The sequence below is a fragment of the Nyctereutes procyonoides genome, unplaced genomic scaffold, assembly GCF_905146905.1.
Source record: "Nyctereutes procyonoides isolate TBG_1078 unplaced genomic scaffold, NYPRO_anot_genome, whole genome shotgun sequence".
Taxonomy (NCBI): Eukaryota; Metazoa; Chordata; class Mammalia; order Carnivora; family Canidae; genus Nyctereutes; species Nyctereutes procyonoides.
The window spans coordinates 10845333-10978560 of record NW_026575025.1 but is presented as its reverse complement, the minus strand read 5'-3'; the positions used below and the strand labels follow the sequence as shown (position 1 = coordinate 10978560).

General features: G+C 57.0%; 10 protein-coding genes, 1 long non-coding RNA gene and 1 pseudogene across 22 annotated transcripts in view; 7 read left to right on the top strand and 5 right to left on the bottom strand.

Annotated features, from left to right (window-relative positions):
• The window catches only part of SCYL1 (SCY1 like pseudokinase 1), a 13637-nt gene extending 1656 nt beyond the window's left edge, over positions 1 to 11981 (top strand). The window contains exons 5-18 of one of the 4 annotated variants that reach the window (XM_055310528.1): positions 18 to 108; positions 185 to 340; positions 2650 to 2808; positions 5624 to 5731; positions 6499 to 6612; positions 8560 to 8715; positions 9230 to 9418; positions 9539 to 9614; positions 9908 to 10072; positions 10291 to 10433; positions 11055 to 11123; positions 11207 to 11419; positions 11508 to 11562; positions 11719 to 11981. In XM_055310528.1, coding sequence (XP_055166503.1) covers positions 18 to 108; positions 185 to 340; positions 2650 to 2808; positions 5624 to 5731; positions 6499 to 6612; positions 8560 to 8715; positions 9230 to 9418; positions 9539 to 9614; positions 9908 to 10072; positions 10291 to 10433; positions 11055 to 11123; positions 11207 to 11419; positions 11508 to 11562; positions 11719 to 11843 — 1819 coding nt within the window. In that variant the 3' untranslated portion in view covers positions 11844 to 11981. Of the gene's footprint in view, positions 1 to 17; positions 109 to 184; positions 341 to 2649; positions 2809 to 5623; positions 5732 to 6498; positions 6613 to 8559; positions 8716 to 9229; positions 9419 to 9538; positions 9615 to 9907; positions 10073 to 10290; positions 10434 to 11051; positions 11124 to 11185; positions 11420 to 11507; positions 11563 to 11718 lie in introns of all 4 variants that reach the window. The other 3 variants (XM_055310511.1, XM_055310521.1, XM_055310503.1) reach the window with 3 other exon arrangements.
• On the top strand, positions 3723 to 4409 carry LOC129500280 (cytochrome c-like; annotated as a pseudogene).
• Positions 11982 to 12092: 111 nt separating the features above from the next.
• On the bottom strand, positions 12093 to 29257 carry LTBP3 (latent transforming growth factor beta binding protein 3). Of its 2 annotated transcripts, XM_055310480.1 has the most exons (28): positions 28511 to 29254; positions 25316 to 25645; positions 24973 to 25175; positions 24716 to 24821; positions 24401 to 24493; positions 24102 to 24224; positions 23440 to 23598; positions 23171 to 23356; positions 22608 to 22624; positions 22456 to 22528; positions 22194 to 22292; positions 20221 to 20346; positions 20007 to 20138; positions 19750 to 19878; positions 19393 to 19515; positions 19028 to 19150; positions 16240 to 16362; positions 15877 to 15996; positions 14889 to 15017; positions 14462 to 14629; positions 14217 to 14300; positions 13818 to 13946; positions 13591 to 13728; positions 13357 to 13497; positions 13057 to 13218; positions 12887 to 12967; positions 12654 to 12785; positions 12093 to 12503 (listed from the first exon to the last, which is right to left on the bottom strand). In XM_055310480.1, exons 1-28 carry the CDS (start codon positions 28833 to 28835, stop codon positions 12352 to 12354), a joined length of 3906 nt encoding a protein of 1301 aa, XP_055166455.1. In that variant the 5' UTR covers positions 28836 to 29254; the 3' UTR covers positions 12093 to 12351. The 2 variants fall into 2 exon arrangements, with proteins under 2 accessions (XP_055166455.1, XP_055166464.1); XM_055310489.1 differs by lacking the exon at positions 13357 to 13497 and having other exon boundaries at positions 28511 to 29257.
• An 11031-nt stretch (positions 29258 to 40288) lies between these two features.
• LOC129503096 (uncharacterized) lies at positions 40289 to 47347 on the bottom strand. Its single transcript, XR_008663117.1, has 3 exons — positions 47242 to 47347; positions 46782 to 46873; positions 40289 to 40828 (listed from the first exon to the last, which is right to left on the bottom strand). It is a non-coding gene; the product is annotated as an uncharacterized LOC129503096 (long non-coding RNA).
• On the top strand, positions 41805 to 43120 carry ZNRD2 (zinc ribbon domain containing 2). The gene is made up of 4 exons (XM_055315033.1): positions 41805 to 41891; positions 41988 to 42139; positions 42270 to 42354; positions 42741 to 43120. Exons 1-4 carry the CDS (start codon positions 41873 to 41875, stop codon positions 43082 to 43084), a joined length of 600 nt encoding a protein of 199 aa, XP_055171008.1. The 5' UTR covers positions 41805 to 41872; the 3' UTR covers positions 43085 to 43120.
• FAM89B (family with sequence similarity 89 member B) lies at positions 43900 to 45555 on the top strand. The gene is made up of 2 exons (XM_055315034.1): positions 43900 to 44328; positions 44738 to 45555. Exons 1-2 carry the CDS (start codon positions 44029 to 44031, stop codon positions 45014 to 45016), a joined length of 579 nt encoding a protein of 192 aa, XP_055171009.1. The 5' UTR covers positions 43900 to 44028; the 3' UTR covers positions 45017 to 45555.
• Positions 47348 to 47481: 134 nt separating the features above from the next.
• On the top strand, positions 47482 to 63374 carry EHBP1L1 (EH domain binding protein 1 like 1). The gene is given in 20 exon segments (XM_055313509.1): positions 47482 to 47908; positions 50527 to 50584; positions 50814 to 50909; positions 51176 to 51229; positions 51323 to 51501; positions 51581 to 51723; positions 52313 to 52381; positions 52473 to 52635; positions 52804 to 54811; positions 55270 to 55427; positions 55516 to 55564; positions 55987 to 56502; positions 56505 to 56651; positions 61031 to 61100; positions 61211 to 61266; positions 61362 to 61485; positions 61752 to 61851; positions 62587 to 62660; positions 62759 to 62873; positions 63009 to 63374. Coding segments are annotated over 20 exon segments (4383 nt in total). The 5' UTR covers positions 47482 to 47804; the 3' UTR covers positions 63109 to 63374.
• Positions 63375 to 63793: 419 nt separating this feature from the next.
• Positions 63794 to 66849, bottom strand: KCNK7 (potassium two pore domain channel subfamily K member 7). Its single transcript, XM_055313536.1, has 3 exons — positions 66315 to 66849; positions 64403 to 64801; positions 63794 to 64131 (listed from the first exon to the last, which is right to left on the bottom strand). The coding sequence occupies exons 1-3, from the start codon at positions 66631 to 66633 to the stop codon at positions 63923 to 63925; spliced, it is 927 nt and encodes a 308-aa protein (XP_055169511.1). The 5' UTR covers positions 66634 to 66849; the 3' UTR covers positions 63794 to 63922.
• Positions 66850 to 68129: 1280 nt separating this feature from the next.
• MAP3K11 (mitogen-activated protein kinase kinase kinase 11) lies at positions 68130 to 83448 on the bottom strand. Its single transcript, XM_055313522.1, has 10 exons — positions 82178 to 83448; positions 77371 to 77551; positions 77028 to 77176; positions 76746 to 76921; positions 76373 to 76616; positions 75766 to 75879; positions 75092 to 75227; positions 74913 to 75004; positions 69641 to 70051; positions 68130 to 69015 (listed from the first exon to the last, which is right to left on the bottom strand). Exons 1-10 carry the CDS (start codon positions 82914 to 82916, stop codon positions 68678 to 68680), a joined length of 2580 nt encoding a protein of 859 aa, XP_055169497.1. The 5' UTR covers positions 82917 to 83448; the 3' UTR covers positions 68130 to 68677.
• A 799-nt stretch (positions 83449 to 84247) lies between these two features.
• PCNX3 (pecanex 3) lies at positions 84248 to 105131 on the top strand. Of its 5 annotated transcripts, none has more exons than XM_055313484.1 (35): positions 84248 to 85235; positions 85605 to 85792; positions 86020 to 86119; positions 86232 to 86271; positions 86371 to 86466; positions 86710 to 87837; positions 88342 to 88465; positions 88552 to 88727; positions 89178 to 89268; positions 89627 to 89762; positions 90985 to 91145; positions 92164 to 92317; positions 92604 to 92636; positions 92896 to 93067; positions 93176 to 93286; positions 93625 to 93716; positions 93876 to 93985; positions 94164 to 94269; positions 94375 to 94467; positions 94645 to 94795; positions 95531 to 95675; positions 95993 to 96170; positions 97131 to 97239; positions 97402 to 97531; positions 97921 to 97979; positions 98084 to 98299; positions 98889 to 99142; positions 101888 to 102118; positions 102269 to 102372; positions 102672 to 102819; positions 102915 to 103145; positions 103231 to 103505; positions 103889 to 104022; positions 104106 to 104404; positions 104481 to 105131. In XM_055313484.1, exons 1-35 carry the CDS (start codon positions 85083 to 85085, stop codon positions 104676 to 104678), a joined length of 6126 nt encoding a protein of 2041 aa, XP_055169459.1. In that variant the 5' UTR covers positions 84248 to 85082; the 3' UTR covers positions 104679 to 105131. The 5 variants fall into 5 exon arrangements, with proteins under 5 accessions (XP_055169459.1, XP_055169468.1, XP_055169451.1 ...); XM_055313493.1 differs by having other exon boundaries at positions 88549 to 88727; positions 91003 to 91145; XM_055313476.1 differs by having other exon boundaries at positions 84249 to 85235; positions 88345 to 88465; positions 88549 to 88727.
• Positions 105132 to 105872: 741 nt separating this feature from the next.
• SIPA1 (signal-induced proliferation-associated 1) lies at positions 105873 to 116574 on the top strand. 2 transcript variants are annotated; one of them, XM_055314926.1, is made up of 16 exons: positions 105873 to 105936; positions 108247 to 109007; positions 109718 to 109845; positions 109932 to 110108; positions 111181 to 111355; positions 112022 to 112125; positions 112381 to 112538; positions 112619 to 113240; positions 113424 to 113698; positions 114834 to 115055; positions 115172 to 115283; positions 115379 to 115487; positions 115579 to 115680; positions 115775 to 115829; positions 116027 to 116105; positions 116196 to 116574. In XM_055314926.1, exons 2-16 carry the CDS (start codon positions 108335 to 108337, stop codon positions 116340 to 116342), a joined length of 3138 nt encoding a protein of 1045 aa, XP_055170901.1. In that variant the 5' UTR covers positions 105873 to 105936; positions 108247 to 108334; the 3' UTR covers positions 116343 to 116574. The 2 variants fall into 2 exon arrangements, with proteins under 2 accessions (XP_055170901.1, XP_055170902.1); XM_055314927.1 differs by having other exon boundaries at positions 105915 to 105936; positions 108252 to 109007.
• A 1687-nt stretch (positions 116575 to 118261) lies between these two features.
• Positions 118262 to 126952, bottom strand: RELA (RELA proto-oncogene, NF-kB subunit). Of its 3 annotated transcripts, none has more exons than XM_055314934.1 (11): positions 126817 to 126952; positions 126182 to 126208; positions 125926 to 126098; positions 125609 to 125757; positions 124895 to 124986; positions 124400 to 124531; positions 123245 to 123349; positions 122816 to 123028; positions 120593 to 120673; positions 120413 to 120487; positions 118262 to 119642 (listed from the first exon to the last, which is right to left on the bottom strand). In XM_055314934.1, exons 1-11 carry the CDS (start codon positions 126821 to 126823, stop codon positions 119047 to 119049), a joined length of 1650 nt encoding a protein of 549 aa, XP_055170909.1. In that variant the 5' UTR covers positions 126824 to 126952; the 3' UTR covers positions 118262 to 119046. The 3 variants fall into 3 exon arrangements, with proteins under 3 accessions (XP_055170909.1, XP_055170910.1, XP_055170911.1); XM_055314935.1 differs by having other exon boundaries at positions 125926 to 126077; XM_055314936.1 differs by lacking the exon at positions 126817 to 126952 and adding an exon at positions 126660 to 126757 and having other exon boundaries at positions 125926 to 126077.
• Between the last annotated feature and the right edge of the window lie 6276 nt (positions 126953 to 133228).

Sequence of the window (133228 nt, the reverse complement as noted above, 5' to 3'; positions counted from 1 at the left end):
TCTGATCCCTGCCTCAGGTCAGCTGACATGTGGCGCTTGGGCTGCCTCATCTGGGAAGTCTTCAATGGGCCCCTACCTCGGGCGGCTGCCCTGCGCAACCCTGGGAAGGTGAGTGTCTGACCCAACCCCAGCCCCTTTCCGCCAGCCAACCAGCCCTGCCCTGCCACTGACCCTTCTCCCACAGATCCCCAAATCGCTGGTGCCCCATTACTGTGAACTAGTTGGAGCCAACCCCAAGGTGCGTCCCAACCCAGCCCGCTTCCTGCAGAACTGCCGGGCACCCGGCGGCTTCATGAACAACCGCTTTGTGGAGACCAACCTCTTTTTGGAAGAGATTCAGGTGAGCCCTCCAGCCGATCCTGGGCTTTGGTCCTGGGTTCTTCACCCCATCCTCCCTACCCACTTTGTGGGCTCCCCCATGACTAGACCCTGGGAGGCAACCTTGGATTATGGAGCCAGGCTTTCTGGGTCTGGATCCTGGTTCCGACTCTTACTGTGTGACTTGTCTGACACTTGTTACTAATAATCGTACCTACTACTTCAGAGGAGCTCGGTGAGGATTCAGTGAGTCTGAAGTGCACAGCATAGTGTTTGGCACATAGTAGGTACTTAGGGACTCCCCTGGCACTCCAGTAGCCACTTGGGCATAGTGGCCTTGGCTTTGATACATGCTGTGCCCAGTGCTGCGATGTGCTGTGGCAGGGGGTGGTGGGGTGGGGGTGGAGTCAGACCCAGATCCCTGCCCTCAAGGATCAAGCAGGGGGTAAATGGGCCAGGTACCCCCTCTCGGGGATTCTAGCTGGTGGAGAGGGACAGAAAATACATAAATAAGGGAATTTGAACTCCCCAGGACAGGGGTAAGTACCAGGAAGGAAAATAGTGGGTCAGGGTGCCCAGGGAAGGGCTCTCTCAGGGCTGACATTTGAGCTGAGACCTGAAGAGTAGGAAGGTGGGAGCCATGGGGATGATAACTGGGAATGAATATTTCAGGCAGGGGGAATAGCACATGGAAAGATGTGAGGAAGGAATCTTTGGCTTAATCTCCTTAGACTTCAGTTTCCCGGTCTGTATAATGGGGATAATAGTAGTCTCTGCTGGCCGGTAGGTGGTTGTAGGGAATGAAGGAGGAAGGCTCAGCCCCAGATGCCCGCTCTGACCTGGCCATGTGTGGGGCACACAGAAAGGTGACAGAGAGTCTGGAGTGGGAAAAGAGTGACAGCCCCCTGCACAGACCCTGAAGGAGCAGGGGCGGGGGGAACCTGAGCTGCATCTTGGCGCAGAGGCACCAGAGACGCTGAGCCCCGTGCCTCCTGGGCAGTGTGGGGATGGCAAGATCTTTGTTACATGGAATCACATGGCTGACTCTTCCAGGCTGCCCTTCTTAAAAAATGTGCTCCATAGGAAACGGGCTATGTCTGGCCAGTCCTGAGGAGAATGTAGGAGGGCAGTGCCAGGGGGCCCCTCTTCCTGTCACAGGGCAGACCAGGGGAGGGGGCTTAGCTAGGCAACCCTGAGTGTGGTTGGGTCTTCCTCTGGGCTTTGGCGCCCCATGAGCCCTGCTGTCAGAGCACGAAGCCTCCCTCCCACCCTCGACTGGGCTGCTCAGGTGCCAACCAGGTCCTCTTCCTCCCCAGCCAGAGGTCAGCTCTTCTGCACCAGGCGGTGGCTTGGGGGAATGAAGGTACGATCATGAGTTCAGGAACTTTGGAAGCATGCAGAAGTAGGTTATAATCCCTGCTCTGTCACTCTTGGCTAGTGACATTGAGACTTAGCCTCCTCCTTGCCTGTACATGAGAGGATGAGTGCCTCTTCACAAGGTGCAGCACAGTGGAGGCACCAGACCACCAAGTCACACTCTTCCCTGACTGTTTCCTAGCTATGTGACTTTGAACAGATTCCTTGTCCTCTCTGTGCCTCAGCTTTCTTGGTGGATTAAACGTGGACTATGTTGGCACCTAGCTCATCAAGTTGTGACGAGATTATTTAACCTGCGTAAAAGTTTTAGTATATCACTCTGACTGGTCTGTAGTCTATCCTCAGGAAATGTGAGTTGTGGGGATCACGGCCTCAGAAGGAGGTTGGGGGATCATTGAGGTGACAGCCTGGCCTGTTTGGGTTCAGTGGGAAGACCAGGTTTGGAGGTCAACTGCACCTAATCCCTGCTTTCCCCTCAGTTTGCCACAAACACCAACCCAGCTGGAGCCATGGGGATGGGGGAACTAAGCCCTCTCCCCTCTGAGCCTTAGTTTCCTCATCCTTGTGCTGGGGTTCATGGTACCCACACCTTGGGTTATTGGGAGAAGAGGCCATGTTGGCAAAGGGCCTATGCCCCAGGCAGCTGGCTTCCTAGCAACAGGTCACGCGCAGTGATGGGAGTGACGATCACTGACCAGGCACCCATGCTGTGTCAGGCACTGTGCTGGCAGCTTTCCTGTGCACAACAGTTCTGTGAGGTCGTATTGTTATTAACCCATTTCACAGATGGAGGAACTTGCCCAAGGATTTGAACCCAGACCAGTTCAGCTCCAGAGCTCATAAGCTTAAGTTCTTTTTCGGGGTGGGGGCTGGTGACCCTCTGTCCTTGCCCAGAGCTGAGGAATGGCCTGATGACGCTGAACTCCTACTTGTGTTCTGTCCTTGTTCCCCCAGATCAAAGAGCCGGCTGAGAAGCAAAAGTTCTTCCAAGAGCTGAGCAAGAGCCTAGACTCTTTCCCTGAGGATTTCTGCCGGCACAGGGTACTGCCCCAGCTGCTGACCGCCTTCGAGTTTGGCAATGCGGGAGCTGTGGTCCTCACACCGCTCTTCAAGGTGGGCAGGGGCTGGGTGGGTGTCCATTACAGAAGAGAAGGCTCTGGGGAGGGACAGCCTGGTTAGGGCAGACGCACACTCATACACACTGCAGGTGTACACTCACACACACACGGCAGACCCATACTCACACATACACGGCAGATACACATATACACAGGGGGCAGACCACGCTCACACACACAGAGACACACACATGCACTTGAGGAGCTACTGCTGATGTCTCATTGGTTCAGCTACCCAGGGCCACTTGATCTCAGGGAGGCTGTGGGGACTTCTTGTCCTTGAGGAGGTGAAACCCTATGCCTCTAAAATTCTTTTTTCGAAGACCCCTTACTTCAGAGCCTCTAGACCTTCCTCCATTTCCCCAAGACAACACCCTTGTTCTGACTTGTGCGCTCTAGTTTCCAACCCCACTTTCCGTCCTCTCTCCTGACCACTTGGCCCTCTGTTCATTTGACTTCTAGGGGTTCGATCCTCCCCACCTTCTTCAGACCCCAGCCCACTCTTACTTGGGCACCTACCATTCCCTACTCTATCTAGCCTGGGAGAACCCTTTCCCCCGAAGGGGGAAAGACAGCAAGCCAATCCTGTATGGCTGGGAATCTCCAGAAATTACAGAATTAGAGTTAGAGGGACATCCAGCTTGCCAGCGGGCACCTTCATTTCCCGGGGGACAAAAGAACAATTTAAAAAAGGGTGAGGGATCCCTGGGTGGCGCAGCGGTTTAGCGCCTGCCTTTGGCCCAGGGCGCGATCCTGGAGACCCGGGATCGAATCCCACGTCGGGTTCCCGGTGCATGGAGCCTGCTTCTCCCTCTGCCTGTGTCTCTGCCTCTCTCTCTCTCATTCTATGTGACTATCATAAATAAATAAAAATTTAAAAAAAAATTTAAAAAGGGTGATGGGGACAGCCCGGTGGCGCAGCGGTTTAGCACCGCCTTCAGCTCAGGGTGTGATCCTGGAGACCTGGGATCGAGTCCCACGTCGGGGTCCCTGCATGGAGCCTGCTTCTCCCTCTGCATATGTCTCTGCCTCTTTCTCTCTGTGTCTCTCATGAATAAATAAATAAAATCTTTAAAAAAAGATGGGTGATGGTGAGAAGGGCAAGAAGATTTTGGTTGAGAGGTGTGCCCAGTGCCATACCATAGGAAAGGGAGGCAAGCACAGGACTGGGCCAGATCTCTGTGGTTTATCTGGGTGAAAGACAGGTCAGGTCCCTGGATTTTCTTACAAGGATGCCAACCAGAATGAAGGCACCACCTGGGGAGAGGAGACACTGATGGAGTGTTTGCAGAATCCCAAGAAGCACATTCCTGGAACAAAAATGATCTTTGCTGACATTAAGAAGACGGAGGAAAGACTGAACTTGATAGCTTATCTCAAAAGAGCTACTAAGGATAATAGTTGGCCATTGCCTTATTTATTACAAAACAAAAATGTCTCATAACCTTTTTTTAGGTGTACCATATTCAAATGGGTCTCAAAGACCAGAATTCAGATCATGAATGGCTGATAGAATATTTCTTTTGGATAGTCCTGGTTTAAATAAGGCTGGCTTGTGGTTAAATGAATATAATCAGCTTTTTGAACTTGATAGTAATTCTGGTTCAGCAAGTGCTGTCACTGTTTCCCCCTTCTAAAAGTATGATTGGAATTGATTATTGATGTTCATCTTTTCACAGAGATGGCAAATGCCATCTCTAAACTTATAGGAGATTGGTTTTATATTTAAACTTATATAACTGGTTATATTAATGTATTTAAATGCTGAGGAAATCCCTTCACTGTTTCAGAACAGCAAGACTCGGCTGTGTTTCAAGTTGTTTTGCTTTGCCTGTTAGAGGCAAGGACTGAAGATAAGCTGGCAGTGTCCACTTTATCTTTTTGGTCTTAACCATGCCAATTTAATTAAAATTCCCTGCATCTAAAATGTTGCCTTTTGCTTAATGAAAGGCATGTTAGTGTGGTTTATGTGGTAATATTAAATGAAGAATATTTAACACTTCTCACATTTTACAGATGATCTGTACGGTCAGTTGCTTTTAAAATTCGGTGTGACAAGATAAAGCAGCAGACTTGGCCTGTGAATTCTTTACTAAATCAAGACTAAGTTATAATTCAGGATTATTTTCTAAACAGCTATTCAAAGACACTACTGTAGAATTACCATATATGTATGATTGGTAATGGTGCTTTTGCCAAGGCATTAGAAGGGTTAAAATAGAGGTGATAATATCATCAGCACAAATTTGTAAATTATGTGATAAGGCTTAGGATAATTAAAAACAAAATAACAGATTTTTAAAAAAAGGAATTATTTTTTAGAATTCTGTGTGCATGTGGTATATTGGTGCCTGATTATAGGGAGGAGCACAGAGCTTTCATCAACCTCTTGGGAGGCTGCCTTGACCCAGAAAGGTTAAGGGCAGGGCTGCCTGAGATGGAGTATGGGCAGAGAGCTGCTGGAAAGTGCCTGACTCCTTCTACCATCACCCCATTCCCACCCTGGGAAATCAGCAGGGAGTTCCAGGAAAGTAAGTGAGCCTAGTAAAGTCATCCCACTTCTTTTTTTTTTTTTTTTTAATTTTATTTATTTATTCATGAGAATACTCAGAGAGGAGAGAGAAGCAGAGACACAGGCAGAGGGAGACGCAGGCTCCATGCAGGGAGCCTGATGTGGGACTCGATCCTGGGTCTCTAGGATCACACCCCTGGGCTGAAGGCGGCACTAAACCGCTGAGCCACCGGGGCTGCCCAAGTCATCCCACTTCTATGGAAGTAGCTGAGCTCCCTCTTCCTGCTCTTTCCTGAAGGTGGGCAAGTTTCTCAACGCTGAGGAGTATCAGCAGAAGATCATCCCTGTTGTGGTCAAGATGTTCTCATCCACTGACCGGGCCATGCGCATCCGCCTCCTACAGCAGGTAGGGGCTATAGTTAGACCCTGTCCCCTTCTACCCAACCCAGACCCCGCCTTGGCTGCTGGGGAGACCCCTGCCTCCCCTCCAGCACCCAGCAGGTAGCCAAAGCCCCCACCCTAGCACCCCGGAAACCTTTCCCTAAGTACACACAGGTGAGATACTGGTAAGGCTAGGCTCTTAGGAAATGGAGACAATCACAGGGCTCATTGGCAGCTTTGGGAAGGCACAGCCTGCCCAAACTGCAGGCCCTACCCCTGCCATCCAATCTCTTGGCTTGGTCACTTTAGCCATTTAGAGTAGGGATAGTATAGTGTCTCTCCTGCCAACTCTAGGTCAGTTGGAAGTATCAGACAAATCTATGGGATCGGGGGTGGAGGCATCTGATAAGCCAGGAAGTCCTAGAGGTTCCCAGGTATCATTCTCTCTCTAACTGCCAAACATGCTAGTTTTCCCCTTGCCACTTTCTGGGTTGGGGTTATAACCCCTTTTATAGAAAATACAGTGGAGGCTCTAAGAAGGGGTGTGGTGCAGGCCCAGAGGCCAGACCTTCCAGCTCCTAGTCCTTGGTTCTTCCCAGTACCCTCCTGGGCTCTCCTCATCACTCCACGAGGTCCAATGCCAGAGAAGGGCCAGATGCCAGTTGGAGGGTTCAGGAGACTCACCTGTTTAGCCACTGGCTGCGTAGAGGGAATAACCGAGCCATGAAACGGGCCGGTGGCCATAGTCAGGTAGGAAGGGCTGACTGTGTTGTCACTCCTACTGGACCACAGATGGAACAGTTTATCCAGTACCTTGATGAGCCAACAGTCAACACACAGATCTTCCCCCACGTTGTACATGGCTTCCTGGACACCAACCCTGCCATCCGAGAGCAGACAGTCAAGGTAGCTAAACCCTGGTTTTCCAGGTCTTGAATGGGGCTCACATGAGGACACAGAGGCCTTGGTTTTGGCCTGGGCATCTGAGCAGGTTGGGAGGGGCAGGTACCATCCTGCATGTTGGTCCAGGTTTTGGGCTTAGCTCAGCAGCTGGTGGGGGTTGCAGGGTGGGCATGGCCTGTAGTCCTCTGTACAGCAGACCCTGGCTGAGCATCTCACTATGCCCAGCCCTGTGCCCCATGCTGGGATGCAGCGTGTCTTGGGAAGCTGCTTTTTGAGGTCACAGGGAATGGGCTTGCCAGACAGTAAACTGGATTAGAAAAGGTATGTTAGGGGGCTCCTGGTGGCTCAGTAGGTTGAGCCTGACTCTTGATTTTGGTTCTGGTCATGATCTCAGAGTCCTGAGATCAAGCCCCACATCAGGCTCTGCACTCAGCCTGGAGTCGGCTTCTCTCTCTCTCCCTCTGCTGCTCCCCCTGCTTACCCAAGCCTGCACTCTCAAAGAAATAAATAAAATATTTTTAAAAAAATAAGGAAAAGAGGGATCCCTGGGTGGCGCAGCGGTTTGGCGCCTGCCTTTGGCCCAGGGCGCGATCCTGGAGACCCAGGATCGAATCCCACATCGGGCTCCTGGTGCATGGAGTCTGCTTCTCCCTCTGCCTATGTCTCTGCGCCTCTCTCTCTCTGTGACTATCATAAATAAATAAATTTAAAAAAAAATTAAAAAAAAATAAGGAAAAGAAAGGACTTTCTGTCAGAAAGTCACAGAGTATAAAGAGAAGGGTTTGCAGTTTTAAAAACAGCGATCAGGGAAGACTTTGCTAAGGAGGTATCATTTAAGGAAAAGAGGCAAGGGATCAGGCTCCAGGGTGCTTGGGAGGAAATGTGCTCCCTGCAGAAGGAACATGTGCAGAGGTCTTGAGGCCAGCCTGTGCCTGGAGTGAAGTAGCAGCAAGAAGTTTAGCATAGCTGAAGGGGAATGGGGAGAGAGGCAGAGTCAGAGGTAACAGTGGCTCCCATCTGAACGGTAGTAGCAGGTGGACAGAAGGGACCACATCCCAAAGGTGGGGCAGACAGTATATGCTGATGGGTGGCAGTAGAGCCAAGTGTGGATCTGAGGTTTCTGGCCTTGGCAGCTGCAAGGTTACATTGCCATTTATCAAGAAGTTTGGGAGCAGCAGTTTCACAGGAAGCGGTTGGTCTGGTCTTGGCCACGTAAGTTGGGCAGGTGCAGGTGTCTGTTCAGCTGCTGCTTATACATGTATGAAGTTTAAGGAAGAAGCCTAGGCCGGAGGTGCTCACCTAGGTATTGTCCGCTAATAAGGCATTTAAAGCCACAAAGGAGGTAAGATCATGTAGCGTGAGGGGTAGAAGAGAAGAGGCCTGGGGAACAGATCTGGGGGTCTAAACAGTCTCATCCACAGGAGGATTGAGAAGGAGCAGCCACTGGGGTCAGAGGAGAACCAGGAGTGGGGGGTGGGGTCCTGGAGGGCCAGAGATGGAAGTCTCAAGGAGGAAGGAGATCTTGGGGGTGTCAAAGCTGCTGAGGGATCAGATATGGTTTTGGTTTGGATGGAGAACTGGCCATTGGATTTAGCAACATGGAGGTTCCTTGTGACCTCTACTCGAGCCACTTGGTAGAGTGTGGTACAGGGATGTTTCTGTGGAAGTCTGAATCGAGTGCGTCCAAGGGAGAGCAGAAGGAGAGTGATGGGAGGCGAGAATGTGAACAAACTTTGGAGATTTTGCTGTAAAGGGGACAGAGAAGTGTCCCCTTCCTCAACACTCTGGGTAGGGGCCAGGACCAGGTAGGAAGGTAGGTTTGGGAGGGCTTTGGCAGGTCCTGCCAGAGCCCAGTGTCCCAATTGGCCTCCGCACCCTCCCAGGAGGCCACTCCTACATGTGACCCTTGCTGGCTGTGGCCCACAGTTTCCACATTCCCCCACCCTGCAGTCCATGCTGCTTCTGGCCCCAAAGCTGAACGAGGCCAACCTCAATGTGGAGCTGATGAAGCATTTCGCGCGGCTGCAGGCCAAGGATGAACAGGGCCCCATTCGCTGCAACACTACCGTCTGCCTGGGCAAAATCGGCTCCTACCTCAATGCCAGTGTGAGTGCCCTGGGACCTCTGTCCCTGTCTCAGGACCCAGCATCCTCTAGGGCTAGGCCTCCTTGTGCGGAGGCTGGCATCCTCCCAGCCCCAGTGTCTGAGGGGTAGATGGTGGTGAATCTGGGAACTGAACCTGGGCTTGCCTGGCCCCATGACACATGTGCATTCCCTCAGCCGGGGTTTGTAAATGGAGACGACTGCAATGCACAGACAGCAGGAATGAATGAATGAATGAATGGTGTCAATGGTGTAGGTGGGGAGAGAGGCACAGGCTGCAGGGAAGCCGCTGCTCTGGCCCCTGTGGTCCTGAGGCATCATGAACCCACTGAACTGGGAGGAGAAGCCAAGCTGGAGTTTTAAGTAAAAATTCTCCTCCTTTGTTAGTGATTTGCTCATCTTTTTCAGACTTGGGGTCAGGGGGCCTGTGGATGGCCTCTGCTCTGCAGCAGGTCTGGCAGTTCTGGGTCCCAGGACTGACCCCACACTCAGGAGCCCTCTCCCCTACCCCTCCCAGACTAGGCACAGGGTCCTCACCTCCGCCTTCAGCCGTGCCACTAAGGACCCCTTTGCACCTTCCCGGGTGGCGGGGGTCCTGGGTTTCGCTGCCACCCACAACCTCTACTCGATGAACGACTGTGCCCACAAGATCCTGCCTGTGCTCTGTGGCCTCACCGTGGATCCCGAGAAATCCGTGCGAGACCAGGTGAGGCACAGCTGGGCCCGGGCTCTGGAGCTGAGGCTCGGGGGATATCTGGGCTCTAGCTGGCCTGGTGGGCTCACGGGAACCCTGGAGGCCCCAGCTCTGCCCCTTACTACCCCACAGGCCTTCAAGGCCATTCGAAGCTTCCTGTCCAAACTGGAGTCTGTGTCAGAGGACCCCACCCAGCTGGCTGAAGTGGGTGAGTGGCCCACACTCATGTTCCCTCTTTCTCCCACATCTTCGACTATCACCTCACATGGCCCCCTTCCACCTCCCTGGAGTATCTGAAAGCTGGAAGAACCTCAAAGAGCAGACCTGACACCATTGCTCCTCACCCACCCCACTCCCATCTCACAGATGGGGTGCGGGTGCACAGGTCTGGAGAAGAGAGGGCCACTACAAGTTGCTCCGTGTCAGTTATTGCCTTCCTGTCATCTTCCCCATGAGGCCCTGGGGTGACTATACCTGTTTCTCTCTCTCATCATTGTCTAGAAAAGGATGTCCATGCGGCCTCCAGCCCAGGAATGGGAGGAGCCGCAGCCAGCTGGGCAGGCTGGGCTGTGACAGGAGTCTCCTCGCTCACCTCCAAGCTGATCCGTGCGCACCCAACAGCTGCCCCGGCTGAGCCCAACATCCCCCAGAGACCCACACCTGAGGGTGAGTGCCCCAGGGCTGCATCAGTGACTGAGAGGGCTCGGAGGAGTAGTTACTGTCTGGCTTCCCCAGGGGTGGTGGTGATGTGGGAGACAGGGCAGGGTCTTATCCCTTCATGAGCTTCTCCTCCCTACCTTCCCCCCTACCCCAGCAACCTCTCCCTGTTTTGAGACCTTTCTGGGCCCCAGTGTATGGGAGCTCAGTGATCCTCTGCTCCTCAGGACTTCCTGCCCTGGCCCCCACCCTTGTCCCTGCCACATCCACAACCTCAGGCCACTGGGAGACACAAGAGGAGAGCACAGACACAGTGGAGGACAGCAATACTGCCGACAGATGGGATGATGAAGACTGGGGCAGCCTGGAGGTGAGTGGGGCTGAAAGGGTCTCCTCAGGCCACTCTAGCTCAGATGTTATAGGCTGCCTTCAAAGAGCTCAGGTGAGCTTGGCTGGAGTCATGCCTGGCCTCCTCTGCACAGCATCCCTGGTTAAGTAGGTGTCATGGAGTGGCCCTGGTGTATAAGAGCTGGCAGCTGACACCCACTAAACCCAAGGGCCTCTGGGAGCAGGGCTGGAAATGAAAGTCCAGGTGGGTGGTTTTGGGGGCAGTCCATTGGTCTTCTCACCCTCTTCTGCTCCCCATCCTTCCCCCAATAGCTCCAATGGTTAGTAAGGAGAGGCCATTCCCAGGCCTATGGAGTGGAGCTACCCTGAAGGGAATGGGGGCAGACCTCTCCACTGCTGACAGCAGTCTCTGGCCCAGGGCTGTGGAGAGGGGTGTGGAACTGCTAGATCTCATTCCCCAGCCTCGGAGGAACGATGACACATCCACTCTGTAGATGGGAAACAAGGCTTGAGGAGCAAATGAGATGGAATGCAAAAGAAGAAAGGGTGGAGCCCATGGCTGAGAAGAGGCTGGCAGGCTCCTTGCCCTTTGGGTGGGGGCTGGAGTGTCTATAGTCGTGCTCTCCTTCCCACACTGCAGCAGGAGGCCGAATCTGTGTTGGCCCAGCAGGAAGACTGGAGTATTGGGGGCCAGGCTAGCCGTGGTGGGCAGGTAAGTGGGGTGGGACAGGGGAGTTCCTGTGGGGGGGGTCAGCTCCCCCCCCATCCCATCAGGCACTACCTCTCCACCTGCAGACCAGCAATGTGGACCCCAAATCCCCTGAGTCAGACTGGAGCAGCTGGGAAGCCGAGGGCTCATGGGAGCAGGGCTGGCAGGAGCCAAGTCCCCCAGAACCACCCCCTGAGGGCACAAGGCCGGCCAGCGAGTATAACTGGGGTGGCTCGGAGCCCAGTGACAAAGGTGATCCCTTTGCTGCCATGTCTGCACGACGGGAGGCTGGCATCCAGGTACTTGGCACCCATCCACTTGAGGGTACAGACTGGGGTATACCTCAGCTGGGAGTCCACCTCCACTCTAGCCACACTTCCCTTTCAGCTGAGACCTGATTCTTGGGGCGATGACAACTGGGAGGGTCTGGAGACAGAGAGCCGTAAGTGCTTCCCCTGGGAAGTGCTTCCCCTGGCAGGGGTGGCAGTGGCGGGGGGGGGGGGGGGGGGCGGACCAGGGCCCTGGGCAGGTACACGCTGGGAAGCCAAGACCCCTGTGGTCCTGAAGCCCTCAGCCCACCTCTTCCTCCTGCTCCCAGGGCAAGGGAAGGCTGAGCTGGCCCGGAAAAAGCGCGAGGAGCGGCGGCGAGAGATGGAGGCCAAACGCGCGGAGAAGAAGGCAGCCAAGGGTCCCATGAAGCTGGGGACCCGCAAGCTGGATTGAACTGTCGGTGTGGGCGCTTGCAGCTGTGGAGAGCAGGCCCACAGATGTATTTATTGTACAAACCATTGCCAGCCTGGCCCCCTGGCCAGACACATCTCACGTGTACATAATCAGAGCCACAATAAATTCTATTTCACACCCCGGTGCTGGGCTCAGTGTAGCCCCTCCTAGGAGGCTTGGGTCTGGTGCTGCCCTGTGGAGTCCATGCCCATCGCAGACGTGAACATCGATTTGTTCGAAAGCCAAGAGTAAAGAGGCACAATCTGATTTATCAGTTTCCAGGAAATGCCCTCTGGGAGGAAGCCTCCAGTGCCCCAGACCCAATCTCCACCTGTGACCTGGGTGGCATCCCGCTACAGATGCCCTTGGAACTCCAGGCACAGGAAGGGGTCTGCGGGCCCTGGAGAGCTCTGGGTCTAAGCCCGGAGTCACGGCAGACGATAGAGGCAGAGCTCGCCCAGGGGGTCAGGTGGAAGCCCCTCGCTGATGGCCAAGGTCTGGCTCTCCGTTAGCGGCGACGCTGGGGCACGCAGGCCCCATGCGGGCGGCTGCGCGCGAAGCCAGCTTTGCAGACGCAGCGGAAGGAGCCACTCGTGTTCACGCAGCGCTCACTCTTGCACAGCAACCCGCGCTGGTTCAGCTCTCGGCACTCATCGATGTCTGGAAGTGAGGGCGACAGGTGCGGGCTTCACCAAGGGCGCCAGAACACGCAACCCCCTTAGTGTGCCCCTCCACCCCCCTGCAGCTGGCCTGGGCGTTGGCCCCACCCCCCACAGCCCCTGCCCTGCCCCCTTCCCCCGGCTCGCTTACCCACGCAGCGCGCACGAGAGGCGTCGAGCTGGAAGCCACCGGGACACTCGCACACCGCACCGCCCGGCCGGGGCACGCAGCGGCCACTCACGCAGCGGCACTCATCTGAATCCTCTTCAGAGCTGTCCTCTTCTGCGCCGGGCGGGGAGAATGCGGACATCAACCTCCACCTCCACCAAGCTGATGGTTGATGACCCTCGTCGCCTCTGTCCCTTCCCCGTTGTTACACTCACCTCGAGGGGGCTTCCCGAGCAGCAAGGGGCTGGCATCCCAGAAGGAGTTGCTCTCACTCTGCGACGTCGGGCACTGGGGCCCTGGGAGGGACAGGGGCGGTCAGTGACTGGGATGCACCCGGGCTCCCGCCCCAATACTCCTCTGCCAGCTGCTCCCAGGCAGTGCCCACCAGCACCGCGAGGTGGGCAGGGGCGGCACTGGGCCCCCCAACCGCGGCCCTGGCGACAGCAGCAGTCGTCGAAGGTGAGGGCTGGCCCGGTCAGGGGCCCCGCGCACATGCCATCTTCTCCACGCTGGGCCCAGCACACGTCCCGTCGCTCTGGGGCACGCTCTATGGAGGAACACCAGGCATCAGCTAGGGGGGACAGTCAGCTCCCGGTTCCAACCTACCCTTGCAGGGCTGCGACCCCTGGACACCACACAGCGGAGGTCCGGGCCCTGGAGTCGGCCCAGGACAACTCGCCCTCACCGGCTGGGCTCTCTGGGAGCTGGCAATCTCGGCCGGCGGGCCCGGGCACCCAGGGCGGGCGGCACTCGCAGCGGTAGGAGCCCGGCAGGTTGACGCAGCGACCAGGGCGGCAGGCTGCCGGGTCCTGGCACTCGTCTATGTCTACGGGTAGCGAGGGCATGGGGGGGTGGCGGTCACAGCTCGGCCCGTCCCCGCTCCCCTCCTGGTTCCCCAGCCAGCAGGCCTGGGCCTCACCCATCTCCTCAGGGCTTAGACACTGGCGCTGCGCAGGGCTGTACTCGGCAGGTGGTGTGCAGGCACAGCGGTAGCCGCCGCGCGTGTTCTCACACACTCCGTTCCGGCAGTTGGACTCGTCCAGGCACTCGTCCACGTCTGCGGGGAGGAAGAGCGCGAGTGGACGGTACGGGCCCGAAGTCGGATGGTTGTGCGCGTCTCCCGGCCACTGTCCAATGGCCCCTTACCCACGCACTCCAGTAGGTTCCCGTCGTAGTAGAAGCCTTGCTTGCAATAGCACTCGTAGCCCGGCTGCGTATTCACGCACTTGCCCTCCTTGCAGATCTCCGCCCCAAACAATATGCACTCGTCGATGTCTATGGAGTGACAAGCCGCGGGTGCCTGTGGCCTCCACCTGCCCGGCGGCTCGGGCACGCGGTCAGGGCGGTGTGGGCGGGGCTTACCGCGGGAGCGGAGCAAACTCAGTGGGAGAGGCTTTTCCCGACGCTGACGTGAGCGGGGATAGGGGCGGGGCAGGCGCTGAAGGCGTGGGCGGGGCTTACCCCAGTGCTCGCTACCGAACTAGAGAGCACGGGCGGGGTCGCGGCGGTCCCAACATCGGTGGGCGGAGCCGCGTTGGGGCTTACCACGGTGGGCTGGGATGCCATAGTTGACAATGTTGTTGTCTTGGGTGTAGCCCTTCCCGTCTGGGCAGAGACTGTGGAACTCGGCTGTGGGGAGAGAACGGCCGTGGGAAGGAAAGGAGGCAGGACTGAGCGCGTGCGCACTGGCTGTCGGGGTCAGGTCGGAACTCTCCGCCCCATTTCCCACCGACCCAGGGAAGGCCGTTCCCCTACTCTGTTTCCAAAATGAAGAAATGGAGACTCCTGACCTGAGCTGTAGACTGGGCAGGGGTAGATCTCGCAGTGGTCTCCCCAGCCAGCCCCCAGTGAGCAGCAGCACTCCTGCTGGGTGACATTGGTGGCCAGTACACTGTCGCAGAACACCGTGTCATCGAAGTTAAGGTAGCACTCCTTCTTGTGGTGGGGCTGCTCCACCTCTGAGGGGAGCGGAGGGCAGCTCAGGGCCCTGCAGTCTCGCCAACCCACCTCCCCACCAACCTCATTCCTCTGCTCTTTCACATTCCCTGGCTCCCCTCAGCTGCCCTGTCCAGGGTCAAGCTCCATCCTCAACGTGGCATTCAGGGCTCCCCTGCAAGGCACTTCTCCCCATTCCCCAGATTCCAGAGTCCATCTCTGCACCAAAGCTGCAGCTAAGGGAAGTGGTGCAGCCTGAGGAGGAGCCTGGAGGGCACTCACCCTCACAGCCGTGCTGGTCCTGGGTGGGCGTGAAGCCCTCATCACAGATGCAAGCGTAGGAGCCCTGCAGATTCTCACAGGCCCCGTGGGGAAGGCACAGGCCCGGGTCCTGGCTGCACTCATCTATGTCTGTGGCAAGGGAGGGAAGCAGAAATAGTTGCTCCAAGGGAACCAGCCCCTCTTTTCTAAGGATGTGCCTCCAGGGACTCACACAAGCTCAGAACTCAAACTTCCACTTTGATCTCAAAGTACACACAATAGGAAGTCTGCTCGTGTCTGTCTGTGCCTGTGGGTAGAGGTGTGCACATTCACTGTCTTCTTCCTGAAACCTGTGATGGCTGTCACTGACAACAAATGGAGTCCTCAACTCGGCATTTGAGGACCTGCAGTTTGGCTTCCTGATATCTTTCAGTTTTATCCTTTAAACACCAGCACCCCCCAACTCTACGTTAGGAGCATTTTCCACACAAAACACAACTAGCTCCTTCCAGATCTCTGTGCTTTGAACACACTGTTCTTTGGGCCTGGAATACCATCCGTGCTTCTCTCTGCATGGGGACTTATTTATGTGTTAGGGGATCATCTTTATGCTCCAAGTTCCAATTCAACTGTCACCTTTCTGTTGCCAGTTAATCATTTGTCCAGACCTCTTTTGGCATCCTGAATGGTAGGAATCAGTTTATATGTCAGCCTCCCCTAGTGGGAACCCTGGGTGGTTGCTCCACATCTGTACATAGGATAGAAGGTGGCAAATAGTAGGTTCTCAGTAAACTCCTGCTGGCTACTGCACCTAAGGGTGAGCTGGCACAGAGTAAGTGCCACGTAATTACTTTCATTATTACTGTTGCTATTCTAGGTGAAGGAGTTGAAGGCTGCGTGAATGTGTGGACAGACGGATGGATGGAAAGACAGATCAACAGTGTATCTAGGAGATGACTGCCATTCCCTGCCATCCCTCCTCAGGAACTCTCAGCCAATCCCCCCATACCTTGGCACTTCCTGCCGCCTACCAGCCGATGCCCCTGGGGACAGAGACATCGGTAGGAACCATTGGTGTTGATGCAGTCACCCCCAATGCAGGCTGCGGGGAAGTCACACTCATCAATGTCTGTAGAGGATCAAAGGTAGGGGATCTCAGGGACTCACTCCACTCAGACAGCAGAAGGCTGCCAAGGCTACCCCCAGACCCCTGGGTTGGGCCCACACCTCATGCCCCATCTCTGATCCGGATTGGGGCTGGACAGGAAAGGGCCTGGCTTGTTTACAGGGAGCCCCTGGGCTTGGAGCCTGCGCAGTGGAAGTCCTGAGGTAGGGAGGAACAGGTTAACTCCCAACTCTTGGCACTGCTCACCCTCACATCGGCTCCGGTCTCTTGACAGATGATAGCCAGAGAGGCATTGACACTGGAAAGAGCCTGGCGTGTTGGTGCAGATGCCATTGTCACACACAGTCCCGGCCTCACACTCATCCTCATCTGTAGGACATGGGGGAGGGGAGGTGAGGGCCAGCACAGGATGGTCTCAGGCCTCTGATCCCCTTTCCCCACCCATACCTGTGGCATGGAGCACCGGAGCTGAGGCCAGGGGTGCTCAAGGGAAGTACAGGCCCCTAACACCCCTCCGTGTGGCACACAGTGCCCTGGTGACCAGGCCAGGTGCTGCCAGGGACCCTGGGCTGTGTCTGGTTCCAAAGAGCTCAAGCTTCCCCAGCTTTTGTCCATCCTCATCAGACAAGGGCACCTTCCCCATCTCCTCTTCCCATGCTGCCCTGGTCTTCCTTGCCCCAGCTGCTCTCACCCTTTCATCTGCCATGGCTCCCTTTCTTCCCACGTAAACAAGCCCCTCTCTTTGTCCTTCTCACGGAATAAAGTCTTCCGCTTGTGCAGTAAAGGAACTTGGCCTTCCCCTGAAAGCATGCTTCTCTGCAGTCCCTTGTGGCAGAAGCTGGTTCTTGGCCACACCTCAGACCCCTTCCAAATGTGCTCTGCCTCCACGGTGCACTTGGCCCCCATGCCAGCCTTCACCTTCTCTTTGCTGTCAGCACCCACCTTCCTAGTCTCCATTTCTCTGTCTTGCTCCCCCCTCGAGTACTTTTCAGCATCCATAGGGTCAGCCAGGCCTAGCCTTGACCTTACTTACACCATCAGTTTCTGTGACCTTCACTTTAGTGGCAGTTGCTTCCTCCCCTCCCCACCCCCCCCACCCCCGCTCCCCGGCCTCTGCTGTTCTCAAGTCCCCTATCCCACCTTCTCCCTCAGAGGCCTGCAACACCTCTCCTCCCTCAGCACTGCTCTGCCAGGCCATGCTTCCTCTGGGCCTCCAGATCCAAGATGTTGAGTAGGGTGCAGGCAACGGCCAGGCTGAGCACCCTGGGCCATGGCCACTCCCTCTGGCCTTAGGCCCTGCCTGATACTCAGTGTGGCTGGCACCACCCTGCCCCTCCTTCCAAGTCTGGACTTCTGGAAAGTCCCTAGGCAGCAGCTCCCATGCCCTTGGGCAGTCCCAAACCTCTACTGGTCATTGCAAGTCCCCTGCTGGACTCAGGCCCTCCTCCAGTGTTCATTGAGAAAACTAAGGGTAATCTCCTTTAACCTGAAAATTATTACATCTGCTAGAGCAAGAGATGTCCCTTCTCCTGCCCATGGCTCCTCCCCCAGCTGCGATTATCATCCCCTGGCCCACTTTCCTGGTATCTCCTTAGCCTACAACCCTAAACCCCATTCTGGTAGCCCCATGTCCCACTCTTCCTCACTTGCCGCCTGCATCTCTTGGCCCCCTCATGCCACAGAAGCCACCCAACCAAGGTTACCAGGGACTTTCTCATCTCACTACTCACTTACTTTACAAGAACGTCTCTTGTGCATTTGGTTCATCTTCCTCTGCCCTGGAAGCCTCTCCCCAGTTTCTCAGCTCATACTCGCTGAGCCTTCTTCCATCCGCCCCCACTTCCCACTCCTATCCCACCTTCTGTTGATGTGGCCTTGCCCACAAGGCTTTGCTGAGGCTCCACTCACTGGACCCACCCTCTTTGGCTGAGCAAGCGCACCCCAAGGCTCCACAGTCCCCAGAAGTCCACAATTCCAGGGGACTGTGTCTGGCCAAGGCTTCCAATCTGTACTGCCCACCCTCTGCTGGCATCTCCAGCTCAGAGGCCCACAGGGACCACCTACTCAATTTGTCCAGCATGAAATGTAGTGTCTTCCTTCTCAAATCTGCACCACCCCTGGAGGCCCTATCCCAACAAACAGCACCACCCACAGAGTCACCCAAACCAGAAACCTGGAGGGTCCCTCTCTCACCTTGACATCCAGTTAACAAGCCCAGGTAATCTGCTTTAATATTTCTCTTATATCACATCACCCCATGACCATCTTGAGGCCACTACCCTCATCATGTCCACCACCATCTGTGTCCTGAGTCTCCAGCAAACCGTCAGCTACTCTGCACACTCAGCAGCAGGAAACTTTCTAAAGCCAATGGTGAATCTCATCAGCCTTCCCCTTAAAATGCTTCAGGTGCCTCATAACACCCTCAGGATGAAGCTCAGCCTCCTGGGCAGGGCTCAGGGGGCCTCCTAGAGGGTGGGGCCCTGCCCCTCACCAGCCAGAACTCAGCCCCCCACCCTCTGCTTACACCTCAGTTTTCTGTGCATCCCGCACTGATTTTCACCTCTGAGTCCCCTGGTGCTGGCTTTCTTTGCTTGGTTAAATTCCTACTGTTCTTTCAGGGCAGTTCTGGCCTCCCCTCCTCCCAGCCCGAACCCACATTCCAGCCAGGCCCACAGCCCTGCATTCTCCAGTCTGTGCCTAATGTTTCTCAGTTTCTCTGAATCCCAGCCCCAGCCCACCTCTTGGTGCCTAAGAAACAGTGCAGCAGAACTACTAACGCCCCTCCTTGTCCTTTAATATCTTTTTTCCCCTTTAAATGTAAGAAATGTGCTTTGCAAAAGCAGCTTCAAGCCTCGCCTCCCTAAGACTCTTCTTCTGTAGAAATTCTGGTGGCCCTTTCATCAGTCAGGTCCAGTGAACTGGAGGGTGAATTAGCTATCTCCTGCCCAACATGGGACAGACAGGCTTACTTGGTCCCCAGCTTCCACGCGTGAGTGGGTGCGGGAGCATCGGGGAAGGGGCTGGGGCTCACCCTGGCAACTGCGGCCGTCGGGCGCCGGCGCGTAGCCCTGGGCGCACGTGCAGCGGAAAGAGCCTGGGAGGTTCTCGCACCAGCCGGGCGAGCAGGGGCTGCCCTCGGCACACTCGTTCACGTCTGCAGCGGCGAAGACGCGCCTCGGTCGCCGCCCCCTTGGACCCCGCGTTGTGCCGGGGCGGGGGTCTCCTCTGCCTGGGATGGGGGAGGCCCCCACTGCCAGGCGCCTCTCACCGCCATCTGCCCCGCCCCTGTCCTAACAGGACCCGGAAACTGCTGGGTCCCGGAGACAACTTCCGCGCGGGCCCCGCCCATCAGCCTTCGAATCCCCGCCCCGTCTGGATCCACGCCCCGCCCCTCACCGCGGCAGGCCCCGCCCCCTTGGCTGCGGTAGCCGGGCTGACAGGGAATGCACTTGAAGCTCCCGGGTTTGTTCTCGCATTTGCCATCCGGGCAGGAGCTGGGATCTCGGCACTCGTCGATGTCTGTGCGGGGCGGGGGAGGAGGGAGACCCATTTGGGGACAATGTGGCGGGCCAGGCGCTCAGTGTCCTGGGTGGGGCCTCCCTCCGTTACAGATCACCAAGGCCAACCCGGTCCTCTGGGCTCCCGCAGCCCAACCTCTCAGAGGCCCAGGGCTGGAGTCCAGGCCTCCTGCCCCCAGCCCAGGTCGAGGGACAATAGAGGACCCCCTGTCGGTCTGGATGGGGTCTCCCCCACCTTCGCACACGGGTGGTCGTGAGGCTTTGAGCCGGTAGCCGGGGTAGCAGTTGCACTTGTAGTGGCCGGGGAAGTTGAGGCAGAAGCCGCCATCGCCACACAGGTGAGGCTTGGCGCACTCGTTCAGGTCTGAGTAGGAGGAAGAGGGCGTGAGGGGGTTGCCAGGGGCGGTGGAGGCGGTTACACGGCAATCCAGAGGAGAGGCCCCCATCCGCCCTGCCCCACCCCTACCCCGCGCTAGCCCCCACCGTGCTCACCCACGCACGAGCGCCCCCCGGCGCCGACGTGCAGGCGGTAGCCCCGGTTGCAGTGGCAGTTGTACGAGCCGCCCGTGTTCATGCAGACGCCCCTCCCGGCGCCGCATGGCTCCGCCTCGCACTCATTCACGTCTGAGAAGGACCCGGGCGGGGAGATGTCTCAGGGCGTTGGGATCCTAGGCCGCCCCGGGGCCACCCACTCCCCGGCGCTCACCCACGCAGTAGCGGTGCTGCGGGTGCGATCGGTAGCCGGGATTGCAGTGACAGGAGTAGTCCGAGGGGCCCGGGACGCACTCTCCGTGGCCACAGATGTTCTGGTTCAGACGGCACTCGTCTGTCTCTGGGAGGCGGAGAGGGGGAGGCGGTTGAGCAGGGGGCTGAGCAGGGAGCGCTCACTTTCTGCCACGGTTCCGGTTCCCGGGCAGACCTCCATGCCCTATTCCTATGACCCAGATCCCCGAGCCTGATCACACCATGACCTCGGGTCCTTGTAGCTCATACGCCAATCCTAGGATTTCCTGCACCTCCATCCCAGATAACCCCAACATCACGACCCCAGAGGGCAACCCCAGGTTCCATTCCTAACCTCAACTGTAGTATCCCTGATATTTCTATCCCTACTACCTTCCATCTCCAGCACCCCAAACGCCATCACCTCCCCTCAGGGCCATTCAGTCATCCCAATACCCCTACCCAACAGGCTCTGAGACCCTCCCCCTCCACTCACAATATTTAAAACCCTGTAGCCTTAGACACTCCCCTATACTCTAGCCCAGTGACCCCAACACCTTTGCCTCAGGGACCTGGGTCCCCTATTCCAGAATGGTTGCTTTCCTCCTCCTCCCAAGGCAGGCAAGGAGCTCATTTCCTGGGAATCCGCATGCCCCCTGGTTGTGCAGAAGTGGTCAGATCCAGAAACCCGCTTTGCACTCTTTGTCACCAGTCCTGAACTCCCTGCCTCCTATGTTCCTCCTCCTCCTCCCTCACTTCCCTCCTCCTTGAAACCCTGGACTGGATCCTGAGCTCTGCCCCACCCCAAACACACCCAGCAGGCTGCTCTTTTCACCTAGACTATCTGGCTCCCCAGCCTCCTGAACACCCCCTCCCCTGAGAAGCCTCCCTAGGTGCCTCTTCCCCCACATTCCCACAGCCCTGAGGGAGCTGTCACTCGCTGTCCTAGCCCATACGGGCCTCCAGGACTGCCACCCTGGGCCCTCACCCCCAGAGCCTCCTAGATTCCAATCAGCTGGTAGCTCCTTTGTAGCTCTGGAGCCCACCCAGACAGACTAGAATCTGGCTCCTGACTGCGGCAGAGGAACAAGCTATTGAATCTGAGCCCCCGTATTCTCATCTGGAAGATGAAGCTAACCATACCCACATTCACAGTAGGAGAAGGTTAAATGATATTTAGTATGTAAAACCCTTCAGTCAGTGCCTGGCACAAGGCAGTTGCTCAGCCATAGCTAGCAATTATCATGATGCCCCAAACCCTACGGACTCTTCCCACAGCCTTTGGGATCAAACCCAGGCCTCTTAACAAGGCTCTGTGAGTTGGCTCTCCCTTGGTTCAAAAACACTGGGCTGTGTGTGGTTTTCCATCCACCAATGTTTCATGTACCCTTTGCCTGATCTTCCCTTGGAATGTCAGTTTTCCCAACCTGCACACCCATTCCTTCCCCACTTCTTGTTCATTTCTAACACTCTTTCAAAGCCCTGCCCAGAAAACCTTTTCTCCTTGCCACCCTCCATATTATCACAACTCCCAAACTTCTTTCCTTCTCGGATTTATTTTTCCACGGCATTTATGAGATTTTTAGCCACTGATCTGTCTGGTGTCTGTTTGCCCTGCAAGAACAGAGAATTTCTGGCTTTGGTTTACTACTGTATCCCCAGCACCTAAACAGTGCCTGGCACGTAGTAGGTGCTCAATAAATATTTGTTGGATGAGTGGATTAGTACCCTCGGACTGAGCTGAGCACCAAAATACTGGCATTATTCAAGGGCAGAATGGGGTCTCTGCTGCACACAATGGCTTCCCCAGAGGCCAGTGCAGTACACAGCCTGGCACAGAGTAACCCCAGGATAAATGTTAGTGCTCAGGAATGATTGGGGAGGTGGTGAGGGAGGAGTAAAATTAAGCCAGGGAGGGGTCTTCTCTGGGTCGTGGCCTAGGTGGACAGGTCTTACCTGTGACCTGAGTAGGAGCGATCTCCACTGCACTGCGGGATGGCGGGAGGTCTGGCAGGAACCAGCGCACAGTGGGAGGCGAGGGCCGAGAGATCAACTCTGTAGGCAGAAGTGTAGATCCATCAGCGGTTGTGAACAATGGGAAAGCCACCCCTCTCTAGGCAAGCCATTGGCTAGGATTTCACATCCAGCTTCACTATCCTTTTGTGGCTCCTCTGTCAACCACCCCCATGAGGACTGGTTCTTGCAGTGCCCAGCTCACCCGGGTATGGCCTGGCAGGAGACATGGTGGCAGTCGGGTGACTCTGCTGTGCTGACTCCTCCTCGATCACTGGCTGTGAGGACAGTAGTCTCCTTAGCTTCCCATTGTCTCCTTAGCTTCCCTGCTCCTCCCGCCCAGGCTCTCATACTCACTGAGTCCGTGCTCACCCCTAAAAGGGAAGATGATGGGGCATTAGTGCAGGGCTGGGAGGAGGGAGTTAAGACTAGGATCGGCAGTTATTTGTGGTTAGGGTCTCTAAGAGTTCAACAATCATGTCTCTGGGTCAAGTGTCAAGAGTTAGATCCTAGGGTCAGGGAAACAGTTACAGGGAGCAATGGCTGGTCAAGGTCCTTGGGTTATAGAATAGGGCTTAGGAGGTGATCTCTAGAGTCAAAATCCTTGGGTCAAGAGTCAGAAGGTCATATCTAGGTACAACATTTGAGCTGGATCAATGCCCTGGTGGAAATCAAAGGGGTTCCGTACTCAGAGGAATAAATCTGGAGGAAAATGGATGGTCAGATCCTATTGATCAGGGGATAAATCCTAGGGTTGCAACCTTGCTTAGGGACAAGAGGGTTAGCTCTGGGGGCCAGTGGTTAGGTCAAGGATTAGGGGTTAGGGGTTAGACTCTGAGGTCATATCCGCAGGTCAGGAGTCCAGGGGTCAGGTCTAGGTGTTTGGCATCTGTCAGGGAATGGAAAGGGTCAGGCCAGACCTCGCTCTTCCTCTGTGTCCTCAGGTGGTGGTGCCCGGCTAGGGCTCTCGGGGAGCTGTTGGGGCTTGGGTGGCCCGTCGGGGTGCAGGAAAAGGGAAAAGTCACTTTCTCCCTGAATGGTGAGTGTCTGGTGGGAAGTGAGGATGTGGTACCCCTTCCCAGCTGGACAGATCTCCTTGAAGGCAGCTGCCAGAGCAAGGGGCAGAGAAATGAGTATTTCCTGGACAGGCACACAGACGGCCCCTCAGCCCCACACACCTCAGGCTCACCGGTGCCATCAGTGGGGCAGCGCTGGCACCTCGCACCCCAGGCCTTGCCCACACTGCAGCAGCAGAGCTGGCGGGTAAGGCGCGTGGTCAGTGGGTGCTGGCACTGGTGCTCTGGACTCACCAGGCGGAAACACAGGCTCTTCTCCTCTGGCTTGTCCGCTGCAGGGGCCAGGGGCAGGCATGGGCATCCTGCCTTGAACACTGCCCATGTCCCTCTTACCAACTGCTCCAGACCTTGCCTCTCTGGCTCAGACAGCCCTTGATCCTCATGTGGCCTCTGACCTCACATGACCCTGAATTCATGTGATCCCTGAACCTGTGTTTCTCTGGCCGCATGTGACCCCTGAAATCTCTGTGATCAACTGGCCCCACTGGCCCTTGATTCTAGTTGCTCTAGACTCTATCCCTCCTACCCAACCAGCCCATGATCTCATATGACCCTCACTCTGTATAGCCCCTGACCCCATGTGACCTCTAACCAGATCTCATGTGACTCCTGAGCCCACTGATCCCTGATCCTATCGGCTCTGGGCCTTATTCCTCCTCCAATCAACCCTGACCCCACTCTGACCTTTGTGACCTCTGATCCTTGCTGCTTGGAGCCTTACCTCTCCTGTCCATGCCTTGTGACCTCCCCAGGACCTGAGCCCCCCCATTCTCACCAATGCACTGCGTTCGGGAGGGACCCAAGCTATGGCCAGGTGGGCAGACGCAGCGATAGGAGCCAGGGTTGTTGAGGCAGTCACCATGGCGACACATGCCTGGCATCGCGCACTCGTTGATGTCTGTGGTAAGTGGGAATGTGATCTCTCTAGTGTAGGGTCACAGGGTGACAGCAAGCTGCTCCAAGAACCTCAAGGTCCTGCTCCAGCCCCACCTCCTCTGTCACCCACCATGGGACCTCCCACAGTGACAACTGGCTTATCCCTCCAGTCCACAGAATCTCCTGGCTGGCCCATACCCTGGCAGTGGGTGCTGTTGAGTCTCTTGTAGCCCTGGGGGCAGTCAGCGCCCACCTCCCCACGTACAGGTCCTGGTTTCTGCACCCCTGTGTCTGCAGAGAGAGGACAGCATGGCAGGGGAGGATACTGGGGGTCCTGCGGGGAGGGAAAGGAGGGCGCTGGGGAGGAGCAGAGTGGGATGCTGGGAGGGGGGTAATTTGGTGGGCAGTGAGAGGCTCAAGCTGCATAGGCTAGGTCCTCCCCCTGTAGGGGAGGAGGAGGTATGCATGGGTTCCCCCCTGCAGCAGCGGGTATCCCTGAGCCCAGGCACTCACACTGCAGCTGAGGGCATTTATGGCACTTGCTCTGGCCCCATGCGGTGCCGATGCTCCCACAGCAGTCCTCCTGCTTGGTGAGGCCCGGGAGGGGATTGCTGCCACACTAGGGGAAGTTGGAACAGGGGTCACAGGGGGCCCAGCCCCACCCGGCCTCCCTCCTCAGGGGACCCCTGTTTTGCGCAATCCGCATTGAGCTGGGACAGGATAACCCTGAGACCCAAGGGCTGGTCCAGCTGGACTGTGGATTCACTCACGGGCTGCTTGGGTAGTGTGTCCTGGAAGCAGCGGCCCAGGGGCTTCTGGGTGGGTGGCCGGGGGTGCTGGGGCTTGGGGTGCGGCAGCAGGTGCTGCGAAGGGGCGGGGCCCTCGGCATTCGGCCCCTCGATGCGGTGCACTTGGACCGAGGCCTCGGGTGGGTGGTGGACGCGCACGTTCACCACGGGGGGCGGGGCCTGCACTGAGGGGCGGTGCACGGTGGCTTCAGTGCTGCCCCACACTACAGGTTGTCGAGCCAGGGGGCGGGGGCTCCTGGAGGTCCCACCACCAGTGTGTCCGCCCCCTTCGGCCTCCCCGGGTCTGCCCCGTGTGGTCCGGTACCTTCTGCTGAGATCTGTCCTGGCCCAAGGGGCACCAGGAAGGCTGCATGCTGGGCAGGGGGTCCCTCCCCAGGCCCCGGCGGATCAGCGATCACCTGGACCGCGTAGATGGCGTGCTTGCTGGCCACAGACTCGCTCTCTGGAGCCAGGGGCGGCAGCGCACCTGTGGACAGGGCCCCGGCCCGGCCCAGCCCAGGGCCCGAGCCGCCGGTGCTCCCGCCAGCTCCTCCAGCGGGCACCTGGCAGAAGCGACCCGTGAAGTCCGGGGGACACAGGCACTGGTTTCGGGAGGAGCACTGGCCACCGTTCATGCAGGGCAGAGGGCACACCACTGAGGAGGGGAGGTAGATCAGGGTCCAGGCACATAGGCACCCCCAGCCCCCAGTCCCCAGCCAGGTCCCTCCTCATCCCTCTCTTTCTCCTCTTCTCCACTTCCTTGCCACCCACTGGTTCTGTCTTCCTTGAGAAGCTGGTTTTGGAACCCGTAGAAACTGCTCTCTAGGTCTTCCCAACATTCTTCTACCCATGTTAGCTTCTGGAGTCTTAAATCCTGGATTTAAATCCTAGCAAGGAGGCCATGTGCCAGCTGTGTGGCCCTGAGCATCTTGCTCCTCCTCCCTGTGCCTCAGCGTTCTCATCTGTAGGGATGTTTGTTGTGTCTACTCAAGGAGGTAATGCCTGTACAAATACTCAGCACACTGCCTGGCACATGGAGGGTGTTTAAAAAGTACTAGCAAATGATGGTGCTGGTGGTGATGGAACAGCTGCTTTCTCCTCTGGCTTTCCCCTCCAGACTTTCCTGGGAATGTAACCTCTATCTGGCACTTCCTCCTCATTCTCCCTCATTCAGACCTCAGCCCTCTCTGAGCCCTCCCTCCTTTCCTCCTTCTGCCTTGCCATCCCAGGGCCTTTACCTCACCACTATCAGCGATGCCCACATCTCTAGCTACTACCTCTCTGGGACCTCTCTTGGCCACCTCCATCCAGGGAACACTGTCAGAAATCCACATCCTCTTCCCCCTCTTCCCCTCCCACCTTGGACTACTGCCCCTAGAGAAACCCCTCTCAGGCAAAGCCCTGATATCACACCCTTGCCCACGGCTTGCTTCATCATCCAAACATTTAAGGCTCTCCATGGCCCAGAATGAATCTGTTATAAGTTGATCCCCCTCTGCTCTTTCCACATGCACCCCATGCCTTAGCACTCTTCTCCCTCCTCCTAAAAACACATCACATCTCCTGCCACTATGGCTTTTTTTTATTCATGCCACTCCCTCCCCTTGGGGCCCTGTCCCTCCACCTCTACGTATTCAAATATTACCCTTCCAGCTTCAGCTTCTCCTCTGGGAAGGGAGCCTTTTCCCATACACCCACCCCCCTCACCTCTGTTCCCTCTCCTGAGTTATCACCCTCCGCCCAGCTCTGTCTGGCACTTGACTTGGTTATATTTATGTCTGTCTCCCACACTGTAAAGGGTGCTTTGGAGGGCAGGGCTGGGTCTGCCTCGGCTCTGGGTCTGCCTCTCCCCCCAGAGGAGGTTCAGGGGGATGAATGAAGGAGTGACTGAGTGACAGGCTGAGATCTATGTCTTTCTGCAATACACACTCACATCCCACATCCAGCCTTGGGCCCCTGAGCTCTCACACCAGACCCAGCCCCTCTCCTGCCTGCCCCGTGGCTGCTCTCACTTCTTAGAATGGAAAGATGAGGGTGATGTTCTTCTGGACACTTGCAGTGCCTCAGAGGGACAACCCACATCTATGGCCATCAGGGCCTGGCTAAGAGCATCCCAGCCCAGCCCATCCTGCCAGGACTGTCAGGGCAGAAGAGGCGTGTCTTGGGCTGGGGGAGGCAGGATCCACTTCTTCCTGCCTTCCAGTGAGTCACCCATAGCGGTGAGGGTGACCTCTCAATGACACCCGCCCACTGTGGCCTGGGCACCAAGCCTGAGGGATGTGGGCAGCACAGATGGAGACAGCAGCCTGGGCAGTATGGCCAGGGGGTCTGGGAGGCTGGGCCCACATACACTCACACGCACGGTCATCCTGTCTCTCTCTCTCTCTCTCTCTCTCTCTCTCTCTCTCTCTCACACACACACACACACACACACACACACATTCATTCTGGCACCAACACAAGCTCACAGAAACACTCTCATAGTGACTGGAGACATGCACCCAAGACAACACAAAGAAACATGTAATTAATCACAGAGTGTTACTCCAAAGCCTATGCATGCACACAAGCGCACACACACACCTCCCAAGAACTATGGACCACATCAGTGGGGTTCCTTGGGTCTGTGAGTCTGTATGTGAGTATAGGAATGTGTAAGAGGGGCCGTTTTGCTGGTGCCATCCTGGGCCCAGCTTAATTACCCTGTCCAGGAGGGTAATTACTGCTGGGACACCTCCCCCAGCCTGGCCCACAGGGCCCTGGTAGGAGGAGAGTGGAGCGCCAGGGCTGGCCCTTTGAAGAGAGATGCCGGGGAAGGGGCAGGCTCCAGTTGGAACTGGGGAGTCCTGAGGGCTTGTTAGGGAGGGGAGACTCTGAGGCAGAGTCTTGAGAGCTTAAGGGGAAGGCATAGGTGGGACACCATGAAAAAGAAGGACTGAGGAACCAAACCAGCCCCCACCTCCAAGCCTGCATTCCACTTGGTAGGCCTCAGCACTTCTTTCCTCCAAGACATTGCCAATATCTAACTTCACCCCCAGCCTTGGCCTTGGCTCCTCCCAGAGCATGCAGGTGTCTACCCCTGGCAGGCCCTGCTTTAGACGTTTTGAAAGGACTTTTCGTTTCTTCCAGCAAATCTGTTCCTTAAGGGAATATTTATCCCTTCTCTGTGACCTCCGGGCCCCAGCTCACATCCCTCAAAAGCCCCTGTGTGCTGACTTCGATTCCCTCTCAGAACCCAGGGCCTTCCCAGTGGCCTGTGTCATCTGGGACCCCAGCATGACCCTATACCTTAGGTCTCAGCCCTACCCCAAAGCTGTAAGGCGGGGTCCATGCAGCCTTCTGACTCTAGCCTCAGGACTCCAGCCTCCCAAGCTCCTCAGGTCACTGGGCCCCCAGGCCCCAGAGCTCTGCTTTCCGCACCCCTGGCCCCCGGTGTCATGTACCCTACCCGGGCGTGTCTCCCGCATTCGTCCCGGTGCCTGCCTTCCCGCTCCCCCGACCCGTGCCCCCTGGCCCTCACCCACGCGGAAGCCGGAGCCCGTGAGCGTGTCGGTGCTGTGGCCGTTCTCTCCGATGAGCGTCATGTTGGAGCCCTGCTGACAACTGTCCCGACACTGGCCCTTGAGACAGGTCCGCTTGCAGATCACGGGCGCAAAGACCACCTTGAAGCGCTCGCGGGCCAGCGCCCCGCCCCCGCCGGCGCCCCGCTCGCCCGCCGGCCCCCCCTCGGCCCCGCCGCCCGGGCCCAGCAGCAGCAGCAGCAGCGCCAGCAGCCCCGCCGCCCCCGCCCCCGCCCCGCGCATCTCAGGGGCCTGGCCGCCAGCAGCCCCGCGGGGCCGGGGCATCCGGGGCCGCCCGGGCTATAGTCGCGGCGCCCGGGGGTGGGGGATTGGGGTAGCAAGCCGGGAGCCCCGGGAGGGGGGAGCGAGGGCCGAGAGGGAGAAGAACAGAGGAAGCGCGCAGGGAGGGGACGGCAGGCGCGGGCGCGGGCCCGGCGCGAGGCAAAGAGATGGAGGCTGGACTGCGGGGAGCCCGGAAACTTCCAGAGCCCCGGGAAGGAGCCCAGCCACGAACCGGGGCCGGGGGCGGGGGGCCTGCGAAGGCCCCAAACTGAGGCGGCCGCGCGAAGGCCGAGCGAGTTGAGGCGGAGAGGAGGAGCGAGGCGAGAGGAAGGCCGGGCGGCCGGCCCGCTCCGCGCCTCCCCCGGCCGGGCTGGGCTCCCGCGGCCGCCGGGAAGCAGGGAGCGCGCGGGGCGGACGCAGGGAGAAGTGAGCAGTTGTTTTCCCTGGCTGCGGCGCGGCGGCGGCGGCGAGGGGGGCTGGGACGCTGGCCCCGGGCCAGGGAGACAGTTTTTTTCTGTTTCGAGCGTCGCCGCCGCGGCCCGGAGGAGCGAGGGCGTGCGGGCGGGCGGAGGCCGGGGGCGGTGCCCGCCCCAGATGCCCGCCCCGCCGGAACCCGCCGCCGCCGCAGCGCTGGGCGCCTTCCAGAGGGCCCTCACCTGGGACGCCGGCCGGCCCGCCAGATTCCTCCGGGCGGGGCGGGGCGGCGCGGGGCGGCGCGGGGCGGGGCGGCGCGGCCGCGTCCGAGCGGGAAACCGAGGCTGGGGGAGGGCCCCGGGGCCCCGGCGAGGTCACGCGGCTGCCGGCGGCCAGGGGGGCTGAACCCCGGCCCCTCGGCACCCTCCCAGCCTCCCTTGCGCACGCGGGGGGCTCACCACCCCCAGAGTCACTTCTCATTAGTGCCGGCCCGTTGCCTTCTGAGGAGGGGGCCCAAGGCAGAGGGCACCGTTTTGGCCAGGGGCTCCGTGAGGGGTCCAGAAGAGGGGCAGAAAGAACAAAGCTGGAGACCCAGCTTCCCTGCCGAGCACCCCCCCCCCATGGCTTCCTGGTGCCCACCCTGCCCCCGCCTCCTTCGCCTTGTCTGGCCGGGCTGGCGGGGCTGGCTCGGGGCCTCAGACACTCTGGAATCGCCAAGGTCTGAGCTCAGGGCCTGGCCCCCTTCCCAGGCTAACAGCCGGGAGGAGGGGGGTGCAGCTTGAAGGCCCAGGGGGCTGAGGAGGGACACAGCAGGGCCCCAGGGCAGGGGTTGGCAGGGGCTGAGGAGGGGCCAGGCCTGTCCACTCATCTGGAACGGAGGCCCAGAAAGCTGCAGTGTCCTGAGGCCCCAGCCATAGTGACAGAGCCTGGCCAGGAGACCCCAGGATTCAGGGTCTGGCCCACAGAACACGTTGGGGGTGCGGGTGTGTGTGTGACCAGGGCATCCGGATGGGGACACTGCTAAGTCAGAGTGGCACCAAACCCTCTACTGAGGAGAGGGGGTTCGGAGACTTGCTTTTAGAAACACCTGTCCAAGGAACTCCTGCTTTTTACTCTGAAGACGGATTTCTTTGGGTAGCTTCCGATGGGGCTAAGGGAGACCCTTAAAGTGGTGCCCTTACCTGAATTGCTCAGTGGTCTCTGACCTGTTCATACAGTCTGGTGTTGCAGGGATGGGGTGAGGCCACATCCTCAGGGGATCCCTACTGCTGGAACCCCAAAGAGGGTGTGAGGAGCAGCCCCACCCTCCCTCAGGGTACAGGTTCAGGGAATACTACTGAGTGCTTACCACCTGCCAGAGGCAAGGCTGAGCGTTTCACAGTCATATTTTCCTCACACTCCTTTGAACCTGACCCTCCAGTGACCCTAGATAGAGCAGGCTGTGGCTCCCCTGGGAACACAGTACAGACAGACCAGGGATAGAGTCTTAATCTCTCCAAGCCTCAGTTTTCTCACCTGTGAAATGGGGATCTAGTTGTTCAACAAACTGAAAACCTACCACATACCGAGCTGTTGCCAAGAAATAGAACCAACCCCTGCCTTCTTGAAGCCTCTGTACAGGAGGGGACTGACATGTGACACAAATCAGTTCACACGTGACTGTGGGTATAAGAGACTGGTGCTGTGAGAGAAGAGCAAGGGTGTGGTGGGACCTGGACAAAGGGACTTGTAAGCAGGAAGCTGGCAGAGGAACAGGGGTGCACAGGGTGTATGTGAAGCCGGCCACACTGGAGTGGAGCCTGCAGTGGGCCTGAGAGGGTCAGGGGATCAAGAGACAGTTACAGACGGCTTGCAGGTCTGAGGGATGGGAGGGGAGAGGCTCCGTTCTTCTAGGAACTAATAGAAGGCAAGCAAAGCTACAGGGTTCGAAGGGGGAGGGAGAATATGGAGATGGGAGGCCACCATGAGGAATCTGGGTTTCCTTTTCATTGCAATGGGACTGTATCAGGGCAAGAGGGGGTGCTGTTGCCATCATCTCTGGAGAGATGATACAGTTTGGACACAGAGATATATTTGGGAGGTGGACTCCAGACACTGGGAGAGGCAGGTGGCATGAATGGTTCCAGGTTTCTGGCTTGAGCCCGTGGGTGGGTGAGGAGGGTGGCAGAAGAGAGGGAGACACAGGGAAGAGTCTGGAGTTTTGTTTGGGGCTTGCTGAGTTTGAGATGCTTGTATCATCCAAATAGAGACATCTCCACCCAGAGGCCTAGAGCTCAGACAGAATGTGCAGCCTGCTGACACAGACTTAGGGTCCCCAGCATACAGGGGCATCGATGGCGGTGGCAAAGGACCGGCTTAGCCTGGGAGGAAAGAGGGCCCTGGGTGACCCAGGGAGGTCCCCACTCCCAGATCAGGGAGAAAAGGCAGAGTCAGAAGTGACTCAGAAGGAGCAGCTGGGGAGGGCACAGTGGAAATCCAGGGACATGATTGGAAAGAGTCAGAGGAGTGTTTTGGGAGGAGTGCGTGGCCAACGGTGTCTCCTGCTGCTGAAAGCAGGATAGGGTGGTGACTTGGGGCAGTGCAAGCAAGCACCCAGCCCAGTGCCTGGCTCATACTGCGAGCTCAGTAAATGTCATTTATTGTCATTACAAAACTCCTAAAGCTCCGCAGGGAACAGTGGGCTAGGAGTGGGTGGTGGAGGGGGCTAGATGGGAGGGAGTTTTTACAGAGGGCTAGGAGACCACCAGGGACAACAGAGGGAAGCCCTGGCGGCTGAAGGGACTAGGAGGGGGATCTAGTGCCCCACTAACTAAACTCCTGTGGCTTGCAGCAGAGACCCTCTTGCTGTCTGCAGGGAGGGGGGCTGGGGAAATAAATATTCCCCTAGTCTCCTCTTATTGAGCCAGGCCTCCCAGGGTCTGAACTCCAAAGGAAGCCTGAAGGCAGAGGCCCCTGGGGGGCTTTAGCACACGAGGTTGGCCATGGAGCAGGGAGGACAAGGAGGCAGAGTGGACCAGCAGGGCAGACTGTGACAGTCCAACCCACGGGGTATCCTTGGCCTGCACACTCTCTGTCCTTATCTCCTGTGTCACCACACCAGCCATCCACTCCCCTAGAATCTACCGGCATGCTTCCGCGCCCCCTAGACGGAGTTCTGCAAGTCCAAGGAGACATGACCTCTTCTGTCATTCTAGATAATTTCCATCACCTAAGAGGGCTCCCCACTGCCACTTCTGCCTGCCCTGGTCCCTCCTCTACCTGGTGCCAGAGTCGCCTTTTAAAACCTGATTCCAACCATGCTACTCCCCTGCTTAAAAAAAACTCCAGGCTTTCCCTTGGCTGGCCTAGGCCCACAGGATCCTTTGTGGGGTTGGGAGGTGGGATGGGGTGGTGAGGATGATCCTTCTTGTCTAGGGTTCCTGTCTGTAGGAGGCATTTCCCTACATATTTCTCTAAAACAACCCTTGGCCCTCTGGACTGAGGCTTTGAAAGATGAAACAGACTCAGGTCATCAGGTAAGGCATGGGGACTGAAATCCAGCCTGCCTGATCCAAAACCTAGACAGTGCTCCTGGGAAGGAGGAGTGGGAAGGGTCCCACAAATGTCCTGAAGATAGGTGAATGGGGCCCTGAGAGCAATGAGGAGCTCTACTGGAATAGGGCAAAAAGGAAGCAGGGGACCCAGACTCAGGAAATGTTAAGACTGCTTAAAGGTTAGGAAAGGCTCCTTTGTGCAGAGGTTCTTGAGGCCCAGAGAAGGCAAGGGACTTGGCCAAGGTTACACCGCCGGTCAACAGCAGAGCCAGGACTCGAACCCAGGGCTCCTGATGGCTCATGAGGGGAATTGGCTGGACAGGGCATCAGCAGCCTGCATAAGGAGGTTCTATTTCAGGAGGCGGCATAGCACAGCAGTCATTTTCTGGCTTTAGATTTTCCTGGCTGCATCCTGTACTAACTATGGGAATTGAGAAAATTCTTCAACTTCTATAAGTCTCAATTTCCTCATTGTTAAACACAGAATCAAATGAGCTGACATTTAGGAAACCCTTGGTAGGTGCTGGCCACATAGTAAGTGCACAATATATCTTAGCTCCTATCCTTGTGATCTGGGTCTGGGAACCATGACAGTGGGACCTGGGCTGCCTGTGGGGATGTGGGCCACAGCCCCCGAAAGAGAGCCTTTGGGCCACCTTCAGAGTTCTGAATGTCTTTGGGAAGCTTCTGGGTTCTGAAGAAAGACATGGCTCTGGAGGGTGGGGGGGTGAGGCTCCTCATCAGTTCTGAAGATGAGGGTGGGAAGTTTCAGAAGCCTGGAGGGGACAGTTCTGCCCTGAAGCATCTCTCTCCAAAGACACTCTGCTGAGCATGGGTGTCCAATGTGCCACCAAGAGATGAAGGGCACTGAGAGATGGGATTGGACAATGAAATGAACCTTGCTTCATGCTGGAGCAATCAGACGGGATCTTAGGCCCTGCTACCCTTCTCCACCTTTCAGACACAGGAAAACCCCACTGAGAGAATCAGGTTCTAGATGTGCACTGCCCGGAGTCCCAGCCCCGCCACATCCCAGCTGAGTGATGGTGGAGAAATCTTATCCTGCTCAAGCCTCAGCTTCCTCGTCTATAAATGGGGGATGATGATAAGACCTAATTTACAGCGCTGTCCTGAGCATTAAGTGAGATAATTCATGCAAAGCCCTTCATACAGTGCCGAAGAAAACAGGCACCAAAAGTTGAATAGTATTCTTTTCAAAAGATTTTATTTATCTGAGAGAGAGAGAGAGAGAGAGAAGAGAGAACACGAGCAGGGAGAAGGGGGAGGCACAGAAGGAGAAGCAGATCCCCCCCTGAACAAGGAGCCTGATGCAGGGCTTGATCCCAGGACTCTGAGATCATGACCTGAGCCAAAGGCAGATGCTTAACCAACTGAGCCACCCAGGTGCTCCAAAAGCTGAATAGTATCACTTCTATCACTGCATCATCTATCTAGCTCTTTCCTGTTTCACAGAAACGTCAGGCCAATTCACATCTTGGTGAAAAACAAGAAGAAAAACTGACCCCTTTTGAGTGCCTGTTAGTGTGAAACTACAATAACATAAGTTATGTTTTTCAGACTCACAGCTATTCAGCATAGACCACTTGGTACTGTGTGAACCTGACCTCCAAACCAGGCAGTCAAGCGGTGGCTGGAATAGAGTTGTGTGTGCATATGTGCCACCATGGTGTTTGCTGTCCCTGAGGAATGGGCCTAACTACCACCACGTCAACAATGCCACAGGTAGGGGCAGATGTTGGGCTGCCTCACATCAGGGTGTGATATTCTTTGGTGAGGGAATAGTCTGAAAGAGCCCAAGCCCACTGCTTCCCAGACAACTGGTGTACCCACCATGATTGCTATGAAAAGGCTTTATTGTCAGCTTTTCTAGGATTTTCTATGTACCCCTGTCAAGGACTGGGAAGGGGCTGAGATTGTCCCCTACTTGCAAACTAATAAGTGAGCCCACCACTGCTTTGTGCGTGCTGGCAGAAGACACGAGATTCTTGGGTCAGAGACAAAGGACTTTATTACTCATGATGTAGTAAACAGTGTGATCATCAGCCTATTGACATCAATCCTCTTGTCCCTAAGTCCCATGGAAAGAGCACTAGGGGGCCAGATAGATGTCTGCACACAGGGCATTGCAATGTGGAGAGGACTCTAAATTTAGAGAACGCCAAATCTTTTCAAATGGTCAACAAGCACGTCTGTTCTTTGCTTTGGAGGAGACATCGTCTCCATCTTCCATGGCTGCTCATTACACAAACATTCCTGAGAAGAGTCCAGGACAAGGGAGTCAGTGCAAAATGTGCGAGTCCTGGAGAATTGTTTTTGTGATAATAACCAACCCTCAGTTCTGAACTGTCTTTGATTTTGGCAGATTTTCCCATGACTGCATCACTCTATTGGCAAACCTGATCAACAGGGTCTGGAGCCAAACCCATTCAATTTGTCACACAGCATTACTTAAGGCTGCTCTCAACAGGACTTTAAGCAGCAGGATGAGGTCAATTTACAGTACTCACCTCAACCAGACCCCTCAGGGTCTTAGCTGAACAAATTCATTGAAGCATCAGATCTGCCTTAAAAAGCAAGGTTGCTTGCTCCTTAGTTCTCTGTATCAGCCCCTCCACTTGGTCAAAAGTGTTAACCCAGGCGTAGCAGAATATATTAACAGTTGCACAGACTCTGCCCTGACCTGCAAGGAAGAAGACCAGGGAATTTCTATCATCCATAGCAACGTTTGTGAATTAAAGGGCTCCTAAGAGCCTTCCAGGCCAACATTTGTCATCGATTACTTCAACTAAAGTTGGGGATAAGTTTCAAGTCATCCTGTTTTCAAGAAAGAGACGGGTTTCTGTTTGACCTCCATACAAGTTGTGTGGTCTTAAAGGTGCACATGGTGCTTCTGGAAAGAAATCTGGCACCCCCCAAGTGGGACAGACCTACATCAGCTGGGGAGCCCAGGTTGACAGTGCCCCCAGCGTGGCCTCTCCACACATTAGTAGCCGTTGAGTTTCCAGTCCGAGCCAAAGAATTGAGTCTAGTCCGTGTTTTGGGATGGACCCACTGAGGGCCCAGCCTGTCCTGCTTGTCCATGCCACTAGCCAAATGGCATTCATCTGCCCCAGGGAATTGTGAGTGGTGACGGCTGCAAGATGGGGGATGAGGAGGGCACCTGGAGGTGCTGGCATTGGCATAGTATTTTATGTGGGAAATATTGGAGCTGAGGATGCCCTCTGCTGCTTCCATGCCTTCAGTAGGATTAGAACGGCAATCAAATCAAGGTCAGACTGTCTAGTGGAGGATACCAGACCCAGCAGTCAGTTAAATTTAAGTGACAGTCCAACTTATACAAATTGGACCAAGATATTTTGCTCAGTAAGGGAGACTCCAGGTGGCTTGGAAATACAAAGATCATTAAAGTCTCTTCTTCCTCTATGTCTCCTGTGTTTGATGAACTCCTTCCCCAGCTGCTGAGGCGGTTGTTTTCCTTCCATTGTTATAAAATCAATCTATTCTATTCCAGTGGCTAGAATTTCACCTTTTCCCAAACATTCCCTACTTATACCTCTCATCTGGAAGGATCTGGCACAAGAAGGACATTGTTTTTAAAAAAGACTTTATTTATTTATTCATGAGAGACAGAGAGAGGCAGAGACACAGGTAGAGGGAGAAGGAGGCTCCCTGCAGGGAGCCTAATGAGGGACTTGATCCCAGGACTCTGGGATCATAACCTGAGCCAAAGGCAGATGCTCAACCACTGAGACACCCAGGTGTCCCAAAGGAAATTTTTATACAATGTACAGGGACTCATTATGTCCTCCCAGTCTACATGTGGGCCACTGACTCAAAGAGATATAACTGAACACTCCAGTTATTCTCACGATCCAGGGCCATAGCAGTCCAACAAGAGAACCTCAGTGGTTGAACCACAATTCAGTGTAAATCATGTAGGCCCCCTTTTGACTGAGCTGCCACCCAGGAGATGCACCAACCAGGCTGGGGCTAGTGTGAGGGGGAAGAAAGAATCCTATGTCCATGAATGGTGAGTGTAGAAGCCTGAATTTTTATTTATTTTAAAGTAATCTCTACACCCAACATGGGGCTCAAACTCACAACCCTGAGATTAAGGGTCTCATGCTCTCCTGACCAAGCCAGCCAGATGCCCCAGTGAATTTTTAATACTGGTCTATCTAAACCCCATACTTCTTATCCTGATCATTAACAAAGGACCTGACCAAGAGGAGATGGCTTCATCCTGGGGACAGCTGCATTCAGTGATTGAACTGCTGCACTGTGTGTGGGCCCGGAGGGAGGGCCAGAAATCTTTCTGAGTTTTTTCTTAAGTAAACTCTATCCCCAATGTGGAACTTGAACTCATGACCCTGAGATCAAGAGCTGAATGCTTTTTTGAGTTTATATATATATTTTAAAGATTTTATTTATTTACTCATGAGAGGCAGAGACACAGGCAGAGGGAGAAGCAGGCTCCTCACAGGGAAACCGATGTGGGAGTTGATCCTGGGACTCTGGGATCACGATCTGAGCCAAAGACAGACACTCAACCACTGAGCCACCCAGGCATCCGTTGAGTTTATATTTGAGGAGACCACTTCAACACTCAACACTCAACAGTGGATAATAGAGAGCTTGGAAGGACCACAAAATACTTAGACTATCAGCCCATTGTTGAGTAGCTTTTGGGATAAAAGTTGCACTGTTGTTAAATGAAATCACCCAGAAAATAAAAAACACAGATAAGTCTCAGGAACCACAATGATGTGGCTGAAGTTGGCTGATTGGACTGGAGCAGCACCATTGTAACCTGGAAAAGTGTGAGCCATCACCCATAGCCCCAAGGAGGAGTAAAAGATTCTATGTATTTAAACCCCTTAGGAGTGAACAGGAGCAACACTGCATACAATGTGGCCTCTCTAGTTCCAGGACATACAGATGAAAGTTGTCAGGAATCACAAGTCTGGCATGGGGCAGTGGGCTCTGCACCAGAAGTAAAGAGTCCTTTACTTTGCTCCCACTCTGTGATGGTGGACGTGTTGCCATGTCTGTTACGATGAAGGACCCAGGCAGAAATGGAGACAATCTGGGCAATGCAGCGTCAATCAACAGCTTGATTCCTGTCAGTCTCATTAGAGAATGACCCATGAGCATGGGCATCTACCTAAGTGCTCTAGATGGATCAGCTGTAATTTGTTTCCACAGTCAGCTGGAAATGTTACTGTCTAAAACCCCCTATTGGGTGGTCACTGACATTATTTACCTCACATCTGGGGACTCCTTGACTTAGCAACCACAGTCACATTGCTTTCCAGTTGGCTAAGCTGGGCTTGAGTTGGTCAGTCTAGGTAAAGGTTTGTCAATTTTGTTGCTCTTTTCAATGAATTAATTTGTAGGTTAGTTGATTTTCTCTAATCTTTTTTTTAAGATTTTATTTATTTATGAGAGACACAGAGAGGCAGAGACACAGGCAGAGGGAGAAGCAGGCTTCCTGCAGGGAGCCCAAGGCGGGACTCAATCCCAGGAGCCTGGGAACACACCCTGAGCCAAAGGCAGATGCTCGACCAAGGAGCCACCCAGGCGTCTCCCCTCCTTTTAGATCATTTCAGCCTACTTTCAAATTAACAAGTTATGGTGACACGATTTCATGGATACTGGCAGAGGACATGAGACTTGTGGGTCAGAGATAAAGGACTTTATTCCTCCCAGCACACAAGTGTTATGAACATGAGTATATTTGTCACTTCCCCTTATCCTCAAGTCTCACCAAAGCAAGGCTGGTGGACTCATATGAATGCCTACACACAGCGGTGAGTTGTGTTACAGTGGAGGAACTAACTCTGAGCTTGGGGCATCTAGGTATTTTATAAAGGGCAGTAAGTATGCCTGCCCTTTGCTCTGGAGGGAGCCAGTTATCTCTGTTGTCCAAGGCTGTTCACTATACAAGCATTCTGGAAAAGACAGTCCAGAATAAAGGTAGTGTCTGCTCACTAAACCTGCATTCATGTGAGAGACTGGGAGTCAATTGTCTCCTACCACCTATCTCCTCACATCTCTCTAAATCCTCACGGCAACCCCTGCTAAGTAGGTATAACTGACCCAGTTTCACAGATGAGGAATTGAAGTCCAGAGAAATGAAGTGAATTACTCCTGGGGACACAGCAGCAGATCCAGGATCAAACCCAAGCCAGCCTAATTCCAGGCCTGTGCCTTGTCCATCCTCTTGCAGAACTTGAGGCAGGAAGGGGCCCTGAGGGGAGAAAGGTGATTGGAGTGCCCTTGAGTAGTGAGAAGGCAGTGTAGGGGGAGTGGGAAGGGATGAGCAGGGCCAGGAACCAGATTTGTGGGACTTTGGATTTTTGTCTAAGTGTGATGGGGGGATGCCAGAGAGTTTTGAGCAAGAGTGATTTGACCTGATTTATGTTTTTTTAAAAAATATTTTATTTATTTAGGGATGCCTGCGTGGCTCAACGGTTGGGTGTTTGCTTTTGGCTCAGGGTGTGATGCCGGATTCTGGGGATCAAGTCCACATGGGGCTTCTTGCATGAGCCTGCTTCTCCTCCCTCAGCCTGTGTCTCTGCCTCTCTGTCTCTCATGAATTAATAAGTAAAATCTTTTAAAATATATTTTATTTATTTATTTGAGAGCATAAGAGAGAGCATGAGCAGGGGGCAGAGGGAGAGGGAGAAGCAGACTCCCCGCTGACCAGGGAGCCAGATCTGGGGCTTGATCCCAGGACCTTGGGATGAAGACCTGAGCCAAAAGCAGATGCTTAACCAACTGAGACACCCAGGCACCCTTAACCTAATTAATGTTTTAAAGATTTATTTATTGGGACACTTGTGTGGCTCAGTGGTTGAGCACCTGCCTTCACCTCAGGGCATGGTCCCGGGATCCGGGATGGAATCCCACATCAGGCTCCCTGTGGGAAGCCTGCTTCTCCTTCTGCCTGTATCTCTGCTTCTCTCTTTCTCTGTGTCTCTCATGAATAAATAAATCTTTAAAAAAAGATTTATTTATTTGAGAGAGAGCACATGTACGCAAGAGCATGGTGGGGAGGGGTAGAAAGGAAGGGAACTGAGTGAAGAGCCCCGTGTAGGGCTTGATCCCATCACCCCAAGGTCATGACCTGAGCCAAAACCAAGAGTCTGATGCTCAACCACTGCGCCACACAGGCACCCTCTGATTTATGATTTTTGTTTGTCTTTTTTATTCATGGGAGACACACAGAGAGGCTGAGGGAGAAGCAGGCTCCCCACAGGGATCCCAATGCGGGACTTGATCCCCAAACTGGGATCATGCCCTGAGCCAAAGGCAGATGCCCAACTGCTAAGCCCCCCAGGAGTCCCTGATTTTTGTTTTAAAGGGATTATTGGGGACGCACAGGTGGCTTGGTGGTTAAGTGCCTGCCTTCAGCCCAGGGCGTGATCTTGGAGTCCCGGGATCGAGTCCTACATCGAGCTCCCTGCATGGAGCCTGCGTCTCTGTCTCTCTCTCTCTGTTTCTCTCATGAATGGATAGATAGAATTTTTCAAAAAATAAATAAATAAAGGGATTATTGTTTCCTGTTCTGTTAAATGGAGATAACAGTAGTATCTTCCTGGTAAGGCTGTCATGAGGAGTAAATGACAGGGATTAAATAGGAGGACAAATGCCAGGGTTTTATTTGGTTCCAGAAAGAATAAGCTGTTGAATGGATACTGGCCATTATGATGACCCAGAAGGGTACACTGAGGAATTTCGGATGGTGTTGGGAGATGAAGACAGTACGGACCTGGAGGGTCTGTGCACGCAGGCTAGAGTCCAAGAGTTCCTCTAATCAGCTTGGCAGAACTGACCTAGGGTCAGACCCTGAGTCAGGAACACCGCTGGCAGAGAGCCTGCTGGGAGAGTGAAGAGGGGCACAAGGCTCTGCAAGCAGGTGGCAGCAAGGGTCAGATGATGGCAGTTCCATGGAGTCTATGAAGAAGGAAGATGGCACCAGAAGGGCATTCGCTCTTCAGGTAAGAATGCAGAAGCACGGGCTGTCTAGTCAAAAAAGGAGGCTGCAATGAGATTGTACGGTCTAAATCCTAGCTCCTTCTCCTCTGCCCTGATGTGCCGCCTTAAGGCACTTCAGGCGGCACATCTGGTCACCACTACCTGCCCTATCTGGCTTCCCCAAATCTAATAAGGCAGAGGATGTGTAAAGAGAGAACGCAGAAGAGGGGGCAAAATTAAGGCCAGTGCTCAGGGAGCACTAGTAATTTTAACAGAGCCCACCTAAAAAAAGCATAACGGTCATAAGCGTAACTATTGGGTCCTTCAGCCTCACCATCCATCAGGAACCCCTCTGCAGCTGCTGCGGACCCGGACCTGGGCAAGCCCAGTGCAGTGCTTTTCCAAGCAGCCTGCGTTTGGGGGGCCTTAAACTTAAAACAGAAAAAAAAGGTTAGGGGCGGACTTTACATCGGCCTCGGGCCTTGGAGTTAAGGGTATCCGCAGACTGGGCCTCTGAACATGCAGAAGGGGGTGAGGGTGTCTTGAAATAGGCTGAAAGGTATAGAAAGGGAGAACGACCCCCGCCTGGCCTGCCTTGCCGGTTGCAGTGAGAAAGCACCGAGTACTGAAGAGGCTGTGCGGGCGCGCAAGTGGCCACCTGTTACTATCGAGGGTGGTGCTGTGATGACGCCGCTGCCCCGCCTGGCCCAGGTCCGACCAGTGCAGAACGGGAAATCCAAGGGGAGGCGGAGGCCAGCGTGGATTTCTCAAGCCAAGGGGTCTTCTCCATCTGCGGCCGGCAGGAAGGGCGACCCCGCGCAGCCACTTTCAGGTCCTGCGACCCGAGCGACGTTACCCCGGAGACCGCCCTCCTGCGGCCCCGCCAGCCCAATTCGTCCACTGGGTTCGGGCCGAGGGGCTCGCCCCTAGGCCAGGATCTCCCGCAGCAGACATGCCCCACTCCCCGCATCTTAACGTCTGGGAGGCGCTGTTTCCGCCCTCATCCTAGGTCTAAGCGGAGGGGGCGGAGCCGAGCGTAAAGCGCTCCGCTTGTACGTCACGTGCGTTGAGCCTAGTGGCGACAACGGCAACATGGCCCTGAACGGTGCTGGTGAGGACTTGGGCTGTGGGGGCCTCTGGTTGCGGGGTGCAGGAGGTAGCCCGCTCGGGCAAGACCCCTCTGTCTCTTGTGCCTCTCTAACCCCAGAAGTCGACGACTTCTCCTGGGAGCCCCCAACCGAAGCGGAGACGAAGGTTCTGCAAGCGCGAAGGGAGCGACAGGACCGCATCTCTCGGCTCATGGGCGACTACCTGCTGCGTGGTTACCGCATGCTGGGCGAGACGTGCGCGGACTGCGGGGTGAGGAGAGGCTCGGGACCTGGGATCGGGCATGGGGCCGCGGACCAGGCCGCACGGCCCTGCCCCAGCTCTCCCCTCTGGACCGCATCGCCCGGCGTCTCACCCGTGTCCCCGTGCTTTCTGCTTCTAGACGATCCTCCTTCAAGACAAACAGCGGAAAATCTACTGCGTGGCTTGTCAGGAGCTCGACTCAGACGTGGATAAAGACAATCCGGGTGAGGGGCCGATTATGCTTGGTGGAGAAGCCGCGTGGTGATAAAGGCCCGGTAACAGTAGGTTTGGGAGGTGACAATGGAGTCTGTGGGTGAAGCGGAGGTAAGGTGCTTTCTACTTTCGGCTCTAGAGAGGAGCATTCATTTAGTAGGGGCACTAAACACCTGTGTGCCAGACAGTATGAAAAGTCTGAGCTAAGTCGGGCATAGTGTTGATGGGAGAGATGAAGCAAGGGCATAAATAACTGTGACACCAAGAAGAAAATGGATGAGTTACCTTATAGAGAGGCATCTCAAGTACAGAATGAACAGAGCAGTAAAGAGGAAGTGGTCCAGGGCTGACGCAGGACATGCTTCCTGATCATTCCACCCACTTTCTCCTCTTTTAGCTCTGAATGCCCAGGCCGCTCTCTCCCAAGCTCGGGAACACCAGCTTGCCTCTGCCGTGGAGCTCCCCTCGGGCTCTCGGCCAGCCCCTCAGCCCCCAGTACCCCGTCCAGAGCACTGTGAGGGAGCTGCAGCAGGGCTCAAGGCAGCCCAGGGGCCACCCCCTCCTGCTGTGCCTCCAAATGCAGATGTCTTGGCCTGCACACAGGAGGCCCTCCTGCAGAAGCTGACCTGGGCCTCAGCTGACCTGGGCTCTAGCACCTCCCTGGAGACTAGCATCCAGCTGTGTAGCTTGATCCGGGCTTGTGCTGAGGCTCTGCGCAGCCTTCGGCAGCTTCAACACTAAAAAAGCCCCGCTTGAGAAAAACCCTCTAGAAAAACAGCTGTCCTCTTGTGTGGTTTGTTCTTTTCTTGGTTCTGAGTGTGCATGCCAGCTCCAGTTCCGGTTGCCTTTTTCCTGCCTTTGGCCTCTTACCCTGCCACTGTTCTGCTCTCCTTGATGCCCTGAGAGATTAATTGGGCTTGTTTCAGCTTGGATTCCCCACTCAGAATGAGGGAAGAGGGAGAGAACTATGTGATACCTTTTTTCTGAGGAGAAAGTCAGAGCCTTCTTAAAAGCAGAACCAAGAGAGATGGACCACTACAGCACCCCTTCAGGCTCTTCAGCCCTCCAATGCTCAGTTCCCACCCTTGAATGAGATTTTGGGTTGCAGGCCCCTTTGGGGTCTTCTTCCCCTGAGCATTCTGATACTATCATCCCGACCCACCTCATGCCCCTGTTTCAGACACTGAGACCCTGACAGGGCATCAGGTTGCACGTTGGGGACCAAGTATGGACTTACCCTAGTCTCATGACCCCGCCCTCCCTCCGCCCCAACCCCAGGTTTAGATCTTACCCTGGAGAGTTAAAATTGGGCAGAATAACTATACATATTGTTGTGGGGGGAGCAAAAAGAGCCGTAAAAGAGACGTGTTCGTCGCTTTTGGGGTCTTTCCCCACCGCCCCCCCCACGCCCCTTTTTCTGGCTCCCTTTCAGTGGCTGCCCCACTCCCTTGCTCAGAATTCGCACTTTGGGCCCACCAACGTAGCCCTTTTAAGAGAGGCCCTGCCTATGCGAAGGGGGTGGGGCAGGGGCGGAGTCGGAGGAGTCGGGGGAAGGAACAAAGCGCGGCCTGCGGGCGGCGGCTGGGTTCGGCCGGCGGGGCCGCGCGGTGCGGAGCCTGCGGGCTGTGGCCCGGGCGGAGCGTTGAAGGGCAGTAGGCTGCGTCGCGGTCCGCGCCGGCCAGGCCATGAATGGGCTGCCCTCGGCCGAGGCGCCGGGCGGCGCTGGCTGCGCCCTAGCCGGGCTCCCTCCGCTACCGCGCGGCCTCAGCGGTCTCCTCAACGCAAGCGGGGGTTCGTGGCGGGAGCTGGAGCGCATCTACAGCCAGCGCAGCCGCATCCACGACGAGCTGAGCCGCGCCGCCCGCCTCCCAGATGGGCCCCGCTACGCGGCGGGCGCCACCAACGCAGGAGCTGCCGCAGGTCCCCCCGGCCCGCGTCGTCCTGTTAATCTCGACTCAGCACTAGCAGCGCTGCGCAAAGAGATGGTGAGTAGCTGGGCCCCGGGCCAGCTGGGCGGGGGGCCGCAGCTGAATATGAGGGTCCCAGGATGGGGCGCAGCGCAGAGGCACGGAACCGGGAACTCATGGCTTGAGTTTCAGAAGATCTACAAAAGCCCTTTGGGTCAGAGGGGATATAGTAACAATGATTATAGTTATTACCTATGGCAATACTTACCATGTATTTTTAAATGCTTTACTCATATTATTTCATTGCATCCTGCTAGGTAAATGTTATCCCCTTTTACAGTTGAGGATCAGTGACTTACTTAAGGAGTCAGCTTGCAGGTGGCAATCTGATGTCCACAAAACTTTATGCTTAAAAAGGGGCAGGAAGATTGGCTAGGGCTGAGGGTGGCCTGGACCCCAACCCCAGCCCACCCTCAGTCTTTTGCAGGTGGGGCTGCGGCAGCTGGATATGTCCCTGCTGTGCCAGCTGTGGGGCCTGTACGAGTCCATCCAAGACTATAAGCACCTGTGCCAAGACTTGAGCCTGTGCCAGGACCTGTCATCCTCCCTGCACTCAGACAGCTCTTATCCACCTGATGCTGGCCTTTCTGATGACGATGAGCCTCCTGATGCCAGCCTACCCCCGGACCCACCACCCCTCACTGTGCCCCAGACACACAATGCCCGTGACCAGTGGCTGCAGGACGCCTTTCACATCAGCCTCTGAAGAGCTGAGGGTGGGGGGAACATGCACCCATGCAAAAGGCTCAGAAACTCACCCCTTAGTAAGTACTCAGACTTATAGTGCCTGCTTTCCCCTATACCCACTTCACAAGGCAAGCCTTGAGCCCCTCAGAGGCAAAACTGCCAACCACCTCTTTTCTGACTCCGGTTAGCTAACACTGGGGCAGGCACCTGGGCCACAGCCTTTGCCCACCGCACTGGACCTCCACTACTCCCACATGTGTGCACCCCAGCTTGGCCAACCTTCAATCTGGTGGTGGGGCCCAAAGCATCTGGCACTCCCCTTGACGTCTCTGGGATTGGGATGAGTGCTTGGTTCCCATTTTTTCACCTTTTGCTGCTATGGCAGCTGCTGGCTCAGGGGCATCCCACCTTTGGTCCCTGGGTTCCACTGCTCTAGACCAGGGCATTCCCATTCTTGCACCCACCCACGGCCGGGAGGGCCAAGGCTCCGTGCTGGATATTTAAGTTTAGGGGCCAGACTCTTGGGCACGTAGTTAAATAAATCCTCTCTCGGCTTTCTTGTGTGTTTTGAATGCCTGGCTCTGGGGCGGGGAGATGGTGTTTCTGGCAAGTGCGGCCCCGCGCTCTGCCGGCAGGTGGCGCGCAAGACCCCCGAGTGGAAGAAAGGCCGGCCGGCAAAGGAGTGCGAGTCCTCCCTCCACTGACGAGGTTGGGGAGCACATCCAGCTGGCGGAGCTAGTCCCGCGGTTCTGCGACGGCGGGCGAGTAATTTCCCCTCTCTGGCCAGAGATGTGGGAGCCCACCCCCCACCCCGACTTGCTTTGGTCCTTCCCGGCGGGAAGGAAGGAGAAGGAACCGCCTATCTTGAGAGAAACTTTCCACCCCGAGTAGGGGCGGAGTTGGGGCGGCACAGGAAATGGGTGGGCCTGAGCCCTTGGGCCTAGGGCCTCTAGGCGGGAGAGGGGAAGGCGCCTCCCGGAAGGGCCTGGGAGCTAGTGAGTGCTCTTTGAGTGGGAGGAAACCGCTGCAGAAGCTGAAGGGGGTGAAGTTGCATTGGCCCGTGGCTCCCTGGAGGCCACATAAACCCTGGGGCGGGGGAGAGAAGGGGGCAGGGTCCTGGGCTTCAGTACCTGAGACCCAGTTTCGGTGAGGAGTGATTGGGTGCCAGATACTCTGCACTTATTCGTACAGGCCTCCTGGCTGCCCCCATAGCACTTGGAGCCTTTGGTCTGTATGTAAAGGGCTTTCTCTTACAGAGGAAACCGAGGACCACAACGCTGGGCCTGGGAGCCAGACCACGTGTCAGGCTCGCTAAAAGAAGCCTGCACATTTGGGGACGGTGGATGCTCAGATATCTGGGCACATACATAACACCCCCGCAACTCCCTGAGACGAAGAGGAGAGGACCTCGAAGTTACACACTTAGGCTTACAGGCTGCTCATCCCCACACCCTATGCACAGTCACTTGCCTCTGGAGACAACCGCGATCACTCTTGGCAGATCAGACAGATATCCTGTTCAAACCAAGTATTAAGCACCCAGTTCATTCACAACCCTTGCTGAGTGCTGGCCAAGAGGGAAAGAAGCTGATGCGCTGCCCCAGGACAGTTCTCTAACTCCTGCTGTGATACTTGCTGGTGCTCATTACTATGCCAGGCCAGCGGGTGGGCGATAAGGGTTCTAATCGAGGTGTGAACAGGTGTGAACAGGGTGGCTAACGCCTGGGGCAGGCTTCTTAGGGGAGAGTAAACACGTGTTTGCGCAGGTGCGCATACTCACGCACTTTCTCGTCCGCGATAACGGATTCTAATGAGACTGTAGAAAACCAGCCAGTCTCCGAACTAAATGCTTCCCAAGATTTCATACTCTCAGTGGCTGTGTAAGAGACAGAAACATAATTATTTCTATTTAACAGAGGTAGAAACTGAGGCTCAGAGTGTTAAGGCTTTGCCCAAGGTCCCATAGTTTTTGGAAATCGGCTGCTTGTGGGATGTTCGGACCATCCTCCCACTTGACAGCTAAGGAATTAGGTTGAGACTGGCAAATGGGTGCTGCCCACAGGTAGGGCCATCCAGGTTGATCCTTGACTTTGCTCCTTCCTATTGAGGTTGAGACGTGGGTGGCAGACTCCTGATGTTGAGAACAGTTGGCTCTGGCCCAGATTCTCAGTGTGGTCCTGAGCAAGTCTGTTCTTTCTGGGGCTCTATTTCCCCCGCCTGTGAAATGGGGCCATCAGTACGTACCTCCCAGGGCTGCGGGCAGGAAGGGTGGCGTTCCGGGCCATGCTCCCGAGGGCGGCACTAGGTTCTCTCCCCGGCCTGCGCGTCCACACCGCCGCCGCGCGCTACGAGCGGGCGCTGCGGACCAGGCTTCCCCCTTGGTACGGCCCCCCCCCACCCCCCCAACCGCGGCGACGGCGCGAAGTCCCGGAAGCCGCGCCGCCCCGCCCCTCGCTCCCGCTCCCGCCCCGGCCGGGGCCCCGGCCTCCGCCCCGCGCCGGAGCCCCGCCCGCCTCCCGACGGGGGGTGCGGCTCCAGGAAACGGCGCGCTGGCCGCTCAGCGCTCCCGCGACCCGACGCCCCCCGGACGACCCGGCCGGCCGACTCCGCCAGAGCCCCCGGCGGGCTCCAGCGGCCGCAGCGGGGAGATCGATCGGCTCCGGGTCCGAGCCTCGGACATCTCCGACGGACGGGGCGGGCGGCGCGGATAGCAGCCCGGGAGGCCATGGGGACCCAGGCCCGGCCAGCGGTTGCGGGCCAGCGGAAGCCCCGGGTCTGAAGAGCCAGCAGCTGGGGCGGCGGGGGCCATGACCTCGGTGTGGAAGCGCCTGCAGCGCGTGGGCAAGCGGGCCGCCAAGTTCCAGTTTGTGGCCTGTTACCACGAGCTGGTGGTGGAGTGCACCAAGAAATGGTGAGTGGCTGGGAGGCCTGGGGTACTCGGCTGGGACCCCATGGCGCTGCTGGTAGCCAGAGAGAAACTCCCCAGCCCAGTGGCCAACTAGGCCCCTCGCCCCCACCTTGGGCTCTGGTGTCCCAGAGACAGAGACTCAAAAGTGCCCTTGCAGCTTGTGGGACCCCCGGAGTTGGGGCTGTGGGTAGCTTTTGCGGTGTTGAGGTCAGAACTTGCAGGCCTGAGAATCTGTGCTCACACCTTCCTCAGCTGCATGCAGCACTGGGGGAAGGGAGGCCTCATTTTTTTTTGACTAGAGGAATGTTTTGGGGTAACATCAGAAAAGGTAGCAAATTTTGAGGTCCGTTGGTGGCCAGGCTGTGGCTGAAACCTTCATGGACTGTGGTACAGCCCAGAACAAGGATGTTGCCTCCCCCACCCACTTGTTGAGCCAAAGGAACCCACACACCCACTTCAGCTGAGTGGGTGCTGGGAGGCTGGATATGTTTCCACTATGTCCTTAAAAGGGGAAACTGAGCATCAAGACGGATGAGGAGAGAGGCAGGGATGGCTTAAAGGGGCCTGCAGGCCTAGAAGGTTGTGAGTCGGGAAGGAGAGGTCTTGGGGCTGGTGAGGTGGCCTGGTGGGGGGAGATTTGTGAGAAGAGTACAGGACCTGGCCTGGACTGCCTAAGGGCCCAGAGGCATCTTGTTCACATGCTCCCACCCGCAGCTGCCCGGACCCCTGCGTCACACCCTAAATATACGTGTTCACTGGTGTCGGCTTCCCTTGGCTGGATTAGGGCGCAGCTGTGGGGGCCTCACCCGTCAGGCGGGGCTAAATTTAGGTTCCCAAGAGGAAGAGCTGCTGGGGCAGGAAGGGATCATGGGGTCCAAAGGGAGGGTAGTGAGCAGGAGGCTAGGGTCCCTTGGGCAGCAGCCATGTCCCTGGTTTTCACTGGGCCAGCCAGAAGGCCATTCACTCCATTTGGTGCGACCCAGAGAAGACAAGAGCTGGCTAAAGTAGCACAGCACAGAGCTAGGACTTCAACTCTGGTCTCTGGCTTCTGCCTCAGCATCCTGGGTGAGGCTAAGGGGACGCTGGGCTTGGTCCCAGAGAGCAGGCCTGGGGTGCGGGCAGTATCAATGCATCTGAGTCATGGGGGTGGGCAGGGCTTCCTGGGCTTCCTAGCCAGGAGCCCATGCTAGGAAACTGCCCCTGCCCAGGTCTTGGCTCCCCAGGAAGACGTGCCCAGCCTGAGTCAGGCTGCCTAGCCAGGCCCCGCCCTCTCTAGGCACCCCCTGTCTGCTTCCCCTTTCTGGGAAGTTTGCAGTTTGCATTGTCTGCAATTTAGGGTTCGGGAGGGGAGCTTGGCCAGAGAGCTCTGGGCTCAGCTTTGTGACCTTCCCTGGCTCCCAACTTCTCTGGGCCTCAGCATTCTCAGGGGTTGACAGCAGAGCCAATTATCCTGGCTCAGCCTGCAGAGGGGCAGGGGGGTGGGTATACCTAAGTGTCCTGGCATGGGGCTGGGTGCAGGCAAGAAGGGCTCCTGCATTGTCCTCGGCTTCATGGTCCCCTCAACCATCTCCACCCTCATGAGGAGGAGCTGGACCTTCTAACCCAAAACAGCTTTCTCCCTCCCAGGCCCAGCCACACGTTAGCTCTGTGGGGCCGGGCCTGCTCAGGCAACTCTTTGCTCTCTTCACATCTCTGCCTCTCCTCTGAGTCTGCCCTGGCATATGCAGTTCAGCTTGGAGGTCACCCTCTGGAAGTCTTCCTTGATGCCCCCTGTGGGAATCAGGGGCCCTGCAAAGCAAGAGTCCCGGGCTTGGGGCTTGAGAGGTGGGGAGCATGGCTGACTCTCAGGGCCCCTGGGCTCAGCAGAGGGCTGGACATAGAAGGCCCTGGGTGGCTGTCTAATGACAAGCTGATGCTCTGCCTCCCTGACCACCTCCCAACCTCTGACTCTCACTCTAACCCTGAATCTCCCCACAGTCTCAGACCTCTGTGCTTTCCATTCCTTCTTCCTGAGCCTTCCTTCTCTAGACAACTCACACAGCCCATCCCTCCCCTCTGAGCCTCTGCTCAGACACCCCAACCTCAAGGAGACCCCAGTGGCTCTCTATCTCCCTAAAGTCAGCTGGTTAATTTATTTCCCTTCTCGATTGGCACTCTTCCCCAAGCTCTGTTGTCCTCAGCCTGAGAAGGGTCTTGCTTCTCCTTTGCCCTGCTCTGCCTCTAAACTGGGCTGGGTTTACAGTCCACACTGCCCAAATATTTGTGAGCAAATGGGTTTGTTTTACTCCATGTCTGTCTCTCTGAGTCAGTGTGTCTCTTGGAGGGTCCTTGCTGTGTGCATGGACCTCTCTGTGTGTGCTGGTCTCTCTGTATGTCTCTGTGTCTCTCATTGTCAGTCTTCGTAATCCCTGCCGACCCACTGGAGCCTTTGCCCTTCTGCCCTGGGCCCCACCCTGCCTCCACAGCCCCACCCTGCTCCTGGTGGCTCCAGATAAGGGGCTCTGCGGGGGGGGGGGGGCTCTCCTGGGGGAGGGGGATGTGGGCAGAAGGAAGACCCTGGAGGATATGGAGAGGCTGGGTGGGTGGGCCTGACTGAGAAGACCCCCTCTCCCAACTCCCAGGCAACCGGATAAGCTGGTGGTGGTGTGGACCCGGCGGAATCGACGCATCTGCTCCAAGGTGGGGGAGGTTGTCAACTGGAAAGGGGTCCAGGTTGTGGGTTGTGGGTGAGGCTAACAGAGGGTGTGGGGAAAGTGGGTACATGAGAACTGATGGGGGAGTAAAGTCAGGTTCAGGTTTAGATTAGAATCCATAGAAGGGAGAGAAAGATGAGATCAAGTCTGGAGCTAAGGGCAGGTGGTGAGGGGAGAGTTAAGAGTCAGGGGAGGCCTTCCACCACTCCCTGCAGGCCCACAGCTGGCAGCCAGGCATCCAGAACCCATACCGGGGCACCGTGGTGTGGATGGTGCCAGAAAATGTGGACATCTCTGTGACCCTCTACAGGGTGAGTCTCTAGCCCTTCTGCATAGGTGGGGGGACGATTACCACCCAGGCAGCCCCGGGGGATCCCCATTGGGTTATCCATCCAAATAGGATAGAACAGAGGGGTGAGATGGAGAACCAAGATGGGGTAGGGGTGGCCCAAGAGGTCTCCTCGGAGGGGGTGGCATGCACACATACTTGCCACACACAGTGAGAGACAGCTGGCCCTTCTCCCCACACTGCTCTCACCCCAGAGCCCTTGTACTCATTGGTGCCCTCGTTTCCTAGGACCCTCACGTGGACCAGTATGAGGCCAAGGAGTGGACATTTGTTATCGAGAATGTGAGTGGCCAGGCAGGCTGGGACCTGGGCTCTTGGGGACTCTGGGGCAGCACTGACTATCCTTCCCTGCCCGCCTCTTTTCCTGGCTCACAGGAATCTAAGGGACAACGGAAGGTGCTGGCCACTGCTGAGGTGGACCTGGCCCACTACGCAGGGCCCGTGCCTGCCCGAGCACCCCTGCGGCTGCGGCTAAAGCCCAAGTCCGTGAAGGTGGTACAAGCTGAGCTGAGCCTCACTCTCTCGGGGGTACTGCTGCGGGAGGGCCGTGCCACGTGAGTGCCCATCCTCCTTCCTTGGCCTGAGTCTGGAACCCCTGACCTCAGCCCTCACCCCTGACCTCTGACCCCCCAGGGACGATGACATGCAGAGTCTTGCGAGCCTCATGAGCGTGAAGCCTAGCGATGTGGGCAACCTGGATGACTTTGCTGAGAGTGACGAGGAGGAGGCTAATGGCCCAGGGGCCCCTGAGACACGGTCTCATGTACCCCAGTCAGGTGGGCTCACAGCCTGCCATGGATGAGATCACCAGGACCTAGGGAGTGCTGGGGATAAGCCAGGCCAGGAGCTGCTGGCTGTGCAGTGGGGGGGATGGGGTGGTGCTTGCGCATGCCCAGTCGGGGGGTTCACCTGCCCAGGCAGTCCCAACCTGCCCAGCAGCTCTGACTATCCAAACTTGGCTCCTAGTCCCATGGCAGCCTGGGTCCTTAGCTGAGTCCCACAGGCCCTGTCCTCAGCCCTGAGTGGGTGCCTGACGGGGTCAGTACCTGCCCTGAACTGGCTGGGCCAAAAGCACAGTGGGGAGATGCAGTCTATTCTCTCCAGGCCTCGCCACCCACCCTGGTACTCAGCCACTAGCTTTCTTATCCCTCCCTTTTGCTTGTTAAGGCTTTATTTCTCTGTCCTTGTGGTTCTCTCTCTCTCTCTCTTTCTGTCTGCATCCGAGGGCCTGTCTCTTCTCGCAGGTTGGGGCAGTGCCCTGAGGCTGGGGCGTTTCCCAGGTAGGCCCAAAACTCTGGTTGGGGGGAAGCCGTCAGACCTGTGGGGTCCTGCCCTGGGCTGACCTGCCCCCCATCCCCACCCCAGACCCCTCTCGGGAGCTGAAGACACTTTGTGAGGAGGACGAGGAGGGCCGGGTACAGTCCCGGCAGGCAGGTGAGGCCCAGGCTGGGGTTGGGGTTGGGGAGGGAATGGACCTCCAGTCTGGGGCCCAGGCCTCAGCGCCCCTCCCTTCCTTCCTCCCCAGCTGCCAGCCCTTCTAGTGCGGAGGATACCAGCCCCACCCCTGTGAGTGCCCCTGAGCCCGCAGCCAGGGCCTCCTGGGGCCAGGGGCCAGAACCAGCTACTGTAGCAGGGGGCCAGGTGGGGCTCAAGGCCCCAAGGCCCCTGGGAACCCCACCAGAGGAGAGGTGAGCTTTGGAATGAGCCCCACCTCCATCCCCTGCTCTACTGTTAGAAAGCTGCATTCCCCCTACCAACCTGCCTTTCCAGTGCCCTAGCAACCTGAAGGGTGGGGATGGGGCTGACAGTGGGGAGCCAAGTGGGTTCCCCAATGCTTCCTCCTGCTCTCTCCTCAGGTCCTCAAGACAGCCATGCCAGGATGTGGCCCCTACTCCAGCCCCTCGGTTCCGGAAAGGCTCTGATGCCCCTTGGCCCCCAGGCCCCCAAGGGGAAGATGAGGCTTCCAAAGCCTCAGGGGCCCCCCTAGCAGGAGTGGGTTCTTCTGGGGAGATCCAAGTCCAGGAAAACCCTCAGGAAGGGACAGAGGCTCAGGGAGCCAGGCTGGGCCCAGGCATTGAGGATGAAGGCTCCAGAGACTCTCTGGTAGGGCAGAAAAACAAGGTTGAGGAGGGGAGCCCTGGGGACAGGCCAGGGGCTAGAGGGGTGGACACAGAGCATGAGTCAGAAGTCACAGAGGTGAACACTAAGAGATTAGACATCAGAGCTGGGAAGGCTGAAGAGAGTTTAGAAGTGAGTCAAGTGGATGCTGAGCAGAGGTCAAAGGTGAGACATGTGGACACTAAGGGACCAGAGGCTATAGGGGTGATGTCTGAGACAAGATTCAAGGAGACTCCCGAGGCTCCACCAAGGGGCTCTCAAGGGAGGACAGGGGTCAGGACCGGGGATGAGGCTCCTACAATCCTGAGCATACCTGCAGCAGAGCCTGTAGGGCACACCAGGCATCTTAGTGACCTCAAAGGTGACAGGGCTGCTGCAGGACACGAGAGAGAGAGTACAGAGGTGAGAGGCAGAGTCCCTGGTATTGGGGGGACAGGCCCGGAGCAGGGTCTCTCTGTTGGAGCAGTGGGTGTCAGGCCCCAGGTGAGCAGGTACAAGGGGGCCCCACCAGCAGCTGACCAAGGGGTGATGTCTAGGGATCTGGAGTTCTGGGAGGCAGAGGCTGGGGATTCGAGAATCCTGGGAACAGAGACTGGGGTGGCAGAGTCAGAGGTACTGGGGACCCAGGAGACAGAAGTGGGGGGATCAGGATTCCCGGAGATAGAGGCTGGGGCAGCAAAGTCTGAGGCCCTGGAGGCCCAGGAGATGGAGAGCATGGGGTTGGGGGTCCTGGAGTCAGAGGCTGCTGGAATGGCAGAGTCTGAGGAACTGGGGACCCAGAAAACAGAGGCTGGGGATTCAGGATTTCTGGGGACAAAGACTAGGATGGCAGAGACCGAGATATTGGGGACCCAGGAGACAGCTGGTGGTTCAGGGATGCTGGGGACAGAGGCTGAGGCAGCAGAATCTGAAATATGGGGGCCTCAGGAGGCAGAGGTGGGAGGTGCCAGCGTGCCAGAGATCGAGGCTGGGAGGGCAGAGGCTGAGATATTGGGGACTCAAGAGACAAAAGTAGGGGGCTCAGGGATAAAATACAAGATGGCAGGGATCCAGGAAGCAGAGATAGGCGGGTCAGGGGTCCCATGGTTTGAGACCAGGACAGCAGCAGCTGAGATACTGGGGACCCAGGTGGTAGAAGCTGGGGGTGCAGGGGTCCCAAGGATAGAGAATGAAGTAGCAGGAGCCCCGGAGATAGAGGTGGCTGATTCAAGGGTTTTGAGACCAGAGGTTGGAATGGCAGAGATGGAGGGACTGTGGACTCAACAGACAGAAACTACAGTTTTAGTGACTGAGAAAGTGAAGGCAGAGACTTTGGGGGCCGAGGAGGCAGAGCCTGGGCTCTGGGAGACCCTCAAATATGAGGCTGTACAGGACTCCATCACTAATCATGGAGTTGTAGTGCCCCAAGGGGTAGAGTCAGAGGCAGAGACTACAGTTTTGAGGGTCCAGGAGGTGGAAGCTGGGGTTTGGGGGGTTTCAGAGGCCAGATCTGGGGTTTTGGGGGCCCAGGAAGCAGAGATGGAGGGTTTAGGGCCTCCAGAGAACGAATTAAGTATTTTGGAGCCCCAGGATGCAGAAACTGGGGTCTCAGGAACTGAGAAGGGAAAAGACGCTGAGTTAAACCTCCCAGAGGCCAGCCTGACTGAGGCACAGGTGGCCAGTAGGGCGGGGGCTGGGGTGCGCAAGCCCTCAGGGGCCTCTTCCCCAGAGGAGCCTGAAGAGGACAGGAGGCTGCTGGGCAGCCAGGTAGGGATGGGGGCCGCCGAGGGCCCAGTCTGCTGCTTCCCGCTAACCTGGGGCTGAGCTAACGGCGGCTCTGCATGGACCCACCTGGTCAACTGGGGTGTGGTAGGACCGGGGCTCAGCTACAAGGAGACCCCCTCACCCTCTCCTCTCTCAGGATGCCCTGGCTCCCCCATCTTGTCTTCCCTGGGCTGCATGGAGCCAGACACCCCTAAGCTGATTTTCTGGGCTGACTTTGAGGTGTGGCTGCTGGTTACCTCTGATCTTGCCTGGGGGCCACTGGCCTTTTAGGTGACCTTGGTAGATAACCACAGAGCTGGAAACCCTTTGCCTGGTCCCAGGGCTCTGGCCACTGGTCTCTGGTGACCCCTGTAAACCCAGAGCTGGACCTATTTTGTATCCAAGGGGCAGAGGGCACAGTCCTATGTTCACATTCCCTGAGTGCATCCTCGTGTCTCTAGGCACCACCTGCCCAGGTCAGCTCCAGTCAATCCCTGCTGGAGTGGTGCCAGGAAGTCACCGCTGGTTACCGTGGTGTCCGAGTCACCAACTTTACTACGTCTTGGCGCAACGGCTTGGCATTCTGTGCCATCCTGCACCGATTCCACCCAGACAAGATGTGAGCTGCCAGAGGGGGTGGGAATGAAGGAGGGAGTCTCCTGGGAGGGCAGTGTGATTCCAGCCTCTGACCAGCCCTCTCCCTGCAGTGACTACGCCTCCCTGGATCCGCTCAACATCAAACAGAACAACAAGCAGGTGAGATGGGACAGGACCAAGGCCTGGAGGGAAAGATTCCCGAGCTAGGCCCTAGATCCCAGATTTAGAGTCGGCCGCAGAGGAATCTATGGGCTGCAGGGCCCCCAGAGCGGACTTTAGAAGTTCTGCCACTTTTTACTCTCTTGGTCTTTAAATTATTCGTTTTCCTTAGTTTAGTTAGTTTTGTTTTAAAGCATATTTCCACCAGATGGTTTTTCCAAACCACCCTTTGGTATGCAGTTGCTGGGGGACGGGAGGGCGGGCCCTGTTGCTGGATCTCCCCCAACAGAAGGGTGAAGGCTCGCTAGGCAAACCCCCGCCTGAGAGTCGCGGGACGACGCCTGCGGCGGCCCAGGGCGGGGCGGGGCCGCGGCGTCCCCGGGTATCGCCGGCCGCCGCTTACCGCAGCGCTCGGTCCCTAGGCCTTCGATGGCTTCGCGGCCCTGGGCGTGTCGCGGCTGCTGGAGCCGGCGGACATGGTGCTGCTGTCGGTGCCCGACAAGCTCATCGTCATGACGTACCTGTGCCAGATCCGCGCCTTCTGCACGGGGCAGGAGTTGCAGCTGGTGCAGCTGGAGGGCGGCGGCGGCGCTGGCACGTACTGTGTGGCCAGCGCCCGGCCCAGCCCGCCCGACAGCCTGGACACCGGGGGCCTGGCGCAGCGGCTGCGGGAGCACCGGACCGAGGCGCCGGCGGAGCCCAAGGAGCCCGAGAACCGCACTGACCGCGCGGCCCCCGAGGCGACCTCCAAGGACGGCGGCGCCGAGCCCGCCTTGGAAGCGCGCTCCGCGGAGGCCCCTGGCGACGGCCCCGGAGCCCGGCCATCCGCGCCCCCGGCCGAAGGGCTGGTGAACGGGTCCGGGGCCCCGGGCGCGGGGGGCGGCGTGAGGCAGCGGCGGCCGTCGGTCAGCGGGGAGGCCGGGCCCGTGCCCCCGCCGCGCGCGCGCACGGCTCCTTCTCCCACGTGCGGGACGCCGACCTCCTCAAGAAGAGGCGCTCGCGGCTGCGGAACAGCAACTCTTTCTCGGCGGACGACCTGGACTCGGGAGCGGCTGGAGCCAGCGGAGCGACTGGAGCCCAGGCTGCAGTGAGTGCCCTCCTGTGGCATAAGGGGGAGCTGGGCCCAAGGGCCGAGCTGGCCCAGGCGTGGCCGCTTACGGGCAGCAGGGCTCAGCTGGACCCCGCGGAGTGCTTTCTGAGTGGAGGGACCATGGTGCCACGGAAGAGTACCCTGGCAAGGTAGTGAGCTCCTGCTCTGGGGACACATGCAAGCCGAGGCCCCCTGGGGGACAGAGCAGTGGCCTGGGCAGGGTCTCCACCTTTGCTGCCAACCTTGGGATATATGCTAATGTTTTTTTTTTTAAGATTTTATATATTCATTCATGAGAGACACACAGAGAGAGGCAGAGACACAGGCAGAGGGAGAAGCAGGCTCCATGCGGGTCTCCAGTATGAAGGCGTCGCCAAACCGCTGAGCCACCGGGGCTGCCCATATATGCTAATGGTTTTTAATGCTTGACATCCAGGTAGAGTAGAATCATGGTAGTGGGTAGTTCCTAGAAGGCTCTAGGTTTTCAGCACTCAGTGCACTGCTCTTTATAGACTGTAAAGTGGGTTGGGGTGTTTCTTTCCCTGTAGGGGTCGACCAGCAGCCACTATTTGTTCTGTAAGCTTGGACAGAGCTTCTGTGCTCCAGGGGACCATCCAGGGCCTCCCGACCCCAAGTATCTCTGACTTGGATCCTTAACTCCAGATCCTGGAAACCCATTCTTCTCTAATAATGGGAGGTTGGGGATGGTAGACCCTGCCGGGTGCCCATGTCCCTCACCCCAGCCCCTGCAGGTCTCAGGTCAGGGTCTCCCTGGGTGTCACATGATCACTGCACTGAAGGGGAGATGGTCCCAGAGAAGGTATGGATTTGCTCAAGGACTCAGAGCCGCTGAAGTAGCCTCCCAGCTGGGGCTCCTTCCACTCACTGCACCCGTCCTGCCTGGGACAACAGGGGCAGCTCTGTCAGGCCACTCCAAGCCTTCAGCTGCCCAGAGATGACCCCTGAGTGCTAAAGAAAGGCGAGAATTGGGAAGCCCGGGTGGCTCAGTGGTTTGGCACCGCCTTCAACCCAGGGTGTGATCCTGGAGACCTGGGATCAAGTCCTGTGTCGGGCTCCCTGCATGGAGCCTGCTTCTCCCTCTGCCTCTGCCTGTGTCTGTGCCTTTCTCTCTGTGTGTGTCTCTCATGAATAAATAAATAAAATCTTTTAAAAAGCGAGAATAAATGGGGAAGGTCTTTCTGGAAGCAGCCACTATATGAGCGAGGCTGATAAGGTGGGCAAGCTCTCCCAGGTGAAAACTGGGAGGGGGTAGTTCTCATGTGGGGGGACATGCTGAGTAAAAGCGTGTTAGCAGGAAGGCTCAGGTTTCGTTTCGGGGTCTGCCTGCCACTCCCCTCCCAGAATGTCAGCAGGCAGCGGTGGTGGTGAGGCTGGCTTGTAGAACTGAAGCATTGAGAACAGAGTCAGAGGCACCGCATTGTGAATGGGAGACAGGGAGGGCTACCTGGGGCACCCATAGGAGATGTGATAGGCTGGGGTCAGGGGGACACAGCTGTCCATGGCTGTGGCCATGACCACAGCCTTGTTGATGTGTGTCAGTGGCTCAGCAAATCTTAAAAGAGGGGAGGCTCCATCCTACACTCTTCTCTGCCCAAGTCCCAGCGTCTGGTACTTCCAAGCCAGGCCACTCTCTAGCCCTTGTCCCACAGGAGGTTTTTGACCCACAGGCCTGGAGAGGACTCCTTTTTTCCCCCCGTGTAAAGATTTATTTATTTGAGAGAAGTGGGAGGAGGGACAGAAGGAGAGAGGATCTCACGCAGACTCCCAGCTGAGTGCTGAGCCCGCTGAAGGACTCAATCCCATGACCTCGAGACCAGCACTTGAGCGGAAACCAAGATCAACTGACTGACCCACCCAGGCACCCCGGGACTCCTCTGGGACTCCTCCATGTTGGCCAGTCCCATCCCCCATGCCCTATGCCTGCGGTGGGAGGAGGTTAGGCCCTGCTGTGCCCTTGGCAATTCCCAGAATCCTGGATGGGACAAAGTCGGGCACCCAGAAGCTGGGATAGGGCTGACACAACACTGTGAGCAGGGCAGGGTGCCTCTCTTGCAGCCCAGTAAGACTTCCTGGAGGAGGGGCCACACATGAAGGTGCAGAAAAAGGGGAATTGGGGTCAGACATGAGGAAGCATTGGAATGAATTCCCATCAGGGCCAGTGTGAGTAAGCTCTGTTGTTGCTGAGGTTGGGGTTTCTCCTTCACTCCCCTGCCCCTGCCTACTCTGTGGGTGGAGTGCCTGCTTCTCTGTGCCTGGCCCAGCTCCATGACCCCTCATCAACTCCTAAGTGACTCCACACAATGCCCCTTCCAGGAAGGAACCATTACCCCATTTTGCAGGTGGGAACATTGAGACTTAGGGAGGTAAAGACAGAGGCAAAGGAAGTTGAGAACACCTGTGAACACAGGACTCTTAAATGGTGCTCTCTACTAGGTCCTGTGCTATTGACCCACTGTGTGACCCCGGGCAAGCCATTTAACCTCTCTGTGCTCTTTCCCTGAGGATGAGAGCCAAACACATGAAAGTTCTTATGGAGTGGCCTTGAGACACCAGCTCAGGGTGCTGTCAAAAAAGGGGCACTGTGTTCTCCCCCAGATGCCTTTCAGGAGCCCTGCAGCCCCCAGGTTACATGAGTCTGGGATTTCTCTCACATACAAAGACACAAATGGAAGCCTTGTGGGTGTGATTGGCCCAGAGGCAAACGGTACATTGGTGGCCAAGCTTGGGAGCAAATCTTTGGATTAGACAGCCATGGGTCCAAGGCCGGGTTCTGTATGAGCCTCACCTCTGACCTCCAGTTTCCTCATCTGTGAATTCGGGATGGTGATCACCATGACTCACAGGGTTGTTGGGGGAACTGAATGCGCGGGGTCCAATGCATAACTGTTGTCAATAAGCTCTCATCAGCGGCCCTGAATGCCGGCTCTGGGCCCCACCCTGCCTGCAGAGGTGAGCTCTGGGCAGGGAGATGTGGGTCACCTCACCAGCGGCCCTGACTGGGGTAGGAGCTGTGCTGAGGAAGCCCAGGGAAGCTGTGAGGGGAGCATCGTGCAGCCTGGGGATCACAGCCTTGGGAGGCGTGAAGGTCAGGAAGGGATACAGAAACCCAAGTGGGAACCCGAAGGGTGCTTGAAGAGGCTGAGCTGAGCTGGGTCATGGAGGTTGCTGAAGTGAGGCAGCCCCTGCTAGAGGCCAGCCCAGGCTGAGGAAACTGTTTGGGGAAGTGAAAGCCCAAGCCCGTTGCTATGGCTAGGCGGAGTCTGGGTGCTGTGTGGGGTACTAGGAGCTGAGGCTGGAGCTGGCCCCAGGCCTTGGCAACAAGACTGGGGGCTGAGAGGGCTCGGGGGAGAGGAACACCATCGGGTGAAGGTTTTAGGCAGATCCCCCCGTTATGGCTTGAGGGGAGCATCAGCAGGCAGGGCCTGGGCAGTGGCTGGTGAGGAGGCTGCTACTGGCCCAGGCCAGAGAAGATGGCACCTGAGTGGGATCTGCCCAGCGATGGCTCACAGAGAAGTGTGGGGGTAGAGTGGACAGTAGAGTGGTTCCACCTCTTCTTCCCACCCTGTGACCTAGAAGGGTGGCCAGAGCAGGAGCCATCAAAGGGGCTAGGCTGTCTTCAGATCTAAGTCCCCAGCGCTGACTCTCCCAGCAAGTTGCCGGGGCAGGGGGCGGTGGGGAACGCACAGTAGGGGCCAGCCCTGCCTTTCCAGGCTAAAAGTGGTAGGTCCAGCCAACCTGTCCTGTTCTGAGTGTTCTAGGAAGAGCACTACGGTCCCTAGCATGGGAATTGATAAGGTGGGAGGGTGCCCCCTTTAGGACAGGATATGGAGGTGGTGGTTCAGGACAGCCTAGGTCTGGAGATGAAGTGAGTCAGGTCAGCTCACTGTCACTGTGTGGTCCCCTGACCATGCTGGAGATGCAAGAGCTAGGTCATGGGAGTCAGAGGTGACCTGAGGGAGATCCATGGAGGAAGGGGTGAGATGGGGAAGGAGAGGCCCCAGTCAGGCCCTTCTCAGCCTTTCACTGATGACTCTCACAAAATCCCTATAAAGCCAGGATTATCAATCAGCCCAGCCCAGGGAATGAGGACTGTGAGGCTCCAAGAGTGGGAGTGGACTGGCCCAGGACCACAGAGCCAGGGAGGGTGAAGGCCGTGGCCTTTGCTTGAGGAGGCATTTTTCCTAAAGGAGGTGGGGGTGGAGTTCTGTGCCTGCAGGACTGGAGAAGCAGCTGGGGTGGCCAGGGCCTGGAGTTGAGGGCCCCTCCTGCCCTGTGTGTGCACTGAGCCTCTGGCTGGTCCCAGGGTGGGGCTGTTGGGAAACCCCCACAAGCCTCACTGGCCTCTTTCTCCACAGGAAGGCCTGAGCCCTGACCCCAGCTCTGCCCCTAGCCCACCCACGACCGCAGCCCCACAGCAGTCCCCTGGTGAGTAGTTTTGGAGTAGTGACCGAGCTCAGCTCTGGCTGATCCTGAACTGGGGATACCCTGAGGGCAGGTGTCAGTTGGCGGTGCCTTAGCTTGGTCTCTGTCTGCAGGTAAGAGTCTCCCATCAGAGGAGCCACCCCCAAGTCCAGGGGAAGAGGCTGGGCTGGTAAGGATGGCCGAGGTGGGTGGAGCTGGTGGGTGGCATTTCCTAGGCAGAGCTCGGGCTGAGTCCACCCTGTCCTTTGCCCCCGTTTCTTGCAGCAACGGTTCCAGGACACAAGTCAGTATGTGTGTGCAGAGCTGCAAGCCCTGGAACAGGAGCAGAAACAGATTGATGGGCGGGCAGCCGAGGTGGAGACACAACTGAGGAGACTTATGGAGTCAGGTGGGGCAGGCGCCTGGAGTCCACTCCCCAGCACAATGTACCAGATCTGCCTAGCCCTGCAGCACTTCCTGTTCTGGGGAGGAGCTGGGAGAGGGCAAAGCTGGGGTCACTGTCCCCATTTACAGCTGGGTAAGGGAAGCAGCTTGCCGGAGGCACACTGGCTTCTGGGATGCCATAATGAAGCAAGCCCCTTCCCCACTCTCCAGCCACCTTACCCTGCCACCTGGGTTGGTGGCAGGCCTGGTGACACTCCTGGCCTGGTTCAGGTGCTGACAAGCTGCAGGAGGAGATGTTGATCCAGGAGTGGTTCACACTGGTCAACAAGAAGAATGCTCTCATCAGAAGGCAGGACCAGCTGCAGCTGCTGTGAGTGCAGGCAGGCCCCTCCTGGGGCAGGCGTCAACCACCCCCAACCCAGGGCCTGCAGAATAGGGAATCTTGGCTACATTGGTTACAAATATTCACGGCTTTCTTCTTTCTTCAAAGATTCTTTTGAAAATTTGTTCAGTCATCTTATTTTTTCCTTTCAAAAGTCCTGTATAAGTTACATACCTCTTAAATTGGAACTGTTTTATGAATCCAAAACCCAAGAGAAAAACATAGTACAGACAGGTCAGGGCTTAGTGCCCCAGTTTGACCTTGTTCTTTTACAATAAGGAAAACTGAGGCCCAGGGAGATCTGAGCTGGTTTCCCAAGTGGGATCAAACGTGATTCTTCTTTTTATAGTCTGGCATGATGAAGGTGGTTTTTCTTCCCTTTTGCATTTTGTGTCAATTTTCAGAATAATTTTGTCTAATACTTGCTGTTTGTGAATAATGTTCATCCAAACAATCCTGCAAGATTGTTTCTTAATTGAAAAAAAAAAAAAGAGCAGCGAGGATGGGAGGAGACAATATAAACATTCAGCATTTGGAGAAGAGTTGGAAGGAAGATGATTTGGAGCAGGGACAGGGTATAGTGCTGCTCTCAGCCCAGGCCTCCCCACAAATCGGTCATGGAGTGGGATGGGGGCCAGGGAGTGGTCAGAGCCCTGAGACCCCTCCCCCTCCCATTCCCCCTTCCTGACCCACCCCTACTCCTACCCCCTGCCCCTACCCCAGCATCGAGGAGCAGGACCTGGAGCGGAGGTTTGAGTTGCTGAGCCGGGAGCTACGGGCCATGCTGGCTATCGAAGGTGGGACATGGGACCTGGGAGATGGCGCCGGAGGGGGCCCGAGAGCAGGACCCAGCAGGGGCCGGCGCCTCCTGACTCTTAGCCCCCTCGGTTCCCAGACTGGCTGAAAACCGCGGCGCAGCAGCACCGAGAGCAGCTGCTCCTGGAGGAGCTGGTGTCGCTGGTGAACCAGCGCGACGAGCTGGTCCGGGACCTGGACCACAAGGAGCGGATGTGAGTGGGGTAGGGTCCGCGCGGGGAGGCGGGGGGGGGGGGGCCTGGGGCGCACTCCCGGGGGTTGCTCGGCCCGGCGGCAGGGGGCGGAGGGGGCCAGCGCCCCGGCTCTGACCGGATGAGGTTCCCTCGCAGCGCCCTGGAGGAGGATGAGCGCCTGGAACGCGGCCTGGAGCAGCGACGCCGCAAGCTGAGCCGCCAGCTGAGCCGGCGCGAGCGCTGTTCGCTGAGCTGAGGCCTCCGGCTCGCACCGCAGCCCTGGCGCAGCCTTTTTCGCCGCAGCACGGGGTCGCCGCCCCGGGGCTGGCGCCTGGAGGACCGCACGTGGTCGCAGCGGCTCCACTCGTGGGGGCCGCCGTCGCCCACAGGGCGGGGAGCAGGGCAGCAGGGCGGCCCCGAGCCCGACCGACCGATGGGAGCGGCTGGACAGCTGTGCAGTCCGGGGCCGTATTTATTTGTTCGTGTGAGTGTGTGCGTGTGTTCGCCGGTGGCGGCGGCGGGGTGGGGGGGTGGGGGGAGGTCCCAGGAGTCCCAGGAGTGTCCCGAAGTACGACACCGCCCCCAAGGCTGAGGGGCCTGGGCCTGCGGGCGGGGGAGCAGGGATGGCTGCTGGACCGTGCGCCCCCACCCTCCCCCATTCTTGATCTTCGTGAGCAATAAAGTTGGACGAAGCTACACCACAATGGCCTTTCTCAGGAGGGGGCTTTCAATAGACGGAAGGGGGTGGGGCAGAGGCCGATAAGGTTATCTGCGATCCCAAGTGGGGCCTGCTGGGGCTTTGAGGTTCCCAGATGCGGAGGAGGGCCCTGCCCGGCTTTCACCTTCAAAGGACTGGGGGTAGGTGGTTAAGGATGATGGGGTTTGGGTCGTTGATCGCTCTAGGGGTCCCATTTTGAAGGAAGAGACAAAAACAGTTGGGGTTCTTACACCACCCCCTTTTAAAAACACATTATTGCCTGAGGTCCTTACAATCCCCCCTCCCATCTCTGGAGGCTTCCTTGTCAGGCTTGTCCACTTGAGAGGAGCTCCACTCCATCACCTGACACCCGTCAGCACGTTGCGGCCTGTTCTGGGGCTGCTGCTGCTGAGGGTGGCAGGGTGCTCAGAGCCAGTTCATCCTGGCCTAGGATGCCACCTTGGTCTTCAGCAGTCAGCAGGCCACTGGACCCAAAGAACTTCACCATGGCACGGACCTGTGGCAGCTCTGAGAAGGTCTCCACAGTCAGCAGCATGGCCAGGAGCCCAAGGAGCAAGTAACCTGGTGAGGAGAGGTTGCTAGCGCAGCTCTTGGGGTGCCAGTGATGCTCCCTGCCCACCTCCCAGGCAGGTGACCCCCTCCCCACCAGTACCCAGTGCCAGTCACAACTCTCTCAACTCCAGCATCAGGGTTCTTCCAACTATAACTCCCACTCCACAGCCTAGGGCAGTGCTCCTTGAGGCTCAGCCTTCCTGGTGGCTTATGGGAGTTTTAGTCCAGGCTCCTCTTCCCTCCTCTCCTTTCTCCCACACTCTGTGGCAGCTGGACTCACCAAGAAGTGCAAGCTGGCCAAGGTGGTAAAGTACTGGATGAAGGCGACGGCTACCACCTGGCAACAGGTCCCCCAGGCCGATGGTGCTGAGTGAGCTGAAGCAGAAGTAGATGGCCTCCAGCAGGTCGCACTTACCCTGCAGCCCCCACAGCACTAGTGCTGGAAGCAGCACAAAGGTCCCAGCCACCAGCAGGCCCAATCCAGCTGCATGCAGCAGTGCAGCCCTCTCTGGGGCCAGCTGCCAGTGGATGGCCACCCAGGCCCCAGGGTGGCTTAGCAGGGGCAGCAGGCAGCAGCGCAGAGCGGCCAGGAGTGCTAGGGAGGCTGGCAGCCCGAGGCTTGCGTAGACCACACAGAAAGCCTTTCCACCTGCTGATAGTGGGGCCATGTTGCCATAACCTGGAAAGGAGAGAGGTGGTAGGCAAGGTCACTTGCATGGGGTGCCAGGTGTGGTTCCCCTCCTTCCCCCAACAAGGCCGCTGGCAGAAGGCTGCCCTCTGGTGGCTGAGATGATGGGAACTGTTCAGACCTGGGCTCTGGCTGGCTTTGCTCCTCATTTGCTGGGGGTCTTTTAACCAGTCTTTTAACCTCTGTAACTGCTCTTCCCAGTTAAGTGTCTGACTCTTAATCTTGACTCAGGTCATGATCTCAGGGTCATGAGATCAAAGCCTGGAGCCTGCTTAAGATTCTCTCTCCTTTTCTCTGGGCACCATCCTCCTCCCCAACCTCCCCTACTCTTAAATAAACAAACCAACCAACGTCTCTGGCCACTCTTTTCTGGAAAATGTAAGGATTAAAAGAAGCAGTCACCTTAGGCCTCTTGTAGCTTGGGACAGTTTTGAGAACTGCTGTCCTGCCCCAGAGGAAGCTTGGGTTTTCTCAGATTCCTTAGTTCTGCCCTTGATACTTCCAAATCCCCTAGGAAGAATAATACCCAGTCTATCACTTCTCAAAGGTGTACTGAGACATCCTGTGTGCCAGGCCTTGCACTGGAATCTGAGTGTGCTCAGGCCCTGCCATTTGGAGACAGGCAGGAAAATCAGTAGAGACACTTCATGTGAAGGGTGGCAAGAGAGCCAGCATGCCTGAGAGAAGGCATTCAAAACTGGAAAAACATGTGCAAAGTTAGGGAGAGGTGGGGGAGCAGGGTGTGCTGGGCAAACAGGACCAGCTAGTCCAGAGGTTGTAAATTCAAATGTCTAGAGGAGCCTGTTGTGAGACAAGAGGGAGTGGTGGGGACTGGGCTGGCCTGGAGAGGACACACTCTGCCCAAAGTGCAGGCCTACTCCACTCCAGACAATACAGAATCCCTTGCAGGGTTTCTGGCTCCCTGCAAGTAGGTTTCCTGATTATTCAAAAGAATCTGGCAATATAGATTTTAATTCAAAAAACACTTAGACACTTGGCAGGTGGAGAAACCTCCAGGGCTGTGGGTCCCATTCCTTTATTTCTCCGGGCCTTTGCACATGCTGTTCCCTCTGCCAGGAATCCCTTCATCTGCCAGGAATCCCTCATCTCTGTGCCCTCTCACCATGGCTAACATGTCATCAGGGCCTCCTCCCCCTGGACACACTCTCCTGAGTTGGTGGTCCGAATCTGTACTCCTGGGTCCACTCCATTTTCCTCCACTCAAGAATTCGCCCCACAGTATCTGTCCCTTACCTGGCCTCAGGCCACAGGGTCTGGGCATCTTTCCTGGGTCTGGGGGGCAGGCAAGAGGGTGTGACTGAGGAGGGCACGCCCCACCTGGCAGCTGAAGTTGAGGCACCAGTTGGGGTGTTGGGGTGGGAAGCCCCAGCTGTGACGTCAGGCCTAGTCAGGCCTGGGCTGTCTGGCATTTTGGGTCTGGCAGAAGGGCTACACCCCCAGTGCCCCCAGGAACCCCTCCTGCCGGGCTGTCTGGCGGCCTTACCCGTGGTAGTGAGGATGCTGGCAGTGAAGAGCAGGGCTGAGGGCAGATCCCAGGTCCTGGCCTCTGAGCCATTGCCCAGGCTGGAGACCCCGTGTACCTGGGCTTCCAGGGCAGTGCCCAGCAGCTCCTCCAGCGCCCCCGGTGGCAGGCAGGCCCCATACTCTGCTTGGAAAGCAGCCAGCTCTGCCCTGAGCTTGGCCTGGAGCTGGAGCGCTGGAGGCCCCTCCAGGGCCTGAAGCACAGCAGCCCCGATCCCCAGGGCCAGCAGGTGGGCTGCCACCAGGAGTAGGAACCGGGCCCAAGGCCTCAGAGTCCCCATGGTGAGCTACCCGGGGTTGGATCCGCTGTGAAAGCTAATGGCAGCGCCACCACAGGCACCTACCTCGGAGGGGCTGGGCAGGGTGGGGTAGGGAGGAGGTGCTACGTGGGTGGCTGAAGACAGAGCAATGTTTAGGACGCAGCAAGGGAGAGTGTGAATGAGCTTGGAGGGCATCTGGGTCCCTCTGCCCGGTTTCTGGGGGCAAGGCGTTGTTTGCTCAATTCCCTGCAGCTGGGGAGATACAGGTGGGGTGCAGCAGGAGGAGGCCCCAAGAGATAGCAACTGGCTCAAAAATCACACTGTGGTGGCTTATTCAAGGAGGAGCTCACTCCTCTGTCACACACACTGCATTCACCTACTCAGCACACACTTCGATCCTGAAGACACTAAGAAGAGGACAGACACAGGTCCCTTCCCTCCTGGTGTTGCCACAGAAAACTGTTAGCAAGGAGATGTGACAAGTTCAGTTACACATGCCTGAAGTTCGGGGGGGTGGGGGGACTCCCTGGGAAGGCTTTTGGAGGAGTGAAGTGACATTTCAGCTGGGGAACAGAAGAGGCCAGTCAAGGTGGGAGAGAGCTTGGGGTGCGAGAGGAACAGCGGGCTGGCTGTTGGGGGAGAGAGGGTAAAAGACATGGGGTCTTGAGGACAAGAATAGCCTAGGGAGACCTCTGGGGGGCTACTGTAGGTAGGAAGGAAGAGGGGAGGGGAGTGGCAGGATCTGGGACAGGCCAGGTAGGGGCAGGGTGGTGAACTAAGAGAAGCCAAGGATGCCCAGAGGACCCTGGACAGATGATGCTCTCACACCTCCGTTCTGAGTCCTCCCTGAGAACCCTCTGTGCTGGGCCCTCCTGAGTCCTGCCCCACTGAACATGGAGGACCCAGAGGGCCTGGCTGCTAGGAAGTGTATAGGGGAGGGGAGGAGCCTAGGCTGCAACTCCCCTGAACCATGGAGGGCCCTGCCCTGGGGCATGATGTGAGGGCGGCTGCTGCCCACAGAAGCCTGCAGCAGTAGAAGCATGGGCAAAGCTGGGTGCCAGCGTGGGTCACTCTTTCCAGTTCCAGACCATGGAATAGACAAACCTGGGACAAGTCCCCAAGGTGTTGCCCAGAGGGCTCCAGCCCCCCAAGCTTAGCAAGCTAACTGTGGTGGGGGCGGCACAGCCAGGGATGATGTCCCAGAGGAGGTGATGTTGGAGCTGGGCCCTGATGACAAGCAGGGACTGCCCAGCAGCAGGAAGAATCGGGGTGAACAGTCACCAGTCACTTGTAATGGCAGGAAAGGCCTGGCAAGGGCAGGGTAAAGGTGGGTGAGACCAGTGCATGTGTATGCCGAGAACCGGCCTAGACCACCTGGCTGAGGCCAGTGGACTCAACTCCAGCCTAGACACAGGCCAACTGCTCATCGCGCTTGGGGGCACTAGGTCACCAGGTGTGTGTGATGGGTTGGATCTCCCCCATCTGCCCCATTACCTTCAGAAAGGTGACAGGCTATGCCTGGGGAGACAGCTTGGAGAGTTTATTTGGCTTCATTGGATCCTGAGGCCGAGGCCCCAACCCTGGCCGGGGCAGCAGGAAGGCACCCAGAGAGTCCTAGCCCCAAATGACCCCAGGGCAAGGTGAGGGTGGGTGGGGGGGTGCCCAGGCACTGAGCCCTGGGGCAGGGGCTATAGTAGCAGGGCCTGGTCAAAAGTGCTGGTGACAGCTGAGGCTGGCCCCTCTCCCAGGCACATCCCCTCCTTCCTGCACCAACCCTGGGGAAATTCCCTGAGACAGGCTCTGGTCCTCCCAACCAGCTGGGTACAGTGTTGGGCCCCAATGGGGCAGTTAAGTCGGGGGACCCACAGGTTTCAGGTGTGTCGGGGGATGTAGGCCCCCCATCCAGTGTGAAGGCTTCCTGTGCAGTGTAGTGTTCCTGACCCCCAGAAGGGGTGGGGTCCCTGGGGGAAACCAAGGCAGCTACAGAGGATTGCCCGGCTCCTGTTCCAGTGTATACTGTGGCTCCTCTAGGGCAGCTGGAGCATGGGGGAGCAGCCCGGCCCACTCACGGCCCTGCCTCTGGTGCCCACGGGGCCTGGGCACCTATGTCTTTGGTCTGTGCCCTGCAGTCCTGAGGGCCCCCCCGGAAGGGGTTGGCGGGTGGAGAGTCCCAGAAGGGGTCTGAGTCTGGAAACAAGGTCCAGGGTGCCCGGCGGGGCGCAGGTTGTGGCGAAGACAAAGGTGAAGGCCGGGGCCCAGCTGACACAAAGCTCCACGGGTCGATGCGGCTGCGAAGGGGTGAAGGCCGTGGTCGGCTGATGAGGCCCAGGGGTGGTGAGCGTGGGGTGCCTGGGGTGCCAGGAGCCGAGCGCGATATCCCAGGTGGGGGTGAGACAGTACTTCCTAGGGAGTGGGGAGAGGGGGCCTAGGGTCAGGCAGCCATCGGGTTCTGGGCATCCACCCGAGGCACTGCCCAGCTCTGGGCCTTGGTTTTACCATCTGCACAGGGAGTGCTTGACTCTGAACTTGCATGCCCCCCCGCCCTGTTGTGCTCTGCTGTGTGTGTGTGTGCATCTGTTTAACTATGCAGTGGTTAAGAGCAAGATCTCTGGGGTAGAGGGGCCTGCACTTGGATTCCAGCTCCGCCTGGTACTGGTGGGAGCCTTGAGTCCCCCATCTCTGTGCCTTAGACTTCCTCATCTAAAACATGGGTATGACTGGAGTGCCTTGTGCACAGGGTCCCCCCCACTCCCCCGGGTTGTTAAGTGAGACAAGGTCTCTACAGCAGTAGGAACAGCACCTGGCGCCAGTTAGCAACCAGTAGGCGTTTGCTCTCTTCACCCCATGATGATTATTCCTAGTATTTCACAACCCGCCAGGCCGGGCCCCACCCCATCCCCCTCCACTGGGTGACTGAACTTGGCAGTCAGCCCCCTATAGGCGCCCCCAGTGCCCCAAGGGCCAGGTCTGGCATCCAGCAGCCCCCCTCCCCTCCGGCCCCACAGCGGGCAAGCCACTAGCCACTCACCACGCCTCTCTTCCTCACGCCGGGGGCTCTTGGCCGACCGCTGGCCCACAGGGACCCCCAGCTCCAGCAGCAGGGGCGCGGGGGCCGGCGGGCCGGGGGCATCGGGGCTCAGCGGGGAGGCGGGGGCGTCAGGCGTCTTGGGGGAGAAGCGGAGGAGCTGGGACGGGGGCGGCTCGGCAGGGGACACGGAGGGCAGTGCGCGGGGCGTTGGCGCGGTCTCCCCGCGCTCCCGGCCCGGGCCCCCAGGGGGCTGCAGGTCTCGGCCCAGGCCCAGGGAGGCGAGCAGGGCGGTGCCGCGCAGCAGGGCGCGCTGGATCAGCTTGGGCGTCCCGGAGCCGCTCCCGCGCTCCGACAGGCCTGGGCGCCGAGGCTCCTCAGGCTCCGGGCTCCCCCTCGGCCGCGGGGGGTTACCTGCCAGCGGGGGCGGGCACATGTTAGGCCGTCTTCGGGCGGGGACCCCAGGGACCCCTCAGTGGCCCTGGAACAAGGACTGAGTTCTGCTCCCCACCAACGTCTCCCCTGACTCCCTTATTCCCCCACCCAGTTCCTCCACCCCGCCGGCCTCCCCCCACCTCTCACTCTCTCTCTCTCACTTTGGCCTTTCAGAAAGGGTGGGTATGGGAGGGCAGTGTAGGCTAAGGAGCCAGCAGGAGCAAAGCCTGGGAGGCAGCTAGGTGCCTTGGAGCCCAGAGCTGGGGGCTGGGGTGAAGAGAAGGGGTGGGGCTGGGTCCACCAGGAGGTAAGCAGAGGCCAGATCCCAGCTGACTTCAGTGGCCTTAATGGGCAGCCAGGGGCATCTGCAGGACTCCAGGGACAGAGCTGGGACCTGTGCCCTGTGCCCACCTCCTTCCTGGCTGTTCAGCCCTGGTCCTTCTGCCCACCTGCTCTTATTCCATCCGTAGCTTGAACTGGGCACACAGGTCAATTACACTGTACACAACAGCCCGGAGAGGCACACATCACTGTTCTCATTCTAGAAATGAGGAAACTGAGACTTGGGTGGTCAGTTGTTTGTGCCAGGCCTGAGATCAGTGAGTTAGGGGCATTATGTTGTCTGATCCTCGTGCCCCAGGGGTTCCAGGCTCAGAGAGGTTAAGGGTGTGTCTAAGGCTGCACAGCCAGTGAGGGCTAGAGATGGCTTCACTCCAGGTGGAGGCAACGGAGTCTTTTGCTCTCCACTACTTCCTAGCCAGACTCTGCTCTGGATTTCAGGACATCAGTGTCCTACCTATGGGCCTAAAGTTGGCCTGACTCCATTCTAGACCACCAGGGGTGAGTGTTGGGAACCTGACATTGAGGAGGGGGTGGTGGTAGCGCCACCTATGATGGCCTCCACAAAGCCCAAAGTCATCTTTGGCGCTAGAACTTGCCACTCTCCATTACCACTAAAATAAAGCCCAAGCTCCTTGGCTAGGTTTTCAAAGCCTTCCCTTACTCCACGTACCTTGGGCCAGGCCTGGAGTGGGACATGGGGCTGAGTGTCCAGAGGAAGAAATGCAATGCTGGGGAAATTGAGCTTTTACTACCAAGACTTGGTTCAGGGTCCCTTTTCTCAGTTACAACCCTGATCCAGTCTTTGACTTATCCCTCCTTATCCAGGCCCCTGCCTTTAAAATGCAAATTGGCTAAATTCCCCATCACCCTTCCAGAACTGGCTCCTGCCTGCTTTTCCAGCTTCACCCACTCATTCACTCAACTGACATCTGTTGGGACTGGGCTGGGCCCCACAGACCTGGGGGATAAAGGCCTGCAACTCCCTGGCTCTCAGCTCTCCTTGAGTTCCAGCCAAGCTTCCTTTTCCTCGGGTGTGATAAGCCCGGTGCCTGCACACACGCTACTCCCTCTGCCCAGCAGACCTTCTCCACCTTGGCTTTCCATGATCTCTTATTCACCATTTAACACCTAGGTGAAAGGGCGCCTCCTCTGTGAAGCTGTGATGCTGTTAATTATAGTAAGAAATATATATTTGGTCTTCATCTCCTTCTTGGCACAGAACTTCTAACTAAAACTCTCAGATCTTACTCAGTGATAGGTGGGTAGAAGTAAAAGGAGCATCTTCTGCTCTTCCTAGCCAGCCCCTATGAATCACATTTAAGTTCATATTAACAAAGTCATTTTTGGAAAGCCTGTAAAAAATGGAGGTCTAGTTGCCAGGGGAATGAGCCACATGACTAGGCAGCTGGAGATTGAGGTCTATCGCCAACAGCCAATGATTAATCAATTGAGCATGTGCACGTAATGAAGGCTCCCTAAAAACCCCAGCCAGAGGGTTCAGAGAGCTTCTAGGTTGGTCAGTACATCAAGGTGCTGGAGGGTGGCATGCCCAGAGAGGGTACTGAAGCTCCACACCCCCTCCCACATACCCTGCCCTACATATCTCTTCTCTCTGGTTGTGCTTGGTCTGTGGTCCTTTACACTTAGTTGGTAATCTAATAAGTACACTGCTCTCCTGAGTTCTGTGAGCTGCTCTAGCCAATTATCATGCCCAAGGGGGAGGAACCTGAGATTTAGAACTGGCTAGTCAGAAGCACAGGTGACAGCTGGGACTCGTGACTGGAGTCTGAACTCGGGTGGGGGGCAGGCTTATGGCACTGAGCCATTCACCCAGGGGGTCTGATGCTAATAACTCCAGCTAGACTATGTCAGGACTGAACATGAGCCACACCTGTGGTGTCAGAAGTGGAGTTGGCAACACCTAGAGGAGAACAAGAGCTTTTTCCTCTTCTAGAAGCCTTCCCTGAACCCCTCTTCACCTGAACAGTTATTGCTCACAGCATGCCTGATACAGCCTCTGCCTCTGCCCCACCACTTACTATGGTCGGCTCTACTTGTTCGTTTCTGAGCTGCCCTGTCCACCAGACTAGGCCCTCTCCCGGGTCAGGGCAGGGCTGATTTCTAATAGGTCCATGCCTGGCTCATAAAATGCATCAATACATGTTTGATGGAAGGGTCCATTCTTACGACCCTAGCAACAACCACTTAAGGTAACTGTTATGATACCACTTTAAGGTGAAGGAACTCACCCTTTACAGTGATATTAAACAGAATAGGGGAAAACATGTTTAAAACCAGGAAGAGAGGGCAGCCTGGGTGGCTCAGCAGTTTAGCGCCACATTCGGCCCAGGGCATGATCCTGGGGACCCGGGTGAGTCCCATGTCGGGCTCCCTGCATGGAGCCTGCTTCTCCCTCTGCCTGGGTCTCTGCCTCTCTCTCTCTCTCTCTCTCTCTCTCTCTCATGAATAAATAAAATCTTAAAAAAATTAAAAATTAAAAAAGATTTTATTTATTTATTCATGAGAATACACAGAGAGGAGAGAGAGAGGCAGAGACCCAGGCAGAGGGGGAAGCAGGCTCCATGCAGGGAGCCCAATGTGGGACTCGATCCCGGTTCTCCAGGATCACACCCTGGGCTGAAGGCGGCGCTAAACTGCTGAGCCACCCAGGCTGCCCAATAAATAAAATCTTAAAAAAAAAAACAAAAAACAAAACCAGGAAGAGAAATGAGACAAAGTTAAGGGAAGGTGGACATCAGTACCCGCACAAAATGAGAGCATAAAGACGTTCCTGTGCTCAGTGGCCTGAGAAACAGGTTTCCAAAAGGTTAAGTGCCTTGCTCAAGGTAATGCAGCAAGGAGTTCCTTGAATTTGCCTCTAAGCTTCCTAGCATGAAGAGCTGGCAACCCTGTAGTTTAGGATAAAGCAGTACAACCACCCTTGACCCAGAGATGAAGGTGAAATCGCCTCCATGGGGCCTCACAGAGAGGAGGTGCCATGTGACAGTGGCTCGAGGACAACGTGCTGCACAGGGACGTTCTCTCGGTAGAGGCTGACTGCATCCATCAGCAGGCAGCTTACTGCGACCTGTTCCCCAGTAGTATAGCTGACGCCTAGGGCAATCTCACAGGATCTGTTTTGATTCTCAGCCAGGCTTCTGGTTCTGGTTGTAGGTCAAGTTCATGTACTCTTGTGGGCTCAAGACACCCACTGGAGTGTGGGCTTATGCTCGGGAACCCAGTACTCGGCCAGCAGTTGGGCTGGGGTTGGTGAGATCCTTCCAGATAAGGTGCAAGCTTGAGAAGGAGGGGTTCAGGCCCTTGTGTCCCTAGTCCTGCTTCCTCCAGAGGGCTCTGCAGAATATGGTAGGGGCTGCTTCAACCTACACACCTGGGTTGATGGTACTTTAAGTTCTCTCCTGGCCCTTCTAGCTTGGTATGTTCTAGAGCAGGTGAATCCAAGCTGCCTGCTTGGCCTTCTAATTCTCAGTTCAGTCCCTGCAGCACAGCCAGTTGGGGGCAGTAAAATTTCTGGACCGAGGAGTGGTACTGCAGATGTCTAGGACCTGCCTCTGGAGTCAGACCTTGGTTCAAATCTCTATTCTGCTGTGTGCCCTACATCAAACCACATAACCTTCTGTGCCTCTCTATGATGGTGCTAATGATCATACCCACCTCACAGCATTGTCTGGCACGTAGGAGGCACCCAGTAAATGTTACCCGTTGTTACTACAATCAAGTATAACTCAAGTAAGGGTGGAGGTGATATGCTGGGTGGGGTGACAGGGGCTCTGATGGGACACAGAGGCAAGGAAGGATGCAGCTTCCTACCCTTTGCCAATCCTGAGCTGAGCCCTTATCCCTCTGAAACAGGGGCCCTGCTCTCTGCCCAACCCTACTGCACTTCCCAAGCAGTGTGTATGTACCCAACTCTTTCTTCAAAAAGCTTCTAAGTCTCTCTGAGTTCAAATCCTTAGCTGAGGGCTCTAGGTAGGTTACTTTACCTCTTGGAGCCTCAATTTTTTCATCTAAAATGGCAATAATAATAGCACATCCTTCACAGGGCTGTTGATCCGATGGAATGCCTGGCACCTAGTAATTGCTGCTATCCTCGTGGAGGACAGAGAAGCTCAGAACTGCCCCAGATGCAGTGACAGTAGGCCCTGGATCCCCACCTGCTCAGCTTTCTTATCCTCTTATCTACCTAGAGGATCCCTGGAAGGGACTCTGAGAAGTGCCAGTGTGGCAGCCACCTGCCTGGCTCCACTATGCATGGGTGGTCTCCCTCCCCTCTCTGAACCCAGTTTCCTTTGGATCCCAAATGGGCCCTGTTATCCTTCCTTCCCTACAGCCTGCTGAGGCACAGTATCTCCACAGGGCTAGGAAAGCTCCCTCTTGCAGGCTAGGCCTGAACCCAGGATTAACTTCCTATAGTTTTCCCTGCAGTAGCCACAGGAGTACAGCAAGAGTCTGCTGTGGGGTAGATAAAACCACTCACCATTGAGCATTGGGGGTGTAGAAGGAGATCCCAAGGAGGATGAGTCATCTGAATCCAGGTACCACGCAGCTTCATCCAAGCGGGACCTTCTCCTGGGGAGTGGAGGGGAGTTGGACTTCATGAATCTCAGAACTACCGGGAGGTGGACAATGCTGGGCTGGGGGCACTCAAGCGCTCACCTCCCATTCTGGGCTTCCCCAGGTTTGGGGGAACTGGGACCCCAGGCCCAGCATGCTCGCCGCTCTCCATTGCTGGAGTCCTCCAGACGCCGGGGGGATTGGCGGCCCCATGCCTGGCCTGGTTCTGCAGGCTCCACTGTAGGTGGAAAACCAGGGAATCTGAGCTGAGGTCAAGAACTCATGATAATGAGAGGTGGGCACCAGGGACAACTTCTTAGAGGATGGGGGATGAGGCTGGAACCCATACCATTCTGAGGCTGGATTTGGGGCCACAGAGAATTTGAGCAGAACTGAGATGGGGTAGGTGGGTTTGGGTCCTGGGGCTAGCAATGGGGTGGGACATCTCATCTAGTCCTTCCGCTGGCATCTGTGCTTAATAGTTAGCACACCGTGGCAAACTTGCCTGGGTTTGAATTCTGGCCCTGTCCATCATTAGCTGTGTGACATTAGGCAAGTTACTTTTTTCACTTTTCTCTTCTCCAAATTTAGATAAAATGAATGCTGTCCAGGGAACTTGGAGCTATCAGTCTAGAGACAGGGAAGGGAGCCTGGATGTGGGGAGTTAGAGGAGACAGTGGGTGGAATCCACCTCCTAAGACAAGGTCTGAAAGAAAGATAAGGGGCGGGGTGTATGTGTGTGGGGTGGGGGGGAAGCATGGGAAGAGGTTTCTTACACTGGATCGCCCGGAACCGGGGGAAGGTGGGCGAATCCCCAGCTCCGACCTCGAAGACATTTCTCCTCCGGTCCAGGCCAGGTGAGGCCTGCACAGTGATGCGGTGTTTGAAATCTGGTGTTGGGGGGAAAGCAGGGTTCAGGTTTGTGGTGGACAAGAGCCAGGATTCCAACCCTCAGGGTCCTCTCGGCCAGCTCCCAGGCCACCAAGGCAGCGCAAGGACCGGGCCTGGCACGGTGGCTGTGTGACCGAGGCCAGCATCACTACCTTCACGGGCCCCAGGTTCTCGGTAAGAAAAGCAGCCAGCCTGGACGCCGCCACCATCAGAAGTGCGGCGGACTCGCTGATTCCCGGGAGGACACCGTCCGGGTCCCCAAGGCCTCACCGGCACTTTCCTGACCCCGCCCCTCCCCGGCCGCCAGCAAAGATTTCCACCGGAACCCGCCCACACACGAAAACAGCGCTGTGGGCCCCACCCCTGCCAGCCTTCAGCTTACAGGCCCGCCCACCAACACCCCGACCAATCCCAGTGTGGCCAGCACGGCCTGACCCCACCCTCCGCTCACGCAGCCAACGGCTGGGCGGTGCGCCGGGCCCCGCCCCTTACCGAGGGGCATGCTGATGCGCTCGCCGCCGTCCCGCGCGCGGAGCTTGCTGCGCTTGAAGGTGCCGCGCCGGCGGCGTACGTGCGGCCGCTCGCGGTCCACCTGCTGCAGCAGCAGCGTCAGCTCGCGCTCGAACACCTCCAGCTCCCACTGAGCCAGCAGGTGCTCGCGCCGCCGCAGCTGCTCCGCCTGTGACCGCTGCTCACGCGCCGCGCGGGTCAGCTCCTCCTCGCGGCTCAGAAGTTCCTGTGCCCGGAACAGTGAAGGCGGTGGGATCAGCCGGGTCTGGGCCCTAGCGTCGCCCCCCCGCCCCCCGCCCCAAGGAAACCGGGGAGGCACTTCCCGGCGTTTCTTTCCAACCTCGTGACCCCCCACCTTTTCCTTGGCCCGCAGCTCATCGAAGAGGCCTTGGATCTCGCGCTTCCAGCCTTCCTGCATGGAATGGAAGGAGTCCCGCGGCATTTCCCGCAGGACTTGCGCCTCTAGCGCCTCCAGCTGCTGCAGGATGGAGGCAAAGTCGGGCCTGCGATGGGGGTCCTGCGCCCAGCAGTCTGGGGACACGGAGTGGAGGGGGGGACAGAATGAGAAGGGGTCTGTGGGTGGATGTGTCTTGTGCCCAGGTGCTCTGCCCCGCCCCCTCCAGCCCCTTCCCCTTACCTGCCATGAGCTGTGCGAAGGGCTCAGGGCAGGTGGATGGGATGGGCAGCGTGAGCTTGTTGACGGCTACTCCGTAGGCCACAGCAAGGCAGTCGATACCACGGTAGGGCACCTCCCCAGTCAGCAACTCCCACAGCAGCACCCCGAAACTGTGGGCGAGACAAAAGGTCTGTATCCACTCCTCTACCTACTCATTGCCATTTCACCCCAAAACAACTAGGAACCAAATGACGGGTCCCTCTCCACTGGGCACTGCCTCTCTACCCAGCCCTAGATTTTGGCAGCCACCTGTGTCCTCCTCAGCCCCACAGATGGCCTTGCCCAGTCTCTACCCAGGTCTCACCTCCAGACATCGCTGCCCTTAGAGAAGGTGGAAGCCTTGATGACCTCAGGAGCCATCCAGGCATAGGTGCCTGCAGCACTCATTTGTGTGGTTTTGTGCCACTCTCGGGCCAGGCCAAAGTCCGTTATCTTCAAGGTCTTGTGGTCCATGTCATCACCTTCAATGGGCTGCAGCAGCAGAACTGGGGAAAAGGGGGGCTGGATTGTGGGTGCTCCACATCAGGTAGTGGGGACACGGGAGGAGCTAGGAGCAAACCATCACCTGACAGACATGCAGGCTAGGTACTGGGAGCATAGAAGTGATCTTGCTCTGGAGAGTTCACAGCTGGGGTTGGGGTAGAATCAGAGAGAAAGAGCAATACTGGGAAACTTGTGGAGGGGCTACTTGGGGCAGGGCATATACACTCAGCTCTAACACTCACAAAGCAATCTCTGAGGTACACACCATTATCTTCATTTTATAGAAAAGGAAACTGGGCAGAGAAACAACTTGCCAAGATCATCTGCAAATAAAGAACAAATTTCCACCACATCTATGTGGTTCTAAATCCAGTGTTCTAACTTTTCTCTAATGCTGCATTGGATAGAAACCCAATGTGTCTTGTCATGTTGCTGAAGCAGGAGAATGAACTAGAACCTCTCTTGGGAGGGGAGCAGGAGGGAACAGGAGGGAACTCCTTGGTGAGAGAGGAAGCCCAGCAGGCCCCTGGTCCCCTTATCGCCTCTTGGCTAGTACAACCACTCCCGGGAGAGAAAGACTCCAACAAAAGACGTCTACTGATGCAGTTGGATGTGAAGAAATAGGGGGTCTAAGAACTGAAGGTTCTTAGAAAAGAAAGAAGCTGGGGATAAATGTAGGAGTGGATGGTCAGACTTGGCAGGGGCTCATGGTGTTGACCCAGATGGGGCCACCAAACTCTGTACAGAGAGGAGAAGCAACAACTTGCAAATCTCTCATCAGGACAAACGTGGCTCAAATGAGAAGGTTTTGAGGACAGAAAGGGTATAAAGTCATAGAATCATCGAGGGTTTGAAAGGGCCTCTCACTTTTCTACTTACTGCAGAGAAGTGACATCCAAGCCAAATACCTTACTGCACATATGTCATTTTAGGGCACATGCACCTCTCAGTTCTCCTGTCCAGGGTGACAGCACCCCTCTGGGCACAGCTCAAGGTACTGGGACTGGACACTTAACCTAACCTGGCGAAATGGAGGACTTCTCAGGGCTGGTGGCGGAACTAGGATATTCACTTTTCCAGGCATAAAGCTATAACCCCCGATCCTGCTGCAGGCCAAACTCTCTGGGCCTTGTGGGGGCAAATGGCACTGCTGTCCACCTGCTCCCTTCTGTCTTTGATTCTGGGGCCTCTGCCTGCTTCTGCTGCCCCCCCCCCCACTTTTAAAGATTTCATTTATTTATTCATGAGAGACACCGAGAGAGGCAGGCTCACTGCTGGTGGGACTCTGATCCCAGGACCCTGGGATCATGACCTGAGTCACTCAACCACCGAGCCACCCAGGTGCCCCTTCTGCTGTTTCCTTAGGCCCTCCTCTAACCTCAGCCTTTCCAGTGCCAGTGTTCCTCAGAGCCTGGCCTCTCCTCAAGCTCTGCCCACTGCCCTCAGGCTGTCTTGGCCTCTCCCAAGTGCCCCACTGCCCATTCCCCATTGGCTTCTCCCACATTTGGAGCTCTAGGTCGGAAACCAATTCAGCTGCCCATCACTGCCCTGTCTGATGTCCAAAGGCCCTCAACAACCACCTTCATCATCCTACCATACCAGCAAATCTTCCTACAATTTCTCCTGATTCAGAGAATGGTCCTACAATCCACCCTCTCCTCTGAGCCAGACTGACGCTGAGTCCCAAACAATTAATAAAGCTAAGGATGAAAAAAAAAATAAAGCTAAGGATGATAACAAAACCCACCTCAGATGGTTGTCATAAGTATTTAACAAGATCACACTTTTTTATTTTTTAAGTAGGCTCCACACCCAGTGTGGAGCCCAACATGGGGCTTGAACTCACAGTCCTGAGATCAAGATTTGAGCTGAGATCAAGTTGGATGCTCAACTGACTGAGCAACCCAGACACCCAAACAAGATCATACTTCTTAAATCCTTAGCCCAGGGGGTGACATCTAGTATGAGTACCCTAAAGATTGTCAGTTGTCCTAAAGATTAGTCCTCTACCTTCTCATATGGAGTCTCCTTGCTGTCCTCTGTCAAGGGTCCTCCCGGCTTTGCAACAGCCTCTGTCCTGGCTGTTGGAAGCTCAGAACTGGACCACTTAGTAGACACTACATAAGCTCATTCCAAAGCAGAACCACAGCAGGGTGGGGGCAGGTGGCTGGAGTGGGACCAGGCAAAGGGGTCTATGTATGGAGGCTGGAGAGGGACTCCCATCTCCTCTGGTAACAGGACCCACCCATCCTCTTGAAGACCAACTGGTCAGGTCTCTAGCCACTCGTACCTCACAGACCAGTGAAGGGCTTCTGCACCAGCCTCTCTGGCTGGGGGGCCAGTCCCCTTTTCCATCAGGTAATCTGAGGCCCAGAGACACGCAGCCTCTCATCCAAAATCTTGGGACATCTTTGTCCTAGTGGCCTGTCACCTCCCACCACCAACTTGGCCTGACACTTCTGAAGCCTCATCCTTACCTCTGCATCCCCTGCTTTTTTCCAAGTGCCTTGAATTTGTCCCAACCCGATCTGCCCCTTTGGTGTCTGATATAGACCTTGGGGAAGGGGTGGTCAGGAGCCACCTGGAGTGGAGAAGGCTGGAGACCCCAAGCTCAGTCCCATTCAGGGCCCTGGCCCCCAGCCCCTTCCCCAGGTCAGCCTCTGTGGGGCCAGGGAGTGGCCTGGGCAGCTCACGCCTCTTCCGCTTCCCTCCCATGGTCCCTACTTCTCCTTTCTGGGAGGCTGAGACCAGGTCTCCAACTGGGAAGGGAGTCCTTTGGGGGAGAAATTGGGGGAGGTCTGACCCAGGCTGGGCTGGCTGGTCAGTCCTGTGACTCGTGGGCCCAGAGAATTCCCCCTCCACTCCCCGCCAGGCTTCCTCACAAGGCCCCCATTGTCCAGGAAAATCACGGCATTGTTTCCTGCCTGTGCCCCCCCCAGCCCAAGGACTCCCCCCACCATCCCACAGACAGCACCCCAAGCTGAGGACTGGGGTCTCCAAGGTGGGAGGCCAGGCTCAGCGAGGCTGAGGGCACCTGGCCTGTCCTTCACCATCACCCAGACTCTGGGAGAGAAACAGGGGAAGGGGGGGATGCAATCCCTGGCTCCTTCCTCTCCCACAACACCCCCCTCCCTTGGTTCTTTCCTCCCCGGCAGGCAGCTGGGGTGGGGAGGGAGCAGAGGCTGGAGCAAGGGCAGGAAGCCGGCTCAGGGGCAGCAGGAAACGCAGGAAGCAGTGGGGAGGGTGGGGAACAGGGGCCTGGGCTATTGTTCCATTTTTTCTGGAAAGAAAACTGGAGGAAAAACAGAAGAAGGGAGTCCCCTCCCCCAAAGCCTTCGGGGAATCTCCCTTGGATTGGGGCAGGGAGTGGGGGTCCCTGGAGGGCTAGCGCCAGGCTGAGCACTGAGAAGTACCCCACTGGATGAGAGGAGTAGGTGGGGTGGCTGGCAGGCCTTCCCTTGTCCCTCCGGGCCTGGCAAGGACTCGGATATTACTGGGTCATGGCGTCCTACTCCCCACAAGCCACTTGTATATGGCCAGCCCAAGCCAGGTGGTCCAAAATATCCATGCTCACCCGCCACCAAGAGCTGCCCAAGCCTCTCTAATAACCCATCAACTCCTTCTGCACTTCCTATTGCTCTACAGCCTGGACCCTGGTCCCTCCCTCCCCTGGCAAATCTAGCCCTGTGTCCCCACTACTGGGGGCAGGGTAGGTGGCTCTGAGTCCTGCCTCTTTGCCTTTGCTCTGCTCATGTTCTACTCGAACATCCAAACAGGGTGCCTGCTTTTGGCCTGGTGTGAAGCTTATCTGCTCCAGGAAGCCCTCTGAACCTGTCACTTGCTTGTCCTGGGCCCATGCTGGGCAGTGTGTTGGGCCTGAAATGGCTGGTGATGCTGTACTGGACTGCTTGAGTCTCCCTTAACCCCACCAGGCCCACCCTAAGTGCTAATTCCAGGCAAAGCCCTCTAGGTGATCCAGCCCTGGAATGTTCCCCCACATAGCTGCAGACCCACTGTGTGCCAGGCAGCAGACACCAGGCTCACCCAGCCCCTTACACCATTTCACCTTCCTGGTCACTCCCTTTTTACAGAGTCCAAAATTGAGGCTCTGAGTTGAAATAACCAGTTAAAGGTCATGCAGTCAGGGGTATGGGCAGAGCCAGAATTCCAGCCCTGTCCCCAGCCTTGACCACCACTGGTTTGGTGGGGGCTTTCCTCTCCAAGATCTCTGTTCTGGAGGAGTGTCCTACCCCAAGAACAGAGCATCAACAGCATGGGCATGAACTTTAGGGGGGAAGAAGATGACTGCCAGCATCCGGAGCTCTACTGCCTTGAAGTGGTGCCCATGGTTAGGCAGGACACTTATGGCTCACTTGAGAGATCCCAATTTTTTAACCTGGTGGCTGTGAGCCAGGGTCAAAGACTCCTGAGGCTGGGGTGTGAAGGACTGTTCGGTGCCTGGGTCTCCTGCTTTGCGGCCAGTGTGGGTAAATGGCACCCCGACTCTACTAGGACTCCCCTAGGGAAGGAGCTCCTGCCTCGAGTAGATCCCCTGGGGACTCAGCTGAGAAGTTGGCTGGTGTGTGCTTGGGCTGTGCCACCCTCCAACCATGCTCCCCAAAACTCACTGTTGTTGGACTTGAGGTCTCGGTGGATGACAGGCACCAGGGCCTCACAGTGCAGGTAATGCATCCCACGGGCAATCTGCACAGCCCAGTTGACCAGTACGTGGGGGGGCACACGCCGCCCAGCCAGGGCACGGCTGAGGGGCCCACCAGCTGCGTACTCCATCACCAAGCACAGGTTGGGCTCCTCCAGGCACACGGCCTTGAGGGCAATGATGTTGGGGTGTGCCAGCATGGCGAAAAGCCGGGCCTCCTGGCGCACACTCTCGGCTGTCACACTGATGTCCTCATCAGGGTCCTGGCGAGCTGCCTTCACAGCCACCAGCTCACCTCGCCAGCTGCCGCGGTAGACCTTGCCGAAGCCACCGATGCCGATCACCTCCTCCAGCCGCAGCTCTTGGAAGCTGGCCACCTCGCAGGGGGGTGGGCCACCGCCCCGAGACACATAGTTGGATGGAAAGATGCCCACCTGGCCACCCACCTGGCCGGCCCACCAGCCCTCATCGCCTGAGATAGCTGCATCCCGGGACAGCACCTCCACACGGTCGCCCTTTCTCAGGGCCAGTTCATCCTGCCCATTGGGCTCATAGTCAAACAGGGCTGTCCACACGGGGTTGGCATAAGCCGCTGTCTTCGGGGACCCCTCTGGCCAGCCTCCGCCACTGCCCCCACCGCCCCCACCGCCACTGCTGTTCCATGACCCCAGTGGGCTCTTGAGAAAGAGGTTCTTCAAGGGCTCCATGGCTGGAGTTGATTTGGGGGCAAGCAGGGTATCTTCCCTGGGTGCCCCTGGTCCCCACCCCTGCTGGCTGCTGAGGCCCTAGTCCCGGAACCTGGGCATCCGGGCCCTGGCCCTCAGCTCCAGACCCACACCTCTCTGGGGAGCCAGGAGTATTGACTCCCGGCCCCCCGCATCTCGGGCTTCTAGAGGGCCACCCAGGGCAGTGTGGTCAGGCTCTGGGGGTGGGACCCCGGGGCCTCCTGCGTCTCACCATGGCCAGCTTGGAGGGGCCTGAAGTCCCTCCGTCCCAGAGCAGTCCTGGGAGATTGGCTCCAGCACTCGCCAAGTGCAAGGTGGGGTCCGCAGCGGGCAGCGCGGGGACTCGGTTGGGTCTCTTTGCGCAGGGGGTGGCTGGAGTGTTCCTAGTTTGGTCGAGCTGCCGCTTCCCAGTCCGGCTCCCTCAGCCCGACGGCTCCAACCCCGTTCCCTTCTTCCTCCTCCCTTTGTACTTTGGCCCCGGGGGCGGGAGGCAGAGGTGGAGGGTGGAGTTTCACTTTTTTCCGCTCTTCTCCCTCTTGCAGGAAACAGCATCAGATGACGCGGGCGGGTAGCGCTGCTCCCCTCCCAGAGGCTGCCGGCGCCGGTCCCGGGAGTTCCCGGGTAGGCGGGCAATGAAGGGCAGGAGGGGATGATCGCCCCGAACACCCATCGCAGAAGGTTCAGGGTCAGTGTTGGTCTTTGCTAAGGACAGGCCATCCCTTCCGCATCCGCAAAACGGGGTAAAGAACCTGGCTTGGCAGTGGGGCAAGCCTAGTCTTGGCTCCGAAGTTGCAGGACTGCATAACTCATCTTTTCGCCTCCTTTCCTTCATAGCTGAAATAGGGACCAGAAGCTCTGCTTGGGATGGGAGTGGGCAAGACTGGAAGACGGAACTGGCTGCATCTCAAGCTCTTGGAACGAGTTGTCTAAGACTGTCCTCTTCCCCTTACCTGGGAAACAATCCACTTCTTCACCCCTAGCCAAGTGGGCGGAAACCTGAGACTGTAATTCTGAACTTCGCCCAGTGGTTGGATTCAGAAGAGCTAAATTGCCCTTAGAGCTGCTGGATGGACATCCCCCGCCCCCCCCCCATTGCCTTGAGCCTGTCACTTTAAGAAAAGCGACGCTATCCTATTTCTATTATTCATGCCTGTTCTGGAGGGTAGCTCTCTACCCGCTAAGTCTGAGCTCTGACCCGGAAGTAGAGGCTGCTTGGGGCGAGAGTGCGGGTATGCGGTCCTACACTGAAAGGGGCGGACCGAGAGGGGCGTGCCTTGGGGGTGCACAACTATCGCAGTAGCCCCGAGAAGTCCACGCCTTTTTTTGCTCCGCCTCCTGTAACTCACTGAGAGAGTTTTGTGCCAATTAATCCCGCCATTACTCAGTGGCCACTCATCTATCCCTTCGGTTCCGCCCAGGGGTGTCTGCTGGGTTGACAACGCCTAGGTGTGCGCATGCGCCCTAGCGCTACCACTTTTGGAGCTCTTTTAGGCCTGGACTCCGCGCACGCCCAAAGGGCTCCCCCGCGTCTTAGCGCTCCACAACCTTCCTGCGCGTGCGTCAGGTTTCATGCCTTCAAGTTTTCCTTTTCCGGGTCCCAACTAGGCCGGTCGGGCGCATGCGCCACTGCTGGCTGGCGGCTCGCTGCTCCTTCCGGCCTCCCCTTTGGGCCGGGTCCCGCAGTAGCCGGGCGATCGCGGAGACCGAAGCGAGTGACCTGTAACCCCGGAAGTGGACCTCAGGGTCCCGGGGCTCTCCCCGGGCCGGAGCCGAGGGAGCCGTCGCCTGCATCCCCGGAGCACCCACCCCACGCCCATCTCTGGATGCCGCCGACGAGGGTCTGGCCCGTGCCCCGCGCCTGTCTGCCGGCTCGGCCTCTCGGAGCAGTTCTGGGCCAGGGGGGGGGGCCTGGACCCCGCCCCTGATGAGGCTCCACCCCCGCGTCCCGGCCTCGCACCGCTGACTGCCCGGGTCGGCCCCGCCCCCTGCCCGCCCCCTCGCCCAGCCGACCCCTCTCTCCGGCTGTGGGAGGCCATGGCGTGAGCGCGAGGCCGGGCCCCGGGGCCCTCGGGCGCCAGGTGGGGCGTGGGCCGGCGGCCGCCCCCATGAGGGTCCCGGGAGGGGGGCGCGCGCAGCAGCGGCGGGGCCATGGGGTCGCAGGTATTGCAGATCCTGCGCCAGGGGGTGTGGGCCTCGCTCACCGGCGGTTGGTTCTTCGACCCGCACCAGAGCACCTTCTCCAACTGCTTCCACCTTTATGTCTGGATCTTCCTGCTCACCTTTCCCTTCTTGCTGTACATGGTGAGATGCTCCCGCCACCTGTAACTCCCTCTGGGAAAAGGGAGGGCAGATGTCACGGAGGGGTGCCAAGCTGGCAGGGATTTGGGGATATGCCTTGGGCGCGTGGGGTGTGGAGACAGAGGACTCCCTGCAGAGTTTGGGGGTATATGGAGAAGTGGCCAAATTATTCCTTTCCTGGGCTGAGTGACCTTGAGTCTCTCACTTAATTTCTCTTCAATAAGAGGACAGAGTTCCCTGAGGAGGGTCTTTGTAGCAGTTCCGAGGGATGGGTGATGAACTCTTGTGAACGCTAGCTATGATTTTGGTGGTAGGTCTACCCCATAGGGACAGGGCTGCGTGAGTGGGAACCTGACTTGTTGCCACCTCCAGGTCCTGCCCCCCAGCTTGATGGTGGCCTGCGTGTACTGCCTCGTGGTGGCTGTCATCTTCACTACCATCAAGACTGTGAACTATCGGTTACACGCTATGTTCGATCAGGGCGAGATTGTGGAGAAGCGTAACTCTACCATGGGGGAGCCAGAGGAGGAGCCTGCACAGGGGGACAGCAGTCTGCCCAGGTGAGTCTCGGAGGGGCTGTGTTGGGAATTAAGGGTGCTTAGTGCCTGGGCTTAAGCACTGGGGCCTTAGGGACATTGGCTCCATGAGCAGGTGAGCACTTGTTCTGTGGTCAGCCCCAGACTTGTGAGTGGACCTCTGAGAAGAAAGGAGTGCTGGGGTAGTGGAGGAAGTATAGTATAAAGGGGCAGGAGGTTAGCTGAAAGCTGATGCTTTTCTCCACTGCTAGGGACCCTGGAGTGGAAATGACAGTGTTTCGGAAAGTGAGTTCCACACCCCCGGTACGCTGTAGCTCCCAGCATTCTGTGTTTGGCTTCAACCAGGTCTCGGTGAGTGGTCCCTACCCCTGTCCCACTCCTCTCCTGGGAGCCCATACCCATTGGGGTATGTCCTGAGTCTACTTCTTACTCTTTTTGTTCCTTCATTTTTCTCTTTGCTCAGGAGCTGCTGCCCCGGATGGAGGACTCTGGGCCCCTCAGAGGTAGGTGGCTGCTGCTCAGGTCTGAATTTGGCGGTGTGGAATGAGATGGCACAGCGATGCCTCGAAGTCCTGCTGACACCTGTGGGGCCGTGGTTGCAGACATCAAGGAGCTGGTGCGAGAGCAGGGCAGCAATAATGTGATCGTGACCTCAGCGGATCGAGAGATGCTGAAGCTAAGCTCACAGGAGAAACTGAGTGAGTGGGGGTGACGTGGTAGGGGCTTAGGGGGAGGACTAGCTATCTGGTCTTTGAGTCACCTCAACTTTTGCTTCTCTGGAGCTCTCTTTGTCCTTTAGGATGGGGCTTTCTCATTGTCCTGCCCCATCTGCCCCATCCTGTAGCCTACCTTATCCTGTGGCCTGGCCACAGGACCCCTGCAGCAGCTGGTTCCTTTTGCAGCATGCCCTCCCCTCATTTTGTCTTCCTTTTTTCTGATAGTTGGAGACCTTCCCCAGACACCCCCGGGGGCTGCCCCAGACCCCTCTCTCCCCAGCACAGACTCTTCAGAACGTTCTCCCTTGGCTGGGGATGGAGCCCCCTGGAGTGGGAGCAGTGTGGCCGACACTCCCATGAGCCCCCTTCTGAAGGGGAGCCTCAGCCAGGAGCTGAGCAAGAGCTTCCTGACCCTGACCCGGCCTGAGCGGGCCCTGGTGAGGACCAGCAGTCGACGGGAACAGCGCCGGGGAGCAGGCGGCTACCAGCCCCTGGACCGGCGGGGCTCGGGTGAGCCCACGCCCCAGAAAGCAGGCTCCTCAGATTCCTGCTTCAGTGGCACTGACAGGGAGACGTTGAGCAGCTTCAAGAGTGAGAAGACCAACTCAACCCACCTGGACAGCCCTCCCGGTGGGCAAGCCCCGGAGGGTAGCGACACAGACCCACCCTCGGAGGCTGAGCTGCCTGCGTCGCCAGATGCTGGAGTCCCCTCAGATGACACGCTGCGTTCCTTTGATACAGTCATAGGAGCAGGGACACCACCGGGCCCAGCTGAGCCACTCCTGGTTGTGCGGCCCAAGGACTTGGCCTTGCTGCGGCCCACCAAACGGCGACCACCCATGCGAAGACACTCTCCTCCTGGCCGTGCGCCTCGGCGGCCCCTGCTTGAAAGTGGGGGCTTCTTTGAGGATGAAGACACCAGCGAGGGCAGTGAACTGAGCCCAGCTTCTAGCCTCCGATCTCAGCGCCGCTACAGTACTGACAGTTCTTCTTCTACTTCCTGTTATTCCCCTGAGAGTTCCCGTGGTGCGGCAGGGGGACCCCGGAAGCGACGGGCCCCTCATGGGGCTGAGGAGGGGACTGCTGTACCCCCCAAGCGGCCCTATGGGACCCAGCGGACGCCTAGTACCGCCAGCGCCAAAACACATGCCCGTGTGCTGAGCATGGATGGGGCAGGGGGTGATGTCCTGAGGGCCCCCCTGGCTGGCTCCAAGGCAGAGCTGGAGGCCCAGGCGGGGGTGGAGCTGGCTTCTGTTGAGCCTGCTCTGCTGCCTGCTGAGGTCCACAGGGGACCTGCTGCCAACCAACCCGGCTGGCGGGGGGAGCTGCAAGAGGAAGGTGCTGTGGGGGGAGGTGAGTGCCTGCTGTGCTGGGGGGTGGGGGTGGGGAGGCGAGCTAGGTTTGGGCTTGGGTTTGGACAAGGGCTGCGCTGGAGTGGAGCCAGTCAGAGTCATCTTAGCCTCTGTCTCAGGCAGCAGGTGGATGTGGACTGAGTGGTTGAGTGACACCTGCCGAACCCCTCAGATAAGCAGGGCTGGGAGACCTCAGACACTCGGCTCCAGGTCCTGTAGTTTGCACAAAGCACCTACCCATCGACAACTCTCAGCATCCACATTCATTCTCCTGGGCTGTCAGCAGGGCAGGGGAAGATCTTGTCCTTATTTCCAAATGTGGAAACTGAGTCATGAGTGGTTAAGTGACCTGGCTAGGCCCCAGAGGCAGGTCACAGTTGGATTAGGCCTGACCTTTAGCTCCGTGCAGGAGCAGCTATCCCCCTCCTGCCCTCCCTCGCCCCAGCCATGTCCAAGGCTGTGTCCAAGTCTCTCTGGCTTACGCATGGGACCTCTCTCTGGGCAGCAGCTGAGGAGCCTGGCAAACGGGACCGCACAAGCAGTGTGTGGCGGACTCAGGCCATTCGCAGACGCCACAATGCAGGCAGCAACCCTACTCCTCCAGCCTCTGTCATGGGTTCCCCGCCCAGGTGAGCACCTACTGGTTGGTCAGAGGGGCAGTGGGGGCCAGTGGCTCTGAGTGGCGCTGACTTAAGTGCTGACCCCTCCTCAGCAGCCTGCAGGAGGCTCAGCGTGGCCGGGCTGCCTCTCACTCCCGGGCGCTGACACTGCCCTCTGCCCTGCACTTCGCCTCCTCGCTGCTGCTCACACGGGCCGGTGCCACCGTGCACGAAGCCTGTACCTTCGATGACACGTCTGAGGGTGCTGTGCACTACTTCTACGACGAAAGCGGTGAGCCCCTCTCTGAGTCCTGTGGCCAAGCCCCTGATCCCAGCATTCCCCACCCCCCGCCCCTTTCTGCTGCACGTCTTTGTCTTCCCAGTGGTAGTACTCGCTCTATTGGGTACTTAGCACCCTTTCTGGTCTGTAGCGACCACTTTACTTGTGCTGCCTGCTGTCACACTTGCAGGTAGACGTGGGTGGTCTCGTTATCCCTGCTCTGCTTCTGTGGAAGCTGAGGCACAACCTGAAGTGATAGTTGAGCAAATGGCAGAACAGGGACCCAAACCCAGGGCAGGCTGACCCACAGGCCTGCTCTGCTCCAGCTTGTGGTCCCTAGGGGCTGGGCTGTCATGCAGGGGACCAGGGGATGGGGTTCTTCCTCATCAGATGGTCCACTTGGGTCAGGTCCAGGGCTCCTGTCCCTGACGTGCTGCCTTGTGTCCCACACCCCTGGCCCAGGCGTGCGGCGTTCCTACACCTTTGGCCTAGCTGGAGGCGGCTATGAGAACCCTGTGGGGCAGCAGGGGGAGCAGGCAGCCAACGGAGCGTGGTGAGTCCCCAGTCCTAGGCTCTCCTGGCCAGCAGTCTGGTAGGTTGCCATTTCTGGGGATTTTCTCTTTCTTCGCAGGGGCAGCTCAGAACTTCTAGAAGGGAGTGGGGAGCAGCAAAGGCCAGGCTTACAGGGATCCTTTGACACTGTAGGAACATGACCTTTCTAGGCAGGAGGCTTCCAGGAAGCCCAGGGCCTGGGAGGGAGGCACTTCTGCCACTTGCTTTCTCCAGATCCTCCTTTTGGGTATCTGAGCAGCCCCCTGAGGCCCCCAGGTACGGCCTGGCTGTGGCCTTAATCCCACCGCTGTCCCAGGGCTCTCCAGTGGCCCCAGTCTTCATGGCTGCTGTTCCCACAGGGACCGCCACTCACATTCCTCCAGCTTCCACTCGGCTGATGTCCCTGAGGCAGCGGGCAGCCTGAACCTGTTGCAGCCAAGGCCTGTGGTTCTGCAGGGCATGCAGGTGCGCCGCGTGCCCCTGGAGATCCCAGAGGTGAGGAGCCAATGGTCAGGGAAGGACCTGCAGGAGGGGCAGCAGCAGGGGAGCAGGTCGCAGAGCAGTTGCCCAGGCACCCAGGGGGACTGGCCACTCGAGTGAGGGCTCTAGGGGGCCCTAGGTGTCTGTCCTTACCTTTGACAGCTGGCACTGGGTGTGCAGGCTCTGGATCTCTGTGATTCAAGGAGTTGTTCGTTTGCTTATCAGATAAGCGTGTCTAGAGTATCTTTATTCTGGAGGGTCCCATAGGTAGAGGGGGCAGTGGGTATCTGCAGTGAAACCTGCAGAAGAGACTGGTCAGCTTACTGGGCTGGGCCCAGGCTCATGGCACGGCTTGGGGTACTCTGTCTGTGCTTGTTACCATACCCTCCCATTTCACTCCTGGAAGTGTCCCAGTTTGGACAATAATTCACATGGTCAGTGTAGTAATAGCAGAAGCATTAAGGACATGTAAAACACAGACTCGGGACTTGAAGAACAGTTGTAAAAGAGGTACCCACACATCTAATGCTTAGGGTCATAGAGCACATGCAGTGTCTGGAAGCCCCATGTCTCCCTTACTGAGGCACTTATTGTCCCTAATTGTCACACAGGGTAGCCACCATGGTCCTGATAGAGCTGATTGCCACATCCATAGGCGGGGCTGTGCAACTTTGGTTCTGCATGGTATCCCCAAGGCTGGGCACAGGGCCAGGCCCATAGCTTGCCCTCTAAGTATTTACTGAATGAAGGACACAAGAAATTCCCAGAGATCGAGTAGTTTGTCTCGGGCCTCATAGCATAGCCATCAGCGGGCCTGTCGTCAGGGCTGGTACTTTGTGTGCTCTGCGGTAGAGTGGTCAGAGTGACCTTGATGCTCTGTCCGGGAGGACGGTAGCATTTGTACCAGGTCCCAAAGGACAGGGTGGATTTCACTGAGCCCAGAAAGAGGCAGGAGAGGGTACCCGAGCAGCGAGAACAGGCACAGGCACTGGCGACTCTGGCCCTCAGCAACCCTAGCAGCCCCAGCTGCCATTGAGCCGTGTCTTGGGGACCTGGAGAAAGGAAGGAGCATGCCTTTGTGGTGGAAGATCAGGATAGGCCATAGGGCCACTAGATGGCGGGGACTTCCTGTGCCCAAGGCAATGGCTGATGAGCCAGCGGGCCCTGGGAAGGGGAATGGTGGCGATGGGCCAGGTTGGGGGGCGAGGGGCTGATGGCTGCGGTATGGGGACCGCAGCTTGACCTGCTGGACCAGGACTCCCTGCACGAATCCCAGGAGCAGACGCTGATGGAGGAGGCACCGCCCCGCGCCCAGCACAGCTACAAGTACTGGCTTCTTCCTGGCCGCTGGACATCTGTGCGCTATGAGCGGCTGGCCCTCCTGGCCCTGCTGGACCGGTGAGTGCCTGCCTGCCTGGCCCCCAGTCCCTGGCCTCTGGCCTTCTGGACCCTCTAAACGTGTGGAAGCCATCATTGCATTAGAGAACCTAACTGCCGGGGGTCACTGAAGGTACATTGAGGGGTGGGGTCTGCAGTGGGGTTTTACTAGGTTCCTCTGGGGTGAAAAGAGGTGGCCGAATGGGGGCTGCTGTGGTTATTCCTTGTTCAAAAGTTTCTTTTTGTGTATGTGTTTCCTTTTTTTTTTTTTTTTTTTTTTTTTTAAGGAGGTTTATTTATTTATTCACGAGAGACACAGAGAGGGAGTCAGGGACATAGCTAGAGGGAGAAGCAGGCTACTTGTGGGGAGCCCAATGCGGGACTCAATCTCAGGACCCCGGGATCACGACCTGAGCCAAAGGCTGACACTTAACCACTGAGCCACCCAGGCATCCCCCTGTCCAAAAGTTCTGCTCAAAACAAACGATTCTCATCTAGTCTCTTGCTTTTATTTGCTTCTGAGTTAGATTTGACAAAGTTGAGTTTTATGGTCTAAAAAAACTAGCGAACGCTTTGTCTCAATCTCCCCATTTCTTATGGGGTAACTGAGGCTGGGGAAGTCCGATCAGAAGTCAGATGACTTTTGTTGTCTATGTGGATGACTTGGGCCTTGAGCCTGGCTCCTGGCTTCCCACACTCTGGATTTCCTCCCTGGCACAGTGTTTGTTGGGCATGCTTAATGGGGCACACATTAGCTGGAGCCAGGCAAACCCCAGGGTGGTGGTGCTTGGAGCCTTTAGAGTCTAGAAGGGGCAAAGATTGGTATGCAGGGTAGCAATGGGGCAGCTTCCTGAACAGGTACGGCCTGGCCCTGTCCCTAAAAGGTATATAGGTTCAGATATTTAGAGGATGAGGGGTGGTGTGGGCACAGGCTCAGATGTGGGTCCTTGTGGTTGGGTCTTGTCCTCCCCACCCAACCTGCTTTTGCCCCATTAGCCAGGAAGGTGATGGGTGTACCCTGACCCTGCTGTCTCTCCAGGACTCGGGGGCTGGTGGAGAACATACTTGGCGTCGGCCTCAGCAGCCTTGTTGCCTTCCTGGGCTACCTGTTGCTGCTCAAGGGCTTCTTCACGGATATCTGGGTCTTCCAGTTCTGTTTGGTCATTGCCTCCTGCCAGTATTCCCTGCTGAAGGTCAGGCTTTATTCCTTGGCTTTCTTTCCCCCACCCACCTCTTTCCAGACGTCTCCGTTCCCACAACCTGTTTTGAGGAGTGTGAGTTAGAAAGCAGATAAGGTGCTTAAAAGCCCCTGTAATCAGCCCCCCATCTTTCTAATGAGAGAACTGAGGCTCAGGATGGTTTAGGTTCCTGCCCTGGTCACTCCTGACAGTCCCAATGGTAGAACTAAGCAGTCTGGGGGTCTCTGACCCTCTCTTGGGCTCTGGCTCTTGTTGCCAATGTAGCTCCTGTCTCTTCCAGAGTGTCCAGCCTGATGCGGCATCTCCCATGCATGTGAGTACCTGTGCCTTTACCCAGGAGGCTCAGGCAGGGGGCTGAGATAGGCTTGGAGGGTCCTGGGAGGACTGCCCCTGTGGCCTCAGATCCTCAGTCCTGTGGCCCTCACCCTGCCAAGCTTTCTGTCTTGGATCCAGGGCCATGGGCAGGGTACACGAGCATGCATTAGCATGTGCGTGCGTGCATGTGTGTGTGTGTACGTGTGTGTGGGTTGGTCAGCTGGGGAGATCTGGCTTCTCACAGTCCCACTTCCCAGGGCCACAACTGGGTGATCGCATATAGCCGGCCTGTCTACTTCTGCATCTGCTGTCTGCTCATCTGGCTACTGGACGCCCTGGGCTCAGCTCAGCCCTTCCCACCCGTCTCCCTGTATGGCCTCACACTCTTCTCCGCCTCCTTCTTCTTCTGTGCCCGGGACGTGGCCACTGGTGAGACTGGGCCACGTTGAGGTGGCCCAGGGGAGTGAAGTCCCAAGGGTGAGCCAGGGGGTGGCCTGCGGGCTGACCGACTAGGCCTTTGCTTTCCCTCCCTGCCAGTATTCACCTTGTGCTTCCCGTTCGTCTTCCTCCTGGGCCTCCTGCCCCAGGTCAACACCTGCCTCATGTACCTGCTGGAGCAGATAGATATGCACGGCTTCGGGGGTACAGGTATGGGGCCCATAGGTGGCTTGGGGGTTGTGGGGGGCAGCGTGAGGTCCAGGAAGCGCTGTGGTTTAGGTATGTGGCTCCAGCCTTTTGCTGATCCCTCTTCTCTGTTTATACTGTGGATTTCAAGAGCCCATCTTGCCCCCTCCCCAAGCAATGGTTTAAACCCAAGAATGCCAGAAGATCTGAAGGCTTCTCAAGGCTTGGGGACCAGAGAAGAATGGGCTGGGGATGGGTTGCAGGGAGGTTAGCTTGTGGGAATCGAGGGGCAGTGGGGTGGGGGTGAGGTGAGGAGCCAGCAGATGGAAGTTAGGCTTTACCTGCTGTTTCTCCCCTCACAGCCGCCACCAGTCCACTCACTGCGGTCTTCAGCCTCTCTCGCAGCCTCCTGGCTGCTGCCCTGCTCTATGGTTTCTGCCTTGGGGCCATCAAGGTAGGGATGATCTATGGGGTGGGGGGGCATGCTGAGACCTGGGGGGTGGGGTGGGATAGGGCTGCGAAGTGGGCTCAGCAGTGGCTTCTCCCATGGGGGGATCCCCCTACCGCCACGCTTACCCTTGCCTCCCTTGACCAGCATGGGTTCTCTCCCCAGACTCCTTGGCCGGAGCAGCACGTCCCTGTCCTCTTCTCGGTCTTCTGTGGCCTCCTGGTGGCACTGTCCTACCACCTGAGCCGTCAGAGCAGTGACCCCACTGTGCTCTGGTGGGTGCCTGCATGTGCCTGTCCGTGCGCATGTGTGTGTTTGTGTGAGTGTCTGTGCATGGCAAGGGTTGGAGGGGTGGTCCTGTGCATGTGCCTGTCACCAACTGACCCTGGAATCTGTGGGAGGAAGAATGGCCTCCGCAGACTCTGGGCTCCTGCCTTTTCTCACCCAACCCAGGTCTCTGATCCGGAGCAAGCTCTTCCCTGAGCTGGAGGAGCGGAGCTTAGAGACTGCTCGGGCTGAGCCCCCAGACCCACTGCCAGACAAGATGCGCCAGTCGGTGGTGAGAGCCTGGAGTGTGGGGTTCTACTCTCGGGGCAGAGGGCTAATAGTGTGTGGTTGGCTCCTGGGTGGTGGGCACCCAAGCTAGTCTTTCCTGGCCTTGCAGCGTGAGGTCCTGCACTCTGACCTGGTGATGTGTGTGGTGATTGCTGTGCTCACTTTTGCCATCAGTGCCAGCACTGTCTTCATTGCCCTGAAGGTGCGTGTGCCCCCCCGCCCCCATTGCCCCCTCAGTCTTCACAGGAGCCCACTCCACCTGAGGGCCCTGGGCACCCACGGCTTCATATTCCTCTCCACCCCCTCCTGGCCTGTGCCCAGGCCCCATGGGCTTCTTGCCCCGCTCCTCTAAGCTGAGCCTCTGGCCTCTCCCCTGCAGTCAGTGCTGGGCTTCGTGCTGTATGCTCTGGCCGGGGCTGTGGGCTTCTTCACACATTACCTGCTGCCGCAGCTCCGCAAACAGCTGCCCTGGTTCTGCCTGTCACAGCCTGTGCTGAAGCCATCGGAGTACAGCCAGTATGAAGTTCGAGGTGAGTCCCTGCCCTGGGACTGGGGCCCCTGCACCCCTGCTGCTCTGATTTCCTGCAGGACCTGCAGCCTGGTGAGAGGGCAGCCTTCTCTTGGCTGAGAGTGCCAGCAGGGGGCAGCCTCTGCCCACACTGCCCTGTCCACGTGGTTCTGTCCAGGGCGCTGTCCTTGCGGGGCCCCTTCGCAGCCCTGTCCCTGTCCTCTCCTCATGCCTGCTGTGCCTTGGCTGGGCCCCTGCTTCGCTTCCACCCTGCCCACCCTGCCCTTTCTCTGCCCATCTTGCTTTCTGTGGGGAGATGGAGGATGTACAATTCCAAGGGCCCTGTAGGGATCTGTTGTCCAGAATTATCAACTGGTTGTTGATAGACTAGATCTCCCTGGCTGGTTTTCATTTGGTGTGTGCATTCCCACAGTCAGCTCAAGCCAGGTGCCAGTGACCTGGGTCTCTGAAGATGTGGGCCTTACCTAGCCTGCCTTGGCTCCAGTGGGCATCTAGGACATCCTCCTTAGGTTTGTTTTTATAGACTGCAGAGCAGGCAAAGCATGTACCCGAAGACCCTGACACGCCTTGCCCAGGCCTCATCACCCTCATTTGAGCTGCCACAAATTCTCTGGGAACCTGGAGAGCCACATCTTACATTTCGCCCTCCCTCCAGGTTCTCTTCAGGAGGGCACCTGACCTGACCCTGCAGGGAGAGGGGGATGTGGAGGACCAACAGTCCTGCCTTCTGTTGCAGGTGCTGCCCAGGTGATGTGGTTTGAGAAGCTCTATGCCAGCCTTCAGTGCATTGAGAAGTATCTTATCTACCCTGCCGTGGTGCTCAACGCTCTCACGGTGGATGCCCACACTGTTGTCAGCCACCCAGACAAGTTCTGCCTCTCGTAAGGACTGCCCCACCCCCCACCATCTCACTGTCCACATTCCCAGGGGCCCGTGGGACACTGAAGCCCATGGAGGGAATGCAACCTGCCTCAGTTGCCCAGCAAGCTATCACAATGCTCTAGATCCTGATACCCTTCTGTTTGAAAACATGTGTCTCCCAGATGGGTCTTAAAACAGTGATGACCGAGAGTCCCTGGCCCCCCGAGAGTAGGGCCCAGCCCAGCAGAGCCCAGTCCAGGATTCGGGAGGGATGGGCACCCACCCCCTCTACCCCCTGAGTCCCACTTGGCACACAATGTCTGTTCCTCACCCATAGCTGCCGGGCACTGCTGATGACTGTGGCTGGGCTGAAGCTGTTGCGCTCGGCCTTCTGCTGCCCACCCCAGCAGTACCTGACCTTGGCCTTCACTGTCCTGCTATTCCACTTTGACTACCCGCGCCTCTCCCAGGGCTTTTTGCTTGACTATTTCCTCATGTCCCTGCTCTGCAGCAAGGTGAGTTGGTGGTCGAGTTGCAGGCTCTGGGCTGTACGGGAGAGCAGGACTTTTCTGCCTTGCTGGTGGGGAGAACTTCCCCAGGGGCCTGCAGCTCCACATCAGCCCCAGGTTCCCGAGGGACACAGAGGAAGCCTGTGGTTTACAGAGCTAAAGTGACTTGCTTCGGGTTCCCTAGAGAACTGGTGAGCAGGTCTTTCTGACTTTACTGCCTGTTCTCATCTTCCTCTTAAGCAGTTACTAGATGGTGAGGACTTGTCCTTGTTCTTTGGGAACCAGCCTCTGAGCTCTGCCCCTCTCCCAGCCACAGCCCTGGGGAGCAGTTAAGAGCAGTGTTTCACAAGCCCCTGGGGCCTGGATGGATCGGGGTATGGGGTGGGGCTCCCTGAATCTGCCAGGCTGTGGGGTGCCCTGATCTGGGGTTGAGGGAGATCACTGAACAAAGAACCATTCCCTGGCACTGTCTGGAAGGCCTGTAGGGTTGCCTACAGTGGGATCCCGTCAAAGCCCTGAGCCTTTTTCTCTTCTACGTGGGCGTCCCAGTCCGGTTTTCTGGTCTGGTTCCAGACGGTAGTGATCCAAACTGTGTCCCCCTCTGAGGGCAGGGCTTGTCTCGACTTTCAGCATCATGGTGGAAGCCCAGCCTCATCACTGACTGATAGCTTGAGCAAGTCATTGTCCTGTTCTGCTTTTTCTGAAGTTTCTCATCTGTGAAATGGGGCAAGAATAGGAAGCTTACAGGGTGGTCCTGCAAATAGATGGCTAATGCTCCCTTAGAGGGTTTGCTAACAGGAACAGGTGCTTTGAGCCAGGTCCAGAGAGAAAGGGCTGGGCGTGAGCTTGAGCTTGACTCCCATGTGGCAGCCACTGGGGTAGTGGAGGCTCTGAATGGGTCCTTGGCCAACTGCACCTCTGTGTGACCTGCGTATTGTCTACTTTTACCTCCTCTGACTCTGCCAGCTGTGGGACCTGCTGTACAAGCTACGTTTCGTGCTGACCTACATCGCGCCCTGGCAGATCACCTGGGGCTCAGCTTTCCACGCTTTTGCCCAGCCCTTTGCCGTGCCACGTACCCAGCCTGCCGGCCTGCTGCCCGCCGCCTGGCTGGGGGAGTGTGGGGAGGGGGACTGGATGAGGGAGTGTGGGATGGGTTGATGGGGGGCACGGGGTGGGGTGGTGAGGGAGGCCAGGGTGGGTCCATATGCCCGCTGCCTCCTTGACTTGTGCCCAGACTCGGCCATGCTGTTTGTTCAAGCTCTGCTCTCCGCACTCTTCTCCACACCGCTCAACCCCCTGCTGGGCAGCGCTGTCTTCATCATGTCCTATGCTCGGCCCCTCAAGTTCTGGGAGCGTGACTACAAGTGAGTCTGGAGGGACCAGGCGGATCACCCACAGGGGCCTTGGAAGGAAAGGGAGCTTGGAGCCCAGGCCAGGTGGGGTGCAGAGACAGGGCACAGCAGGGTTGCAAGTGCTTAAGCACAGTGGGCTTCAGGTGACTGATCTGATGAGGGCAGAACCTGAGTTGGGCCAAGCCTTGGTCTCACACCCTGGGCTTCCTGGCTGGGTGCTCCTGAGGGAGTCCCCTCATGTCCTGGAGCCTCAGCCTCCTGTGAAATGGGACTGTCATGGCATCTGCCCTGAGAACAGGGGTGTGGGCTATGAGGATATGGTGGTGGGCTGGCAGGATCATCATCTGAACCCTGGCAGCCTCACCCTGTTGGCCAACTGTATTGTCATTCTGTCTGAACAGCACTAAACGTGTGGATCATTCCAACACCCGCCTGGTCACACAGCTGGATCGGAACCCCGGTGTGTACTCGGCCATCCAGGGGACTTTCGGGCGGCGCCTCCCTGGGGAGGGGGCCTCGCTTATTTGTCATTTTGTCCATTTGTCTGTCTGTCTTGGGTCTCAGGCGCTGACGACAACAACCTCAACTCCATCTTCTATGAGCACTTGACACGCTCACTGCAGCACACACTGTGTGGGGACCTGGTGCTGGGCCGCTGGGGCAACTACGGCCCCGGCGACTGCTTCGTCCTGGCCTCTGACTACCTCAACGCCCTGGTGCACCTCATTGAGGTCGGCAATGGCCTTGTCACCTTCCAGCTGCGTGGCCTTGAGTTCCGGGGTAAGCTGTGGGGCCTGGGCCAGATGCTGGATTCTAGTCCAGCCCTGCCCTGGTTTGCAGAGTGACTTGGAGCAGAGCATCCTTCCTCCCTAGGCCTGGGGTTCATAGGATGAGTGGTGAGGTGGCAGGGTCTCCTGTGGCCACACTGTATCCCTGCCCTGACTCTGGGTCCACTGGCCCGAGTGGGTGGCTTTGGTGGAAGCTCGGGCCTGCAGTTCTGGGTTCTCCCATGGCTCCCCCTGCCTGCTCTCTTTTCTTGGGCTTGGCTCAGGCTGGGCGGCATGTATAGCCCCTGGTAAATGGGCTAGCTCCTTGCCCTCAGGAAGATGTATGTGTCAGATGCCAGTTTCAGAAGAGGGTCCTGAGGGTACAGAACGGCTCGAGGCACCGCTCACTCCTCTCTGAACTGCAGTCTTCACCGTGGCCTCTGGGAGTCAGGAGGAAAAGGGTTCATTTGTTGACCCCCGCATTTAGCGATTACTCACATGGCATCCCCAGGCAGGGAACGGTGAAGGCCTGGGTGCTTGTGAGGGAGAAGGCAGGCAGGGAGGTCCTGGCAGCCCCCTGACTGGCCGTTCCCTGCCTCCAGGTACGTACTGCCAGCAGCGTGAGGTAGAGGCCATCACAGAGGGCGTGGAGGAGGATGAGGGCTGCTGCTGCTGTGAGCCTGGCCACCTGCCTCGGGTTCTGTCCTTCAATGCCGCCTTTGGGCAGCGTTGGCTGGCCTGGGAGGTGACAGCCAGCAAGTACGTGCTGGAAGGCTACAGCATCAGCGACAATAATGCTGCCTCCATGCTGCAGGTGTTTGATCTCCGCAAGATCCTCATCACTTACTATGTCAAGGTATGACTGGCGGGTGGCTGGGCAGCAGAGTCCCTGCTAATTAGCACTCACTGACTGGGAGCATCCTGAGTGTCATCTTCAGGATGGTAGGGAGCCCATTTTTCCCAAGGGAAACAGGAGCCTTAGAGAGTTTAAGCATCCTGCAAAGTGCCACCTGCCACTGGCCAGTAGGCCTCAGGGGCCCCAGCAGCTTATGTGGCTCTAATGGGGTCTGAGGTGGGGCTCCCTGTCACCCTCCTGGAAGAGGCACCTTGGACAGTGAGTATTGGGGGTAGGTGGGCAGCTTGTGCATGGATCCCCTCATTGGGAATCCATGGTGCTGGGAAGGGCAGCTGCTGAGGCCAGCCTTCTAGACCATCCAGCGGACAGTGACGATAATATTCACAGTGGTAGTGGTAAGTGATAATCATAGGAGTGGCTACCAAGCACTGATGCCTACCGAGGGGTAAGGTCTGTGCCAGGCAACCCTCCTGAGCTGGGTGAAGCCCACCACGCCCTCCCAGAGAGGTTCCGATGTCTCAGCTGTGGAAGCTGACTGGGAGAACAAAACGATTAGCCTGAGGACCCAGATAAGGTGAAGGTGGCAGAGGCAAGCTTAGACCCAAGCCTGGGCCTCCCTATCAGACTCCGGATGCTCTGAGAACCTGCGGGGTTGTTGAGGGTTGTGAGGCATTGTGGGGTCCAGCAGAAGCCCTGGACTGGGTTCTAGGAAGCCTCTTTTGGATTGTCACCTCCTCTGCTGTGCTTAAGTGTATCTCCTTGAAGAGGGATTACTATGGGAGTGGAGTGAGGGTGGCTCCTGTCCACATTCCCTTGTGTCCTCTTAGCATCTACCCTGGGGCTCCCCATGCAGAGCCTGGAGGGGAGGCCTGGAGGGGCCCAGGGAAGCCTGCTCACCTGAGGTTCTCTCCAGGGCAGTCTTCTGCACCTCCCAGCTGTCCTACTACCCCCATGGACATCCCATCTGGGACACATGTCAGAGAAGCTCTAATTCCTGTAATTGTTTCTATCTACCCATCCACTCCTAGGGAAGGGTTTGCAAATCTTGTGCCCCTTGCCTTCTCCAAGAAAGAGGGTGTGGTCCAAATGGGGACATTCCCAGCCTCAGGTCATGCAGGGGTCACAGTTCTCTCCACCTTCCTCCCCTGTTGTCAGAGAAGTGCTTTTACCCAGGTCACCCTGTTCCCACAAACCCAGTTCAAGGCCAATGCAGCCTCATGGTAGCACACCAGGCACCCAGCCAGGCTCAGACTGGCAGACTGAGATGAGCTCCACCCCTGCCAAGTTTAATATCCCCTGGGGGAAGCTAACTCTCCATGGCTCCAGCAGCCTCAAAGGTTGGACACAGTCAGAGCTGGGTAGAGGTGTCTGGGGTACCTGGGGAATGCTCTGCCAAAGAGAGAGTGTCAGGTGAAGTTTGGAAGGATGAGTTGGGGGTGCCAGGGGCAGTGTCTGGGTGGGGTGGCAGCTGTGCAGGGAAGCCCCTTGGGCCTGCATACTCTACCAGAGCTACCCGGCTGGACATTCCTACTCCTGCTGCCTGGGTGGCCTCTGTTCGTGGTTAGCTGTAGCACCCTCCCCGGCCCTGGACTTCTCACCCTGTACCCAGGCATAGGGCCAGCCCCATCAGCTCCATCCCAGGGTGGCACATGGACTCTTAATAACCTTGCTGGCTGCCAGCCGCCAGCCTTGCACTGCCCATCCATCCTGTCTGCCTTCCAAAAGCTCTTCTCCATTTGCTCAAACCCCTGTTCAGCAACTAGCATTCTTTTAAGGGGTACAAGAGCCTCTGACTTTGGACACACGATATGTGCCTCTGCCTTTTTTCTTAGGGGATGCCTTGTGGCTGTCACACCTCGGCTCCCTAAAGGGACCCGTGACTCAGGCACTTAGGCCCACTGGCCTGCAGGCAGCCCCCGCCTGGCCTTCCAAGGCCTCTGAGATACGGATCCCATAGCATTATGATGTGGTGAGGTCCTGGGGGTTCCAATCCTAGCTCAGTTTGCCCTGCTGAGTAACCTCAGGCAAGTCTGCTGTCTTTTTTTTTTTTTTTTTCTAGATTTTTATTTATTTATTTATGAGAGACACACAGGGAGGCAGAGACACATGCAGAGGGAGAAGCAGGTTCCCTGCAGGGAACCTGATGCGGGACTCAATCCCAGGACCCCGGGATCATGACCTGAGCCAAAGGCAGATGCTCAACCACCGAGCCACCCAGGCACCCCAAGTCCACTGTCTTCCCAAGCCTCAGTCTGTCTTACAAATGGAGGATCTTGGGCAGCCCAGGTGGCTCAGTGGTTTAGCACCAGTTTCGGCCCGGGGTGTGATCTTGGAAACCCGGGATCGAGTCCTGCATCCGGCTCCCTGCGTGGAGCCTGCTTCTCCCTCTGCCTGTGTTTCTGCCTGTCTCTCTCCCTTTGTCTCTCATGAATAAATAAATAAAATATTAAAAAAAAAAAAAGCGGGGCAGGGGGAATCTTCTGAAGCGAGCAGGTGAGCACTACACAGTGCAGAACCTTCCGGGGGATGCTCTGTAAGGCAGGGGGTGGAGGGTGCTTCCTGGTAGCTTTCTCACTCCTCCTCTCTGGCCTCAGAGAGGGGAGCACACTAGCCTATGTGGCCTCAGAGAACTCAGAGGGGACACGAGGTTGGTGTCTTAGGAAGCATCCTGGTGCTTTATCCTCTGAGGCTAGGGCACCACCCCACTCACTGGCCCCAGCTCTGATGCCTGCCCTCTCCTCCCAGAGCATCATCTACTACGTGAGCCGCTCACCGAAGCTGGAGGCGTGGCTTAGCCATGAGGGCATCTCGGCAGCCCTGCGGCCAGTGAGGGCGCCCGGCTATGCTGACTCGGACCCCACCTTCTCACTGAGTGTGGATGAGGACTATGACCTTCGCCTCTCTGGCCTCTCACTGCCTTCCTTCTGTGCAGTGCACCTCGAGTGGATCCAGTACTGTGCCTCCCGGCGCAGCCAGGTCTGGCCACCACTACCCTGGGGCTGCCCCCCCTCCCTTCCCTGGATGGGTTCCTCTTTCGGCCTCCCTTGGTCTGGGCCCTGGCCCCCATCCCAGGTTCCTTGTCCTGGGTCTGAGCTGGGCTCTGGGGACGGGGTCCTTGTGCCACAGCCCGTGGACCAAGATTGGAACTCGCCGCTGGTCACGCTGTGTTTTGGCCTGTGTGTGTTGGGCCGACGGGCCCTGGGGACAGCTTCGCATAGCATGTCGGCCAGGTGAGTGCCACAGGTCTGGCCGTGTTCCCCTCTACCCCCTCCACAAAGAGCTCTGGGCCAGAAGCCCCCAGGAGCCACCTCAGTCCTTCCTTCAGGGTGGCTCTTCTCCTCGGGCAGGGTACCTCCCACTTACAGACCTTGCCTGTTCCTCACCACCCTACGAGGGACCTAGACAGACACCGGCCTTATCAGGATGAAGAAACAGAGGCCCAGCATAAAGAATGGTCTCAGCTCAGACCACCGTGTGGAGAACCAGGGCTCAGAAACCTTCATGCTTGCCTGTTGCTTCTCATCCCCAGCCTGGAGCCCTTCCTCTACGGCCTGCACGCCCTGTTCAAGGGCGACTTTCGCATCACCTCCCCACGTGACGAGTGGGTCTTCGCGGACATGGACCTGCTTCATCGTGTGGTGGCACCTGGGGTTCGCATGGCCCTCAAGCTTCACCAGGTGGGGAGAAGTGTGCCCAGGTAGGGTGGGCATTTGGGGGATGAAGCCCTCCCCGGGTCAGGGGCCACTGACCAAGCTTCCCATTGGCCCCCCAGGACCACTTCACGTCCCCAGATGAGTACGAGGAGCCGGCTGCTCTGTATGATGCCATCGCCGCCAATGAGGAGCGCCTGGTCATATCGCATGAGGGTGACCCGGCCTGGCGCAGTGCCATCCTCAGCAACACACCCTCACTGCTGGCTCTGCGCCACGTCCTAGATGATGCCTCCGATGAGTACAAGATCATCATGCTCAACCGGCGCCACCTCAGCTTCCGAGTCATCAAGGTGCGGATGGCCCATCCCTGCCAGGCACCTGGCCCCCTGCCAGGCACTGCCCCCCCACCTGACCCTTGTGCATGGCCACCCACAGGTGAACCGTGAGTGTGTCCGTGGCCTATGGGCTGGGCAGCAGCAGGAGCTGGTGTTTCTGCGCAACCGCAACCCTGAACGTGGCAGTATCCAGAATGCCAAGCAGGCACTCCGCAACATGATTAATTCTTCCTGTGACCAGCCGTTGGGCTACCCCATCTATGTGTCGCCCCTCACCACCTCGCTGGCCGGTAGCCACCCCCAGCTGCGGGCTCTGTGGGGTGGCCCAGTCAGCCTGAGTGCCATTGCCCGCTGGCTTCTGCGCAGTTGGGAGAGGTGAGCCCTGAACGCTGCCCCGAGCCTGTGGGGCTGAGGTCCTGGAGTGGGAAGCGGAGGCTCAGCGAGGTGAAGCAGGTTCCTCCTAAGGCTCAGAGTGAGGAAGTGCTGGAGCCAGGCCTGGGTCCTGAGAGGTGACACTGCCCTAGAGCTGACCCACCTTCATGCTGCTTTCCCAAAGTTAGAGGTGGCCTTTTGCCTTCTGAGCTGTCAATGACACCTCTCTTAAAAGACCCTGAAAAGGAGATGGCAACATCTCTTAGAGACGAGATCCTGGGGCTCAGAGATGTTAGCTGGCTTGTCCTAGAGCTGGAGACTTGCGCCTCTGGAGTCTTAGGCCCTCCGCCTGCCAACCTGTCCCTCCCTGCCGCCCCCCATTCCAGGCTTCATAAGGGCTGTGGTGCTGGCTGCAACAGCGGTGGGAACGTGGATGACTCGGACTGTGTTGGAGGTGGTGGCTTAACCTCCCTCAGCAATAACCCCACCCTGGCACACCCCACACCTGAGAACACAGCAGGTGAGTGAGCAAGGCCAACCTAAGCCAGTGAGTGAGGAGGACAGCCTAGCTGAGAGCTTGACCCTCTTACCTGTTTCCCACAGGCAGTGGCGACCAGGCCCTCCCCCCGGGCCCAGGCTGCGGCCCTCGGCCTTCCCTGAGCGGCTCTGGTGATGGGCGACCCCCTCCATTGCTGCAGTGGCCACCCCCTCGGCTCCCTGGACCAACCCCTGCCTCCCCTGCCTCCACGGAGGGTCCCCGGCCCTCAAGGCCCCCTGGCCCTGGGCTCCTCAGTTCTGAGGGTCCCAGTGGGAAGTGGAGCCTGGGGGGTCGAAAGGGGCTAGGGGGATCTGAGGCAGAACCAGCCTCAGGGAGCCCCAAAGGAGGCACCCCCAAATCTCAGGTAAGGGTTCTGTGGAAGGATTGGGTCCTGAGCTACTCAGGTCTGCTCTTCCACCAACCGCTCTCCCCTCCCCTAGGCGCCCCTAGACCTCAGCCTCAGCCCGGATATCAGCACCAATGCTTCCTCGCCCCCCAGAGCAGCCCAGGACATTCCTTGCTTGGACAGCAGTGCTCCTGAAAGTGGCACACCTACTGGGACCCTGGGGGACTGGCCTGCCCCTGCTGAGGAGCGGGAGAGTCCGGCCGCTCAGCCCCTGCTGGAGCATCAATACTGAGCGGCCTGGTACCCTCTGGATCCCAGCCCCAGGATTCAGTAACTTGGATCTCCGGCCTCTGGCCCTCTCTCCTGGACCACAGAACTGAGTGGCTTTGGCTTCCACATCTGAACCCTGACCTCTGGCTGCCTTAGCCAGAGTATCAGAACTAAGTGGCCCAGACCTCTGACCTTGATCCCTGATCTCTCATCCCTAGTCCAGGGCCTGGGCTCCCAAAACTGAGGCAGGCAGCCTCCCAGCCAGGCCCTAAAAGCCAAATCCATGGGCTGGTCCCGCTTTGAGCCCGTGGCCAGGACACTGGACTTGGCCCCTGGGCCCGCTCTGCCTTCAGAGGCGGCAGCCCTTGGCCTGGACCTGGGGCTGAAATGTGGGAAGGGTGGTTTCTTTTTTTCTTTTTTTTTTTTTTTTCGTGCTTCGGAGACACCAGAATTAATAACACTATTTTTGATTTTGGTTGGTGTTTTCTTTTTCTGTCTGGGAATGTTTGGGTGGAAGATAGAGGCAGGTGGCCAGGTCAGGGTAGATGAGCAGAGAGGGGGGATCAAGAATCTGGGGCTGGCTAATGATGGAGACAGAGGTAAGACCCAGGTGGGGTTCAAGAAGGCTTAGGTCCCCTTCCTCACAACCTTGTTCATTTTTAAGCCTTGGTCTGAAGTTCATGTTCAGTTTCTCACCCCTGAATTTTCAAAGACTTCTACCTCATGACGCTAGTGCCTAAAATTATCAGCCTTGACCTTGGCAAAAGCCTTTCTCTGAATCTCAATTTCTCCAGCTATAAAGCAGAGAAAACACCTGTCTAAGGTGTTTTTAAGAATGAGAGCGTGTGGAGAGCAGGGTCCAGTGCTTAGTTAAGTGCTTATAAATGGTCAACTGTTTTCTGGGCACCTGCTCTGTGCTGGCCGGTGTGGGGTGGAGGGGTCTGAGGGAAGGGACTGCTAAACACTAGGAATCCTGCTGTAGCCCTCCCAGTTGGTCTGGAAGGCAGGTCTACGTTTCTGCGTTTCTCAGCTGACGCAGGAGACCCAACAGCGCGCTGCACTGGGCCTGGCTCGGTTCTCTTGCCCCGAGTGCGCCGGGTCTGCAGTCCCCGCCCTCGGGGCTTCCCGCCGCAGACTGCTCCCAGGCCGGCCCCGCCCCCTCCGCGCCGGCCCCGCCCCCGACAAGCCCCGCCCCCGAGGCGGAGCCGGTGCTGGAGCAGCAGCGGGAGAGGCAGCGGGACCCCAGCGCGGGAGGCGGCCACCAGGCGGGAGCCCCTGAGGTACCGGCGGGAGCGGGGGAGTGGAAGCACCGCGGTCGGGCCGGACAGGGGAAAAGGCTTGGCGTGGGCCCGGGGGGTGTATGTGTGGAAGGGGGTTCCTAGCCGCGTTCGCTGCCTGCACCCTCCTAACCTCTGGGCTCCAGCTCCAGTTCCGAGTCAGCACGTCCACTCCCCTGAGTCCGACCGGCGGCCCCCACTTCTCGGCGTGACCGCCCGGCCCGGTCCGGCCAGTGTGCGGGCGATTGGATGAGGCGGTCCCTGACTCCTCTGGGCGGCGCTGGCGGCTGCCCCTAATGCCGGCCGTGTGTGGGACTACCCCGCTGTCCCGGCGCTCCCCTTGTCGCGAGGCGGCCTCCTCCCCAGCCTTTGCGCGCCGGCCCCTAGTCTCGGGCCTGGCCTGGGAGGAAACATCTGTCGCACCCCCTGGCAGCAGAAATGGGGTCATGACCTCCAGATGTGCTGGGAAGCATCCAGCGCCTCCTCCTGGGGCAGCCAGGCCTTCCGGATCTGTGGGGGCGGGGCCGGCCCTCTCCCCCCAGTGACACAGGCTGAGAGGAATGTCCCGGCCTCAATGGACCCTGTGTGAGGCTGCCGGGTGGGGGGCAGAGCTCAAGAACACCCCCCAAGGCAGGGCCAGAGCCCAGCATTGGGCCGGAACAAGAGGCAGCCCATGGCCTGCGCGCACACACACATAGGCAGAGCTCAGCCCACACAGAGCAGAGGCCCACTCGGCTTCCCTCTCATGTCCCCTCCCACCCCAACACATCACAGCCCAGGCCGAAGAGCTCGGCCCATGGAGCGAGCGCCTGCCTCACCACCACGTCCTTAACACATGGTCAGCTTTACACTCTTGAACCTTCTTGCAGTCTCCCCATGGTGTTGGGAAAGGGCAGAAGGATTAACCCCATTTTAGAGATGAGAGAACAGAGGCTCTGGGTCCGTGGCAAAGACGGGACTCTTTCTTCTAAGAGAAACGGGAGGAGGCACTCCAAGCTTCCTGGAGGCCCACACTTGCTTGGTCCTGGAGCTTTAGATGAGGGGTACACGGAGCCCCTGCCCCCACCCTGTCCTACCCCAGCCACTCACAGTGTCACTGGAGGATGCACGAAGACCTGCCAGCAGTTGTCTGTGTTCTTAGTGGAGCATCCCACATCCCTTCCCTGCCTGCCCACACCTACTGGGGTTCACTTGGGGTGGCTTCCCCTCACTTTCTCACACTACCCTTTGCACCTGCCCCTGGTCGCGACATTTCCGCATCTAGCAGGTCCCTGGGGCCTTGGGTGTCTCAGTCTTACATCCTGTGAGACTTTGAACCTCAGCCCAACCCCCACTCACCCAGCACCCACAAACAGGAGTGGGCAGGGACTGCACTGTTTAGGCCCCAGAGATCGACAGACCCCAGATCCTAGCTGTAACATGGAATTACTTCAGGAAAGAGCATCCCCTTTTCTGGACCTCAGTGTGACCCTTTGTCACATGAGGTTCAGCCTTCCCTGTCAGCATCAGTGAGTCCAGGTAGGCAGAGGTCCCGTGGGTCCCAGTTCCTGCAAAGGGACTCTAGCTTTGTGACCCCTCCCCCTGCCGCCAGGCATGGCCACAGTAGCTTGCAGAGAGTGAGCCTGGGCCTGTCCTTTAGGTCAGGGTGATGGGTCCCATGACTGAGCTGGTGTGACCCCAACACCTTCCTCAGGATAAGGGGCCGGGCTCAGAGCTGGGGCCACTTCCTGTGCTGAAGGAAGTCCTCTTGCCGTTTCTGTTGCCCTGCCAGTGTCCCCTGGGAACCCCTGTGTCCTTGAGGTATTGGAGTCAGAGGGCCAGGGCACCAAGATCCAGCTTCTGGGTGCCCAGCTCCTCAGGGACCCTGGAGGAAGTGGGAGGGGCAAGTCTCTGGGGACAGGACGTCCTCCCTTTGTCAAGCGGGCAGGACCCAGACACCACTGGCCCCAGGGACAGATCATCTGTCCAACTGGGCCAGGACTTGGTGGGGACCCTTATTCTGGTCCCAGGCCAAAGCCAAGGTGTGTGAGTAGGAACCGAGGGAGCCCGGCAGCCCCAGGGCCACCCAGGTTCCCAGATCCCCCAGGGCTAAGGCGAGGACAGCCCAGTCCCCAGCCCTGCCCAGCACTCAGTGGAGGAGGGGGCTGGAAACCTCAGCCTAAGGCAGACAAGGAAGTGGCCAGGAAAGCGGAAGCGGCTTTGATGGTCGCGGAGGGGGCCGGAAGCCACCCTGTGCGTAGTGGAGGACCAGGCTGGTGGCCTGGGTTCCTGTTTTCTCCCCAGGCCCCTCTGAGCAGCCCCCTCCTCCCTCAGGGCAGGAGCTGGCCTGCCACTCGGGCACCGACCACCTGTGCCCGCCAATGCGACCCGGCCCCCGGCGAGCCAGGCCCACGGCACGCCCATGTGGGCTGGCGGTGTGGGGAGCCCGCGGCGGGGCGCCGCCCCTGCGCCCACTGATGACCTCTTCGCCCGCAAGCTACGCCAGCCGGCCCGGCCCCCGCTGACCCCGCACACCTTTGAGCCACGGCCAGCCCGGGGCCCGCTCCTCCGCAGTGGCAGCGATGCTGGCGAGGCCCGGCCCCCCACGCCGGCCAGCCCCCGCGCCCGTGCCCACAGCCACGAGGAGGCCGGCCGCCCAGCCGCTGGCCCTACCCGGCTCTTCACTGACCCGCTGGCCCTGCTGGGGCTGCCAGCCGAGGAGCCAGAGCCCGCCTTCCCGCCAGTGCCTGAGCCCCACTGGTTTGCCCACTATGATGTGCAGAGTCTGCTCTTTGACTGGGCTCCGAGGCCGCGGGGGACGGGGGGCCACGCAGAGTCCGCCTCTGGGACTCTGGCCTCTGCCGAGGACCCATCAGCCAGCTCGGACCTACTGCTTGAAGCACCCGGCTTTGTGAGTGAGCTTGGGGGTGAGGGCGAGCTGGGCCTGGGTGGAGCCATGGCCCCACCTGTGCCGCCTGCGCTGCCCAATGCGGCCGTGTCCGTTCTGGAGGAGCCGCAGAACCGAACTTCAGCCTACAGCCTGGAGCATGCAGACCTGGGTGCTGGCTACTACCGCAAGTACTTCTATGGCAAAGGTAAGGGGAGGGCTTCCTGGCTGGGCAGCCGTCCCTGTCACCTGAGGAGCACACGGTAGAGCTCATGAGTTGTCCTCTCCCTGTTAAGTTCCCGGCCACATGAAGGATCAGGCTCTGCCTCTGAGGCCAAGGCTGTGCTGCGGAGCCTCGCTTTAACCACCTCCCTAAGTAAGGCCTTTGGCCTCCATCTGATTCATCCTCCTATCCCTGAGGGCTGGGGAGAGATTTCCAATCAACGTTTGTGGGAAGTGAAAACTGAGGCTGAATACCTCTGCACATGGGAACCTTGTTCTTGTCAGTGCCCAGAAGGCAGGGTCCAAGACATCCTGCCTCAGAATCTGGGCATGGCGGGCACGGCCTTGCCAAGGGGGCGAGGCATGGGACCAAGCCTCCTAGGGGAGGATCTAGGCCTGGAAGCAGACAGGCATTGGCCCCCTGCGTCTGGGGCAAGGTGTGATGTGTACAGAGCCGCCAAGGCGGCTAGGCATCGGCTGGAGTGTCAGGGAGCCTGCACGAATAGGGATTTGGCAGCAGAGGGAATGAGCCTTAGTCTAGGGTCTAGACTAGGTTGATGGTTTAGTCTCAGGAGTCATCACTAGGTGATGAAATGGGGCGTGGGCAGGGTTTAGCAATGGGTGTGGTCGAGCCCCAGTGGGATTCCCAGGGGCGCAGGACCGGTCATCCACTACCCTGGCTCCCCTCCTCGTCAGAACACCAGAACTTCTTCGGACTGGATGAGGCCCTGGGTCCGGTGGCAGTGAGCCTGCGGCGGGAGGAGAAGGAAGGCAGCGGAGGGGGCACTCTTCACAGCTATCGAATCATTGTGCGGACCACACAGGTGGGCCGGGGTCATGGGATCAGACCGCGGATTGCCTCCTCGGAAACCTGTATGGATTCTGAGGGTCCCTACATTCCCCTCCTCAGCTCCGGACCCTCCGCGGCACCATCTCTGAGGATGTGCTGCCGCCGGGGCCCCCAAGGGGCCTGTCCCCTAGAAAGCTTCTGGAGCACGTGGCTCCGCGGTTGAGCCCGACCTGCCTGCGCCTGGGCTCAGCTTCTCCGAAGGTGCCACGCACGCTACTCACTCTGGATGAGCAAGTAGTGAGTAGCCAGTGTCCCCCCACCCCCACCCTCAGCTTAACGGCTATACCTGGTTGCCATCCAGCTTGTCCAGCTGGGGAGCACTGGGGAGCCATGGAAAATATGAGAGGCAGAGCAGCCTTCTGGTTGTAGTATGGGAGCCAGACTGGAGGAGCAGGGAGGCCAGGCCAAAGGCTGTTGCATTCATCCAGACCAGACCTGGTGGTGATGATGGCAGAAGTGAAGGGGAGGTGACAGTCCAGGGGTAGATAGGTGGGATGGGACGATCCAGTGAGAAGATGAGGTGCCAAGGTGAGGAAAGGACATCTGGGCAGCTGGAGAAGGATGTCTGGAGCTCAGAAGAAAGGTGTGGGCTAGGGGCAGAGACTGGAGTGTGTTCCCATGGAGGCAGCTGTTGCAGTCACTGAGGGTGAAGACTGTGGTAGAGAAGAGGCCCAGGCCTGAGACAACAGGGTCGCTAGGGGCTCAGGCAAAGTAAAGTTCCAGCTCACTATGGTGAGAGTGTGCCAGGATGAAGCCATGCTGTGGGCCCTCAGGGGAAGCTGGGGTTTAGGAGCTGGAGTGGAAGTGGGGCTGCAGGGCTTAGGAGGGATGAAATGAAAGCAGGGGCTGTGCTGTAGACAGGGCTAGAGCCAGAGGGGCCAGAGCACCTAGAGCTGTGCGTGATTGACCCCAGATAAAAAGGCCAAAGGAGCCGGGCGCAGGGTGAGCTGAGATGGTACAGGGTCAAGGCCTCCAGGGGCTGGGCTGGGGGTGCCTGGGATTCCAGGGAGGGAAGGACAGGCTAGCCTTGAGATAAAGAGGGTGACAATGTGAACATTTATTGGGATTCAGGATCCTTTCCACCAATCACCTCCACTGTGATCATGTGAGAACCGACCCCCTCCCAGTCCCTTCCACCTGTGACTTCACTACCTTCCTGAGCACTGGGAGCAGGCCTCTTATGAGTAGAGACCCAGAGGCAGCATAGGGAGGGTGGTGCTCAGGGCCCCGCACAGAGATAGCACAGCCACCCTGGGCATCCCCCAGAAGCTGTGGGTGCAGGGCCTTCTGACTGTGCCCTCCCCTGCAGCTAAGCTTCCAGCGCAAGGTGGGCATCTTGTACTGCCGCGCGGGCCAGGGCTCGGAGGAGGAGATGTACAACAACCAGGAGGCGGGACCGGCCTTCATGCAGTTTCTCACCCTGCTGGGCGACGTGGTGCGGCTCAAAGGCTTTGAGAGCTACAGGGCCCAGCTGGACACCAAAAGTGAGGCCCAGGGGCTGGGGAGTGGGGCAGACCCGTGCCGAGGGGCAGACAGCCTCCGTGAGAACCAACTGCCTTGTCATTTCTCTGTCCCGCAATGTCCAGGGCCTGGGGCTGGGGTTGGAGAGCTCTTTGGGTAGGCTGAGGACGTGGGTCAAAGGCCAAGCAAGCCATAGGCTGGAAGGAGCAACTAGGGTGGTGCCCCTGCTGCCTGAGCTGCAGCCAAGGGGGTTTTGCGGGCACCATGCCTGCCCCTCAAATACATATATTCCACCAGCCCAGCTTCCTGGGGAGCGCCCCTGCCTCCCTGGTTGGAAGGGCCCCAGGGCCCCTTCTGGAGCACCGGTTTTGCCTCCCACTCTCAGCAGCTCCACACATGCTGGTGCCTGGGGCAATATCCATCCTCTCCTGGGACTTCCACCCCCTCATCCCTCATAGCAGGCCATTCCTCATTGGGTCATTCTCTCTTAGCACCCCCATGACCGGAGGCTGGAGGCCGGAGCCTGATGGCGAGGGAAAGGGAGCAGCCAAATCTGAGGCCCTTAGACTTCAGGGCCTGGTGGCGTGAAGGGGTAGCCCATCTGTTGGTTGGGGTCATAGGAGCTCCAGACTGCAGGTAGAGATGGCAAGTTCAAGCAGATCCCCCCTCCTCTCCCTCTGCGGCCACAGCGGATTCCACAGGCACGCACTCCCTCTATACCACATACCAGGACCACGAGATCATGTTCCACGTGTCCACGATGCTGCCTTACACCCCCAATAACCAGCAGCAGGTGTGAGGGGGCAACGATGGGGCTGGGGGAATGCCAAGGGCTTCTGGGGGACCAGGGAGAGGTATTGTGGGGGCGGGGGCATTTGAACCTTGGCCTGAGTTCTCTTGAGCTTTAACAACCCTCCCCAAAGACAAACACCCAGACTTCACCAGGGGCAGGTCGGGGAGCCACTGATACCCAGGCTCTGCCCTGACTGAGGAGGGGCCTGGGGGACAGACAGGTCCAGCTTACATCCCCCACCATTCTAACTCCCAGCTCCTGCGCAAACGCCACATTGGGAATGACATCGTGACGATCGTGTTCCAGGAGCCTGACAGCAAGCCCTTCTGCCCTACCACCATCCGCTCGCACTTCCAGCACGTGTTCCTAGTGGTGCGGGCTCACGCACCCTGCACTCCGCACACCTCCTACAGGTGGGTGCCTAAGTGCTCCTGGTTCTGCTGCTGTCAGGGATCCTCCCAGTTGCCCCTAATTCCCGCCTCCCTCCCCTCAGGGTGGCCGTGAGCCGCACCCAGGACACCCCGGCCTTTGGGCCAGCTCTGCCCCAGGGCGGAGGCCCCTTTGCCGCCAATGCCGACTTCCGTGCCTTCCTGCTGGCCAAGGCGCTCAACGGCGAGCAGGCAGCAGGCCACGCACGCCAGTTCCACGCCATGGCCACGCGCACGCGTCAGCAGTACCTGCAGGACCTGGCCACCAACGAAGTGACCACGACGTCCCTGGACTCGGCTTCGCGCTTTGGCCTGCCCTCCCTAGGCGGGAGGCGGCGGGCACCCCCTCGGGGCCTGGGGACCGAGCTGCAGGCGGCGGGGGCTCTGGTGTGGGGCGTGCGAGCTGCGCCTGGGGCGCGGGGCGCGGCCGGGGCCGGGGCCGGGGCTGAGGCCGGCGGTCTGGACGACGCCGAGGTGCCCTGCCTGCTGGGCATCTCGGCTGAGGCGCTGGTGCTGGTGGCGCCGCGCGACGGCCGCGTCGTCTTCAACTGCGCCTGTCGCGATGTGCTGGCCTGGACCTTCTCCGAGCAGCGGCTCGACCTGTACCACGGCCGCGGGGAGGCGATCACCCTGCGGTTCGACGGGGCCCCCGGCCAAGCCGTAGGCGAGGTGGTCACGCGCCTGCAGGTGAGGCCCGGGAGTCAGCGGACCCCTCGCCCCCGCCCCCTGTCCGCGGTGGGGGAGATAGGGAGGTAGGCAATCCTGGCCCTGGCGCTTGGCCAAGCTGGGGAGGGGGGAGGTGGCCCCTGCGGCCTGGGACCGGGGGGCGGGGGGCTGGCGCGGCCCCGCTCATGCCCCGCCCGGCCCTAGGTGGTGAGCCGTGGCTGCGAGACCCGCGAGCTGGCGCTGCCCCGCGACGGCCAAGGCCGCCTGGGCTTCGAGGTGGACGCCGAGGGCTTTGTCACACACGTGGAGCGCTTCACGTTCGCAGAGACCGCGGGGCTGCGGCCCGGGGCGCGCCTGCTGCGCGTGTGCGGCCAGACGCTGCCCACGCTGGGCCCGGAGGGGGCTACGCGGCTGCTGCGCTCGGCGCCCAAGGTCTGCGTCACCGTCCTGCCCCCCGACGAGAGCGGCCGGCCCCGCAGGTCAGGGCGGGGACGCGGGGAGGTGGGAGGACCAGGCAGCTGGCCACCCGGAGCCTGTGCCTCCCGCGTGGCCATGAGCCTTCTCCCGAGAATACAGAATACCATGAGGAAGGCTCGCCTCCCCGGGAGAATCCCACGTCTCTTAATCTGAGTCACATACGTGGAGTGAAGCCAATTAAGCAGGCTGTCTTCACTGCTCATTATTTAACAGCAGCCCTAACTTTTTTTTTAAGTTTAAAAAAATTATTTAGAGAGAGTGAGAGAGCGGGAGCAGGGGGAAGGGCAGAGGCAAAGGAGAGAGCCTCAAGCTGACTTCAGGCTCAGCTGAGTGCAGAGGCCATGCCAGCTGGATCTCGACCCAGAGATCACGCCTGGAGTCAAAATCAAGACTCAGATGCTCAACAGACTCGCCCCTACAACCCCATCTTTTTTTTTTTTTTTTTTTTAAGGATTATCCACAGAACATACATGATTAATTACTTGCTGCCTTAAGCCAGTATATGTGAACTTTCTCTGTAAAGGGCCAGATAGTAAATATTTAGGTTTTCTGGGCTATCTGGTCTGTGCTACAGCTACAAAGCTCTGCTGTAGCACAAAAGCATCCCTAGATGATTGGTAAATGCAGGGGTTGTCTTTATTCCACTAAAACTATTCGTGGACACTGAAATTTGAATTTTATTGATTTTCACATGTCATGAAATATCCTTTTTATTTCTTTCAACTATTTAACAATGTACAAACCACTCTTGGCTCACAGGAGTACAAAAATAGGCATAGCTGCTAAAACAGAAAAAGGCACAGGCTGGATTTGGTTCCCAGGCAGGTTTTAGATCTCTATACTAAGTGATTTACCTGTGTTATTATTTAAAGCTTCACAGCAAGCTATAAATCAGTACTGTTATCCCCATTTCACAGATGGAGAAATCAATGTTTGGAGTGAGTTGCCCAGGATACACAGGGGCAGCACTGGGTCTGGAAAAATAGCTAGTAGTCAGGCAAACATTTTCCATTGTTACGGAGTTTGGAGAGTTCTCCTCCTGGAAGTGAGCCTCCGGCGCATTTGGGAGTGGGTTTGGAGATGCAGGACACTGGCGACTGAGGGTTCCTGCCTGACACTGCCCATTCCTCCCCGCAGGAGCTTTTCGGAGCTGTACACACTATCTCTGCAGGAGCCCAGCCGGCGGGGGGCCCCAGAGCCGGTGCAGGATGAGGCCCTGGGGGTGGTGACCCTGCTGCCCAACACAAAGCAGCTGCTGGAAGTGTGCCTGCATGATGGTGGCATTCCCACAGGGCCTGGGGATCTGGCTGAAGAGAGGACTGAGTTCCTGCACAGCCAGAACTCACCATCACCCCACAGGTGCCGTCTTTTGTCTTCCCTCTTCTCCAGCCCGGTGAGGCTGGACAGGCACGGTCTGTAAAGGCCAGAGCCATGGGATGCGGCTTCTCTTGCTGAGCTATCTCTGCTCTCCCCAGCTCCCTGTCAGACGAGGCCCCAGTCCTGCCAAACACCACCCCAGACCTCCTCCTGGCCGCCACAGCCAAGCCGGCAGTACCCAGTATTGGCAGAGAGACATCCCCCACCCAGGTAAGCAGAAACAGAACTCTGGAGCCCAAAGAACAGGGGTGGGCACAGTGGTGATGGCGGACATCACTGCATCCATACTCATTAATACCCTCCAGGATGGGCCAGACAGCTCCAGTGGTTGTGAGGAGAGTGGACACCCGGCCCCCGAGCTGAGGGCCTCCTTCCTTCCACGAACCTTGTCTCTGCAGAACTCTATCAGCAAAAGTGAGTCTCAAGCAAGGTGGGGAATGGGGGTGGGGGCTCAGAGGAGCTGGCTTGGGCTTCCCTGGCTGAGCCCACCTCCTTGTGCCCATAGTCATGTCCGAGGCAGGCAGTGAGACCCTGGAAGACGAGTGGCAGTCCATCTCGGAGATCGCCTCCTCTTGCAACACCATCCTGGAGTCACTGTCTCGGGATGGTAAGGCACGAGGGCACTGGGGGTCAGAGCCAGGATAGGGTAGGGCTCTTTCTCCTTTTACCTACCTGCTCTAATGATCGCTGTCTCCCCACAGGACAGCCCATCCCAGAGAGTGGAGATGTGAAGGAAACTCCGAAGTCTGATGCTGAGTAAGCCTCCCTGTGGTGATCTAGCCCCTTCACTGTGCCCATGTGACCATACATGAGTTAAGCACTGTCCCAGGCAGGGCTCTGCTTTCCCCCATATATAAGTCTGAAAACGCACCCATCTCATTTAAGTGGGCCTGGGAGCCAGCCAGAGGTACTGCTGCCTACCTGGTCCCATGACCTGACCCTTATGTCCTCAGGCCAGAATCTGGGAGCCTGTCCGAGAAGGTCTCTCACCTGGAGTCCATGCTCTGGAAGCTGCAGGAAGACCTGGAGAAGGTGACAGGGTGGGCTGGGGGTCGGCAGGGAATTACAGGGCTGCCCTGGGAAAGGAGCCAGCGCTCTGATACATGCCTTCCACCACCCCAGGAGAAGGCAGACAGGGCAGCCCTGGAGGAGGAAGTGCGGAGCCTGCGGCACAACAACCAGAGACTGCAGGCTGAGTCGGAGAGCGCAGCCACCCGCTTGCTCCTGGCCTCCAAGCAGCTGGGCTCACCCACCACCAACCCGGTCTGAGCTGTCTGGTCCAGCTGCAGCCTGGCCACGGACCTGCTTGAAACTGCTCAGGTCATCAGGATACCTGGGCCCCCTGGGGCCCTGGGCCCTCCTCAGGAACTCTCTCTTAGCACTGCCCCCCAACTCCCCCGCTGGATACTTGGTGGTGAAGTTGCCCTTTCCCCATCCTTTGTGTGTAAATATTCTGTGGAGAAAAGGGGACTTCAGGGAGTAAAGAAGCCACTACTCTGTGTCTGTGCGGGTGTTAATGACATGACTAGGGGGAGAGGTTTTGCCCCCAGAGGCTCCAGCCAAGTCCCCAGGACCACTCAGGACAGGCCTTTGGAACACTGGCTCAGGGTTAGGTTGGCACTCACTGAGGGCTTCTCGGATGCTAGGTCACCCGTTGGCTTCTCTCACAAACATTGGTCTGTTGGGAAGCAGATGGTCACATCCCACACCTATTCTGCATTGTCGGGGGAGCCAGCCCCAGCTAGGCCCTTTTCCTGGAACCAAACGGAGGGATGGAGATCAGGGCAGAGGGACAGACGTGGACCTGCAGTGGACCTGCAGGGCGGGGGAGGGAGAGATGAAGTTTAGGGATTAAGGAGAGCCTGACTATGCTCGGATGTAAAGGCCCTCTGACTTTTTAAGGCGTAGGCCGTGCTCCCTTGGCCCCAGAGAGGTGACTATGACACTGGGAAAGCTAAGGGAGGTGCGTGGCCTGGGCGGGAGGACTGGGGCTCACTCCTTCCCCTGGGGCCTTAGGCGGCGCGCACCGCTCTCAGCTCAGTCACCCGCTTCCTTTGGTAAGGAGCCTCACCCCTCGTGGTCCAGCTGCCACGGCCTGGGTGCTGGGGATCCATCGCGCCCCGCCTCTCCGGGCGCTACTCCGAAGGTTCTCAGGGGTCCTGACGTGACGACCACGCTCGGGACCGCCCCTTGCGCGGAAGCGCCCCATGGCCTGGCCCTTGAGTGGCCCGCCCTACTCCAGGCCCCGCCCGTGACTCCGCCCCCCGGGCCAGAGGCTGGAGGGCACGCTCGGCGCTCCAGGCGCTTGCCGGTAGCCCGACGTTCCGCGGCCCGCTGGCGTGTTCCAGGCGGCACGGTCCGTGGGAGTCTGCAGCCAGGGCCTGCTGCTCCCAGGGGACGCACTAACTCTTGCAGCAAGCTCCACTGATAACCAGCACGCCTCTGCCTTCACCCTCCCACACACCCTCCTGTGCGAAGCCCAGAACTTAGATGCCGTCGGACTGTGGGTAGAGGTTTCCCCCAGGCTCCATACCTGCTTCCCCCGCAGAAGGCTATCTGCGCCTGCGCACTTAGAAGGCAGGGTCTAGCGGGCTGGGGCCTTTCGCGAACACTTTACTGCGCCTGCGTGGGGCTGAGCAGGAAGTACTACAGCTCCGCCGCTTCGGGCTGTGGCCTGGCTTTTGTTTAGGCCTCTCTACGCTGATTTATTTCTTCGGCCCTCGCAGAACAGGATGTCAAAGCATAGATAGACCTTTACCTGGAATCTCCTCTTCCTCAACAGATGTGGACTTTCCCTTGGCCACTCAAGAGATGAAATTCAAACCTTTTTTAAGTTCAGAGTCCTTGACCTTTATAGCCTGGCCCCATCAAAGCTTTTCAAGATTGTCTCACATCGGAACGCTGGTAGCGGCTCTGTAAGACTCTCCTGCCTCTGTTGATCTAAGATCTAAAGCTGGTATGGCCTCTCTGATGCCCTTCCTGAAACTACTCCATCCCCACAGCCAGTGGGCCCCACTGGGCCTTCTCTATGCTGAGCCCCCACCCACATTAGTTGCCTGCCTTGACCCACGGGCTTTGATCCTCAGACTTCTAGAAGGCACTGTAAATATTCATCCAGCTCTCACTAATGTCCAGCCTGACGTGACCAGCCAAGAGTGTTCGGTTTGCTAAAAGAAGGGAAACCAACGGCCAGCTTGGCAATGAATTTATTAGTTCAGAGTAGAAAGAGCAAGAGTCCAACTGCTTTCATTCTTCAGTAAAAACTGAGCCTCTTGATTGGAGAGCTGCCAGCCTGCCCTCCCCCCTACTCTCCAAACACCTAGCCCTACTATTAAGGCACTTGAGAAAAGGGGGAACAGAAAAGTATCGGACTGAACCTCCCTGGATCCTGGAAAGGGCCAGTGTTGTCCCACCAGTCCCCCTGGGCCACAGTTGAGCAAGGGAAGAGCTGGTAGAGACCTCTGCAGGGCCAGGGGGACAGGCCCTCAAATGCTGGTGTTAGTTCAAGGACAATGCCAGCACCACAGAGGGGCTGGTAGGGGGCATTATTTTGGCACAAGGTGAGAATGAATCCATGATTTGAGGAAGACACTTGGTGATAAGGCTCTGTGGCCTCAAAGGCCATAGCTCCAGCCTGGCCCTCTCTAGGAGAGTATTAGAAGCTGGAGGGTAGGGATGGGGGCCCCCAGAATTCCTTATAAAGAGAAGGGAGCTGAACATTAGGATAGGGGAAGAGTTTGAGTCCTCCCTGCTCCCCCCTTTCCAGAGAAGTTAATGCTTCTGCTTAAGCACCTCCAAAGAGACACTGCCAATAAAAGAATAAAATGCACCCCCCCCGGAAGACATCACCCAAAGAAGGTGGGGGCAGTTGGAGCACATATACACCCCCCCCCCACCCCAGAATCCGTAAGTGCTTGCTTTGGGAGGGCTTCCATCCCCTGCAACCCAGTGCTCTGAGCAGGGTAACACCCACTTAGGAGCTGATCTGACTCAGAAGGGCTGAGAAGTCCATGTCTGCAATGGAGGAGAAGTCTTCATCCCCTGAGAGGAGGCCGTTGGGGAGCCCAGAGGCCCCTACGGGAGCAGGAACTGGGTCAGGGGGCCTCTGGGACCCTGTCACCAGGCGCGTTATTGCCTCAGGGTACTCCATCAGCATGGGCTCGGCTGTGTGGGGGGCCACAGATACACCCTGGTTCAGCAGCTGCTGAAACTCAGAGTTGTCGACGGAGGCCAGGTCTGTGAACACGGCTGGGTCAGCGCTGTTGCCCAGCAGGGCCCCCAGGTCTTCATCAGCATCAAACTGCAGCTGTAGCAGGGCCTCTGTCAGCGTCCCTTCCCCGGCTTGGGTGGTCTTGGGGGCAGGGGGGGCCATGGCCTGAGCAAGGCCTGGGGCTAAGATTGGGGCAGGGGCTGGGGCTGGCGGGGCCGGGGCCAGGATTGGGGCAGGGGCAGGGGCTGATGCCAAGGCAGAGGTCTGGCTTGAGATCTGCCCCGAAGAAAAGACCATGGGGGAGAACTCCTCGAAGTTGATGGTGCTGAGGGATGGCGTAAAGGGATAGGACTGGGGAGCTGGGAGAAAGAGACAGAGAATCAGGGGCCAGAGGAAGCTGTAGAGACCCACCCCGTTGTCTGTGCCCTAGCCCCTGTGCTAGGGATTAGGATCAACACCTCCCTAGGAGCTCCCTGCCAGCACCCTCACTCCTTCCTTTTACTCCATCTGACCCGTGCAGTTCTATCCTCACCCCCTCCTGTGGGGCCCCACAAGGCTCTCCTAGTCTTTAAGAGGAAGGGATGCTGTCAGAGATCAGCTGATAAAACTTCAAGAGACCAGGAGGCTGGAGACTGAGCCCAAGTAGCATCCAGTGTCATGGCCTGAAGCAGGGCACTTTGTTACTCTTTTTTGTTACTCTGCTACCAGCTACCAGCAGAAACACTCTACTACATTGGAGGGGATTTTGCTTCCCTAATTCTATTGAGAGCTGAGGTCAAAGACTACATTTTTAAACTATCTCCCAAGGCATCCAATATGGGACCTAGCTGACACAGTGGCTTTCAGACCTCAGTGCTCACTAGTGCATTAGCTGCTTCCTGGGCCATGTTTCCAAAGCCTCTGATTGCACAGGTCAGTAATGGGGCCCGGGAATGCATGTCTTCACCACACCCCAAATGGCTCTTGATGTAGTAACTAGGCCTCAAGCCCTGAGAAACATGAGCCCAACAGAGAGCAGGACACCTGCTGGTGAAGCTGACTGCTTATCCCCCCAACCCAGAAGGTGTCTAAACCACAGGCTGAACAGATTTGAGCTTGTAGTTCTGGTGGGACAACAGGAAATCCTCACCTGGCTTGGGGACGGAAGTCGTGCTTCGGGAAGGCACAGCAATGCGCCGGGGTGGAGGCCGGGGGTCAGTGGGTCCTGTGGGGTGAGGATGGGTCAGTTCCTAGCCCCCACTTCCTCGTCCCCTCCTGGTCTCCCTTCCCCCATTGGCCACCTCTCTCATGCTCTCCACTGCCCCCTTACCATTGAAAGGACTCTTTTTCATGATGCTCTTGAAGGTCTCATATGTCCTTTTACGTTTCTCTTCAATCCGGTGACGATCATCTAGAAAAGTAATGGGGAGAAGTGGACCTCGCTCTTTTCAGATGGATCCCCAAGGCTTTCAAAGGACCATCAGGAGGAAGAGGATGAGACAAGCTTTCCGTAAGACCCATTCTTCAAACCCACCCCACCAGGGAGAAGAGCTGCATGATACTTTGACACACAATTGTGAGACTCCCACAGCTTTCTGAGAAGGCCTGTATCAGCTGAATGTGACAGACCAAAGGCCACAGGGATGACTCCAAATGAAGCAGCCAGGCTCTAGGGAACAGGACCCCTCATGGAGCCCTGTCTCCAGCTTCTTCTCTTACCTGCACTGCCCAGGTCCTAGCTCACCCACAGCCTTGATCCAGGCCTGGCCATGATCTTTGTGCTCTGGGGAAGCTGAGGCACGACGGCCTTGCTGAAGACCAACAGAGACCCGTATTCATTTCTGATGGTTGGCTAGCTCAGTACGCAACCTCCGGGACTGCCTTTCTAAGTACTGTGGCATGTAGGGTAACCCCAAAGTACTCAACACTGTCGGTCCAAAGCCAACCTCATCACCTCACCTCAAAAACCTGGTTCTTCCTCCTCCAGTGTCCGCTCGCCACCCATCTTCCCCATCACCCGAACTAGAAATCTTGAAATCATCATCAACATCTTCCTTTCTCTCACTCCCCACTGTCCACTAACATGACACACATTCACCAAGCACCCTGTGCAGGCTCCACTCTGGCCGTAGAGGCTATGGCAGGGAGTAAGCAAAGCTCCTGCTCCCCCAGAAGTGGACATCCTAGCTACACGGAGCAGGGACACAACCATATACGATAGGAATGCTGAGGAAGAGACACAGTGTGACATAACAGAACCAGAAGTGAGGCTGGAGAGCTGAGTTTAGATGTGGCCAGGGAAGCACTGTGGTGGGAGCTCATCATGTAAAGATCTGGGCCAAAGCATTCCAAATAAAGGCAAGAGCTGGAGCACAGGTCCTGAGGAGGGACTGAGCTTAGTGTGTTTCAGACAAAAGGGCCTGGGGGCTCACGAGTACCTAGGGAGGACACCAGCGGAGGGGACCTTTGCCATCGGCTCCATGAGGTTCACAGCACATCTTCTCCTGGACCATTGCAGCATCTTCCACCATGGCCTTTCTGCCCTGAGTCTCTCCCTCTCAGCTCCTCTACATAACTCCTGCCAGTGTGAGCTTCCAGATCCACTGATATCCCCTCCCCTTGCTTGAACCTTCTGTGGCTCCCCGCTGCCTTTAGGATGAAATCTTGGATGAACGCCTCGAGTCTGACACTCAAGGCTCTCCTACCGGCACCTGATCACTGCCCACTGACAGCTCCCACAAAGTTGCCCCCAAACACAGTGGGCACCCTCCAACACGCCTGCACCTCCAGGTGCTTGTCCACCTGCCTGGAGAATGCACAGAATTCTGGGTCTTTCTCTACCTTAGATGCTCCCACTTTGTGAGGCCGTCTCCAGTTCTCTGCACCACCTCCCTCCGGCTCAGGTCATTCTGTCACTTAAGAATCTGTTCTGCAGGTTTGTCTTTCTCATATGACTGACCTTCCAGAGTGCAGGAAACACACTGCGTTCATCTTTGTATTGCCTCTACCTGCCATGGGCCTTGACACCAAGTGGGTGCTTGGTAATTATTTGTGGCAGGAACTGATGGCTGTTTCAGGGGCTTTCCAAACTCTATTTGACTACTCTGAGGGCAAGAAAACAGCCTCTGACTAAATGATGGGCTTTGGATTGAAGATGATGCTGGCTGTTCCTAATGTGGTCAGGTGCCCAAAACCCTTGATCATGACCAGATCATGACTATGTGGTAGAGACACACAGTGTGGCAACAGGACCCTAGAGCCAGAGAGCCTGGGTTTAAATACTAACTCTGCAACTATCTCTGTGACCCTGGGCCAAGTTAGATGCTATCTTCCAAAATCAGATTAATTCACTGATACGCTTGAAATAGGACCAAACATGTAATAAGGACTCAGTAAGTCTTGGGTATTCTTCCTATCAACTGAGGCAAGAAAGAGGCAGACAGTCCCTGCCCCAGCTGCAGACATTCCTGCCCCGGCCTGAGTGTTTGACCCTCAACTACAGCCTCAGGCGTCCAGCCTGATGGCCCTGTTGCTTCCCTCCCCAGCTGTGTACCTGTGTCTGGCAAGTACTGGAATTCCATGGGCTCGCTGAGCTCCCGATCAGAAGGCCGCCGCAGCTGCATGGAGACACGCACGGGAGCCTGCAGGCTGGGGTCCGCGTAGGGAGGCGTCCGGAATACAATGGCTACTTGTCGGTGTACATCAGCTTGAGAAAAGGAGCCTCGGGCCTCCCAGCCTGGTCCCGTGAAATACACTTCAATGTCCTCTGTGGGAGATGGGGCATCAGTGTGGGTCACCACTCAACTCACACAGCTCACTGCCCCCCACAATTGCCGAGACTTGTTTCCCGAGATACATCAATCTGCTGCCCCCGAGGTGTTGGTGGGGAGTGTTGAAAGCCAGCCTCCTGACACTCACCATCTCTGCTCAGCCTTGCCCCTCACCTCCTGCTCCAGAGTCTAGCCCCCTTCTGGGTGTGTACCTTTCTGCACCTTGTCACAGAGCAGGAAGATCTCATCCCCCCCGAGGCAGCTCCCAGAGTTTCGGTTCACTCGGCAGATCTTGAGCTCAGCAGTGTTGGGGGCACCTGAGGGTGTGGGGAGAAAATAAGCCCCCTTCAGAGGTCTCCAGGACCGGCCTGCAGGAGTTGCAATATTCCCTATCCATCCCACAGTCAAGGTTGTCCAGAACTTGCTGACCATACCTCTGCAGCCGAGGTTCAACCAATCCCATGGCTCCTCACCCCCAACTTATTTGGCAACTATTTCCATACTGGTATCACTATGGACCCAGTACCATTATAGGAACGGAGAACACGACAAAACTCAAACATCTCAGACCTCATGGAGCTTATAGTCCAGGGAAGCAGTCTGATCACACCTCTCTTTCCACCAGACCCAAGCAACCTTCAAGGCCCAGTTTGTGTGGCCACAAACCCTTCCCTCCTGACCTCCACTTCATCCTGGTTTCCTGTCCTAAGGGCTCCAGGGTCCTTTTATTTTCATTCATCCTTGCTGTTTACTTGATTAAAACTACAAATGATCAACATGGGCCCAATTCATCTATGAACTTTTTTTTTTTTAAGATTTTATTTTTTCATGAGAGACATAGAGAGGCAGAGAGACATAGGCAGAGAGAGAAGCAGGCTCCATTGAGGGAGCCCGATGTGGGACTCCATCCCAGGATCCCAGGACTCCAGGATCATTCCCTGAGCTGAAGGCAGACGCTCAACTGCCAAGCCACCCAGGCGTCCCCATCTATGAACTTCCTATGAGCTTCATCATTGAAGTACTACTCTGTAACATCATCTTGTTCCTGAGAGTTCATTTCCCAGAGTCGTTAGTACAGTTACGGGCACACCATCTTCCCATCACATATTCCAAGTACCTGTCTTCTATCTGACTTCCTGCCAGCCTTGAAGCTAACACCTTAAGGGCAGCTCCAGGTCTTCTTTATCTCATTAACCGCCCCCCCAACCCCCACCACAGCCAGCAGAGCTGGACACAGAAGAGGTGACAAATACACTAGATGCCTGCATGAAGCCAGAGCTCCTCTAGTGGGCCATTCCCCGCCAACCCCTTCCTCCTCACAGGCTTGTCCCTCCCTCTACCCTTCCCATGGCTCCTTGGTCACTTACGGTTGTCAAAGATGGGATGGGAGAGGACAGGTGACAAGCGCAGGGGCCTGCCTGCCGGGTCCCGCACTGTCACCTGGAAGCAGAGCCGCACCGCATTCAGGTCATAGTCCCCACGCTGTTCTTCTATGGGAACTGCCACAAGAATAGACGGTCAGGGGACCAGGAGGCGTGGCAGGGGATGAGGGGGGCAGGGAGCTCTGGACCCGGGAGCATTGTCTGAGGGTGTGTCAAACAGTGGGAGTCCTAAAGGAGGAGAGAGAGAAGATTCTAGACCCATCACTGACCTGTGTGACCCAACTGTGCCCCTGGGTGTTATGCCCCCTCACTGGCTCCCAGTTTCCCCAGTGGTAAATGGGAGTGGGTACTGAATGGGCAGCAAAATTCCATCTGTACTAAGAGTCTTGGCCAATAAGGTAGGTGGCTTGGAAGGACCAGAGAGGGTGGGGGTGCTTCGGACAGGTCTCAGCCTTTGCTCCCTCAGCCCTCAGCCCTCACCTTGGAAGGGGTTGTTGTTGGTCTGGATGCGCTGGCTGATGGCCTGCTCCAGGTCCCGCTTCTTTACACACTGGATCCCCAGGTTCTGGAAGCTGAGTCCCTCTCCATGTATTAGTCCCATTGTCTCTGCCCAGTCTGTTCCTCCCTCCCCTACCCATTCACCAAATCACCACTGTGCTTCCTATTGTGCTGCAAAGAAACCCACTCTTTACCTTGGCTGACAAGCATCTGTGCCCTGCTGCCTGGGCTCCCTACCCTCAGTAAGAGCCGCTTCTTTTCTGTTTCCCAAACACTAAACTCACCCCCACTTCAAGGCCTTTGCATTTGTTCACTCTGCTTGGAATGTTTTTTCCCATGCTTCTCTGCTCTCCTCACTATTCAAGCCTTAACAGAGAGGCTTTTCCTGACCTCCAACTTGCCGGCCTTCCCTCCACCAGTGGGCTATTCTTCCAACCTAACTATGTTATTTTCATCAGTGAAGTTACTTTGGGGGTTCAGAGGTTATTAGGGATCCATTCCTATCCCATGGAGCTCATATCTACTTGACAGTTGAGATGCACAGATAATTTCAAGGCAAAGAGAATCTGCTTGCAAAGCTAGGAGTGAAGAATTCTTCCCAGTGTCCAGAATGGAGTAACACTATAACAGCTACACACCCACCCGGACTCCCGTCTCCTCACCTCACCCCCCATACCCAGCTGGTCAGGAGTTCACCTGTGGATGCAGCGGTCCGGGCAGAGCTCAGCCTCATAGAAGCCATCCCGGCAGTCTTTCCCCACAAGCTCATGGGGATGAGGCCGGTGAGGTGGGTCCTTGGTGACCAGGGAGATGCGAACTGTCCCTGGCCCCGTGTAGCCATTGATCTGGTCAAAGTACAGAGAACTTCTAGAGACTCTGGGAAGTCCAAACCTAACTCCCAGACACTGCACCCACCCCCACCCCCCACCTGGAGGCGAGCCTGCTCGGGTTCCATACTTCATTCGGCAAACCCACCCTGTGCCCCCCACACCACCACTAACAGTCATGCTGACCTTGATGGTGGGGTGGGTCTTGGTGGTGTCTGTGCTCCTCTCGCCCGGGATGCTGCCCGCTGAGCGGCCCTCGCACTTGTAGCGGAAGCGCATGCCCCGCTGCTTGGGTTGCTCGATGATCTCCACATAGGGGCCAGAGGCCTGGGCGGGCTCTGTGGCCAGACACGGACCAGCTCCAATCAGGCCGCTGCCCTCCTTGCCCCTAACCCCAGGGCACTCCTCCCCCAATCACCGAGAGAGAAGATGGTCCACTTACCAGCTGGGAAGATGAGGGGAAACAGGTCTGAAAGGGGAGGGAGACAAGGATCAGCACAAGCCCACTTTCCATCCTTACCAGGGAGCGCCTGCTTCCTCACGGAGAGGAGAGAGAGCCAGGCTCCCTCCCCGCGAAGGGCACCGAGGCAGGGCCCGCTCCCTGGAACCTGCGGTGAAACTAAGGGCAAGGGGTGAAGAAGGCAGAAACACCTGTCTCCCGAGGGAAAACTGGCTATAGCGCCTTCTCCTTACTCAGGGAAACGGAGTCAGAGACTGTTCTACTTCCAAAAGGAAAACTACGGAGGGCGCCCCCACGCCTCATCCTGAGAGCAAACGGAGTCAGATACATTTTCCCCTAACAAGGAAACGAAGTCAGAACTGCGCCCAGGGCCCCGGAGTGAAGCTGAGTCGAAGCTCCCCGCCAGCCCGGAGATTACGGAGTCAAGACCCCGCCACCCAAAGGGGAAACTGAGTCAGACCCTTCAAAGCCCGCCCCGCCCCGCGCCACCATCCGGCCGGCCGCTCCCTGCGCAGCACCCGTCGGCGCAGGAAGGGGCGGAAGGCGGCGCGGGGGCTCCCGTCGCCATCCCCGCGGCCCCGACGCGTCCACCCCGCGGGGTCAGAGGGCGCCCTCACCGTCCATGGCTGGGGTCCCGGGGGCGGGGCCGGGGTCGCAGCTGGGCCCGCGGCGCGCGCTACAGCCAAGCCATTCGCCAGAGGCGGAAATGCGCCGCGCGCGCCCGCCGCCGCGTCACTGCCGGGAATCCGGCCGCGCCTGCGCGCTGCGCCACCTCCGCCGCCGCCGCGGCCGCCGCAGCCCCTGCCGCTGCCGCCGCCACCCTGGGGCGGGGCGGGGGGCGACTGCGCCCCGCGCCGACGACTGAGAGGCTGCGCGCGAGACGCCACGGCCGGAGGCTGGGGACAAGTTGCGCCGCTCCGGGGACTAAGAGGCTGCTCGTCCCGACGCCGCTCCTGGGGCTGGCAGGGCTGCTGGGCTCCCTCCCCGGTCTAGGCTCCGTCTGGAGGGCGGGCCCGGTGATTACTCACAATGTTTTTAGGGGATTTCGGGGGCCCCCTCCCGCTGATCGGAGGAGTTTGGTGATGTCACCGGGCCCGGTCTGGAGCCCAGCCAGGACTGCAGGGAAAGGCCCGGGCCTAATTCGCCCGCAAAGGCCAGGTGACTGAACTCCGCAGGGCTTCTAATCGCTAAAGGTGCCTCTTGGTGGTGGTCGCGGCATAAGCATTTTTTAATTAGCCACCCACCGCCGTGGGGGCGACGGGGAACGACCTGATCTCTCCACCTGGCAGCGCCTGGACCGTGGGCTTCGTGGAGCCTGCTGCACTCAAGGGCGACCGAGGTGGCGCCGCGTCTGCTCCCGCTGGCGAGGGGGCACCTGAGGGCTTTTAGGATTAAGAAGCCTGTGCGTTTACGGTTCCTCCATACTGTCGGCCCTCGGGGGCGATGGATGGACAAGAGGCGCCCAGGGGTAAATCTTCGGAGCCTCGTCTCTGCAGCCAGATATCTTTCTTAGAAAGTCCGGTACTTCTGGGGCCGCCTAAACCGACAGGGTCATTCCCGCCTCCGCTCATCTCTCCAGGGCCTACTGCTAGGGTCCGGCGTTGGCCAAAGCATTTCCACTAATTACCCACCAAATGACCTCTCAGCGGGTATCTTCCCCAAGGCCAAGCTCAAGGCCAGTATGCGGTGTGAGGGAGGAGGCTGGAACACCCCCCACTCCAGGCTTTTTCCTCATCCCCAAAGGAAGAAGATGCTCGATGGCAGGCCGAATGTTCTTCCCCAGATGGAGAAAGACCGTTCTAAATTAGGGAATCATGTGGGAATTGGAAAAGACTGGAAATTCTGACATGCTTTCCCAGGCTCTGAAAAAACAGGAAGAGAAAAGTGAAAACAGTTAACCACTCCTCCCACTCATTTCAGTTTCAACTGTGGCTGGCCCAGATTTGAAGAGTCAGCTCACTTTTTCTGAGGAGGCCGACTTCAGGTTAACAGAATGGATTAATTATAATCTTTGGTTAATGACACAATTATTAATCCTTGCGTGGTCCTCTTTTAAAAATTCACATATACTTGTGACGTAACACACTGAATTGCAGCAAACCTATTGCAAAATTTAAGGGGTTAGGTAGGTAGAACATCCCTGGGACTTGTGTCCACCCATCTGTCCTCACCTATTCATCCCCTCCTTACCCTGGTGTACCATCACCCAGTATTCTGTGTTATTCTCTTGACACTTCTTAAAAAAGAAAAAAAAAATGTACTCATACATGTCTACACAATATGTTGTTTAGTTTTGATTAGTTTTGAACTTCTAAGAAGAGAGTTACATTACTTGTCCTTCGGTATTTGCTTTTATTACTCAATATATTACTAAGATTCATCTGTTCCATAGTTCATTCACTTTTTACTGCTGTATACTATTCTGTTGTGTAAATATACCACAGTTTATTTATTCATCCCGAGAATGGCCACTTGGGTTTCTAGTTTTTTGCTATTATAAACAGTGTTATTAAGAACATTCCTTGAATGTGTCCTGGTATATGTGTATCCAGGTTTTTTTGGATATATACCCAAAAGTGGTTTATTAGGGTATAGAATTTCCCTTTAGTAATTTTCTAAATAAAGCTTTGATTCTCTAGTATCCTCGAAAATTGATCAATAGGCATTTTTTTTTAAGATTTTATTTATTTACTCATGATAGTCACACACAGAGAGAGAGAGGGGCAAAAACAGGCAGAGAGAGAAGCAGGCTCCATGCAGGGAGCCCAAAATGGGATTCGATCCCGGGTCTCCAGGATCACGCCCTGGGCCAAAGGCAGGCGCCAAACCGCTGCGCCACCCAGGGATCCCAATCAATAGGCATTTTAAAAAAGATTTTATTTATCCACTTGAAAGAGAAAGAGAAGCAAGCAGGGGGAGGAGCAGAGGGAGAGGGATGAGCAGACTCTGCTCAGTGATTAGCCTGCCTTGGGGCTTGATCCCATGACCCTGAAATCACAACCTGAGCTGAGATGAAGAGTCAGAGGCTCCGGCAGCCCAGGTGGCTCAGTGGTTTAGAGCCTGCCTTCAGCCCAGGTTGTGGTCCTGGGGACCCGGGATCGAGTCCCGCATCGGGCTCCCTGCATGGAGCCTGCTTCTCCCTCTGCCTGTGTCTCTGCCTCTCTCTCTGTCTCTCAAGAATAAATAAATAAAATCTTAAAAAAAAAAAAAAGTCAGAGGCTCAGGATACCTGGATGGCTCAGGGCATGATCCTGGAGTTCCCGGGATTGAGTCCCACAACGGGCTCCTTGTATGGAACCTGCTTCTCCCTCTGCCTAAGTCTCTGCCTCTCTCCTGTGTCTCTCATGAATAAATAAAATAAAATCTTTAAAAAAAAAAGTCAGAGGCTCAACTGAAAGAGCCACCCAGGCGCCCCCCATTTAAAAAAAAATCGTAATGAATACATAGATTTAAACATACCCAATGTGCTTTGACCTATTAATATTTGATCTATTGTTATTGAAGTTTGAATTGTCCCATCTTTGGCCAGTGGAAACCTTTTCAACTTTGTTAAGTCCTTTTGACACAATTCCAGAATTCTAGCATCCAAAATCTGGAATTGGAAAGCTTTCCAAGGAGTCCTGGTTCTTCTTAGTAAGAAATGGTATTTAGAGGCCACAGTCTGAGTGCTAATATCAATAAGTATTGACACTGGGTCAGTCATTGGACATCTTTTCAATAAAGAGGCTATATATATAATATGAAATTCATTAAGAATTCACATTGATCTCCTTTTCAAATTCAGGACTACAGGGTTAGTCCTATAGGGTTAAGAAAACTTAACCTCAATCATCTTATGTATTTCTCCTGTGTTTTTTTTTTTAATCTCAATTCTCTTTTTACAGAAATAGAACAATCCATCTTTAAGTTCATATGCAGTCTCAAGGGACCCCGAATAGCCAAAACAATCTGGAAAAAGAAGAACAAAGTTGTAAGAGTGATACTTCTTGGTTTCAAAACTTACTACAAAAGAATGCTAATCAAACCAATGTGGTACAGACATATAGATCAAAGAAATAGGATAGCCCAGAAAAAGAAACTTTCACATATATGGTTGAATGATTTTTTTTAAAGATTTTATTTATTTATTCATGAAAGACCCAGAGAGAGGCAGAAACATAGGCAGAAGAAGAAGCAGGCTCCCTGCAGAGAGCCGGATGTGGAACTCGATCCCAGTACCCCGGGATCACAAACTGACCTGAGCCAATGGCAGACGCTCAACCACTGAGCGGCCCAGGTGCCCCTGGCTGAATGAGTTTTGATAAGAGTGCTAAGACCATTCAATGAAGAAAGGACAGTCTTTTCAACAAATGGTGCTGGGAAAACTGGGTATCCTTCAAAGGAATGAAGTTGGATTCTTAAACTATATACAAAAATTAACTCAAAATAGATTGAAGACTTAAAGAGCTGAAACCATAAAACTTTTTTTAAAAGAGGAGGAGAGAGGGCAGCCCGGGTGGCTCAGCGGTTTGGCACTTGCCTTTGGCCCAGGGCGTGATCCTGGAGACCTGGGATCGAGTCCCACATTGGGCTCCCTGCATGGAGCCTGCTTCTCCCTCTGCTGTGTCTCTGCCTCTCTCTCTCTCTGTGTGTGTCTCTCATGAATGAATAAATAAATAAAATCTTTAAAACAATTAAAAAAAAAAAGAGGAGGAGAGAGTGAGCCTGGGGTTGGGGGAGGGACAGAGGGAGACGGAGAGAAAGAATCTTAAGCAAAGATCATGCCCAGTGTGGAGCCCAATGCCAGGCTCAGTCTCACAACCTTAAGATCATGATCGGAGTTGAAATCAAGAGTTGGACACTTAACCAACTGAGTCACCCGGGTTCCCCAAACTATAAAACTCTTAGAAGAAAGCAGAGGGGAAAATCTTCATGACATTCATGACATTGGATTTGGCAGTGATTTTTTGGATGTGACACAACAGCACAGGGAACGAAAGAAAAATAGATTTAAAAAATGGGTAAATTGGACTTTATCAAAACTGAAAACTTTTTTGCATCAAAAGACACTATCAACAGAGTAAAAAAGCAACCCACAGAATGGGAAGAAGTATTTACAAGGCATGATCAGCTAAGAATTAGTATCAGAATATATAATGACTCCTAAAACTCAACAACCACTCAAAAACCCAATGCAAAAAATGGGCAATGCACTTAGATTATTTCTCCAACGAAGATATAAAGTGGCCAATATGCACATAAAAAGATGCTCAACATAATACCTATCAGAGAAATGCAAATAAAACCACAATGAGGGACACCTGGGTGGCTCAGTGGTTGAGTGGCTGCCTTCCACTCAGGCTGTGATCCCGGGGTCTGGGATCAAGTTCCGCATTGGGCTTCTTGCGAGAAGCCTGCTTCTCCCTCTGCCTATGTCTCTGCCTCTCTCTGTGTGTGTCTCTTATGAATAAATAAATAAATCTTTAAAAACAAACAAACAAACAAATAAATAAATAAATAAATAAAACCACAATGACATACCACTTCACAACCATTTAGGATGGCTGCTATTAGAGAAACAAAATAACAAGTGTTGGCAAGGATGTGGAGAAATTGGAACTCTTGTGTGTTACTGATGAGAATGTAAAATGGAGCTGTGGAGAGCAGTACGGCTGTTCCTCAAAAAATTAAAAAATTAAACAGAATAGCATATATCCATAATTCCACTTCTGGGTGTATATACAAAACAAATGAAACCAGAAACTCAAACAGGTATTTATATACCAATGTTCATAGCAGCATTACTCACAATAGCCAAAACATAGAAACAACCTAAATGTCCCCAGACAGATGAACGGATTAAAAAAATGTGGTATAGACATACAATGGCATGTTCTTCAACCTTACAAAGGAGTGGAATTCTGATATATGCTACAATATAATATGGATGAAACTTGAAGGCATTATGCTATGTGATATATGGCAGACACAAAAAGAAAAATATTGTATGATTATACTTATATGATTGTACCTAGAATTGTCATGTTTCTAGAGACAGAAAATAGAATGGTGATTACCAGGGGCTGGGGAGAGAGAGGAATGGGGAGTTAGTATTTAGTGAGTACAGAGCTTATGTTGGGGATGATGAAAAGGACTCCAGAAATGGATAGCAGTGATGGTTGCACAACAATGTAAGTGTACCTAACTCCATGGAACTATAGACTTAAAATGGTTAAAATGGTAAATTTTATACAATGCGTATTTTACCCCACTAAAAAATCTGTTCTCAGTGATCAAATCACCAAATACTCATTTGATGTGTTTTACACTATACACAAAACACTCTCAGAATAACAATACCAACTGCCACCAATAATGTGGTTATTGAAAACAGAAAATATTCTTTGCAGTTCTTGTGCTTAGGTATATATAACCTGGGGGCACATGTCCATGATCAGGTTAAGGTAGCTCGTTTCTAGTTCTAGTTCTACTAAGAAAATGTATGGTAAATGGGTATTAATTTTTTCAAATGCTTCTCCCACATCTACAAAGATCATATGATTTTTGTCCTTTGTCTGTCAATGTAAAATATGATGTAGATTTCCTAACAGTAAACGATCCTGTGTTCTTGGGATAAAACTAACTTGGTCACAGTGTGTTATATTGTTGACTTTGATTCCCTGATATCTGAGGAAGGGATTTTACAACTATATTTATAAATGAAATGGCTGTGGCTTTGCCTTTTTTTTTGTATCTTCTCCTCCTGGCCTTGTGTAATTTTAGTATCAAAACTTGGGCAGCCCGGGTGGCTCAGTGGTTTAGTGCTGCCTTCAGCCCAGGGTGTGATCCTGGAGACCTGGGACCCCTCCACGTCGGGCTCCCTGCATGGAGCCTGCTTCTCCCTCTGCCTGTGTCTCTGCCTCTGTCTCTGTCTCTCATGAATAGATAAATAAAATCTTTTTTTTTTTTTTTTTTTTTTGGCTTTTTTTCCCTTTGTTGTACCATTGTATTTTCTACGATTGAACATATATACATTTTATAATCAAGAAA

What these genes read in the sequence shown, in the direction of transcription:
- RELA (XM_055314934.1), bottom strand. An exon ending in TCCCCTCATCTTCCCAGCTG is followed by an intron (nt 126,099 to 126,181) that starts GTAAGTGGACCA and finishes GCCTGATTGGAG; the next exon opens with CTGGTCCGTGTCTGGCCACA. An exon ending in AGACCCACCCCACCATCAAG is followed by an intron (nt 125,758 to 125,925) that starts GTCAGCATGACT and finishes TACTTTGACCAG; the next exon opens with ATCAATGGCTACACGGGGCC.
- FAM89B (XM_055315034.1), top strand. Translation starts at nt 44,029, where the DNA reads ATGAATGGGCTGCCCTCGGCCGAGGCGCCGGGCGGCGCTGGCTGCGCC. An exon ending in CAGCGCTGCGCAAAGAGATG is followed by an intron (nt 44,329 to 44,737) that starts GTGAGTAGCTGG and finishes AGTCTTTTGCAG; the next exon opens with GTGGGGCTGCGGCAGCTGGA.
- LTBP3 (XM_055310480.1), bottom strand. Translation starts at nt 28,835, where the DNA reads ATGCCCCGGCCCCGCGGGGCTGCTGGCGGCCAGGCCCCTGAGATGCGC. An exon ending in TCTAAGCCCTGAGGAGATGG is followed by an intron (nt 13,498 to 13,590) that starts GTGAGGCCCAGG and finishes CGCTACCCGTAG; the next exon opens with ACATAGACGAGTGCCAGGAC. An exon ending in GCTCCCAGAGAGCCCAGCCG is followed by an intron (nt 13,219 to 13,356) that starts GTGAGGGCGAGT and finishes GTTCCTCCATAG; the next exon opens with AGCGTGCCCCAGAGCGACGG.
- PCNX3 (XM_055313466.1), top strand. Translation starts at nt 85,083, where the DNA reads ATGGGGTCGCAGGTATTGCAGATCCTGCGCCAGGGGGTGTGGGCCTCG. An exon ending in GGACTCTGGGCCCCTCAGAG is followed by an intron (nt 86,272 to 86,370) that starts GTAGGTGGCTGC and finishes CCGTGGTTGCAG; the next exon opens with ACATCAAGGAGCTGGTGCGA. An exon ending in GTCATGGGTTCCCCGCCCAG is followed by an intron (nt 88,466 to 88,548) that starts GTGAGCACCTAC and finishes ACCCCTCCTCAG; the next exon opens with CAGCCTGCAGGAGGCTCAGC.
- ZNRD2 (XM_055315033.1), top strand. An exon ending in AGACGTGCGCGGACTGCGGG is followed by an intron (nt 42,140 to 42,269) that starts GTGAGGAGAGGC and finishes TTCTGCTTCTAG; the next exon opens with ACGATCCTCCTTCAAGACAA. An exon ending in CGTGGATAAAGACAATCCGG is followed by an intron (nt 42,355 to 42,740) that starts GTGAGGGGCCGA and finishes CTCCTCTTTTAG; the next exon opens with CTCTGAATGCCCAGGCCGCT.
- MAP3K11 (XM_055313522.1), bottom strand. Translation starts at nt 82,916, where the DNA reads ATGGAGCCCTTGAAGAACCTCTTTCTCAAGAGCCCACTGGGGTCATGG. An exon ending in CCGGTTCCGGGCGATCCAGT is followed by an intron (nt 75,228 to 75,765) that starts GTAAGAAACCTC and finishes TTCCACCTACAG; the next exon opens with TGGAGCCTGCAGAACCAGGC. An exon ending in TACACCCCCAATGCTCAATG is followed by an intron (nt 70,052 to 74,912) that starts GTGAGTGGTTTT and finishes CCCCGCTGGCAG; the next exon opens with GTAACCCCCCGCGGCCGAGG.
- SIPA1 (XM_055314926.1), top strand. Translation starts at nt 108,335, where the DNA reads ATGTGGGCTGGCGGTGTGGGGAGCCCGCGGCGGGGCGCCGCCCCTGCG. An exon ending in AGGTGGTCACGCGCCTGCAG is followed by an intron (nt 113,241 to 113,423) that starts GTGAGGCCCGGG and finishes GCCCGGCCCTAG; the next exon opens with GTGGTGAGCCGTGGCTGCGA. An exon ending in GAGAGACATCCCCCACCCAG is followed by an intron (nt 115,284 to 115,378) that starts GTAAGCAGAAAC and finishes AATACCCTCCAG; the next exon opens with GATGGGCCAGACAGCTCCAG.
- KCNK7 (XM_055313536.1), bottom strand. Translation starts at nt 66,633, where the DNA reads ATGGGGACTCTGAGGCCTTGGGCCCGGTTCCTACTCCTGGTGGCAGCC. An exon ending in CAGCATCCTCACTACCACGG is followed by an intron (nt 64,802 to 66,314) that starts GTAAGGCCGCCA and finishes TCTCCTTTCCAG; the next exon opens with GTTATGGCAACATGGCCCCA. An exon ending in TGGCCAGCTTGCACTTCTTG is followed by an intron (nt 64,132 to 64,402) that starts GTGAGTCCAGCT and finishes TCTCCTCACCAG; the next exon opens with GTTACTTGCTCCTTGGGCTC.